The sequence below is a fragment of the Tamandua tetradactyla genome, chromosome 15 (assembly GCF_023851605.1).
Source record: "Tamandua tetradactyla isolate mTamTet1 chromosome 15, mTamTet1.pri, whole genome shotgun sequence".
In the NCBI taxonomy this organism is placed as follows: domain Eukaryota; kingdom Metazoa; phylum Chordata; class Mammalia; order Pilosa; family Myrmecophagidae; genus Tamandua; species Tamandua tetradactyla.
This window is the reverse complement of record NC_135341.1, coordinates 85,745,213-85,889,391: the sequence shown is the minus strand read 5'-3', so window position 1 is coordinate 85,889,391 and position 144,179 is coordinate 85,745,213. Positions and strand designations below refer to the sequence as shown.

The window sequence follows — 144,179 nt, the reverse complement described above, 5'->3', positions numbered from 1 at the left end:
GGTTCTTTGCCCTAGATCCTCTCACCTGACCTTTTCCTTGTATCCTTTGAAATCTGCCCTAACTTTATTTGGGATTGCAATGTGCCCAGCCTACTCTATTTCTTGCTTTCCCAGCAGCCTCTGGTGCAGCCAGGGGAGACCATGGGATCCATTCTCGCCAATGAGACAAGCAGGAGTAGGCTGGGGGTGGATTGGAAAAGGGAAAGTGTGACTGGCCTTGAAGTGGGAAAACCACCTACCTCTCTTGGTCTCATCACCTCCTCTTTAAGATGGAAAATTCAAAGGTATGTCTCTAGGACTCCTAAAGCGCCGCTTCTGGTTTCCAATCACATAAAATAGAGAACTAGATGCATATGAGTTTGATACGTCCATTCAAAAGATATTTAACAGATACCCTACTATATGCTTGTAATTATAAAATATGTATTTACATTATAGTTTTTACACAAAAACTACAGTTGCTTTTGGCTAACGTACAATGTACAACCTCCTTACAATTTAAAATGCAAACAACCTGAAATGACAATAAACTGTTGTGCAGGTTTGAAAGGATGTATGTACCCTAGAAAAGCCATGTTTTAATCCTAATCCCATTTTGTAAAGGCAGCCATTTCTTCTAATCCCTATTCAGTATTGTATGTTTGAAACTGTAATTAGATCATCTCCCTGGAGATGTGATTTAATCAAGAGTGGTTGTTAAGCTGGATTAGGTAGAGGCGTGTCTCCACCCATTTGGGTGATTGTCTTGATTAGTTTCTGAAGTCCTATAAAAGAGCAAACACTTTGGAGAATGAGAGATTCAGAGAGAGAGCAGAGTAAAACGACATAGCCATGAGAAGCAGAGTCCACCAGCCAGAGACCTTTGGAGATGAAAAAGGGAAATGTCTCCTGGGGAGATTTATGAAACAGGAAGCCAGGAGAAGAAGCTAGCAGATGACGCCGTGTTCACCATGTGCCCTTCCAGATGAGAGAGGAACCCTGACCGTGTTCACCATGTGCCTTCTCACTTGAGAGAGAAACCCTGAACTTCATTGGCCTTCTTGAACCAAGGTATCTTTCCCTGGATGCCTTAGATTGGGCATTTCTATAGACTTGTTTTAATTGCAACATTTTCTTGGCCTTAGAACTATAAACTAGCAACTTATTAAATTCCCCTTTTTAAAAGCCATTCTGATTCTGGTATATTGCTTTCCGGCAGCTAACAAACTGGAACAATTTCTATTAATCCATAAAAATTTTAATGTAAAGTTTTGGAAGAGATGCAGGAAACAGATAAGTGTGTTCTGTAAATTGATTCAGTTGTTTAGAAGAGCGATATAATAGAGAGAAAGGAAAACATAGCAAAGAGATATTAAACTTTCCATGTCCTTAAACCAGGTTATTTAACTTTGGAGTATTTATCTCAAAGAAATAATTCAAAAGGAAGAAAAAAGGATTTATACTGAGATTCGTAGATCCATTATTCAAAACGACCACATCCAGGAAACACCCAAATACCCTTCAATGAAAACAACAGACCAGAATCTAGTGTTAATCCCAAGAAACTGTATACATCTAATGGTCTCCTCACAATGAGTACAACTGTATATTTATCAGTGGATCAAAAAAGATTTGGAAAGTGTTTTAGCTGTTGATTAGGTGATTGTTTCTAATCGTCTAAGTGTGTGTTTTTACATGCATGCAGTGTCTTGGGGATAGGTCATTTCACAGATAATTTCTACATGAATAACAACAGTGAAGAAATATAAGTGTCCAAGAACTAGTGAGGAATGATTGGCCTGGGCAAGACAGTTCTGGCAGTGACTGGGTCTAACAAGCTGAGCATGAGTCAGTATGGCACTGCTGATTTCATCAAAAATGGTGTATAATTTAAGTGGCTGTGTTTCAGCATGCCCAGGACAGTCTTGGTTAAAATCTGTTGTGTTGGAGCCTTGTCCAGTTGAGCATTTACTGAGACAAAAGGATCCTATGGGCTGCTCCCAGGTCCACTGTGTGATATTACTCACTCTGTGTCCAAACCCAGACATTTACTGCAGGCCTCATTTGGTGGCTGCCCAAGAAAATGTTGGTTAAATAAATGGCAGTAAAGATGGCAACTCGGTGTTTTCCATTCACCATCAAGCAATGAGCCGTGCCTTGCAGTGATTTCCTGGGACACAAAGGCACATGAGGCTTCTTCCCTGCCCTTGATGACTTAGAGACTGGTGGATACAGACAGGTCAAAAGTGTAATTCAATAAAGTAGGGTAATGTAACACAATAATGGGGTGTGAAACAGCACAGGGAGCCAACAGTGTGTGTTTGTGCATTGGGGATACTTCATTGTAGGGATGAATAATGAGGGAAAAATCTGTCATGCAAGGAAGACTATTCAGGCACATGTGAGAGGAGGAGTCAGGAAAATTGTGGAGTATTTAAAAGAATTTGGCATTTTTGAAACATAGGATGTGTGGGTTGCAATGGTGGAGGGGAGCCCGGAAGGAGAGAAGTGGATGAGATTACAAAACCATGTATACCAAGATGGCAAAGTCCATTCCCAGTCCCCCTTCTCCCTTGCCTCCCTCCGCATTAGAGGCCAGGAAGCGAAAATGTGCCGGCCATCTCCCCACTGCCTTTTCACTTAAGGTGGCCAGGTAATATGTGTTTTATTTGGGAGGTGCACAAGCTGAGGGTTAGGGGAAAAGGGAAGGGGGCTTCCATGAAAATACTTGAAAAGATATGAGATGGATTAGTGGGCGGGTAGAGGGACGGACAGATATGCACTAAAGCAAATCTAGTAAAATGAAAATGCTATACAAAGGAATATTGTTCACAATAAAAAGGAATAAAGTACTGCTGCATGCTACAGCCAGGTGAGCCTAAAAACATTATGTTAAGTGAAACAAGCCATCTCGAAAAGACCACATGCTGTTTGACTCCATTTATGTGTCTCTAGATCAGGCAAATCTACAGAGACAGAAAGTAAATTTGTGTCACCTAGGGCTGGGGGATGGAAAATGGAGAGAGACAGCTAATGAGTTCAGGGTTTCTTTGGGGGTGGAAAATATTCTAAAATTAGATTGTGGTGGTGGTTGCACAACTCCGCAAATATGTTAAAAACACTTAATTGTACACTTTAAATGGGTGAATTTTATGGTATTTATAAGCTGCTATACTATAAAGCTGCTAAAAATGATAATGGGTGATGGCTATACAGATCTTGCTGTATGTTTGAAAGTTTCTATAATTAATCATTGAGGGAAAAAACGGAGTGAGGGGAAGGGGAGATGTTCAGTGTTGCCAGGCTGCATGCAGGTTTATCGGAAGCCTCTTCTGGTAGGGTCCAGAAAGGGACCACAGGAGAGAGAGGAGAGGAGAGGAAATCTGTCTGCCCAGCTTCCTCCGATCTCCTATGTCCGTTGGTCAAGAATTATTTAAGGTTCTGACTTGTCTATATTTTCAGGTGTGTCACTCAGACCCCCCGCCGCTGCTCAGGAAACCAGATCCCACCTGGCAATATGCTGTTTCATTAGGTTCTAGAAGTGGGGTGGGATGGGGGAGGCAGCCCAACCCAGGCAGAGTGTGGACAATGGACCTGCAGAGACAATGAGACGCAAGGAGGCAGTAGAGGGAACACGGGAAGGTGCATGAGGTTTTTTTGCCGACATTATGACATTTCTTCATGATGTAACTTTAGTTTGGGACTTTTATTATCCATGGGTACTTGATGGCCCCGCAATCAAGAAAGCAATGGCTGTCAGTTTGGGAATTTTTCTTTGATTATTTTCCCTCTTCCATCTTTTTGGAAATATTGAACATTGATCTTTATGTTTCTTACCTTTCTCTCCTATTTTCCATCTCTTTGTTTTTTTGTGTTTTTTTCTTTTTCTAGGAGACTTCCTCTATTTCTTCTTTCAACTCTTCTATCTAAAAAAATATTTTTTTATGGAACATTTCAAGCATATATAAAAGAAGAGAGACCAGAGTAATAAACCCAGCACATCCAACTCCAACAATTATTCATACATGGCCAATCTTGTTTCCTCTCTACTCCTAGCCACTTTCTCACCCCATGTTATTCTAGACTGTGCCATTTGTAACTATTTCACTATGTATCGCTACAAGATAAGTTCACTTAAAAAAAATGAGCAACTTCAATACTGTTACGTTACTGAAAAAATAATTCTCTAATATTATCAAATATCTAGACATGTTCACATTTCCCCAATTGTGCTATAAACTTTTTAAACAGTTTGCTTGTTTAAATTTAGATCCAAATGAAGTCCATGTATTGTGATTGATATGTCTCTTAAATCTCTTTAAATATCCAGGTTCTTCCTCTTTTTTTTTTAACTCCCAAGCAAGTTTTTGTTAAAAAAACTAGCTAATCAGTAGCATTTTCCAGTCAAATTTTGCTGACTGCCTCCCGGTGGTATCACTTAACATGTCCCTCTGTGTTTTACATTTCCTGTAAATTGATAGCTAGACCAAGTGGCTTAATCTTTCTACAAATATGTTTTTCATTGGCAAGGTATTAACATAATGTCATATGCACAGATCTTAGGTGTTCAGTATGATAAATTTTGACAGTTGAATAACCCATGTGTATACATGTGTTTATTTTCTCGTGAAAATATACGAGATATTTTCAATATCTCGTTTGGGTGGTATACACAAGATATTGAGCATCTACCCGGTCAATTCTGCCCCTGGTGCCCAAGCAACCACCTTCTGAATTCTATCAAAACAGATTTGTTTTGTCTGTTCTCGGACTTCATATAACTGGAATCATATGGTAGGGACTCTTTTGTATCTGATTTCTTTTATTTAAAATAATATATTTGAGATTTATCCACATTGTTCTGCAAACTTATGTATGTATTTCTCTCATATTTATGTATTTTCAATTTCCAAATGTTTTTGTTGTTCTCTGAATGTTCCTAGTTTTAGCACATTCTGTTCTTGTTTCATGAGTACAATATCTTTTCTTAAATGTCAAAAGGCATTAATGACAGGTTTTTAAAAATTTTCCCTTCTATTTTCTGCATTGTTCCTCTTTTCTCCAAGCTCCTTTCTTCTCTTCGTTTTGATATAATCTTTCATTTTGGAAGATTTTCTCCAAAGACAGATGATCTTTGATGGTTTGTTCACATTTAACAGCAAAAAGCTGACTAGCAGCTGTCTAGGACCAGGTGGGCTTCACTTGGGGTGGCCCTGCTGAGCCATTTCACTGGAGGACCCCCAATCCTGTGTGGGGCTGGAAACCTTTTCCCCAGAGAGCGAGTCTCCCACAGCCCCCCTGAGTGGCATCAGCCTGACCACCCACATTCGGGGAGCTAGGCGGGAAAGGGGCTGAGGGGCTCTCTGTGTCATGTGTATTCTTTCCTTAAATCTCCCACAGATCTCAATTTGGCTTCGTGTTCTTAAGTCCAGATTCTCTCTGGCTCAACCGCTTCTGCTTAACTGAAGTTAAGACAATGGGGACTGATAAATTGTACTTAGCAACATTTCTGTGAGCTTGTTCTGTGTGTGACACTTTCCAATAGACAAATTTCAGAGGCAAGTGACATCAAGGATTAGTATCACTAATTAGGACATGGGATAAACATCAGGTGCTCGGGAGAAGGTGTGGGGTGAAAGTGGACAACATACCTTGTCAAAGGAGGCATGAGCACAGGGTAATGAAACACATGTTGAGAGACAAAGTAGAGAGAATAATGGACTACACTTGGTGCTTGCTTATTGCATGATAAATATTTCCTTAAATGCTTTACATGCATTTCTCATTGAATTTTCATAAAAATAATAATGCTATTTCATTTCCATTTTACAGATTAGATACTGTGCCACAGAGATCTAGTCTCCCTGATTCACACACAGGCTTGTACTTTTAACCACTACATTTTACTTCCTCTATGGGGGTAGGTGAAATGGATTTTCCAAATTCCCTTCAGTGCTTTTTTTTTTCCCTCCCCCTGGAAAATGCTTCTTTCTCTCCCCACCTGTCAGGTACTGGTACCCCTGCATGGGAAGGGGTGGGGTGGGGTGGGGGCTCTCTTGGTTCCTCTGCCTTCCCTTGTCGTGATCTCTCGGCCCGCATCCCTGTCCCAGGGCTGGCGGGGTCTCCACGCCCGGGCAGCTCTGGACCCCGCAGCCGCCCTGAGGCAGTGCAGGGCGCTTGGCAGGACCTCTCTACAGCACTGCGGGCCCCGGTGGGGGGTGGCACGAGGAGCCCGCAGGGTGGCCTGAGATTTGGTCCAAATAATTTTCAGAAATTATTGTCCCTGAAAAGAGAAAACGTCAGCGGTGGCATTTGGAAGGTCAGCACCTCCTTGGAGAGCGGCGGCACTTCCCCGGGAAGGATGGAACAAGGCAAGTAGGCGCGCACCGCGCACTGCAACTGAAACCGTCGCCCGCCCTTCGGCCCTTTGCCCGGGGCGTGGGAGCCGCGTCCCCAGGGCGGGCTCGGGGGCTGGGGGCCGGTAGGCACCGGCCACGCGGCCTCCCCGCTCACTCCAAGTTACCAAGGACTCGCGCCTGTCCCCGTGGCAGGGATCACTGAGGGGTCAGTGGCAGCAAACTGCGTGGAGTTCGCGCTCTTGCTCTCTTTTGATTTTATGGTGCCCTTTGGAGGCCTCACATGGGCAACAGCTGCTCAGGCAAAACACGGCGTGCCCGGCGTGCCCGCTCCCAGCACAGACCCGCGGCCGTGCCCGCGCCCCCCGCGGCCACCGCACACCCATCGCCTGGCCCGGCGGGGTCACCAGCCACCTTGCGAACGTGGGGCACCCTGCGGTGGGATTGAGATCAGAGCCAGCCCGTCGGGGCCTGCAAACCGCCCCCCTGTGCTGTGCTGCTGGACGCCGGCCCCGCCCGCCCTGTCGCTGGTCGCTGGTCGCCACTCGTCCCGGGGGCCCCGGAGCTGGGTGGAGGGCCCAGGCCAGATGGATTTCGCACCCTGGAGAGTGCCCAGGTGACCCCAGACAAGGGGGGGGGGGCGTATAGGCGGGGCTGAAAGGGCCCAGTTCCCACGGTCTCAGCGTTACAGGAACGGGCTCACGCCGTAGGGTCAACCCGTGCGCAGGCGACACCTCCAGTTGCTCCCGAACATGCGAAGCCGCAGCCTCGGGGCCCTGGTTAGACCGAGAGGCCCGTGGTGGGGCCCTTGAGGGCCGGCCAGGCTGGTGTGGGTGCGGGGCGCGTGGAGCGGCAGAGGGGTCCGAGGGCCTGGGGCGGGGAGCGGGGAGAGGCACCGAGGGCTGGGCGCGTGTCCCTGCGGCACCAAGAGGCAGGCGCAGCCAGAAACGGCCCGCGGCCGCCTGTCCCCACCCCCCACCCCCGCCCCCGCTCCTCCCCGTCGGAGCAGGCGACAGCACAATCCAAACAGAAGAGGGAATCAGAATGCACATCTTTTGTTTGCCGTGGCAGGAGAACTGTTGAGCAGAGGAAAAAAACAAGCTGAGCTTAGCGCTGTCAGCTGTTTCCTGGGGCTCCCTCCTTCCTTCCTCGAGGGGGGCCGGGCCGCTTTGTTCTCGCGCCCAGCTGCCCCTCTGCGCCTTTAAGCGGTGGCCTCTGCAGACCTCGAAGGAATGCGGCCCGCAGACCCCGGGCCCTGGCTCCGGCCCAGCGGGGGGCCTGGCCTCCCAGCCCTTCCCTCCGGCCCTGCCCGGGCGGGGCGGGCCAGTCTCCCCGTTCAAAGAGCCCCCCCCCCCCCCAACGAGGAGCCGCAAAGAGGGGTTCCTGCAAGGATTCCTTGTGCAGCCGCGGTCCGGGTGAAAGCTCCGCCGGGGTTAGCCTGCCAGTGACCAGCTGGGGGTCTTGAGCCACTTACTCAACCTTTCTGAGCCTCACAGCTCTCACCTCACGGGACTGGGACAGGAACGAAACCAAAGCACAGACCGAGCGCCTTACCGGTCCGGTGCCCGCAGCCCTGCTCATGCAGTTCCCATCACTGCGCCTGGAGCTGAGCTGGACCCCCGCCGCTCACCCTGCTGGAGAGAAACCCATCAGATTGAAGGAGGGCCTGGCATATCAGCAGAGAGCAATATTTAGGATTCTTTCGCACGAGCGCGTTTTCTGGTCCTATCATGTTCCGTGATCCTGTCCAGCCTCAGGCCGAGGCATTTTTTTCATGGTATCTCCAAGATGCTCAGAACAAAACCAGAAAGGAAACTGGAGGAAGCAAGACTGTGGTGTGTGTTCTCCAGGCTCAGTCTGGAAGCAACGGGCTCCCTGGCCACTGCCCCGCCCGGCTCAACGCTGGTGGCCTCTGGCTTCCTGGGCATGTCAGAGAGCAAGGAACCCATGCAAAAGTCACGCCCAGGGGTTACAGCCCTGCTCAGGTGAAGCAGAAGCCATGCAGCAGAAACACAGCTTCTTGTAGAATGATGGTGGTGGTCATTTCTCGAGTGCTCACCAGGCTGACTCTTGGCTGGCAGGGTCTTGCCCAGGGCTGTGGCAGCCTCTGAGGCCTCTCTGTGCCAATTAGAACAAAGCACTCATGTGGCTTAATGCATGCAGCACAGGCTGGACCTCAGGCCCTCTTCTCCCTGGGGCATGACACCCCCGCACGGGGACAGCCTGAGCACCTGACAGCCATCGTGAATGACAGAACCAGGGTTCACACACTCAGGCTCCTTCCAGCTCCTTGACCCTGAGGACCCTATGTTATTGGCTGCACATGATCTGATTGATTGGTCTTAGCTTCCCACATGTGTGTCTAGACCAGATTAGATAATGTGGCAAGCTTTGGATCCTGGACCACATTCATCTCTGTGACAGCCTCTCTTGCTGCACCTGCAGGCCCCCTGGCTCACTCTCCTTGTTCCCACAACTCCACCAGGCAATGTGCCGGCTCCTCCCAGGTCCTGACCCTCTGCTTCACTTCCCTCTTTACTAACATTTAATTTGTATTTATTTATTTAAATTTTTATTGTATTGACATGTATGCATACATATTTCCATTTTAACCAATTTCATGTGTGCAATTCAGTTATATTAATTACATTCAGTGTTGTGCTACTTATCCTGTCCATTACCAAAACTTTTTCATCACCCAAAACAGAAACTCTTTACGTATTAAGCTATAACTTCGCATCCCCCTCCCCAGGCTCACATTCAGCTTTTTGTTTATCCAAGACCCAGGTAAACGTGAAAAATCCTTTCCCATCTCAGCAGACTCCCCTCAAATTTTTCAATGGTTCTTTTGTCAATTCCACCACATTTGTAGATCCGATGGCCAGTCATGGTGGACTTGCCCTATTCTACATGTCCAATAATGACAATGTTGACAGGGGTCTTTTCCTCTCCCATTTGGGCTTAAGATATAGCAATGGTTTTCATGACGCCTGTGTTCTGGCCGCAAACCCATCGTGAAAAAGCTTTCAGGACCTTCTTGATGACTGATTCAATCTCTTTACTTGTGATTGGTTTGTTGAGGTCATTATTTCTTCTTGAGTCCATGTTGGTTGTTCATGCTTTTCTAGGAAGTTGTCCATTTCATACACGTTATCTAGTTTGTTAGCATATAGTTGCTTATAGTATCCTCTCATTACCTCCTGTATTTCTGCTGGGTCAGTGGTTATGTCCCCTCTTCCATTCTGATTTTATTTATTTGCATCCTCCCTCTGTCTGTCTGTCTGTCTGTCTGTCTATCTATCTATCTGTCTGTCTATCTATCTCTTTCTCTTTCCCTCTCTCTCTCTTTTTGTCAGCCTAGCTAAGGGGCCATCGATTTTATCGATTTTCTCAAAGAACCAACTTCTGGTTTTGTTTATTTTCTCTATGGTTTTTTATTCTCAATTTCATTTATTTTGCTCTAGTGTTCATTATTTCTTTCCTTTTGTTTGCTTTGGTGTTAATTAGGTGTCATTTCTCTAGGTCTTCCAGAAGGATAGTTAATTGTTAATTCCTTGATTTTTTTTCTCTTTTTAAATATAGGCATTAAGGGCAATCAATTTCCCTCTCAGCACCACCTTTGCTACCTCTCATAAGTTTCGATACATTGTGTTATCATTGATATTTGCCTTGAGATATTTACTGAGTTCTCATGTTATTTCTTCCTTGATCTACTGGTTGTTTAAGAGTCTGTTGTTTAGCCTCCATATATTTGTGAATTTTCTGGCCCTCTTCCTCAACTTCATTCCATTATGATCTGAGAAAGTGTTTTCCATCATTTCAATCAATTTAACATTTTTTAAATGTATTGAGACTTGCTTTGTGACCCAGCATATGGTCTATCCTTGAGAATGGTCCATGAGCACTTGAGAAAAATGTGTAAATTCTATCCACTGATGAGAGTGGTGAACTGAAGTCTCCAATTAGTATTGTAGAGGTGTCGAATTCTAACTTCATTGTTGTCAGTGTTTGGGGCACTCGGGCTCGGTGCATAAATGTTCATGATTGGTATGTCTTCTTGTTGAATTGTTTCTTTTATTAATACATGGTGTCCTTCTTTGTCTCTTTTAACTGCTTTACTTTGGAGTCTAATTTGTCAGATGTTAGTATAGCTACCCCCATTCTTTTCTGGTTGTTGTTTGTGTGAAATATCTTTTCCAACCTCTGACTTTCAATTTCTTTTTGTCCTTTTGTCAAAAGTGAGTCTCCTATAGATAGTATAGATGGATCCTGTTTTTTTAATCCATTCTGCCAGTCTATGTCTTTTGATTGAGGAGTTTAATCCATTAAAATTTAATGTTATTACTATTAATGCAGTACTTTCCTCTACCATTTTGTCTTTTGGATTTTACATGCCATATCTTTTTTCTCTTTCTACCTTTACTGATAGTCATCGTTTCTACACTTTTCTCCAGACCTCTCTCTCCTGACTTTTTCTGTCTGCTTGTCATGCTCCCTTTAGTATTTCTTGTAGAGCTGTTCTCTTAATCACAAACTCTCACTGACTGAAAATGTTTTAAACTCCTCCTCATTTTTGAAGGATAGTTTTGGTGGGTATTGAATTTTTCGTTAGCATTTTTTCTCTTTCAGAATCTTAAATATATCATACCACTGCCTTTTTTCCTCCATGGTTTCTGCTGAGAAATCCGCACATAGTCTTATTGAACTTCCCTTGTATGTGATGGATCACTTTTCCCTTGCTACTTTCAGAATTCTCTCTTTGTCTTTGACACTTGACAATTTGACTAGTAAGTGTCTTGGAGTAGGTCTATTTAGATCCATTTTGTTTAAGGTACGCTATGTTTCTTGAATCTGTAATTTTATGTCTTTCATAAAAGATGTGAACTTTTCTGTAATTATTTCCTCCATTAGCTTTTCTGCCCTTTTTCCCTTCTCTTCTCCGTCTAGGATACCTACAACTTGTATATTTGTGTGCTTCATGTTATCATTTAATTCCCAGAGACCCTGCCATTATTTTTCTATTCTTTTCCCTATCTGTTCTTATGTGTGTAGGATTTCAGATGTCTTGTCCTCTAGTTCACTAATCCTTTATTTTGTCTCTTCAAATTTGCTGTTGTGGGCCTCCATTGTTTTTCTCATCTCTTCTATTGTTCCTTTCATTCCCATAAGTTCTGCCATTTGTATCTTCAAACTTTCAAGTTCTTTTTTAATTCGACCAATGTCTTCTTTATATCTTTCATCTTTCTTGCCATATATTCCTTCAACTTGTTGATTTTATTTTTGATGATTTTGCAGGTCTGTTCAAACATCCTTAATTAGTTGTTTCAACTCCTATATTTCATCTGAAATGTTGGTTTATTATTCTGACTGGACCATATTTCAGTTTTCCTATTATGACTCATTATTTTTTGCTGGTGTCTAGGCATTTGATTTCTTTAATTAGTTTATTCTGAAGATTGTTTCCCTCTTTTAGCTAGGATATTCTTGTTGGATGACTTTGTTCTCTATCTGTTTTGGCATTCAGTTCAATTTGTTCTAGACTTCTAGCACAGCTTCTGTTTAACTGATCAGAATTTTTCAACTCTTGTTTTTCTAGTTTTTGTCCTTTCTATATGTAACTTTTTTTGAGGAGGGTCTCCTCAGATATGATTGATCCCAGTCAGATTTTCCCAGACCAGACAGGCCCAGGTCTCAGGAGGCTGATGGAACCAGCATCAGTTTTCCCTGAAAGTGAGACCCAGCAGATTGCCAGACTTTCCTATAAAGCCTCTAGACCCTGTCTCTTCCTGTCCTGCCCAAAATATAGTGGTTGTTAGCCTAGCAGCTTCCCACCAGTGTAAACTAATGTGGTGCTTTTAATTGTCAGTGGCCTCTCCCTGCCAGTGATGTGGTTGAGGCAGAGGCAGAGGGTTTAGGTTGTTTCTAGTTTTCAGCCCCTGGGGTCTTGAGCCAGCCTCTATCATCCTTTTCTTGGGAAGGACACACACTTTAGGGAATTATCCCATTCACCTGACCTGTTACTTTGTCTCTCAGACATGCCTCAATTCCGTCCTTGCCTGGGGCAGTGCAGAAGCCTGAGTGCTTTCAGTTGTATCTAATGAGCTTTTAAGAAGCAAAGGAAATGGGGAGAGGGGGAGAGGGGGAGAGAGGGAGAGAAGGAGGGGGGAGGGGGGGAGCACTCTGGGTTTGTAAATCCAGAGCTAGAGTTTGTACATGGCTCGGTGTTCCCTGGCTCTATATGCCCCCTTTTCTTGGGGTTTAGTCCTTTTCCAGTATTTTGTGCTGTCCAAATCAAAAGGCCTCTGTTTGTTTGTTTGTTTCCATCAGTCCTGGCCCCGCTCTGTCTGTGTGAAAACTCCTGATTCCTTTAGGGTTTATTCCAGGTTTATCTAAGCTTGAGGCCTGTTTTTAGCAGTCCAAATTTGTTAATTCCACAATTGGAGCTTGGTTGAGCTAACTTCCTTGCTCCTAATAGAGACGGTCTGCTTCTTTTCCTCTTGGGGAACCAGCCAGCAGTGTCCACAGGGGAGGGGCACTAGCCTGCCTGCTTGGGAGACTTACGGTTGTGTATGGAATCTCAGCCATTCCATCCATTCCAGACTGGTGTAGGCTGTGTGCCTGGTCACTGGTGTCCCCTCTACAGTTGTTCCAGACAGTTCCTGGATATATACTAGCTTCCCTAGAAGACAAACTAAATTCCACACCTCATTACACCACCATCTTGCCCCGCCACTTCCAGGATTTTTTATAATTTGGCACTTAATCTTATAGAGGCTACCTTGTCTGTGATACCTTGTGCCCCTTTCTGAATTCTCTCTTTATCTTTGGCATTTGGCAATTTGATTACACTGTGGCACAGACTGTATCTATCCTGTTTGGAGTTTGTTGAGCGTCTTGAGTATCATTAAATTTTGGAAGTTACCAGCCATTATTTCTTTGAGTATTCTCTCTGCCTCTTTCTTTCTTCTCCTTCTAGGGCTCCCATGATGCATTTGTTGGGACATTTGATGGTGTTCCACAGGTCCCTTCGGCTCTGTACACTTCACTTCTTTCATTCTTTCTTTCTGCTCCTCAGATTTGTTGATTTCAATGGTCTTGTCTTCAAGTTCTCTGATTATTTCTTCTCCCAGCTCTAATATGGTGTTCAACCCCTCTAGAGAATTTTAAATTTCTATTACTGTGGTTTTCTGCTTTGCTTGTTTTTGTTTCATAACTTCTATCTCATACGGTGATATGCTCACTGTATTCATATATCATTTCTCTGATTTCCTTTAGTTTTTTGTCAATGTTTTCCTTTAATGCTTGAGCATATTTAGTACGATTTTTTTAAAAGTCTTTGGTATATCCCAAGTTTTGTGCTTCTCATTGTTGGTTTCTATGCTTTAATCTTCTCCTTTGCCTAGGCCATTACTTCCGGTTTCTTTGTATGTTTTGCAATCTTTCTTTTGAACACTGGACATTTTCATATTTTAATATGTTATCACTGGAATTTAGACACTGACATATGTTTTCCTTTGGCTTATATCCACCAAATATTATGACAGAGTTCTTCTGGGAGCTTTTCTAGGAAATAAAGAAAACAAAAGAAATCAAAAGAACAAGAAGAAGGAGGAAAAAAAGAAAACACCCTCCCCTGTTTTTGCCAGTTGACCTGTGCAGGTGCTCTCCTTCAGAGCTTATCCATAAAATGAGTTTAGAGAATAACTCCAGGCAAAAGCATAGAGGTTTCCCTGATCCTTTCATTGCATGTATCCTGTCTTGGGTATGCATATGTGGTGCTAGGAATTCCCTTCCTTCCATGGTCCCTAATGTCCCCTCTTCCCTAGGTAGCAGTTTCCACATGGTCCTGGCTGCTGCACATATGTGCTATACTCAGCAATCCAGCCCCAGGCAGCACGAGTTGACTGCTCTCCCCCAGCCTTTTGTAGGTGAGCTTTGTGAGCTGCCTTATATGCACAGAGCAAGTTCCAGGACAGAGCATCCCTCAGGCCACCACCAGTCAGATTGGGCCAGACATGCATGCTCCCTGTGTGTGCACGAGGGTTCCTCTGCTCTCTTTGCATCTGGGACAAGGACTCCACACAGGAAATGTTGGCTGTCTCAGGTCCAAGCCAGTGAGGGTTGATAGAGGGGCCAGCCAGTGTGCCAGGAAGTGCTGCAGCTTTTAAAGAGTCTTTTTCTTGATTCAGTGCTTGCCCTGTTATTATAGCCCTTTAAATGTTTTCTGGAGCTTTGAGAAAAATATTTCTGCCTGTTCTAGCTGGTTCAAATCTTCTGTGGGGAGACAGAGTCCTGAAGCATCTCACTCTGCCCTCCTGAATGGAGCAAGGCTCTTTCCTTCTTTTGGGGGCTTCTAGTCTTGCTCTCTATTTCCACCCCTCCTCACAGTTCCCTGGGATTCAGCAGCAGGTCTAGGGACTGGTATAAAACTTCCTGGATGGGACAAGTGACCTAACCCTGAAGTCTATTCTCAGGGGACAGAGAACGACCAAGGGTGGGAAAGGGTCCCGGGCCCTCTGGGCAGTGAACTTCCCCACCAAAGACACTCATCATAGTGGACTATGTCCAGTAGGTCCAGAAAGCTTCCTGCAAGTCCCAAAATAGCTGGAGGGAAGGACACAGGAACCATTGAAGGAACTGCCCTTAAAAATGCTTTTGGCTCATGTGCAGAGTCAAAGGGAAACTGAGGGTTTTATGAGAGAAACAAAGCTGTGTGTGTCTCCCAGGTCTCCAGCAGAGTGGAGACATATTAACAATTAGCATGACAAGTGTATTTGGGACACTCAGAAGGAAAATTTCTACTCGACAAAATTGACAATCCAAATTCAAAACAATGAAGTAATGCATTTGAAGTTTTTCTGCATAGACAGACACAGATTTGAGATATTCTTGTTTCAGCAGCAAGGTCCCAGGGAGGTGACTGCTTCTGCCTCCTCTCTGAACCATTTATAAGACAATGTGCCTTAAGGTTTCTGTCCTGTCCCCCAGAGTCTCCTCTGTCCTTCATTCTCTTTCCTTTCTATGGAATCAGAATCTTTTTGCCCAAGTCTTCCCTCAGTATCTAAATTTGGTCCACTCTTCCTACCTTAAAAGCACCTGCATTCCCCTCCCCAAGCCCTCCTCCAGCCACCAGCCGCTCTCCTTCCCTAGCCTCTCTCCCTACTCCCAGGCCAACCCAGCCTCATGGCCCCACCTTACTTGAAACTGCCCGTGCTGGGGACACTGTGGCTTCCTAATTGTCAAACTCCACAGACCGTGTGACCTCTCTGTAACTTTGGACATTGCTGGCCTCTCTCTCCTGCCTGAAATCATTTTCTTTTTTGGCTCCTGTGGCAGAGGCCACAGGATTACCTGCTTGATATCCAGGTTTTCTTCTTCCTCTCCGCTCCAGTGCCCCCCCTTCCCCCCAAAATGACATCCCCAGCTTCCCCTGCAGACAGAAGTAGCCAGATAACAGTTCTAGCCAAGGAGACATGTGGACACTCTTATAGGGCTTCCAGGCAACCCCCTTAAAGGGGGCACCCTTCGCTGCTGTGTGCAGCCCACGGACTCCGGGCCTGGAACACGACATGATGATAACCTAATACCAGCAACTTTCCACCTCCATGCCACTCACCACACAAGAAAAGTAAGCCCCTCTCCTTTTGAATCCACTGTGATTTGGGTTTTCCATGACATGTTCGTTGCTGAACTCAACTCTGAACTGAACTAGCTCCCGAGACGTCACCACTCTGCCTCTCCTCCCCCTTCTTGGCCCTCTCAGGACCCTCTTCCTTCACAGCCCCATGTATTGGGGTTCTCAGGCCCCACCCTGGTCCTCTTCTCTCACTCATCACCATTTGTACCCACTGCTGCTCAAGCCAGGATGACTCCACAATCAGAGACTGGACTTACATGTCCAGTCTCTGCCTGCTCCACAGACGCCTCATATCAGATATGACCACGCGAACGCACCCTCTTTCCGATTCTGCTCTTCTCCCTGGTCAGACCCTCACCCCCTCACCTTCATACCAGCTGGTCCTGGAGTCCCGTCAGGTCTCTCTCCACGGCTCCCATTTACTCCCCCTTCTTCACCCCATTGCAGAGACAGCACATGCTGTCCTTTACCTGGGCCTCCGTATCCTTCCCTGCCTCCCACCTACCTTCTCGTGGCTGCTGGACTGATCTAAACCTTCAACCCTAATTATGTCATTCTCCTTAAAACCTTCCCGTGGTTCCCTGTTGCCCACATGAAGACATTCCAACACCTTTGCAGGATGTGATCCCAACACACTTGGGAATATTTTCTATATTATGGCCACATAAAATCACCTGCCGTTTCCCAGCCTCACCGTAATTTTTTGCACTTCTTTGCCTGATTGTTCCCCACTGCCATGTAAGCTGAAAAGCTGTGCAAAGCCATCATTTTAGGTAAATATTTAAGAATTTGATTTGGGCCCTTGTCTTCATAGGGATTCTCCCATCTTCATGCACAAATACTCAGTAGTAAGGCTGTTGGAATTCCAGAGATTTTGCGTTACTCACTTAACGTAATTGCTTAATTATAGTTCCCTTTTTAATCAAAGAATTCTCTGCCAATCACTTAGAACTAAATGCGCCAAAAGAAACATCAGTTGCCTTTGTTTTATATACTTTCACTTAAAATTTCACCTCCATCCAGTGTAAAACATTCCCCCATTCTGCACTCAACAGGAAACGAGATATTTTACTTTTAATGTGCTAAGTGTACATGGAAAAGGTGATAAGGGCTTCTTCATTTATTTTATCCTATTAAAGTTTATCTCTTAGGATCCTGAAATTTTAGGGTCCAGCCCCTCATTTCCCAGGAGAAACTAGGGCTCTGTTGGCCCAGGAGATGGTTACTGGTGGGAACACATCTAGTCCCCAATTGAGTACCTTTCCATCTCCCCGTGCATGCATGTATAGTCCCCAACTCATAAAGAAGCTCCAGCCCCCCACTCCCGTCTTTGGGTAGAAAGTAACTAATCCTCTTATACTGCTCCACTGAAGACAAGATGACAATATAAGGTCTTTAAGAAAAAGGAAACTAGAAAAATTAAATCCAGGACTTCGTTTCTCCTGGGAATGGAATGCCCCTCTCCCTGTCCCTCTGACTCTGTCCCTGCCCTTTGGGCAGCAGAGCACCCTTACCCTCTGGGTGAGGGACTGGCCTTCCTGGGCCTGCATGGCCAGCCCTGGGCTGGACAGCCTGCAGTGGCCAAGGTTGTGCAGAAGTAGGTTCTCCGGCTTCAGTAGACGATGCCAAGGACGTGGAGGTGCTTCGCTACACAGGTCACCTGGGCAGATGAGAGGACCACGCAGCTCCCAGCCAGGTGTGCCCACTCTGCGGATGTGGGAGTGGAGGTCACCTCCCTTCACGGGGCTGGTGGACAGCAGGATGCGACTCAGTCTCAAAGGCACAGGTCTACGGGGGACGAAAGGGCTGCGGACCTTCTTCAAGATTTCCTTTTTCTTCCCCAGCTGCTGCTTGTCCAGTTTCTTACAGGCATACCTCTTGCCTGTGCTTTCACTTGGACGGCACATACCTTAAAGGAGAGGAAAAAAGGGCAAGAGGAAGAGGTCGAAGTAGATGGTCTCGGAGAGAGAGATTAAGAGGATGGCGAGAGGATGATAAAACGGACAGAGAGAGAGAAATTAGCCAAGGTGAAAGGACGGCAGAGGCTGCTGGGAGAAGAGAAGCTGTAAGAAAGAAGAGCTCCTGGAGAAAAGAGTGGACCATGGCAGGCTCTCAGCTTCACTCTGAGACAAGCATGCTGTTAGATACCTGACGTTTTTCTCACAGTTGCCGTAATTAGGGGAGGAGGAGACCTGTCATCCTATGTTGCTGTGATTCTCCAAAATATCCAGGGCATTGAACGTACTTGTGGCGTGGACCCCATGAGAAAGGTTCAGGGTCAACTCCACGTTTTGTTGGCTTCCCTCTCCTTTCTCATTTGTTTAGCATGGTGCTCAAAAGAGTGACGTAGGAATTCTTCACCCGTGGCACTGAAATTAGTTCTAAGCTCCCTTGAGATAGAAAAACAACAACAAACGACACTTTGCTGCTCTATATGTCAGTTTCCGTACTGGCTGTTCTGAGCCCTTTACCTCCCTGAAACCACCTTTCTCCAGCACTGGGAACTGAGTACTTGCCTGACTCATTTTAATCTGAGTTGCCACCACAGAGGCTTAGAAGGGACTAGCCAGGAGGCTGCGCGGGGGCTGGGCCTGGAAGAAGCCCACCTCCTCGGCCTTGGCCAGCCAGGACGGTTCCCTACTCCTCCGAGGGGCTGCCTGGCACGTCGGGGGCAGAACTGGGTTGAGGAAGGGGTGTGGGTGTCCCCGGGCAGGGCCCCTGCACACATGGCAGCCAGCCCCTGCAGGGTGCTGCCATGGCCAAGGCCCCCTTCAGCCAGCTCCCAGCTCTGGCCCCTTCCAGGAGGCCGTGGCCTCTTAGCTGTGGGCACCGAGGCCACAAGATCCTGGAGGAGGCTGTTGAGGTCCCAGAATGGGCCGGCGGAGGTGGGCACAGCCCTGGGGGCCGGGCGGTACCAGCCTTCCGTGTCACTGCGTAGCTCCCGGCCCAGGTGTCCCCGCCTGCAGCAGGCCCTGTGCGCTGTCACCCTGTCCTGCTTGGCTCTCTACCAGGGTGGGCTCCCTTCGGGAGGGAAGGCCGCAGCTGGGGCTCCCTCAGGTAGGTGCCAGCTGGCTGGTTTCGGTTCTCAGGTTAAATGACTTCCAGGGGATTTACAATGGGTCTCTGGTCTAGACACTGCGGAGATGGCGCTGGTGGGGCAGAAGGATGAGGTTTTTCTTGGTTGGGGATGTGTAGCCAGCTGGAAAGACACAGCCCAGGTCACCTCCCCTGAGCTGGCGGCCCCCAGCGCTCCCCCGTGGGCCTTTCCCCGCACACCTGTCCCCAGCCACAGGCAGCTACCGGTTTTCACTGGGGTGGAGTCGAGGGCGGGGTGTTACTCCAGGCTAGCAGCAGCGTTTTAAACTACTAATTTTGCACATTCCTGACAGGGCTCAGCTCAGTAAATCCTGGAAAGAGCAGGGCAGGGAGCAGAGGGGTGAGGCTGGGGGAGGTCTCCTCTCCGCCCCCAGCAGGCTTGACGGGGTCCCCGGGCCCTGAGCCGCGCCGGGCAGCCTCGGAACTCAGCCAGAGCCGGGGGCGGACTGGCCCCCGCCAAGGCCTTAACCCTGAAAGGGCCGCAGAGGGCTCCTGAGGAGTCCGCGACCCGAGGACCTTGGGTTTTAAAAAATAGCGGGGCCCCTTAACCCAAAACACACCACAAGTGACAGGAGCCCGGAAGGCCGCGTTCCCGACCCCGAGAGGGAAGGGGCTCAGTCCCGTGTGAGGGCGGCGCTGCCGGGGGGGGGGGGGGGGGGGGGGGGGGGCGCCTGGGGAGGCCAGGCCCGCGGCACGCGCTCCTCAGCGCGGGCGGCGCGGGGGTCGGGGCTGGGTGCGGGCTGGGGCAGTGTGCTGGCTGCACATGGGTGCGGGTTGGGGCAGTGTGCTGGCTGCGCATGGGTGCGGGCTGGGGCAGGGTGCTGGCTGCGCATGGGTGCGGGCTGGGGCAAGGTGCTGGCTGCGCATGGGTGCGGGCTGGGGCAGGGTGCGGGCTGAGGCCGGATGCTGTTTGGTCAGAGTGCGGGCTGGGGCAGGGTGCAGGTTGGGGCCGGGTGCGGGCTGAGGCAGGGTGCTGGCTGCGCATGGGTGCGGGTTGGGGCAGGGTGCGGGCTGGGGCAGGGTGCAGGTTGGGGCCGGGTGCAGGCTGAGGCAGGGTGCTGGCTGCACATGGGTGCGGGCTGGGGCAGGGTGCGGGCTGGGGCAGGGTGCAGGTTGGGGCCGGGTGCGGGCTGAGGCAGGGTGCTGGCTGCGCATGGGTGCGGGCTGGGGCAGGATGCGGGCTGGGGCTGTGGGCGCTGAGGAGCCTCTGTGCCAAGAGGAGGTGTGGGGCCTCACGCACCGCCTGCGGCAGCCCTCGCTCCCTTCCGGTGCCCCCGCACTCGGGGGAAGGGCCCCCCGCGGACCCCGTCCCCGCCGAGAACCGGGTGGGCTGAGGCAGAGCCACCCGGGAGTCGGGGTTCCAGGACGAGAACCCACGGCCGCAGGGAGCCGTGCTCGGGCTCTCCTCCCGCTCCACGCAGCCTGCAGCCAGCACCCGCGCCAGGGTGCTCGAGGGGAGGGGAAAGAGGAGGCGGGGGGAGGGGGGGAGGCGGGGGGGGGGGTCTTTCCCGAGCTCACGTGCTCTGCCCGCCGCGGTGACCGCCTCCCCCCACGCTGCCCCCGTGCCCCGCCCCTCGCGGGCTGCCCCCGGGACGCCGTTCCCTGCCCTGCGCCGACGCCCCTGGGAGCCGCTGCCTTAGGGGTCGGGCGAGTCTGTCCAGCGGGAGCCCGGGAACCACGCGCACCGAGTATGCGCTCGCCACGCTGGAAGGTAACTGAAACAAGTGAAGTCCATGCCAGTATATTTGCCTTAATCCCAGCTATCCAGAATATTTTCATTTCAACATATAATCCCTATAATAACTATTAATGGGGTATTTTATGTTCAGTTTTGTACCCGAAGTCTTCAGACCCTGCCTTGTATTTCACACTTACAGCCTGTCTCGATTCCAGCCGGCCACATGTCACGACCTCAGTAGCCACTCGTGGCCAGCGACGACCGGCCAGTCCAGGACAGGCTCACCCCCTCCCTGCAGAGCGCTGACATTCATTAAAAAGGAGGACTTTTTAAATGGTTTACTCTCAAATCAGTGATCCCATAGATCATTTGCGGAAAAGAACTCTCTCTCATTTATTAAATGACAGTATGGTTCATACCTGCAAATTTAAAGAAACTATTACTATTTTTAAAGTCTTATCCACCTGAAGAAACAGAGAGGGCTCTTTCCAATGGAACATGCTATGTGATGCTAATAACACGTCCATGGCTGACCCAGCTTAGTGAAGCAGTAATGGTGAGTCTCGTTTAAAGAACAGCCTGGAATCCTCAGATTAGCAGGACGGCCAAGCCCAGGCACTGGCACCCAGGATACTCCGTACCAAATGGGAAAAGCACCAGAAATCTTGGATTGGAGGGGTCGGCCCTTGTTAGGACAACTAACTCCAGCACTGCTCCTGAGATCTGAATTCCGGACTTGCTAAATCCTAGCTGTGTGACCCTGAGCAAGTTACTTAGCTTCTCTGTGCCCCCATCTCCTTATCTGTGAAACAAACATAATAAATGTTGATTCTTGAGTGAGCTTTTGAGAAAACTAAGTGCCAAATAGTGCCTAGCACAAAGAAGTGGTCAGAAAATTGTACCAGGGTAAAAATCTGGTCCAAAGGCATGTTTTTCTTATCTGCAGATTGGAGATGGGAGAGATTGTGAGAGTAGGTGGGTTTGAGTCCCAGCCTACCTAGTATAGGGGCAGCCAGCTCAGGGTTTCATGTGATCTTGGAAAGGGGCAGTATCCCATGGGGCTGGAAGACAGTTTCCTGCCAGATTTGTAACAGAAGCCAGAGGCACAAACTCTTGCAACTAAATGATTTAAGATACTCTGCCATAAAAAGTTGACTAAACTCTGTCTGTGAAAAGAGGAGGTCTCATTTCATTTTTAATGAAAACCATGACTTCTATTAATAATAGAAAACAACCCAGATATTTAAGTCCTTTTTATGACTAATTTTGTAATGTGGAGAAAAGAAAAGAAAGACAAAAAACAAAACACCTCTTTCCATTATGTTTTGCATGACGTGATTTACAGCAGTATTTTTGGTGCGCCTGTTCCTGATTTTAAAATGCTCTTATGTCATGCAACGTTTGAAACACAAGGAACATTTTAAAAAGTTTTAGCTTAGTGATTATTAATAGGGTATGCCTGATTTGCTTCTTTTTCCAAGGAAGCAAATTTTGAAGATAGGCTCTAGAAGTAACAGTTCAAAGAAAATAGTAAAACTAGGTTTCTCATAAGAATGTGACCTTCCTTTAAAATGCCGAGTTTTCTGTATGGTCCAATAGCATGTCTTTTTAAGAGCCAAGAACTATGAAGTAATGCAACTTTATATTACAGTGTCTTAGAAACAAATAGATGATATTTTGAGCAGTGCAAGTTCTGAAGCAGCCTAATATCTTAGCTTTAGGATATCTGGAGAATCCAGAATATTCTTCAGTTTCTGATTCGAATTCTTCCATCGTAAAGATTTTATTGTATTTTTCTTTTGGAAGAAGCCCTCTACTGGAGGGAAAAGCGAAAGGGTCTTTTCCATTGCCTTTACAACTGGCTACACTTGATGTTTTAATAATTTGAGTTAATCAAGGATATCTTGTTGGTGAACATTTTGTTGAATATTGAATAGAGAAGAGATGGAGCGAGACAAAGTTTAAACTACTTCAATGTGGTCAGGAAACGTTCTCACAAACATTTCGTTTTCAGGCACGTTGTCTTTTCCATTGAAATATTGAATAGTTAGGCCAATTGTTAGTCTTGCTAGATTTTCTTCAATAGAACTCTAGAGGCAATTGATTTCTTAGTGAAATTAGAAGAGAATGAAACACAATTTTTCCAAGGAGGAAAAAAGGAGACTGTCATAAGAAGATGCCATTATGATACCATTTTTAGAGAACTTTTTGTTATGGAAAATTTCAACGTAGACAAAAGGAGAGAGAATAGTAAAATGAATTCGCACATACCCCATACCAAGTAGGAAAAGCACAGAAATCTTGGATTGGAGATGTGGGCCATTGGTTAGGAGAAAGAACTTCAGCACTGCTTGAGAGATCCGATGATCAGCAGTTATCAGCGTTTTATGAATCTTCTTTCATTTTCACCTAATACCCTCCTTTTCTTTTTTTAACTGGAGTGTTTTGAAGAAAATCGCATGCTATTTCATCTGTAAATGCTTCAATTTTGTACGTAGGTATTCATTTATACATAAACTATATATTATATATTTATATATTTAAAATCTACTTGTATTTTAAATATAATTATAAAGTAAAATATAAATCATAAAATAAAGTTTATTATTGAAATATATTAAACAAAATAATATATGAATATATTAAGCACATAAATATATTTTAAAATATAAATTTTGTTTAATGTATTTATATATTTCAAATTATATATATATATATTTTTATACCTCACATGCAGCTTCATTCAGTGTTTTAACATAATTGCATTACAATTGGGTAGTATTGTGCTGTCCATTTCTGAGTTTTTATATCCAGTCCCGTTGTACAGTCTGTATCCCTTCAGCTCCAATTATCCCTTCTCTTTTTTTTTTTTTAATTAACGGAAAAAAAGAAATTAACCCAACATTTAGAGATCATACCATTCTACATATGCAATCATTAATTCTTAACATCATCGCATAGATGCATGATCATCATTTCTTAGTACATTTGCATTGGTTTAGAACTAGCAACATAACCGAAAAAGATATAGAATGTTAATATAGAGAAAAAAATAAAAGTAATAATAGTAAAATCAAAACAAAACAAAACAAAACAAAAAAAAACCCTATAGCTCAGATGCAGCTTCATTCAGTGTTTTAACATGATTACTTTACAATTAGGTATTATTGTGCTGTCCATTTTTGAGTTTTTGTATCTAGTCCTGTTACACCGTCTGTATCCCTTCAACTCCAATTGGGCATTATCTTACCCTGTTTCTAACTCCTGCTGAACTCTGTTACCAATGACATATTCCAAATTTATTCTCGAATGTCTGTTCACATCAGTGGGACCATACAGTATTTGTCCTTTAGTTTTTGGCTAGACTCACTCAGCATAATGTTCTCTAGGTCCATCCATGTTATTACATGCTTCATAAGTTTATCCTGTCTTAAAGCTGCATAGTATTCCATCGTATGTATATACCACAGTTTGTTTAGCCACTCTTCTGTTGATGGAGATTTCGGCTGTTTCCATCTCTTTGCAATTGTAAATAACGCTGCTATAAACATTGGTGTGCAAATGTCTGTTTGTGTCTTTGCCCTTAAGTCCTTTGAGTATATTCCCAGCAATGGTATTGCTGGGTCGTATGGCAATTCTATATTCAGCTTTTTGAGGAACCGCCAAACTGCCTTCCACAGTGGTTGCACCATTTGACATTCCCACCAACAGTGGATAAGTGTGCCTCTTTCTCCGCATCCTCTCCAGCACTTGTCATTTTCTGTTTTGTTGATAATGGCCATTCTGGTGGGTGTGAGATGATAGCTCATTGTGGTTTTGATTTGCATTTCTCTAATGGCCAGGGACATTGAGCATCTCTTCATGTGCCTTTTGGCCATTTGTATTTCCTCTTCTGATAGGTGTCTGTTCAAGTCTTTTTCCCATTTTGTAATTGGGTTGGCTGTCTTTTTGTTGTTGAGATGAACAATCTCTTTATAAATTCTGGATACTAGACCTTTATCTGATATATCATTTCCAAATATTGTCTCCCATTGTGAAGGCTGTCTTTCTACTTTCTTGATCAAGTTCTTTGATGCACAAAAGTGTTTAATTTTGAGGAGTTCCCATTTATTTATTTCCTTCTTCAGTGCTCTTGCTTTAGGTTTAAGGTCCATAAAACCGCCTCCAGTTGTAAGATCCATAAGATATCTCCCAACATTTTCCTCTAACTGTTTTATGGTCTTAGACCTAATGTTTAGATCTTTGATCCATTTTGAGTTAACTTTTGTATAGGGTGTGAGAGATGGGTCTTCTTTCATTCTTTTGCATATGGATATCCAGTTCTCTAGGCACCATTTATTGAAGAGACTGTTCTGTCCCAGGTGAGTTGGCTTGACTGCCTTATCAAAGATCAAATGTCCATAGATGAGAGGGTCTATATCTGAGCACTCTATTCGATTCCATTGGTCGATATATCTATCTTTATGCCAATACCATGCTGTTTTGACCACTGTGGCTTCATAATATGCCTTAAAGTCAGGCAGCGCGAGACCTCCAGCTTCGTATTTTTTCCTCAAGATGTTTTTAGCAATTCGGGGCACCCTGCCCTTCCAGATAAATTTGCTTATTGGTTTTTCTATTTCTGAAAAATAAGTTGTTGGGATTTTGATTGGTATTGCATTGAATCTGTAAATCAATTTAGGTAGGATTGACATCTTAACTATATTTAGTCTTCCAATCCATGAACATGGTATGCCCTTCCATTTATTTAGGTCTTCTGTGATTTCTTTTAACAGTTTTTTGTAGTTTTCTTTATATAGGTTTTTTGTCTCTTTAGTTAAATTTATTCCTAGGTATTTTATTCTTTTAGTTGCAATTATAAATGGGATTCGTTTCTTGATTTCCCCCTCAGCTTGTTCATTACTAGTGTATAGAAATGCTACAGATTTTTGAATGTTGATCTTGTAACCTGCTACTTTGCTGTACTCATTTATTAGCTCTAATAGTTTTGTTGTGGATTTTTCCGGGTTTTTGACGTATAGTATCATATTGTCTGCAAACAGTGATAGTTTTACTTCTTCCTTTCCAATTTTGATGCCTTGTATTTCTTTTTCTTGTCTAATTGCTCTGGCTAGAACCTCCAACACAATGTTGAATAATAGTGGTGATAGTGGACATCCTTGTCTTGTTCCTGATCTTAGGGGGAAAGTTTTCAATTTTTCCCCATTGAGGATGATATTAGCTGTGGGTTTTTCATATATTCCCTCTATCATTTTAAGGACGTTCCCTTGTATTCCTATCCTTTGAAGTGTTTTCAACAGGAAAGGATGTTGAATCTTGTCAAATGCCTTCTCTGCATCAATTGAGATGATCATGTGATTTTTCTGCTTTGATTTGTTGATATGGTATATTACATTAATTGATTTTCTTATGTTGAACCATCCTTGCATACCTGGGATGAATCCTACTTGGTCAGGATGAATAATTCTTTTAATGTGTTGTTGGATACGATTTGCTAGAATTTTATTGAGGATTTTTGCATCTATATTCATTAGAGAGATTGGCCTGTAGTTTTCTTTTTTTGTGATATCTTTGCCTAGTTTTGGTATGAGGTTGATGTTGGCTTCATAGAATGAATTAGGTAGTTTTCCCTCCGCTTCAATTTTTTTGAAGAGTTTGAGGAGATTTGGTACTAATTCTTTCTGGAATGTTTGATAGAATTCACATGTGAAGCCGTCTGGTCCTGGACTTTTCTTTTTAGGAAGCTTTTGAATGACTAATTCAATTTCTTTACTTGTTGAGGTCATCTATGTCTTCTTGAGTCAAAGTTGGTTGTTCATGTCTTTCCAGGAACCCGTCCATTTCCTCTAAATTGTTGTATTTATTAGCGTAAAGTTGTTCATAGTATCCTGTTATTACCTCCTTTATTTCTGTGAGATCAGTAGTTATGTCTCCTCTTCCATTTCTGATCTTATTTATTTGCATCCTCTCTCTTCTTCTTTTTGTCAATCTTGCTAAGGGCCCATCAATCTTATTGATTTTCTCATAGAACCAACTTCTGGTCTTATTGATTTTCTCTACTGTTTTCATATTTTCAATTTCATTTATTTCTGCTCTGATCTTTGTTATTTCTTTCCTTTTGCTTGCTTTGGGATTAGTTTGCTGTTCTTTCTCCAGTTCTTCCAAGTGAACAGTTAATTCCTGCATTTTTGCCTTTTCTTCTTTTCTGATATAGACATTTAGAGCAATAAATTTCCCTCTTAGCACTGCCTTTGCTGCATCCCATAAGTTTTGATATGTTGTGTTTTCATTTTCATTTGCCTCGAGGTATTTACTAATTTCTCTTGCAATTTGTTCTTTGACCCACTCGTTGTTTAAGAGTGTGTTGTTGAGCCTCCAGGTATTTGTGAATTTTCTGGCATTCCGCCTATTATTGATTTCCAACTTCATTCCTTTATGATCCGAGAAAGTGTTGTGTATGATTTCAATCTTTTTAAATTTGTTAAGACTTGCTTTGTGACCCAGCATATGGTCTATCTTTGAGAATGATCCATGAGCACTTGAGAAAAAGGTGTATCCTGCTGTTGTGGGATGTAATGTCCTATAAATGTCTGTTAAGTCTAGCTCCTTTATAGTAATATTCAGATTCTCTATTTCTTTATTGATCCTCTGTCTAGATGTTCTGTCCATTGATGAGAGTGGGGAATTGAAGTCTCCAACTATTATGGTATTTGTGTCTATTTCCCTTTTCAGTGTTTGCAGTGTATTCCTCACGTATTTTGGGGCATTCTGGTTCGGTGCGTAAATATTTATGATTGTTATGTCTTCTTGTTTAATTGTTCCTTTTATTAGTATATAGTGTCCTTCTTTGTCTCTTTTGACTGTTTTACATTTGAAGTCTAACTTGTTGGATATTAGTATAGCCACTCCTGCTCTTTTCTGGTTGTTATTTGCATGAAATATCTTTTCCCAATCTTTCACTTTCAACCTATGTTTATCTTTGGGTCTAAGATGTGTTTCCTGTAGACAGCATATAGAAGGATCCTGTTTTTTAATCCATTCTGCCAATCTATGTCTTTTGATTGGGGAATTCAGTCCATTAACATTTAGTGTTATTACTGTTTGGATAATATTTTCCTCTGCCATTTTGCCTTTTGTATTATATATATCATATCTGACTTTCCTTCTTTCTACACTCTTCTCCATACCTCTCTCTTCTGTCTTTTCGGTTCTGACTCTAGTGCTCCCTTTAGTATTTCTTGCAGAGCTGGTCTTTTGGTCACAAATTCTCTCAGTGACTTTTTGTCTGAGAATGTTTTCATTTCTCCCTCATTTTTGAAGGACAATTTTGCTGGATATAGGAGTCTTGGTTGGCAGTTTTTCTCTTTTAGTAATTTAAATATATCATCCCACTGTCTTCTAGCCTCCATGGTTTCTGCTGAGAAATCTACACATAGTCTTATTGGGTTTCCCTTGTATGTGATGGATTGTTTTTCTCTTGCTGCTTTCAAGATCCTCTCTTTCTCTTTGACCTCTGACATTCTAACTAGTAAGTGTCTTGGAGAAAGCCTATTTGGGTCTAATCTCTTTGGGGTGCGCTGCACTTCTTGGATCTGTAATTTTAGGTCTTTCATAAGAGTTGGGAAATTTTCAGTGAAAATTTCTTCCATTAGTTTTTCTCCTCCTTTTCCCTTCTCTTCTCCTTCTGGGACACCCACAACACATATATTTGTGCGGTTCATATTGTCCTTGAGTTCCCTGATACCCTGTTCAAATTTTTCCATTCTTTTCCCGATGGTTTCTGTTTGTTTTTGGAATTCAGATGTTCCATCCTCCAAATCACTAATTCTATCTTCTGTCTCTTTGAATCTATCATAGTAGGTATCCATTGTTTTTTCTATCTTTTCTACTTTATCCTTCACTTCCATAAGCTCTGTGATTTGTTTTTTCAGTTTTTCTATTTCTTCTTTATGTTCAGCCCATGTCTTCTTCATGTCCTCCTTCAATTTATCGATTTCGTTTTTGAAGAGGTTTTCCATTTCTGTTCGTATATTCAGCATTAGTTGTCTCAGCTCCTGTATCTCATTTGAACTATTGGTTTGTTCCTTTGACTGGGCCATATTTTCAATTATTTGAGCGTGATCCGTTATCTTCTGTTGGCGTCTGCGCATTTAGACAGATTTCCCTGGGTATTGGATCCAAAAGTTTGGAAGATTTTTCTGTGAAATCTCTGGGTTCTGTTTTTCTTATCCTGCCCAGTAGGTGGCGCTCGTGGCACACGTTTGTCTGCGGGTCCCACCAGTAAAAGGTGCTGTGGGACCTTAAACTTTGGAAAACTCTCGCCGTCTGGGAGGTTCGCTAGCCGAAGTGGCTTGAGCCGGCCCGGGGTCCGCATGCAGGGAGGGTTGCTGGCCACCGCAGCCCGGGAAAGAGCCCGTCCGAATTTCCTAGTCGCCCGGGCGACAAGCGTGGCGGGAGGGCGCCAGCGGCAGCGGCCCGCCCGAGAGAGTGCACGTTCCCCGGGAGTCACGGGTTTGGAAGGGGCCTCCCGCACCCGTCACCGTTCTCCGTGGCCTGGGGGTTTCCGATCCAATTCTCTCAGTTGGTCCGGGGGCTGCGCGTGGTGTGGGCACCAGCCGCCTTGGTTTCAGGGGACCACCTCTCCAATTCTCCCAGCCGGCCCGGGAAGGGGGAAGGGAGTGACTCCGGCCGCTTGCCGCCCCGCCTGGTGAGGCCCGCGCGCCTCGGTGGTCTCACCCGAGCTGCTTCTCTCAGCCAGCCAGCCGTTCCAGGATGGGGTACGCTGTCTTTTTTATCTCTGTTGTGGCTTTGGGCGCTTTCTGTATCGTTTCTACTCCCCTAGTAGCTGTCCTGGAGAAGAAACTAAGATCCGTGCGTCTTACTAAGCCGCCATCTTCCAGGAAGTCTATATATTTTTAAATATATAGGAACTTTAGCACTTAGGCTCTTGTCAGGAACTCTAGCTGGTTTAACTGAGGGAGTTGAATGTGGGGCACACTGCAAAGGTGCCGAATTGCTTCAAAGCCAGGCAGGGAGTGGTGAACCACGCAGAGAGCAGCTCTGGTGGACAGCTTCTCCCACATTAGGACGAGGGCAGGAGGTGGGGGATCAGCAGAGCCTATGGTCCAGGACTGCCCAGCTGGCGGCCAGGCAGGAGCTGGGGCCACAGTGGGGGAGACTGTCCAGTGGGAACTGAGACATGGGAGGAGGCACAGCCACGCCAGTGATGCCACGTGAAGCTGATACATACTAGGAGAATACCCCGGTGTCCTGTCTCCGCTGGCAGAATCTGGCCAGAGCCAGAGGGCCAGGGAGGCTGGGAAATGAAGCTGGCAGGGGTGAGTGCCTTGAGAGATGGATCAGAAAGAGACAAGGTCAGAGGAAGTGTCTGAGAGCAAACAGGCTGCTGACCAGCATACCCACCACGTCACTGTCACCAGCACAGTTACCAATAACACTTCATGTCATCTAATACCCAGAGATAAACTGTGGCATGTTCAGTCTTAAGGCTTGGGGTTTCTTTGTTGCCCAGTTGGGTTTAGGCTGCCCTGTAGATCAGGAGTGGCTCCTGACAAGGTGCTGTCTGAAAACATTCATCCAGGCATGTTTTCATTCATCCCGAACACCAGCTGAAACCTAGTGTGTGTCAGATATCACAAACTGGTCCTGTGGGCACAGTGATGAATAAGGTCCCTGCCGCCTGCCTTCTTTCTTTTCTCCCTCTGGCATGAATTGCACAGTTGTGTGATGTGGTCCCATGAGGAGGCACATCTTACCGTGTCAGGGCACGCAAGGAGAACTGGCCAGGGCAGTCAGGGAAGGCTGAGCTGAGACCTCAAGGAAGAGGAGGACTCCGCTGACCAAGAGGAGGGTGGAATATTTTTAGGAATATATATTTAAATGTATATCAACGACTCACTTGGGGTCTTGTCAGGAATATCAGGAGCCAGATGAAGAGTCCAAGGAACTGAAAGACAAGTGTAGCTGCAGGGCAGTGGGTGAAGGTGATGAGTGTGGTGTAAGATGAGGCTGTATCGAACCATCCTTGTAAGGATGTGGTCTTTCTCCTAAGAGCCATGGGAGACCACTAGAGTGTTGAACCATGTAACATGGTCATATTTGTGTTTCAACCCCAAATCCTGCTGTCTGCTGGATGATGAATAGAGAGGGAGCCAGGAGCCCAGTTGGGAAGTTCCTCCCACAGCCCAGATAAGTAATGCTGGTGGCAGCAGACACAGCAAAGCAGAATGATTCTCAGGCTACTTAGAAGTATCAAATGGGCAGGACTTGGTGAAATGGAGGGTGAGGAAGAGGGAGATGAGGGGGTGACTTCAAGGCTGTGGATTGGGTACTGGACAGATGGTTAAACCGGTCAACAAGATGGGGGCCCGTCCTGGAAGAAAGCCGGGTTTGAGTTCCTTCGGGACACGTGGAGCCTGGAGTGCCTGTGAGTCGTTCAAGGGGAGTTGTCAGCTAAGCAGCTGGATAGAAGGGCCTGGTGTTCCGAGGAGAAGTCTGGAGGGAAATGCACGTATGTGAGACATAGTGGTAATTGTCATTATTGAAGAACCAGTCCAGGAAGAGAGAACTGAGAAAGACAAGAGGGGAGACAAGGACTAACCCTTGAGGATCTTCAGCCTTTAACAGCGAGAGGGGGAGGAGCCTCCAAAGGAAACAGAAGTAACAGCCAGAGAAGTAGGGAGCCAGTCCAGGAAGGTGTGGTGCCACAGAAGCCAAGGAGAGAATAATCAGCTGTGTTGAGTGCTGGGGAAAGGCCAAGAAGAGGAGGGCGGAGAAGCTATGACCCATTTGGGCAAGGTGGCAATCGTAGAGTCCTGGTGCAGCAGTTTCCGTGGAATCGCGGGACTGCGAGCCCACCTGGAGTGGGTTGAGGGGAAGAAAGAAGAAAACGTGGAGATTGCAATAGAAGAACTTTGGCCTTGAAGGGAAGGAAAGGAAAGATATTTGAAGGACACATAAAGGGAATGTGGGGAGGGAAAAAAATTAGTGGTAATGCTTTATGCATGTTGAAAGCTGATGGGAAGGAAACCAGCTAGAGGGCAAGGTTAAAATATGCGGAAAAAAGCATAAGTTTCCTGCAAAGGCAGGAGGAGAGGGAGTTCAAAGTACAGGTGAAAGAATGGCCTTAGGATAAAGGGAAGCTTTTCAATCATAATAACAGAGAAGGAGGATGGGTCTGATTGTAAGGATCTTGTTTGGCATCTCAGTTTAACCTCATAACCATGAGACAGTGATGAAAGTCCAGTGTAGAAACAAGCTTTTATCAAATCCAGTGGGGGCATTGGGGAGGGAGCAATTAATATTCTAGCCTTTAAAAGGAAATGTCTATTAAACTTCCCCACCTGGGGAACACCTGCTATTCTTGCAACCAGTTGTATGGGCCAAGCTCTGAATCTTGGGGCTTGCCCCTATGAGAATTATTCCTGCCAGAAGTTAAGGAGATGCTAAGTCTACTTATGATTATGCCTAAGAGTCACCCCCAGAGGACCTCTTTTGTTGCTCAGATGTGGCCTCTCTCTCTAAACCAACTCGGCAGGTGAACTCACTGCCTTCCCCTACGTGGGACATGACTCCTGGGGACGAACCTGGCCCTGGCATCATGACATTGAGAGAGCCTCTTGACAAAAAGGGGGAAGAGAAATGAGACAAAATAAAGCTTCAGTGGCTGAGAGATTTCAAACAGGGTTGAGAGGTCTTTCTGGAGGTTATTTTTATGCAGTATATAGATATCCCCTTGCAGTTTTTGATGTATTGGAGTAGCTGGAGGGAAATACCTAAAACTGTTGAACTGTAATCTGATGGCCTTGTTTCTTGAGAATGACTGTATAACTATAAAGCTTTTAAGGTGTGACCATGTGATTGTGAAAACCTTGTGACTGACACTCCTTTTATCAAGTGTATGGACAGATAAGTAAGAAAATAAAGACAAAAAACAAAGAAATAGTGGGGGTATGAGGTATGGGGTTTTTTGGGTTTTCTTTTTCACTTTTTTTGTTCTTATTCTTACCTTTTTTAGAGTAATGAAAATGTTCAGAAATCACAGCTGTGAATGCCCAGCTTTATGATGATACTGTGAAGCATTGATTGTACACTTTGGATGATTATGTGATATGTGAATAGATAATATATCTCAATAAAATTGCATTTTAAAAAAAGAAAAAGAAAGCCTTGAAAGCCAAAAAAAAAAAAAAAAAAAAAGGAGACATCTGTTTAAATAAAGTTAATTTTTAAATTAACCCCAAGCGTTATCCCACAGTCACAGACTTAGAGTTAACTACAACTCGGTAACTTTGGTGTTGACCTGGCCTAAGCTCTCATTGTACATGAAGAAAACCGAGACCAGAGAAAACTAAAGTGCTCGCCCTGGGGCTGGTCACTCGGGCGCCCTTTTCCAGCCCTGTATTCTTTTCACTCTCCATCGTTCCTTTGGCACGGAGAAGGAATAAGTTCAGTCTGAGACACAAAGAATAAAGTGGGGATTGTATTTAGAGATGACTCTTGTGCTTTACTGCCCATCAAAATGGCATATTTTCTAGTTATAAAGCATGGGGTTAAGGGATGGGCTTACACATCTAGTTCAGTTCTATTCCAGTTGGTAACGGAACAATTACTGGGCATCTGAGGGAATGATCCTTTTATGAACAGGAAACCCTCCTTTCCTCAAAAGCCATACCAAGAACAGATGGAAATTTTGCTTTTGAGGCTGTTTAAGATAGAGGTTACCAATGCTTTAATAGGGGCGAAAAAATATGTGGGGCTGTTTAAAGCTTCTCATTTTTAATTTCAATAAAAATTAATTTAATTTAAAAATTAAATTCATAAACATCGAACCCTAGGATTTATGATCTGGTGTAACATAAGCATCTTCCTCTTTAAACAAGATTCCAATCATTTTAATGATGACTGCACACCCATAACAGAGAAGCTTCTTAAACAAGGAGCCATGATAGCTGAGAGAAAATTAGGTGATTAGTGTATTTGATGGAAGTATAAAATACTTCTTAATAAAGACTCAATTTGAAAATGAAGTATGGTAGATAGACAAATGAATATGAGCTGTGTGTTCACACAATGAGATTTTAAAAATCTATTGACCTCTCAGAAAGTAAGAGATTTTATTTAAAAAGATTAAAAGTAAGAGATTTTATTTTCAAAGATTAAAAGATTAAGAGTAGACAAAAAAAATACAATGTTAATAAACAAAAAGCAAAATAAACCCCACAAAACATATACATGTGGGGAAATTTGAGAATTTTTGGAAAGAGGTCTTGTGATCATAATGCAGAATGGAACAAGGCAGGGAAGTCAAAGCTGTTTTTAGTAGAACATAAGAGACTGTACATTTGTTCTTTGCAGGGCTGGAATGAGGTAGTAGTGTTTGCTATAAATGTTGCTAAGTCTGCTTCTAAAACATTTTCCTCTTCCACATAAAAAACTGAAAGTTGTGAGAATAAAGGAATGATCCATTAAGCCTGTAGATGCCAGCTGAATGTCCACTGGTGGGGTGGAGGGAGTTCCATTAAAAAGTATTTCAAAGTACATAAACACCACCAAGTTTACTAAGCAGTAAGTAACATTAGGGTCATTTGGTAATAGCAAATGAGATGAAAGCCTTATTTCCATGTGCAGTACGGGTCAGGACAGAAGGCTGGACTGTGACATGGGTCACAGCAAAGGAAATGCAATCCCAAAGTCAGCTGTTGTCACTTAGACACCTCATGCCTGGTATTATATCGAAAGTAATGACCCCGATGTATAAAATAGATAAGTACTAAGCCAAATCAACAAAATTCCACACATAACCCCTGTCATATCTTTCCTTTGTCCGTTCATTCATTCCATAAGCATATAGAGAGATGTGGTGCCCCTTATGTCAGGCCCTGCTCTAGACGGGGTGTGCAGCAGTAAACATAATAGACAAAAATCCTTATCTTTATGGAGATCACATTTTAGTGGGTGAGACAAAGATGATGAGCAAAATAAGTAAAATATATAGTATTCCATGCAATGAGTAGAACATTAGTAGTGTAAGCCATGGCACTTAGTGACCTGCCCTCCTGATGGAGCATTTCTCCTGAGCCTGTCCTTGCCTGGGGCCGCGCGTTGCCGGTGGGCCTGTCCTGTGGGCACACTCACCTGCGCTCAGCGGGGAGCTGGGATGCCTGGGCCTCAGCCTCTGGGCCTTTCCTCTCCAGCTACCTCAGAGAATAATGGCCTTGGGTCCGTTTTCCATAAGGGGCAGGACGCTTGAGGTCAAGGCTCTGTGGCTGCCCGGCCAGTTCAAGGCCTCGGGGCGCAGGAGCAGCAAGGAGGCCCGAGGGGCTGGACCAGCTGGAGCGGCATATGCAGCGGGGATGGAGCAGCTCTGGGGAGGACTCTGCCTTCCGTCTGAGATGGGGGCCGTGGAGGTGCCAGCCGAGGTCTGCTGCTATTGGGTAGACTGTGAGATGGCAGAGAGGCAGCTGTGGCTCCACGGCTTGGGGCCTGGGTAACTAGAAGGATGAATTTGCCAGGAAGGAGCTGGAAATACCGTGTGTGTTCGATTTGAGCTGGCTTTGAGCCATCCAAACACAGACCTGGAGGAAGGGCCGAGCCTGGGCTGAGATAAACCCAGGCAGTCACCTGGGATATCCACGGTGCTTTAGGAAAGCTGGGGGACTAAGTGCTATCGCTCTAGGGCCGTGAGCAGAGATGTCTCTAGGACAGAGCCCTAGAGAGGAAGCAGGTGAGAAGCTGCAGAAGACAGACGTGTGTAGAAGGAAAGCAGGCGGAGAGCATTGTCCTAGAAGCCAGGTGGAGAAAGGGGTCGCCTGTGGCAAATGCTGCCAGTAGCTCAAGTAGGGTAAGGGCTGAGAGTGACCGATAGGCTTAGTCGAGGACAGTAGTGATCTCGACAGAAATAGTTTCACTGGAACGGTGGGGTGAAAGCATTCTTAGAGTCAATTCAGTGGAGAATGGGACACGAATTGGAGGCAGCCAGTGTAAGCTGCTGTTTTTGTTTTTTTTTCACATGGGCAGGCACCGGGAACCGAACCCGGGTCTCCGGCATGGCAGGCGAGAACTCTGCCACGGAGCCACCGTGGCGCACCCGTAGGCTGCTCTTTGGAGGAGTTTTCTTCAGGGGTGCACCCACCAGTGTGAGCAGACAAGGTGGGGTGGAGAGCACCAGATCACCGGCGGAGAGGTCAGGGCATTGCAGGCTCAGCCCCGTGAGTCTGGAATTCACCAAGAAGTTCAGAAGAGGAGCAGTGAAGAGTCTGACAGAGCCAGTAGCCAACATCTCCAAAGAACAAAGGAAATTAACCTGTGGAGCTGCAGGATGACATAGTAAGAGGTAGAGTATCGTGACATAGATTCACATGGGGTGTTTTTAGGGAGAAGAGAGGGATAGCCTGGGAGCAGCAATGGACAGAAAGAAGGGCAGCTGGCACACTGCCCCGTCCAGTGCTATGTGGGGAGCTGGAGGGTTGCAGAAGCAGCAGCGTCCTCAGGGGAGAGCTAGATTTCAGTTCGAATAAGAAGGTTACTCAGGGGGCGTGAGCATAGTTCAGTGGTAGAAATCTTGCCTGCCGTGCGGGAGACCCGGGTTCAATTCCGGTCTGTGCACTTCCCAAAAAACAAAAACAAAAAGAAACAATTCAACAAATGGTGCTGCAATGCTGGGATACTCACTTGGAACAGTAATGAAATGTGATCCCACCTGTATACAGTATACAAAAAAAAGGCACCCATTTATCAGTTTTTCCACTTTACAGTCTTGTGATCACTGAAGTCAGCCCCTAGTGTTTATTAGGGAAGGGTCTTGGGTCAGTCCAGAACTAACCACCGCAAGTCCAAAGTCACCTTGACCAAGACATGATCTAACCACAGTGGGCCTGTCTGACGTGTGCAGTAGCTTAGACTGTAACCTGCAAGTCACCTGTACCGCACTAAAATGCTACAAATCCTGCCCGTCGTCATGTGAAGGTCCCATTTTCTGAGGCACGTCCTGTGACTAAGCCATAATCAATCTGCGCCTGCTCGGTGATTAGATTACCTCTAATGACATCATCTGGGGCCACCTGCTCACTGTCCCAAACCTGCCCAACCTTTTCTCTAATAAAACTGTCGGAATTCCTGTGGTTCAGGCTGACGCTTTTGGGCTGATGGGCCATTTAAGGTCCTACTACGCACCCAGTAGTACACTTTTTTTTCACTTTGAGAAAACATAAAAGTTAAGGCGATCTCTCAGAGAAGGATGAGGATGCTGGGGCTTGGCCCTGTGCGTACTGGAGGCCCCAGAGGAGGAGCCTCGGACAGCGAGGAGCAGGAGAAGCAGTGTTCAAGGGAATGCAAAGAACACATGCGTCTAGATGAAAGGGGACGCGAGGTGGCCTGGGAAGCCTGGTTGTTTGTGTTGACCAACATCAACAGGGAGGAAAAGCCAGCGAGATTGATGGACCCGAGGGGGCTGGTGGAGGCCAGGCGCGATGTCGGGGTGATGGCGTGCGTTGCACGTGGGGAGTCTCGTGCGGAGCCCTTGGGCCTCCTGTCGTGTCCATGTCAATGGAGCTTGTGGAGTTTGGCTGGCCGGGAGCTGGGAGGAACTGGAGAGCTGCCTGGTTAGAGGATGGGTTTAGAGCCGAAAGTGGGCACTGGCCCCAGGACCTGAGGGTGGCTCCCCTGACCTTGTGTTCACCTCGATGACGGAGCAGCAGGGCTGAGGTGTGGTGGAAGATCCCAGCCTTCTAAGCTTTATGAGGGTGTCTGTGCACCCACAAGGCCTCAGTTCTGGGTATTTGTTCCACAGAAACACAGCATGAGGGCTTCCTGGGCAGCTAGGCTGTGGGGCAGCATAAGCTGTCCAAAGGTCCAGGCGTCCATCTGTTACCCATAAGAAAACCCAAACCTGCAGTGAGAAAAGTGGGAGTCAGGAGTTCAGTGAGGAATTTCAGGGTATGCTAAAATTTCCTCCTTACAACTGGGGGCAACCCTGAGATTCTGCACCTTAAAAACCCTGCAAAGTGGGCAGGCCACGGTGGCTCAGCAGGTAAGAATGCTTGCCTGCCATGCCCGAGGACCCAGGTTCGCTTCCCGGTGCCTGCCCATGTAAAAAAAAAAAAAAAAAAACCCTGCAAAGTGATCTAGAAGAGAGAGGGACTGAATAAGATATTTTAGGCTTTAAAAACAGTCCCCCCACCACCACTTACTTCATTACTTATTTCTTCTGCATTTTGTTGACCTTCTTGAAAATGTAGCACTCGAACCCCAAGGAGCTTTCTCAGCTTTTCTCCACAGAAGACCAGAACCAGGTGAGACTCACAATTATTTCAATTTGAGTGCTCTCTTGATGAGTTGAACAGTAAGACAAAAGGAGCTGCAATTAATTCATTTTCTTGGTGGGTTGTTGCTCTTTACCCATTTAGTAGCAAGTATGAAAGGGTGTTGAGTATGGTATTAAATACTAATCTCTCACTCTTTTTAAAAATTCATGTTTGTTTTTGTTCTAGTCTGTCAAAGCTGCCAGAATGCAACGCACCAGAGATGGCCTGGTTTTTAATAAAAGGAGATTTATTTAGTTAAAAACATAGTTCTTCAGAGGAAAGGCAGCTAACTTTGATCTGAGGTTCTTTCCTACATGGGAAGGCACAGGGTGATCTCTGATGGCCTTCTCTTCAGGCCTCTGGGTTCCAACAACTTTCCCTGGGGTGATTCCTTTCTGCATCTCCAAAAGCCTGGGCTGAGCTGCGAGTCCTGAGATGAGGTGTGCTGAGCTGCTTGGGCTGTGCTGCATTGAGCTCTCTCTTTTAAGCTTCCTATGAATTAAATTAAACATCACTCATGGAGGAAGGCACTCCCCTAAAGACTGCAGGTGCAATCAGCCACAGATGAGTTTCACAAGCCAAGGATTCAAATCCACAGCAACAGAACTAGGCACCATCACCTGGCCAAGTTGACACCTGAACCTAACTACCACAGTTTTATATTGAGTAAAATGTGCAGATCTTAAGTGAATAGTTTGGTGAGTTTTGACAACTACAGACCCTCATGTTTAGCATCACCCAAATCAAGAGAGAGAACACATCTGTCTCCTCCGAAAGCTTTCTTGGGCTCTTTTCTAAGTCATACCCTCCACGTGGAAGGTAACCATTCTTCTGGTTTCTATCACTATGGATTAGCTTTGCCTGTCCTTGAAGTTCATATGAATGGAATGCTCTTTTGTTAAATATTCCTTTGTGCCTGGATTCTTCTGCTTGATATGTTTTGAGATTCATTTATCTGTGCTGTAGCATGTATCAGTAGTGTGTTCCTTTTATTGCTGAGTAATAGAACACTCAGTATTCTTTTGATGAGCATTTAGGTTATTTCTAATTTTTGGCTACTTTAAGTATTAATATGAAAAAAAGTCCTTTGGATATTTCCTGTAAGTCTTTTCGTAGATACATGCTTTCATTTCTCTCAGGTGAAAACCTGAGGAATAGAATGGCTGCATCTTTAGGTGGATGTATGTTTAACTTTTTATTTATTTATTTTTATTTTATTTTATTTTTTTGCATGGGCAGGCATCAGGAATCGAACCCAGGTCTCTGGCATGGCAGGCAAGAATTCTGCCACTGAGCCACCATTGCACCACCCCATAACTTTATTTTGGTTTTTTTTTTTTTTTTTGCATAGGCAGGCACCGGGAATCGAACCTGGGTCTCCGGCATGGCAGAAACCCAGCCTTCATAATTATATTTTTACATAAGCAGAAAGGCTTAACATTTTCCACCATATTATGTACTCTGGGAATCAAATTTTAGAATATGTATCAATGCCAGTAATAAACTGCTCCACCATTGTTTCAGTATTCATGAACACTTTCAAAATGTTGTTTTTTACTAGTGATTTATTTTTTTTACTAACATGCTTATACCTTTAAAACAAACTAAAATTCCCTTTTCAGTGTATGAATGCTTGAATTTAGATTCTAGCCTAATAAAATGGTTTAGAACACAATGAAAGGACTTGGCTAATAGTTGAAGACACAAAATACAGAACTCTATACACAAAAACATTTGTGCGTGGCTTTGCAGAACTGAATACTGAATCATGATCAATTATTGGCATTTTTGGAAGAAAATGTGTTCACACAAGGCCTCCCACTGAGACAGCACAGTTAATGGTGAATGAAGGGCGTGGACTCACACCTGACTTTCCCTTTACCGGTTGTGTCAACTTAGCAGCATTACTGAACCTCCCAGTGTCTACATTTCCTTGGCTATTAAAAGGGTTAGTGATGCTACTAAAGGATTTTTGTGAAGATTAGATGTTACCATATGTAAACTTCTTACAGGAGAATTCGGCATATAAGTACTATATAAATTTTATTACTGTTATTATTATTGACCACATTTTAGCAGGTTTCTAATAGAGAGTGCTAACTTCACTGAAGATGTATTAATTACTGTAAGTCAGGGTTTCTCAGCCTGGGTGGTAGTACCATTTTAGATGCCATAACCCTTCACCATCGTGGCCTGTGCGTGGCGGCGTGTTTAGCACCATCCCTGGCCTCAGCCCTTTAGATCCCAGTGGCGTCCCCTCCCCGAGCTGTGACAACTGCAATGGTCTCCAAACAATGTCAAGTGTCCCGGGGAGGGGTGGGTACAAAATCACCATGGGTTGAGAATCACTGCTCTGAATCTGAGGAAGACACAAAAGCTGCTATGTAAATTTGCAGTTTAAAATAGTCATCATTTTGAAAATACAAGAAATTCTCACAAAACTTTAACAACAGGAAACTATGTCAGCAATCACTTTTTATGCTTAATACTGAGATGTTTCATATAATTCTAGATTCTTGTATTTGTGGTCATTATTTTTTTTTCCAGGTGCAATGAGTGGGCCAGCTAAAGGTTTAAAAAGGTATAATTCTTTCAAAGATAAGTTTTTTTTATTGTAGCTTATATACAACATAAAATTTTCCCATCTTAACCACTTTCAGCATATGGTTCAGCGGCATTAAATACATGTACCATGGGGCGCCTCACCGCCATCCATTACCAAAACTTTTCTATCACCCCCGCCAAAACTCTGTACCCATTGAGTATTGACTCCCTATTCTCTTCCCCACCCAAAACCTGCCCGTGTCTATGTAATCTTCTTTCTGTCCCTATGAATTTATTTACTCTAGTTATTTCATAAAAGTGAAATCACATAGTATTGGTTCTTTTGTGCCTGGCTTATTTCACTCAACACGGTGTTCCAAGGTTCATCTGTGTTCCATGTGGTAGCACATATCAGACCTTCATTCCTTTTTTTAAATACGTTTATTGAGATACCTTCATGCACCATACGATACGGTCCATCCAAAGTATACAGTCAGTGGCTCACATAATCACATATTTGTGTATTCATCACCATGATCATTTTTAGAACATTTGTATCATTCCAGAAAAAGAAATAAAAAGAAAAAAAAATACATCCCATACCCCATAACCCTCCCTCTCATTGACCACTAGAATCGCAATCTATCCAATGTTTCTTACCCCTTGTCCCTCCCCTAGTATTTATTGATTTTTTTGGCCTTATTTTTTTTTTTTACTTATCTATTCATACACTGGATAAAGGAAGCATCGGTCACAAGGTTCTTACAATCATATAGTCACACTGTAAAAGCTATATAGTTGTATAATCATTCTCAAGAATCAAAGCTACAGAAATACAGTTCAACAGTTTGGGTTTATTTCCTTCTAGGCACTACAATATACCATAAGCTAAAAATGCATATATATATAATGCATAGAATAACTTCCAGGATAACCTCTCAACTCTAAAATCTCTCAGCCACTGAAACTTTGTTTTGTTTCCTTTCTCTCTTTCCCTTTTTGGTCAAGAAGATTTTCACAGTCCCATGATGCTGGGTCCTGGCTCATCCCCAGGAGTCATGTCCCATGTTGCCAGGGAGGTTTACACCCCTGGGAGTCATGTCCCACATAGGGCAGAGGGCAGTGAGTTCACCTGCTGAGTTGGCTTAGAAAGAGAGGCCACATCTGAGCAACAAAAGAGGTTCTCTGGAGGTGACTCTTAGGCATAATTATAAGTAGTTTTAGCTACTCCTTTGCAGGAATAAATTTCATAGGGGTGAACCCCAAGATCAAACCTATTGAATTGGTTGTCCCTACTGCTTGCAAGAATATCAAGAATTCCCTAGGTGAAGTTGAATATTTCCTCCTTTCTCCCCAGTCCCCCAAGAGGATTTTGCAAATATTTTTTTATTATCTGCCCAAATTACTCTAGGGTGTATTGGGGCATCTCACTAACTTGTACAAACCAACACGATCTCACTTCCTATTCAGGATTTCATGTAATTATGGTGTTCAAATAAACTGACCATACAAGTTAAATTAGATAATAAGCTACCAAAAATATAATTTTGCACTAAAGCAACATCTCTTCCTTTGGTCTCACAGAAGTTGAAGTTTTAAAATAAAGACCATATAATCCTTTACCCTGTGTTCTGATTTACCTTAGTCCTATCCAGATCAGCTTCATTCATATCTCTAGTACAAGTCTCATTACTTTTTCAACTTTTTTTTAACAGTTGCTGTGTGGGGTACTGCTGATTTTCATAGCTTCAGAGCCCTAACTTTGAGTCTCAGATGTCATACAAATACCTGAATGACCAGGTGATGCACAAATAGTTCAGTATCTCAGAATTTATAATGAACAGTTACACCTCCTGAATACCTGTGACTGCTGTAAGAGCTCACGGTCTAGGACCCTTCATAATAGGCCCCAACCTGATAACCCATGCTCTCGATTTCAGTCCTCTGAGTCACCTATGAGTGGGGCATTATAACATTTGTCTTTTTGTTCCTGACATTCCATTCAACATACAGTTACTAAGCTTCATTCACCTAGTTGCATACTCACAACTTCATACCTTCTTGAAGCTTCTCAGTAGTCCATCGTATGTGTACACCATAGTTCCCCCTTCCATTCCTCAGTCGTACCCATAGGGCACTTCTACCCATTATGAATTCTGAACACTGCAACCGTAAATCCCAGTGTGCAAATGTTCATTCGTGTCCCGCACTCAGTTCCTCCAGGTATGTTCAGAGCCACAGGGTTGCAGGGTCATATGGCAACCCCACACCTAGCCTCCTATGAAACCACCATACTGCCCTCCAAGGGGCTGCACCTCTCATTCTGTTTCATCTCTTTCTCCACATTTTCTCTAGTACTCATTTCTCTCTGTTCATTTTTAAACAGTTTTATTCACACATCCTACAATCCAACCTAAGTAAAAAATTGATGGCTCCTGGTATAATCACAGAGCCATGCCTTCGCCACCACAATCTATGAGGACGTTTTCTTTTCTTCCGCAAAGAATCCCATATCCCTTCCCCACACCTGCCCCATATTGACATTTAGTTTTGGCATATTGCCTTTGTTACATTCAGTGGAACATATTACAGTCTTACTGTTGACTATAGGCCCTAGCTTGCATTGATTGTTTTTTTTCCTGTATACCATCCCATTTTAACACCCTGCGGTGTTGACATTCATTTGTTCTCCCTTATGTAAAAACCTTCTTATATTTGTACATTTAATCACCATGCTTGTCCACTCGAGGCATTCCTGTTATATCGTCTCAGTTTTTACCCTCTCTCTTTCCTTCTGGTGTCACACTTGCTCCCAGCCCTGCTCCCTCAACTGTGCTCACACTTGGCGTCATTTAGTACTTATATTGTCGTGCTGCCATCAGGTGGTATTGTGCTATCCATTCCTGACTCTTTACCATTGGGCCTGTTGATCATTCTGTATTCCTTCAGCACCAAATGCCCAGTCTCCGCCCTCCTCCTGATAACCTATGTTCTCAACTTTAACTCCCAAAGTTCACTCATTAATTTTAGTTCCTATTAATGAGGCCATTCAGTATTTGTCCTTTTGGTTTCTGGCTAATTTCACTCAGCATAGTGTCCTCAAGGTCCATCCACGTTGTTACATGCTTCATGACTTTATTCTGTCTTACAGCTGCGTAATATTCCCTCATGTGTATATGCCACAGCTTGTTTAGCCACTCGTCCATTGATGGACATTTGGGCTGTTTCCATCTCTTGGCAATCGTATATAATGTTACTGTAAACATCAGTGTGCAAATGTCTGTTTATGTCCTTGCCTTCAGTTCCTCTGAATATATACCTACTAATGGAATTTCTGGGTCATATGGCAATTCTGTACTTAGCTTCCCAAGGAATTGCTGAACTGCCAAACTGCCTTCCACAGTGGTTGCACCAGTCTACATTCCCACCAACAGTGGATAAATCTGCCTCTTTCTCCACATCCTCTACAGCACTTGTCATTTTCTATTGTTTTTTTTTTCCTAACGGCCATTCTAGTGCGTGTGTAATGATATCTCATTGTGGTTTTGACTTATATTTTCCTAAGAGCCAGTGAAGTTGAGCATATTTTCATGTGTCATTTGTATTTCCTATTCTGAAATTTCCTATTCTAAAAGCCATTTGTATTTCCTATTCTGAAAAATGTCTGTCTGTGTCTTTTACCTATTTTTAAAATTGGGTTGTTTGTCTTTTTTATTGTTGACTTATAGAATCTCTTTTTATATTCTGGATATTAAACCCTTATTTGATATGTAGTTTCCAAATATCATTTCCCATTGCCTAGGCTGCCTTTTTACTTCCTGACAAAGTTCTTTGATGCACAGAACTGTTTAATTTTGAGGAGTTGCCATTTATCTATTTTTTTTTCATTGCTTGCCCTCTGGGTGTATGGGCTAGGAAACCTCCTCCTACCACAAGATCTTTAAGATATTTCCCTACATTTTCTTCTAAAAGCTTTATAGTCTTAGTTCTGATGTTTAGGTCTTTGATCCATTTTGAGTTAATTTTTGTATAAGGTGTGAGATATGGATCCTCTTTCATTCTCTTGCATGTGGATATCCAGTTCTCTAAGCATTATTTATTGAAGAGGCTGCTCTTTCCCAGGTGGGTTGGCGTGACTGCCTTATCAAAGACCAGTTGTTCATAGATGAAAGGGTCTATATCTGAACACTCTATTCGATTCCACTGGTCAGTAGATATATCTTTATGCCAGTACCATACTGTTTTGACCACTGTAGCTTCATAATATGCTTTGTAACAGGTAGTGTGAGACCTCCCACTTAATTTTTCTTTCTCAATATATTTTTAGTTATTTGGTGCACCCTGCCCTTCCAAATAAATCTGGTTATTGGTTTTTCTATTTCTGCAAAGTAAATTGTTGGGATTTCAATTGGCATTGCATTGAATCCATAAGTCAATTTGGATAGAACTGACATCTTAACTGGATTAAGGGTGCCAACTCATGAAAAAAGTATGCCCTTCCGTTACTTAGGTCTTCCATGATTTTTTAAAAGTAATTTCTTCCAGTTTTCTGTGTATATGTCTTTTGTGTCCTTAGTTAATTTTATTCCTAAATATTTGATTCTTTTGTTTGCTGTTGTGAATGGAATTTTTTTCTTGATTTCTTCCTCACATTGCTTATTACTAGTATATAGAAACACCACTGATTTTGGGGTATTAATTTTGTACCCTGCCACTTTGCTGTGCTCATTTATTAGCTCTAGTAGCTTTGCTGTAGATTTTTTGGGATTTTCGATATATACTATCCTGTCATCTGTGAACAATGAGGGATTTACTTCTTTCTTTCCAATTTGGATGACATTTCTTTTTCTTGTCTAATTGCTCTGGCTAGAGCTTCCAGCACAACATGGAATCACAGTGATGAAAATGGGCATCCTTGTCTAGTTCCTGATCTTAGAGAGAAAGGTTCAGTTTCCCCACGGAGGATGATGTTAGCTCTGGGGGTATATTCCCCTCATCGTGATGAGGAAGTTCCCTTCTGTTCCTATCCTTTGAAGTGTTTTCATCAAGACAGGATGTTGAATTTTGTCAAATGCCTTTTGTACATCAATGGAGATGATTATGTGGTTCTTCCACTTTTATTTATTTATTTTTCTTTTCAATAGGCAATATAATTTTTAAAGAGAAAAGTTGTGGGTTTACATAAAAATCAAGCGGAAAATAAAGAGTTCCCATATACTCTGCCTACACGCACAGAGTTTTCCCTAACATTAATACTGCCCTGGGGTGGTGCCTTTGTTAAAGCCGAAGAAACAATATTACTTAAGTATACTGTTAATATTGTCCATAGTTTACATTAGGGTTCACGTTTTGTGTTTTACAGTCCTATTTAAAAAAATTATTTTCAATTAACGTTATGTAACACCTGAAATTTCTCCTTTCACCAACATTCTAATGTATAACTCAGTGGCGTTAATTACACTCACAGTGATGTGCTACCATCACCACCATCCAATACCAAAACTCTTCCAACACGCCAGATAGAAGCTCTGTACCAACTGAACATTAGTACTCATTCCCTACCCAACCCCCACATCCTGAAAAACTGTATTCTAGCTTCTGACTCTATGAATTTGATTATTTTAACTATCTTATATTTGTGAGATCATGAAGTGTTGTCCTTTTGTGTCTGGCTTATTTCACTCGACCTGCTGCCATCCAGGTGCATCATGTCGTGACATCAGAACGTCATTCCTCTGGATGGCTGAATAACCTTCCATTGTGTGTATATACAGATATAGCACAGTTTTTCATCTGTTCATGGACATTTGGGTTGCTTCTGTTTTTTGGCAGTTATGAAAAATGCTTTGCAAAAATTGTGAAAAGTTATGAACATTATTGGTGTGTGTTCTAGTTTGCTAGTGCTGGGATGCAACACATCAGAGATGGATTGGCTTTCAGTAAAAGGGGATTTATTGATTTAATATATAATTCTTCAGAGGAAAGGCAGCTGACTTTCAACTGAGGTTCTTTCTTATGTGAGAAGGCACAGGGTGATCTCTGCTGGTCTTCTCTCCAGGCCTCTGGGTTCCAACAACTTTCCCCAGGGTGATTTCTTTCTGAATCTCCAAAGGCCTGGGCTTAGCTGCAAGTGCTGAGATGAGCTTTGCTGAGCTGCTTGGGCTGTGCTATTTTGAGCTCTCTCATTTAACCACCAGCCAATTAAATCAACTATCATTCATTGCAGCAGGCATGCTTCCTAGCTGACTGCAGATGTAATCAGTAACAGATGAGGTTCACATACCACTGGCTTCTGTTCACAGCAATAGAACTAGGCACCTTCACCTGGCCAAGTTGACACCTGAACCTAACTACCACAGTGTGCAAATATTTGTTTGAGTCTGTGCTTCAGTTCTTTTGGGTATATACCTAGAAGTGGGATTGCCAGGTCATATGGCAATTCTATACTTAACTTTCTCTTTTCCACAGAAGCTAAATCATTTTACATTACCACTGTTCTAGTTTTCTAGTTGCTGAGATGCAATATACCAGAAACAGAATGGCTTTTAAAAAGGGAAATTTAATAAGTTGCTAGTTTACAGTTTTAAGGCCAAGAAAATGTCCCATTAAAACAAGTCTATAGAAATGTCCAATCTAAGGCATCCAGGGAAAGATACCTTGGTTCAAGAAGGCCGATGAAGTTCAGGGTTTCTTTCTCAAGTGAGAAGGCACATGGCCAACACAGAGTTTCTCTCCCATCTGGAAAGGCACATGGCGAACACAGTCAGGGTTTCTCTCTAGACTGGAAGGGCATATGGTGAACACAGCATCATCTGCTAGCTTTTCCCTCCTGGCTTCCCTTTACGAAGGTCTCAGTGAGGCATTTCCCTTTTTCATTTCCAAAGGTTGCTGGTTGATGAACTCTCTGTTTCTCGTGGCTATGTCATTCTACTCTCTCCGAATCTCTCATTCTCCAAAATGTTTCCTCTATTTAGGACTCTAGTAAACCAATCAAAACCCACCCAAATGGGTGGAGACACATCTTCCCTAATCCAGTTTAACAACCACTCTTGATTGGGTTACATCTCCAGGGAGATGATCTAATTATATACAATATTGAATAGGGATTATTCTGCCTTTATGAAATGGGATTTTGATTATAATGTGGCTTTTCAAGGGTACATACATCCTTTCAAACCAGCACAGCCATGAAAACGAATGAGTGGTCCTGTTTCTCCATATTCCTCCAACATTTATTATTGTCCATTTTCAAAATAGAAGCCATTCTAGTGGTTATGGAATGGTATCTCACTGTGGTTTTTATTTGTAATTCTCTCATGGCTAATGATGTTGAACATCTTTTCATGTGCCTTTTGGTCATTTGTATATGTTCTCTGGGAAAACGTCTATTCAAGTCTTGTTCATTTTTTTAATTGGGTTGTTTATCTTTTTGTTGTTGAGTTGTAGTATTTCTTTATATATTCTGGGTATTATGTCCAAGTGGGTTATTTTTCATTGATGGTTTCTGAATGTTATCTTGTTCCTTTGGGAGGGCCATCGTTTCCTGTTTCTTTGTTTGTCCTGTACTCTTAAAAAATAACTTTTTATTGTATAATATATACAAAGCAATAGTTTTCAAAGCACTCCAACAAAAAACAAGGACAGATTCCAGAGTCTGTCATGGGTTACCATATGTTCTTCTCAGATTTTTCCTTCTAGCTGCTCCAGAACATTGGAGGCTAGAAGAAATAAATATTTTTTATCATCACATTTGACTTTTTTTCCTTTTTTTGGTGAAAAATGACATATATACAAACAAGCAAAAATTTCAAAGCATGGGGCAACAATTAGTTGTAGAAAATATTTCAGAGTTTGATATGGGTTACAATTCCATAATTTTAGGTTTTTACTTCTAGCTGCTCTGAAATGCTGGAGACTAAAATAAATATCAATTTAATAATTCAACCATCATATTTGTTTGTTACACTCTACCTTCTCTGTATAACTCCACCATCACCTTTGATCTTTCTATCCCACTCTTTTGAGGTACTTGGGCTATGGCTGTTCTAACTTTTTCATGTTGGAAGGGGCTGTCAATAATATGGGGTAGGGAGATGGAATTATCTAATGTTCTGGGGAGGCTGGCCCCTCTAGGTTTCAGGACTTATCTGGTCCAGGGACCTATCTGGAAGTTGTAGGTTTCTGGAAAGTTACCCTAGTGCAAGGAATTTTTGTAGAATCTTATATATTGCCCTAGGTGTTCTTTAGGTTAATCCATTAACATTTATATTAGTACTGTAAAGAAAGTATTATCTTCTGCCATTTTGTATTTTATATGTTGTATCTTTTTTCTTTACCAATGGTCTTCATTTCTACATTCCTTGCCAGACTTCTCTCTTGTTTTTTTCTATCTGCCTGTAGTGATTCCTTTAGTATTTCTTATAGAACTGGTTTCTTAGTCACAAACTCTCTCAGTGACTGTTTGTCTGAAAATATTTTTTTGAAGGACAGTTTTGCTGGGTTTAGAATTGTTGGTTGGCAGTTTTTCTCCTTCAGAATCTTAAATATGTCATAACTCTCTTCTAACCTCCGTGGTTTCTGCTGAGAAATCTGCATATAGTCTTATCAAGCTTCCCTTGAATATGATGGATTGCTTTTCTCTTGCTGCTCTCAGGATTCTCTCTTTGCCTTTGACAAATGTCAAATATGATTAGTAATTGTCTTGTGTAGGTCTGTTTGAATCTATTCTATTCGGGGTACTCTGTGCTTCTTAGAGCTGTAATTTTATGTCTTTCATAAAAGTTGAGAAATTTTCAGTGATTATTTCCTCCATTATTTTTTCTGTCCCTTTTCTCTCTCTTCTCCTTTTGGGACCCTATAATATGTATATTTGTGTGCTTCATGTTGTCAGTCAATTCCCAGAGACCCTGCTCATATTTTTCCATCCTTCCCCCATCTGATCTTTTGTGTGTAGGAATTCAGATGTCCTGTCCTCTAGTTTACTAACACTTTCTTCTGTTTCTTCAAATCTGTTGCTATAGATCCCCATTGTTTTTTCATCTTTTCTATTGTGCCTTTCATTCCCATAAGTTATGCCATTTGGTTCTAAAAGTTTCAAGTTCTACTTTATGATTGTCCAATGTCTTCTTTATATTCTTGGGTTTTTTATTTTTATTTTTTTTGTATGCTGTATGGCAGGGGCCACATTTCATTCCTTTTTCGTGTGGGTATTCCCTTTTTGCAGCACCATTGGTTGAATTTTTGTTTGTTTGTTTTGTTTATTTGCTTGTTTGTTTGTTTGGGAAGTGCATGGGCCAGTTATTGAACTTAGGTCTCCCGCATGGCAGGTGAGAATTCTACCACTGAACTACCCTTGCATGTCCTGAATGTCTTCTTTATATTCTTCATCTCTGTTGTTACATATAACCTCAACTTCTTGATTTGATTTTTGATGTGATTTTGCATGTGTGTTTTAATATACTTGGTTACTTGTTTCAATTCCTGTATCTCATTTGAAATGTTGGTTTGTTCCTTTGACTCAGCTACATCTTTGATTTTTCTAGTATGACTTATTTATTTTGCTGGTGTCTAGGCATTTATTTCCTTAATTAGTTTATTCTGGAGGTTGTTTTCACTCTTTTACCTAGGCTTTTCGTTTTGGTTGGCTTTGTTCTCTGTTTGTGCTTTAGCATTCAATTCTTCTTATTCTAGACCTCTAGCATAGCTTCTGTTTAACTGATCAGAATTTTTTAGCCTTCATTTTTTTCTGGCTGTTGCTCTTCATACATGGAACTTTATTTTGAGGTGGGTCTCCTCAGTATGATCCACCCAAGACAGATTCTCCCAGACCAGACAGGCCCATGTCTCAGGAGGATGGTTTAACCAGTTTCAAACTTCCCTGAAGATGAGACACAGCAGGTTGTCATACTATCTTATGAAGCCTCTAGAATCTGTGTTTTTCCTGTCCTGCCCAGCATATGGCATTTCCATCTGCAGCTTCCCACCAGTGTAAAGTGATGCAGTGCCTTTAAGTCTCAGCAGACTCTCCCTGCCAGTGATGTGGTTGAGAGAGAGGCTGAGGTAGAGGGAGGGCTTAGGTTCCTTCTGTTTTCCAGCCCCCTGGGACCTGAATTCCCCAAAGGAGGGCTCTCACTTGCGTTGGGCCCACCCCTTTTCTTGAGGAAATTACACACTTTGGGAAGTAACCCCATTCACCAAACTAGTTATTTTGTCTCTCAGATATGCCTTAATTACACCCTTGCTTGGGCAGTGCTGAAGGCTGAGAATGATAGCGGTTCTATCTAGTAAGTTAAGAGGTTAAAGAGAGAGAGGAGAGGGAGATGGAGAGGGAGAGAATAAGCCATTTCAGAGTTGAACCTCAGTTCCCGGGGTTTGCCAATCAAGAGCTGGAGTGGGTCCATAGCTCTGTGTGTCCCCAGGCTCCATGTTGCTGCCCTTTTCCAGTATTTTGTACTCTCCCACTCAAAAGGCCTGATTCTTTTCCCCATCAGCCCGGCCACATCTCTGCTGGGGCAAAAATTCCTGGTTTATCTGGGCTTGGGCCTGTTTACATCAGTTCAGATATGTAGTAAAGAAAGATTAATGTTCAGCATTCCACTTTTCCAAGATAATTATTTGAAAGGAAAGTGGAGTCACTTAAACAAAATTTGATATAATTGAGACCTCGTGTGTTAGTTAGATTCAGTTGTCAACTTGGCCAGGTGAGCATACCTAGTCTTATTGCTGCGGACATAAACCAACGGTGTGTGAACCTCACCTGTTGCCAATTACATCTGCAGTCAGCTAGGAGGCGTGTCTGCTGCAATGAGTGACGTTTGACTTAATTGGCTGGTGCTTAAATGAGAGATTGCAACGTAGCACAGCTAAGCAGCTCAGCATACCTTGTCTCAGCACTTGCAGCTCAGCCCAGGCCTTTGGAAATGCAGAAAGAAGTCACCCCGGGGAAAGTTGTTGGAACCCAGGGGCCTGGAGAGAAGACCAGCAGAGACCATCCTGTGCCTTCCACGTAAGAAAGAACCTCAGTGGAAAGTTAGCTGCCTTTCCTCTGAAGAACCAACAAAATAAATCCCCCTTTTTTTAAAAGCCAATCCATCTCTGGTGTGTTGCATTCCGCCAGCTAGCAAACTAGAACACCTCATGATTCCTAAATTCTCATAGAACAGAATAGACTTTATAAGTGGATGAGCTATACCAGCAGAATGATGGAAATTTTCTATTCTGCAATATCCAATATGCAAACCACTCTATTTTAATTTTAGGCTTTTCATCCACATGCAACTACTGACCACCTGAGATGTGGCTAAGGTGACATTAAATTTTAATTAATTTAAATTTAGATATAAATACCAATATGTGGCTAGTGGCTACACTATTAGGCAACACAGATCTATACCCAAGAGAGGATTAGAAATGTTATTTTTTTCCTTAAGAGTGGTTTCCTTAGCTAACTTATTTGCCAGTGGTCGGACCTCCATTTGCTCTTTCTTGAAGGCTCAGACAGACAAATAGGAGGTACGTGGAATGGGAAAGGAACTGAAAGGAAGTAGTGGAAGAAGCAGAAGCAAGGGGAACAACTTATTTTGAAGAGACATCCCTCCATTCTCTAGAAATGCAATGGGGCCCACACATGCTAATTGTGAAATAAAGTAGAGTAGAAAGTAGTTTTCATAATCCACACAAAGAATGGTCCTTGTAGTCGTATACTCTGTATGTTGATAGTGAATGTGTTATCTCCTGTCTGCTTCCCAGGACACAGTGTCTCTCAGAAGGTTCAACGTATTGCATTTTTTACCATTCTGCTGTCAAGCTAACATCTCCTAACAGACCCTGCAGTCTCTGAAGATCGAAGATCCATTTATGTTTAAATTCTTTATGCCATTATGGTAAACCTCATACATAGTTGGCATACAATAAATACATTTTTATTATAAATATATAATAGAAGAATCTTAGATTGGAGAAAGCAGAGCTGGAATTGGTATAACAGAAACTAATTTAGAATAAAGGCCAAAAATCACTACTCTATTATGATTATATTAGGTCAATCATGAAGATCTTGTTCTATAGCATGCTTTTTTTTTTCAGACTTATATAATAATACTCTGGGTGGTTTGGTAAGAAGGCTGATTATTCTATAACAGTCGCATTTTGGTGCAGATTATTTAGTTGCATTTTCTATGTAATGCCCAATAAATTTAAATAGTTGGTAGGTAGCTTCTTAGTGACTAGGATGAAATGCAAATGCTTAGGACATTTCATCTATGTTGGAAGAGTTTCAAAAGTTATTAGCTGAGATCCCCATCTGGGCTGCCTTTTCTGACTCTCCTCCCCACTCCATTCGCTCCACCCCATGTACTCTCTTTGGGCACTATCATGGGAAAGCCGATTGTTGCTGATGGGAATGGATGTTTCCGATGTTTTGGGGTGGTAAAAAAAAAAACACTCCTCAAAACTCTTTTTGGGAATTATTTAGAGATTGGGGCTGAACACAAACATCATAATTCCTACAAGAAGCATCACTACAAACATAACTTTCTTAAAGGCCATTCTATAAGAGACCAGTAGTGGCAGTTATGATATACAACAATGGCTAACATTTATTGGGTGCCTTTTATGTTTCAGGTATTGTTCTAGGTATGCATTAATTTATTCAATCTTCATAACAACTCTGTGAGGTAGATAATATTATTATTCTCATTTTAGTTGAGGAAACACAAGTAAAGGATTTTGTGAAAGATCACATAACAAGTAAGTGATGGCCCCAAGATTCAAATCAGATCTACTGGGTCCAAAACTGCACTATTATTTCTATGCTATCCTACAGTTCTACTCACCCAGAAAGTGTTTGCTTGCACCCACTTCTGTTCTTCTAAGGATTCAAGTTTATCAAGTGTATAGACAAGGAAAAGAAGCAGGTTGATTTTAAAGGTTCCTCCTGCTCTGAAAGGCTTTGAAAATGAAAACTGAGGGTTGTAACAAAAGGTTAATTTTATAAACCACATGGATATCCCAAAAACAAGCAGTCAAAAAAGTCTACCCATGCATTAATATGTGCAAGATTCCAATGAAATATTTCTACCAAGATGAAAAACCTAAAATTAAAATGAGAGGTCATCATTCACAAAACCTTTTCTTAATATAAGATTTGGTAATCATGTTCAATGAATGAATGTACAGTATGCAACAAAGAGTACAAGACAAACAAAGATAATTCATCCAAAGGGGATAAATTTCAGAATATTTCAATGAAGAAGATGAGACTGTGGACATACTAAATTAAACCTTTCAAAAAAAATCTTAAAATGCTTAAGGAGATGAAGGAAAATACAGAAAAGGAACTAAAAGATAAGAAAACAATGAATGAGCAATGTGACAGTCTTAGTAAAGAGATGGAATTTTCTTTTTTAAACAACCCAGTAGCACTACTGGAATTGAAGACACAATACCAGAAATGAAAAACATCCAGGAGGGTTTCAAGAGAAGTTTGGAGCTGGAAGAAGAATTAGTGAATACAAAGACAAGACAAAATGAGTCAGGTTGAAGTGCAGAAAGAAAAAAGAATTATTAAAAGTGAAATTAGCCTGAGAAACAGAAGGGAAACAATTGAGCCCACCAATATATATATTATGGTGGTCCCAGAAGAAGAAGGGAAGGGGCAGAAAGAATAGTCAAAGAAATAATGACAGAAAATTTCCCAACCTTAACAAAAGATGTGAATGTGCACATCCTAGAATCACAGAGAACTCCACATGAGATCAGCATGAAGAAAATATACCCTGTGATAGATATTCTATCTTCTGGTGACCTATGTTCCAGAAATGAACACCACGAGTTCACTAGTTACATTTAGTTCATATTAACGAGGTCATACCATATGTGTCCCTTTATGTCTGACTTACTTCACTCAGCATAAAGTCTTCAAGGTGCATTCAAGAAGTCACATGCATCATGGCTTCATCTCTTCTTACAACTGCATAATAGTCCATTGTGTGTATAGACCACATTTTGTTTATCCATTCATTGGGTGATGGATAACTGAGTTGATTCCGTCTTTTGGTAATTGTAAATAATGCCACTATGGATGTCACTGCACAGATGTTTTTTCATGTCCCTGCTTTCAGTTCTTCTGAGTATACACCTAGTAGCAGGACTGCCAGATCACGTAGGAGTTCTATACTTAACTTCCTGAGGAACTGTCAAACTGTCCTCCACAGAGGCTGCACCATTCTACAATATCACCAGCACTGAATAAGAGTTCCTTTCTCTCCATACCCTCTCGCACCCGTGCAGTTTTCTGTCTTTTTTTTTTTTTTATGGTGATATTCTAGTAGGTGTGAAATGATATCTCATTGTATATTTGATTTACATTTCCCTAATAGTTAATGATGTTAAACATCTTTTCATATGCTTTTTAGCCATTTCTATGTCCTCTTTGGAAAAAAGTCTGTTCATGTCTTTTGCACATTTTTTAATTGAGTTGTTTGTGTTTTTATCATTGAGTTGTAGGAGCTTTTTTTTTGGCATGGGCAGTCTCCAGGATTCGAACCCGGTCTCCAGCTCAGCAGGTGAGAATTCTTGCCACTGAGCCACCATTGCACCGCCCTGTAGGATCTCTTTATATATCCTGAATATTGAAACCATATTGGAAAAATGGGTCTCGAATATTTTCTGTCATTGAGTAGACTGCCTTTTCACTCTCTTGACAAAGTCCTTTGAAGCACAAAAGTATTTTATTTTGAGGCTGTCCCATTTTTCTGTTTTCTTTCATTGCTTGTTCTTTAGGTGTAAGGTCTAAGAAATCACCTCCTATCACAAGATCTTGACAATGCTTCTCTTTTGGTTTGCTAATGCTGCTAGAATGCAAATAGAAATGGAATGGCTTTTAAAAAGAGAATTTAATAAGTTGCAAATTTACAGTTCTAAAGCCATGAAAATTTTCCAAACTAAGGAATCCAGATAAAGATAGATTGACTTAAGAAAGGCCAATGGGTCTGAAACACCTGTGTTGGCTGAGAAGGCATGTGGCTGGCATCTTCTGGTCCTTATTCCTGGTTGCACTGTTCCAGCTTCTGATGCCAGTGGTCTCTCTAAGCATCTACCGGCCTTCACTTAGCTCTTCCAGGACACAACTCTGGATTCTGGAATACTTAGCATCTCATGGAACGGCACATAGCAATGTCTACTGGGTTCTGCTTGTTTTGAGGCATTTGCTTTCTCTGTGTCTCTGTCAGCTCTGAAGCAACTGTTCTCCAAGCGTCTGCATCTGAGGTTTCTCCAAAACTATTTTCCCTTTTAAAGGTCTCTAATAAACTAATCAAGACCCACCTTGAATGGATGAAGCCACATCTCCATGGAAACAATCCCATCAAAGTTTCCCAATCTAAACAATCAGCCTGGCCCCACAAGATTGGATCAGGATTAAAACATGACTTTTCTCTTGGTGGTGGTGGTGGGGGGTACATAATGGTTTCAAACTGACACATGCTTCCCAACATTTTCTTCTAAGAGATTTATGGATCTGGCTTTCATATTTAGGTCTTTGATCCATTTTGAGTTAATTTTTGTATAACATGTAAGATGAGTCCTCTTTCATTTTTTAAGTATGTATGTCTAGTTTTCTCCACACCATTTCTTGAAGAGACTGCACTGTTTCATTTGGGTGAACTTGATAACCTTGTCAAAAATCAGTTAACCATAAATGTGAGTATCTATTTCTGAACTCTCAATTCAATTACAGTGACCAACATGTCTATCTCTATGCCAATACCTCTGCTTTTATCACTGTAGTTTTGTAATATGCTATAAAGTCCAGAAGTGAGAATCCTCCAACCAGTTTTTCTTTTTCAAGATGTTTTTGGCTACTTGGGGTCCCTTACACTTACAAATAAGTTTGGTTATTGGATTTTCCAATTCTGAAGAGTAGGCTGTTGGAATTTTTATTGGTACTGTGTTGAATCTGTAAATCAATCTCGGTAGAACTGATATCTTAACAATATTTAGTCTTCCAATCAATGAACATGGAATGACCTTCCATTTATTTAGGTCTTTGATTTCTTTTGGCAATGCTTTGTAGTTTTATTAATACAATTCCTTTACATCCTTGGTTAAGTTTGTTCCTAGCTTTTTGATTCTTTTAGTTGCTATTGTAAATGCGATTTTTTCCCTGATTTCCTCCTGAGATTGCTCATTACCAGTGTATAGAAACACTACTGATTTCTGCATGTTACTCTCATACCCCACAACTTTGCTGAACTCATTTACTAGGTTTAGTACCTTTGTTGTAGTTTTTCAGGATTTTATAGGTATAGGATTGCATCATCTGTAAATAAGAAGTTTTACTGCTTTCTTTCTGATTTGGATGCCCTTTTTTTTCTTGCCTAATTGCTCTAGCTAGAACTTCTAAGTAAAATGTTGAATAAGAGTGGTGGCAGTGGGCATCCCTGTCTTATCCCAATCTCAGTGGGAAAGCTTTCAGTCTTTCACTGTTGAGTGCAATGTTAGTTGTGAGTTTTTCATATATGCTCTTTATTGTGTTGAAGATAGTTTAATTATATTCCTATCTTTCAAAATGTTTTATTAAGAAAGGATACTTGATTTTGTCAAATGCCTTTTCTGTGTCAATCAAGATGATCATTTGGCTCTTCTCCTTCAATTTGTTAATGTGGTGCATTGCATTGATTGTTATTTTTGTATTGAAACACTCTTGCATACCTGGGATAAAACCCAATTGATTTGGGGTTTCAATGGAAAGAGATACATTTAACAGCTGTTATTCATGGGGAGGGGAGATAGTCTTGTATTTTATGATTTTATTCTATTATTTATTCTATTCTGAAAACTGAATAGAATAAAATCATAAAATTTTCTAAAATTTCAGATCTAGTCATTGATTTTAATCTTTTTCTATTCTTTCTCAAGTTTGGGGGAAAGATGAGTAGCCAAAAGAAATAAAAGCCATGGATAACACAGAAAAAAACAACAACTGATTATTGTATATAATTCTTTTGTTGTGCAACTGAATTCAATTTGCAAGTATTTTGCTGAGGATTTTTTCATCAATATTCATTAGAGAGATTTGTGTGTAATTTTCCTTTCTTGTAGGAAAATTGAAGTCTCCATCTATTATTGCAGATATTTATCTAGTTTGTTTTAGGGTAATGTTGTCTGATAGAATGAATTAGGTAGCATTCCCTCCTGTTCTGTTTTCTGGAAGAGTTCGAGCATGATTAGTATAAATTCTTCTTGGACTGATTGGTAGAATTCTCTTATGATGCCATCTGGTCTTGAGCTTTTCTTTGTTGAGAGCTTTTTTGATGAGTGTTTTAGTCTCTTTACTTGTGTTTTGTTTCTTGATATCTTCTGTTTTGTTTTTTGGAGTCAGTGTGGGTGGTTTGTGTGTTTATAGAAAATTATTCATTTCATCTAACTTGTCTAGTTTGTTAATATACTGTTGTTCATAGTATCCTCCTATGGTCTCATTTATTTCTGTGGGGTCAGTAGTAACCCCCCCCCCCATTTCTGATTGATTTATTTAAAACTTTTCTCCTTTGTCCTTGTCAGTCTAGCTAAGGGCTTTTTCAATTTTGTTGATCTTTTCTCTTAACAAGGAACTTGAATAATTTGACTTAACAGATATATGCATGTCAGTGCACCCGCAACAGCACAATATACATTCTTCTCATGGGCTCATGGATCATTCTCCAGGATAGATCCCATGTTTGGTCACAAAACAAGTCTTTATAAATTTAAAAAGATTGAAATTGCACAAAGCACTTTGATCATAATGGAATGAAGCTAGAAATCCACAATGGTCAGAGAACTGGAAAATGCACAAATTTACAGAGGTTAAACAACACACTATTTAACAATTAGAGGGTCAAAGAAGACATTTCAAGAGAAATCAGTAAATATCTCGAGATGAATGAAAATGCGGGCACAACATGTCAGAACATATGGGATACCGTGAAGGCAGTGTTGAGGAGGAAATTTATAGCCCCAAATGCCTACATTAAAAATGAAGAAAGAGCTAAAATCAAAGACCTAAGTACACACCTGGAGGAATTAGAAGAACAGCAAACTAATCCTAAAGAAAGCAGAAGAAAAGAAATGACAAAGATTGGGGCATAAATAAATCAAACTAAGAACAACAGCAACGACAACATAAAAACAATGGAGAGACAGCAACACTAAGAGTTGGTTCTTTGAAAAGATCAATAAAATTGACAAACTTTTATCTAGACTGACAAAGAGAAAGGAGAGAGAGGATACAAATAAAAAATCAGAAATGTAAAGGGAGACATTACAACTGATCCAGCTGAAATAAAGACTATAAAAGGATAATATGAACAACTGTATGCCAATAAATTAGATAACCTATATGAAATGCATAAATTCTTAGAAGCACACAAACTACATTGACTCAAGAAGAAACAGAAGATCTCAATAAACCGATTACTAGTAAAGAGATTGAACCAGTAAATAAAAAATCTCCCAACAAAGCTAAGCCCAGGACCAGATGGCTTCACAAGGGCATTCTGTCAAATATTCCAAGCAGACTTAACTCCAATCCTGCTAACACTCTTCCAAAAAATTGAAGAGGAGGGAATACTCCTTAATTCATTCTATGAGGCCAACATCACCCTCATACAAAGCCAGATGACGATATCACAAGAAAAGAAAACTACAGATCGATACCTCTTATGGATATAGATGAAAATATCCTCAACAAAATGCTAGAAAGCTAAATCCAACAGCATATTAGAAGAATTAGGGCGGGCCACGGTGGCTCAGCAGGCAAGAATGCTTGCCTGCCATGCCAGAGGACCTGGGTTCGATTCCTGGTGCCTGCCCACATTAAAAAAAAAAAAAAGAATTAGATTCCATGTTCAGTGGGATTTGATGTACAAGGTTGGTTCAACATAAAGAAATCAATTAATGTTATACACCACATTAACAGAATGAAGGAAAAAAATAAGCAATTGACCATCTCAATTGATAGAGAAGACATTGGACAAAATCTAGCACCTCTTCTTGATAAAAACATTTAGAAGACTAGGAATAGAAGAAAATTCCCTCAACATAGATGAAGGGTATATATGAAAGCCTGCAGCTACCATCCTGCTTAATTATGAAAGTCTGAAAGCTTAGCTTGAAGATCAGGAAAAAGACAAGGATGCCCACTGTCACCACTGTTGTTACCAGAGCAATTAGGCAAGAGAAAGAAATAAAACGCATCCAAATTGGAAAGGAAAAAGTAAAACTTTCCCTATTTCAAGATGATGTGATCCTATATACAGAAAATCATGAAAAATCTACAACAAACCTCCTAGCACTAATAAATTAAAAAACAAAAACCCTAAGAAAGAGCTCAAATGAAAGACCTAAGTACACACCTGGAGGAATTAGAAAAACAACAGCAAACTAATCTTAAACAAAGTGGCAGCACACAAGATTAACACTCCTAAATCAGCAGTGTTTTTATACAGATCAATGAACAAACAGAGCAAGAAATCAAGAAAGAAATTCCATTCATAATAGCAATTAAAAGAATCAAACATCTAGGAATAAATCTAAGCAACGATGTAAAGGTTGTACACAGAAAACTATAAAACATTGTTAAAAGAAATTGAAGAAGACCTAAAATAAATGGAAGATATTCCATGTTCATAGATTGGGAGAATAAATATTGTTAAGATGTCAGTCATACTCAAATTAATTTATAGATTCAATGCAATCCCAATAAAAATTCCAACAACTTTCTTTGCACAAATAAAAAAGTCAATCATCAAATTTATATGGAAAGGTAAGGGGTCCTGAATAGCTAAAACCACCTTTAAAAAGAATGAAATTGGAAGCCTTGTATTGGTCTCGAATTGAGAGCTCAGAAATTAATCTCTTATGGCTCACTAATTTTTGACGAGGCAAATACCACTCAATTGGGAAAAAATAGTTTTTTCTACAAATGATGCTGGGAAAACTGCATCTCTGCAAAAAAAAAAAAAAAAAAGGGAGGGGGGATCCCTACCTCACACAGTATACAAAAATCAACTCAAAATGAAATAAAGACCTAAGTACAAGAGCCAGAACTATCAAACTCCTAGGAGAAAATTTATGGAAGAATTTTCAGGACCTTGTGTTAGATAATGAATTTTAGACTTTACACCCAAAACATAAGCAATAAAAGAAAAAAAAGGTAAAGATACCTCCTCAAAATTAAAAACTTTTTGCTTTAAAGGATTTTATCATGAAAATATAATGACAATCTACACAATGGGAGAAAATATTTGGAAACCACATATTCGATAAAGGTTTAATACCCAGAATATACAAAGAAATGCTTCAACTTAACAACAAAAAGACCAACAACCCAATGAAAAATGTGTAAAAGAGTTGAATAGGCATCTCTCCAAAGAAAATATACAAGTGGCCAGAAAGCAAATGAAAAGATGCTAAACATTATACGCCATCAGGGAAATGCAAATCAACATCATAATGAGATATAATCCACACCCGATAGAATGGCTGCTTTTTCAAAAAAGTGGAAAATAACAAATGTTGGAAAGGATGCGGAGAAATAGGAACTTATTCATTGCTGGTGGGAGTGTAAGATGGTACAGCCACTATGGAAGACAGTTTGGCAGTTCCTCAGAAAGCTAATTATAGAACTACTACATGACCCAGCAATCCCATTACTAGACATATACACAAAAGAATTGAAAGCAGGGACTTGAACAGGTATTTGCACACCAATGTTCATAGTGGCATTATTTATATTTGCCAAAAGATGGAAGCAACCCAAGTGTCCATCAATGGATGAATGGATAAATAAAATGTTACATGCATACAATGAAATATTATTCCATAATAAAAATGAATGAAGTCCTGATATATGTGACAATCTGGATGAACCTTGAAGACATGCTATTGCTTGAAACAAGTCCGATACAAAAGGACTATTATACGATCTCACTGATTCAAAACAATTAGTATAACCAAATTCACGGAGTCAGAAACTAAAATAGAAGTCATCAGGCCATAGGGTGGGGATAGAGAATGGTAAGTAAAAGCTTAAAATGCACATGGACATGTGTTGGTAATGGATGGTGATGATGGTAGCACAATATTCCGATTGCAATTAATAGCACTTAAATATATATTTGAATGTGATTAAAAGGGAAATGTTAGATTGTATATATGGTAACAAAATAAAAATTTTAAAAATATCCACAGAACTATACTACACAGTGAGCCCTAAGTTAAACCATGGATTTTAATTAATAGTACAACTATTAAAATGTGCTATCATCAATTTTGTATAATCTACAGCAATGCAAGGTGTTGGGAATCTTGTATTTTATGTATGATTGTTCTGTAAACCCACAACTTCTCTAATAAAGAGAAAAAACAACAAAACACTGTTAAGGCATCAATACCGTTCTTTACAAAAACTCACAATGCTACAAATAATATAACATGTTTATAACCATTATCATTTTCTTATAAAATTTTTATTGAGAACATTTAAGAGTACTTACCCCATAACTGAAAAGATTATTTTGAAAGTGACATTTCTATCAAAGGAGCTTCTATAGATAACTAAAAGGAAACAATCACATAATGAAACAAGGAATAATTTATAATAAAATGAAACTTACCATGTGCTAGACACTGTTCTCGGAGTTTTACATGTATATAGTCCCTTTAATCCTCAATGCTCAAAACATTCTATAAGATAGGTATTATCATCTACATTTTACACGAGGAAACTGAGGTATGGAGAGATTAATTAAACTTAATCAGGTCCACACAGCAAGAAGTGATGATGCTGGGATTCAAATCCAGATACCTGGCTCTGGAATCCCAGCTCTTAGCCAACCAGCCAACTAGGAATATCAAAATGCAGAGAAAATACTTTAAAGACACATTTTATTGAACAAAACCTGAGTGTGCAGAAATGGAATAGTAAAGATGGCAAAAGAGGAGCACCCACGCCAACATTTTTCCTGCATTTTGTTACACCAATATTCAAGATAAAAGCTTAAAATGTAAAATAGATTTGTTTGTACTTTGATTTCAATTTTCCTTATGCCCAAATCAATTTTTTTCCTTTAAACAAGGGTGTGCAGAAGTAAAAGCCAAACGTTCTCGTTTTCATTTCGGTATGTAATGTTCATTATACAAAGTTAACCTTGGTGTAGAGGCCTGATGCCCGGCCCCTCCTAAAAGCCCATAACAGACCTGCTTCAGCCAGGGACAGAGATCAAGAAAGTAAACAATCTCCCTGGAGGGGTAAGGATATAAAAACGGCATTGATTGTCTTAGTCTTAAATACTAACCTTTGTAAAACATCAGACCTTAGGCCCCTTTAACGATTATGCTAAAGATGTGATGTCCTCACATCATATGGTATACCTTTGTTCTGAAATCATACGTTGTCTCGGGCATTTCTGTTCCTTTGGTGGTGCTAAAATCCGGTTGGCTGTCACTGAAGAACTTCTGTTTCTAAGTACCAATAAACCCATGTCCATTTCTGTGCCTGGTGCTTTTCAGTCTGGCAGCTGCACCCTCCCAGGCTCTGCATGAGCTCGGTCTGCCCTGAACACCTGACAATAACTTAAAAAACAACCAAACATGATTTTCCCTTACAGTTATCTTGTCAGGCATCTATCCAACATTTAAACAACATTTTCTATTTAGTAAGATATAAATTTTTTTCCTGATCCTTAAGTTCATATTAGCTTCAGTTACCTGAATCAATTTTGAGCTTACACTCGCTAATTTAAGAGTTGCTCACGCCTCTCAAGAGCAGAACACACCCATCAGCAAGATTGAGACCTATGAACTCTTCTTTTTAGGATAGTACCCATTTAAAAACCTGAACCTTGTATAACCATATCTGTGTCACTTTGGGGGACACAGCTCGCAGGAAAGTTTACGTGGCAACTGTCTGTATAAGCACTTAGCCCAGTGCTGCAAAGAAGCCAGCACCACTCCCGAAGGGATGTTTTGAAAATGTGAAGAGCTTTGGATGGCACATAAATTAACAGCATCACTGTGTTTAGTGGTGCAGGAGCCAGGGAAGTTAAACATCTTGCATTATAGGACAATTCCATACAATAAATCACAGTTCAGCATCCTGCTTGGCTTTCTAATGTCCGTTCATGTACTTGAAAATCTGTTTGCAATTAGGAACCTAGGATCTAACCTTTTTAAACGTGTTTTTTTGCACAGCTTTAATAGTGAATACACAACTAACATGAATTGAGATGAAAGTTCATTCTTTTGTTCAGAACTTTACTACACGTGATGTCATGGGGGGGCGTAGTTAATTTTATCAATGGAAGTGCTAGTTTCTGAGTCACTTTATTGAGTGTACATAATATATACAAGTATCAGCCAGCTTTGATGTCTTCTGGTATAATTATGCCAAGCATTAACTGAAATACTTATAATCTAATTATAACTTGATTTTCCTTTTATTTCTATTTTATATTAAAATTAAGTCATGTGTCTAGGAAACATTTCTTAATTTCACTTCAGGATAGTAAAGGGAATTTTTTTTTTTATTAAAAGGAAGCAATGGGCCTGATAAGGTGAAAATTACTGACTCAAATGTTAGCTGGAATACAAGAATGTAGCTTGTATAAGATGGAAAAGTAAATAGCTGAAGATGACTGTTTGTTTCTGACACATTAGTATAATAAAGTTCAACATTAATGAAATGTGACACACAAAAAACCCTGTTCAACACTTAACTTTTGCACTGGAATCCATAATCGTCTGAGCATGTTCTTTCTGATGAAACAGTATGTACCATGCAGATGAGCTATCATGCCGGGATGGGGGTGGGGGACTCAGTGTTGCTTTGTCCCAGTCCCTCCTCCTCTTCTACCCTCAGATGCTGATGCAGAATATAAACAGAGCTTTGTTAGGTGCTGGAACTGTGGTTTGGCTGTGTGGAAAATCAACATTACCACCATCCTCCAGATTTCATTTACATGGTGTCATGTGGACTAAAGCTCAGCACTCTTATTATTTTTCTCTTTACCACAAAGCCAAATATTTGGTCCACACTTTATGGATGTAACCTTTTAAAAAGGACAAACAAAAAAACTGCTAAAATAGCTCATTGTGCAATGACAAACACATTCAAATGGCCAGACATTTTTATATATTTCAATTAATCTTTTCAGTAGAAACAAAATTGTGAAAAAATAAAGCAAAATTTTCCAGAGAAATCTGATTAATAAAAAGTCAATATGAAAGCACACAATTCTAATTTTTTATTCCATTACATTTTTAGCATTGTGTACACATTCCTTAGATTAAAAAAGCATGCCAACTCTGAATCTGCAAAAGTGAACAATTATGACTTTAAGATTTTTGTTTTTTAAGTTCGTAGCAATAGCCTCCATTATGAGTTTTCTTTAGAAAGTTTAAAATGAACTTTTTCATCAATTGTTACAAAATAAATTCCCCAAAGGTGAATGAGTTTGGTAAAATTTAAGTATTTTCCTGCCCTTATGTTTCTAGGTAATAAGCTTGAAATTTTATTGTCAGATGAAAGCACAAGGTTATTTTTTTTCAAACTAATTGAAAACATTCATTTGACAAATTTGTTCATTTTAAGGTTATGCATAAAATCGTAATAATGACAATTCAAATAGAGTAAACTGAATAAACCATTTATTGAAGCATCATGTGAGAAACTTTTGACCCAATTGTACAGTGGTAAATATTTCCCCCTCAATAACATTCCACCTAAAACACAGTTGCAGTTAAATCACAAATAATCCAATCTGACCAGAACTTGAAAATACTTATATGTCATTTATCACTCAATGATTTAACAGTGAGGTGAGTGCCGAGCTAAGTCTTCTTGATGAGCCAGAGACAATAAAAATCCCATATGCCCGAAGGTTAAATATTATGTACTCAGTTCACCGATGTATGTCCAAACTTAAAATTCTCATTACATCAAACAAACATTTCATTAGTCACATCTCTCCTCTCCTCAAAAAATAAATATCAGAAACAGATTAAGGTTAAGAGTTGGGTTTGAAACTGTACTTTATTTGTAACGATAATATTCTCACTTTTTCAACTGATCAACCACAAGCACGCAAAACGTTCTCTTCTGAATGGAACTGCTCCCACAGCCCCTTGGATGTCAACAGGTAAACCACAAAGGCCATTCGCCTCGTAGTTCTCTTCTCTTTACAGCACTTCTAAGCAATGTGTGAGACACACCACAGAGGTAGGAAGGTCCATCTTCAAAAAATTATCTTCTTCATTGCAGAGAATTTACAAAAAATAAAACTGACAAAATGCTAAATCATGCCTTTGAAGAATGCCAAAGGGTCAGGATCCACTCCGGTCTGAGAAGCTGAGTCCCCTGGAGTGTCCAAGCGCCTCTGCGGGGTCCTGTTGATAACCAGGCCCACCAGGGCTCCGAGCACCGGCACTGAGGGAGCCTCCCCACCCCTCTCATTTGCCGATCCTCTGGACCACCCAGTCCTGCTGGCAGAGAGGGCAGCGATTGTTCTGTTTCACCCACAGGGACATGCAGCAATTGTGGAAGGAATGATTACATTCTCCCCAGACCACTGAAAGAAAAGAAGAATATTTAACGTTACATATTTCAATTAAAATTATCAAGATCAAAATTATAGCTATGTTATTAGATACTACAAATTTTAGGAATAATAACCAGTTTTCTATTGATTTAACTACTAAGATGGTTAACTGATCAAAATAATCCTTTTTCTGAAACCCAGGGGTTCCAGTATCCCCAAGAACATCAATCAGTTCCATCTCCCTATCCCATATTGTTGACACACTTTTTCAACATGAAAAAAGTTAGAACGGGCATAACCCAAATATCCCTAAAGGTTGGGAGAAGGAAAAAGGAGAAGGAGGAGTTATAACAGAGAAGTTATAACAAATGACTACGACTACTGAATTACCATAGTGATATTTCTTTTTAGTCCCTAGGGTCTTGGAGCAGCTAGAAGGAAAAAGCTGTAATTGTGGAACTGTAACCCATACCAAGTTCTGAAAAGTGTTCTATAATTACTTGTTAAAATGTACTCTGAAATTTTTTTTTTGTATATATGTTATATTTCACAATAAAAAACCTAATAGTGATACTAACAATCTCTTCTATCTACAAAGGAACAAACAGACTCTAACATGAAAGGTAAACTTAAAAAAAATAAGGTAAGTAAATCACTGTGTTTGGGGGACCTTCCATTATAGTCCTAGAGTCTGAGGTTGAGTGGTGGTCCTCAGTGCCTACAAACTCTACATGCTGCCTTCCTGGAGCTGGGGGAGTAAAGAAATTGAGTCTTCCTTAGAATCCCAGACTTTATCAGCCAGGTAACTGACCTGGGAAACCTTTTGGGCTTTATTTTGTTGGAAAACATTCCCCTGATTTTTATTTACAAAGACAGAAGTTTTAAATATTTTCCTTTCATAGGAGGCTATTATAAATAGATGATGGAATTCTAAACATATCAGTTTGTTCATCTACTGAGCTGTTTTCTACAAGTGAACTGGGCTGTCATCCACAAGCAAGGCAATTCCTCATGAGACAAAATGAAAATTTCAGGATGGCTGGCTACGGAAAGAAATCTCTCTCTGTTCTAACAAAGGGCTGGCCTACCCATCAAAACTCCTAAATTAATATATGTTAAATAACATGAAAGAAAAATTTTTAACTAAGGGAAATCACTCAAAATCTCAAACTTGGGCTTTATTTATCTCTTGCTTGACCAATTGAGCTATGTGGAAATATACCAAGATTAAATTAAAGAAATAGGGGGGAAAAGAAGAAAAAAATATTTCTTATGAAATCTGACTGAAAGGCACAGAAAAGCAAGGGGGAAACATTCAAAGTGTTTCAGGAGGAAAAAATTAGGATTTGATCAAAATCATGTATCATTACTAAGAAGCTGTATGTAGACCATGGAAGTAAAAAGCTAACCTTTCATTGCAGAGAACCCTTTAAACACTTTCAGACAGCAATCTATATAAAGTAATTACCTTAAGAACTAGAACATAAAAACCTTTGAAATGCTTAAAATATTTAGGCTAAGACAATTTTTATAGTCTCAGACTAAAAGGAAAATGGAATCTATAAACAAACCACACAAATACAATACTGTATCATAAAGAAGTACTTAAAACTGAAATGCTTTATAAGAATAAAAGCCTACTAACAGTGATCTATAAGACAGCCAAAATTCAAATGATTTTTGGCAAGTTCCTCATAAATTTTTGTAACAAAAGAAAATCATTTCTTTTTTGATTATCAAAATGTTTCCTATGACCATGTCAGGAATATATAACCAATTCTTTTCAATTGCAGACAATAAAATAACTTGCAGATTCTTCCATTAAGGTCTTTTGAGAACCAACAAATTTTATATTAAAAATGGATCATTGCTTTACAGTTTATTTTTCTGTATTGATAAAGTCAATCTTAATTACAAATTCAAACATCCCCACTGAGAGGAAACCTTCGGTTGAAAAAGCAAGAGAAAGAAATTACAACATACCAACACAATCCTCTTGTTTGTTTTCAGCTTGACATCTAAGACAGGCATCTAAAAGCAAACAAATAGCAATTCTCATTCTGATGTTCAGAATGCAATTTTTAAAACCCAGACACTTCAAAGTCAAAAGCCCTAAGGGTTAGAGATGAAGATAAAACTCATATTATTAAATTCTCATCTGAATATAACTTTTTAAAAGATGAATAAAGTATTAGGCACTCTAGTTACTTATGACCAGGAGCAATTTCACAAAGGTTACAAACCCTCTATTTTTATAAGCTTTGATGAAAAAATGTCCCGCCAGCAAATGCAACCACTAGAGGAAACTATGTCACATTTTACCATATTATAAATTATTATAAACTCACTGGGTACGCTCACATAGATCAACCTTAGAAGCAGTTTATTTTCATGACACCTTTTTAAATAAACCATGCATATATATTTGATTTTGTTTATGCTTAAACTCTAGAAGGATACCCAAGAAACTAATAAAGTTTATGTGGGAAGGGATGGAGTGGGAAGAATTTTTACTGTATACCTGTTACATTTTTGAACTATAGGACTGTATAATCTATATAAAAATTAAATTTAAAAATCTATAAATAGGGCAGGCCATGGTGGCTCAGCAGGCAGAGTCCTTGCCTGCCATGCCGGAGTCCCAGGTTCGATTCCCGGTGCCTGCCCACACACACACAAAAAAACACTATAAATAATTTTATACACTTCCCACTGGTCATCCAAACAAGACTGGTGAAAAGGCAATGAAGTATAGAAGGAAAAGCACAGGCTTTGGAGCCAGGAGTTCAATTTTATCGCATTACAACTTACCAGGTGTGTGCCCTGGACCAGTTAGTGAAACTTCTATGAAACTCAATTCTCTCATCTGTAAAATGGGGATGCTGTGAGGTATTTATATTTTAAGTGGGGATGATGCATATCTGTATTTTATTAGATAAAATAAGTTAAATACTAGGTACTCAATGTTCTCTTTTCTCTTTAAGAAAATACTCTTTTTACAGATAAGTCTGAGCCCAAAGCATCTACCCAACAATGGCAAAGTATTATAAACCTATTACATAGGTTACAAACCCTCTATTTCTTTCTTTCTTTCTTCATCTATCTATCTATGTCTTCTATAAACCCTCTATGTTTATAAGCTCTGATGAAAACATGTCCTGCCAGCAAATGCAACCACTAGAGGAAACTATGTCACATTCTACCACATTATAAATTATAATGGCAAAGTATTTTAAGAAATTACTTAGGGGGCGGGCCATGGTGGCTCAGCAGGCAAGAATGCTTGCCTGCCATGCCAGAGGACCCCAGTTCGATTCCCGGTGCCTGCCCATGTAAAAAAAAAAAAAAAAGAAAGAAAGAAATTACTTCGGAGTAAATACTAGAAAAGGGCACCGAGAGAGCGAACCCAAAGCTTTCAAAATCCAATCTTGAGTATTATTTGCTTGATGAAAGAGGTAACAGCATATTTTAGGGAGCAATGAAATGGATTCACTTACTAGCTGGAATGGGGATCAAAGGATAAAAGAAGGTTAAAGCAAGAGAAAAAAAAGTAGTTTTACCATAAAAAGGAGAAAAACAATTCTGCAAAAATAGAAACATGGAGTTGAAACCCGCTTCTCTTCTTATACTGGATCATGCTTAGGCATTTGTTCACTACCCTCTACATGCTCTTATTTACCCTTTGGTAAGAGGGCGCACGGGTGGTTTAGTGGTAGAATGCTTGCCTTCCATGCGAGAGACCCGGGTTGATTCCTGGACCATGCATCCCCTCCCCAAAAACAAAAACAAAAACATACTCTGGCTTCTTAAATGTGAATTAAAAATAACCAGTGCTTCAATTCCACAATTACTGAGCATCTGATTTGTACAAGGAGCTGTGCTCTGGGAACATGAAAATGACCAAGGCTGGATCCCTGGTCTCTAGAAGCTCACCAGCAAACGGGGAGGCAGGCAGACAAACTACTAAATATCCTCAGGAGAGAGATATATAAGTGAAGAAATGCTACCTATATCTGGCTCCTGTTCTGTGCAATCGCAGAATTTGAGAATTTTAGAAATTTCCCAAGAAGAAAATCTTTGGATCTCAACTGCTTCCTTTACAAACTATAAAACAAGGCTTCAAAAGGTTTAGTCAAATATCTAAATTAACATAGGGTCACAAAGGGTTAGCTTCAGCTTTTTATAATTTGGCTGCATTAGCAAACCTGTTCCTCTCTGCCCCAACAGCATCTGCTCATTGTGCAATCTGCTCCTTGCAAAATGAAAGGAGAGCAGAAAATAAGAGAGCTGTTACCCACGTTAGAAGTGACTGACAGGCAAATTCTGGAGCAAGAAGTCATAATAAGTTGTTTAAATGTCTGAGAAAAATTCCAAATAGTAAAAAAATGAGATTAAGTGGGCTCTTGTTGCAGAATCTAGAAATCTCTGAATTAATGCTTATAACTTTGGTTTAGAGTTCTTATCAAAACTTGAGGCAAATCTATACAAATTCCTAAATTTCAGATATAAGAAAAAAAATTATTTTAATGGAGTTCCTAATAACCAAAATAACAAATTTCTAAGGGCTACAAGAACATAGCCACACCTTCTGTTATCATTCTAGGGTAAGGATTGGAAATGTGAAAACAAACTTCCTTATGCTGTCACCTGACCACTCAGTGGATTTTAACACCTTATAAACTAAATAAAAAAGTCTACTAGTCCAGAATACTTTCTGAACAAAGTACAGCTGCTGTAAATCTGTAACATTAATCCTGCAGTAGAGTATCTGCAATAATTAGAAAGTTAATGAACTTGAGCCATTTTTAGCCCATTATCTACTTTAATATCCCTGTAAAGCTTAGTTGTTGCAAAACTTCAACTATTATAGGTTCTGCATTTCCATTTACTATTTCAAAAATTTCTTTGGGGGGATAAATAGCTATTTTAGAGCTACATTCTTTTTTTTTTTTTTTAAACAACATGGAACATTTATTTTTACTTTAGAGGTCAGAAATAATATCACCAGGTTGGGGTTTTAGATAGGTAAATTTTGTCCCAAAAGAGATAAATGTACTGAAATCTTTGATTTGGTACGAAGAGCACATTGAACTCAGGGCTAAAGAGATACATTCTTTTTAATGTTCTTTTGGGAACATTTTCCTTCTTAGAGGAAACTTAGGGGATGAAGTTTTTTGGCAAAATTTGTCCTGCAAAAGAACAAAAGATTAAGTTGCTTGGATCAGTTAAAATGCTACCTAAACTGGAAGGAGATTTCTGGTTCTTATTTTGATAAGGGGTGGGGGGAGACTGTATTTTAGGCAATAAACAAATGCTTAGAGGAAAGTAAACATTTCCAACACTTAATATGCAAAATAAATGGATCATGTCTAAAATCAAGTTCTTTCAAAAGTAAATATATATATGTATATTTGAATTTCACTATTGTAAATTCTCTTTGAAACATGTCATTATGAATGAAAAAAGACAACATACTACAGAGCCTAAATTGAGACATCTCCGTTCTGGTAGGTTTAAATTCTCATCTCTCAAGAAGGGAGAGCAATAGTTTTTAAGTTTTCTCCAATTCTCTCACTTTTCAGGGCAAGCCCCGAGGTTTTCAAACTACAGAACCTCAGTTTTCTTCACTTACTCTTAAGAAACAACATTTAAGATGCTGTGACAGTATAGTTTTAGTTACTTATTTTAAAACATAACTTGCATGTTAAACAGAAATTTTTTTCCAGTGGTTTGAGGTCTTAAAATAGAAATCATATAAACGTAGCTGGGTTCAGCTGTTCTGAAATGTTTCACTTGATCCAACATTTCTATTACACAATATTACAGAAAGGAAGACCTATTTGTAAAAGAGGGTTTTCCACAAAAGCATGACTCAGAACAGGACAATATCTTCTAGAAGAAACGGCATCCTATGATGGGAGGGCAGGAGACAGGATGGAAATCAAGTATTTTTCCACTAGCAGAATCACATTTATTTGAAGTAGAAACACTGTCCCTGAATAAAACACTCGTCAATTCCCATGAAACTTAAATGCTCTTGAACTGCACTGTAACCCCTTCAAACCAAGCGAGTGTGATCTGACCAGATTACAAAGCCCGCAGAACAGCAGCGCGCGTGCAGAAACGCACAGCTGCGAACATTTTTCTTTCCTGCGCCTCCGCAGGACAGAGCTGAGAGTGCCGTTTAGTGGAAGATGACTGCAGGGGTTCGCTTCGGGGTGCGACCAGAACCGTGCAAGTGCATGGCCGAATAGGGCCTTTGCCCTGACCTCTTTCTGCACGGCCTCTAGAGATGGGGCTGCGGGCTGGGGCCTGGAATAGGGGCTGGGGGCTGCAACCTGCTGGCTAGGGCGTGGGGCCTGGGAGCTGGGGGCTGCGGCTGGAGCAGAGGCTGGGGCTAGGGACTGGGGCTGGGGGCTGGGGGCTGCGGCTGCGGCTGGCCACACGAACCAAAACATTCCTCCCGGCCCCCACTATGTCACCCAGTTTAATTTCCTCGACTGCCCCATCATTACCTGAAACCACCGTGCTTGGTTCCTCTGCTTACGGCCAGTCTCCCTGCCCAGAATCCTCGCCCCCATCCCACCCCCCTCTACCCGGCGGCGGGCGCCCCCGCCCCCCACCGGCCCGGCGAAGCCTCGCGGGCAGCGCTTACCCATCACCTGCACCCTGCAAATGGCACACGTATCGCACTCCACGTCCCAGCTCCACATGGCCACCGCGTTCCACTTCTTGAGAGAGAACATCTTGTCGCCCCCCGACTTGGTGCCTGCACTCCCAGAATGAGCGGACACGGTGCCAGACTCCTCACCGTCCTCCACGTCGGCCATGGCGGCGGCGCGGGGCCGGCGACCGAGACGCGGCGCCGAGAGAGGCGGGCAGCTAGTCGGCGCGGTGGGTCGCGGCCCTCCTGCAGCGCCACCTGCAGGCCGCCGGCCTGGGGCCTCCAACGGAGCAACCGGCGATTGGCTGACGCAGTCCGCTGACATCACCCACGTCTGCGCGGGCATGGCGGCGGGCACGGCGGAGGGCATGGCATGGCGCTCCGCTTCCTCTGGGCTGTGGCAGCCCTGGGCTCTGGGGATCTTCGCTGCGACGGAGGGTGGGGTGTGTTGAATGTTGCCGGGGTAGAAGCAGAGGCCTTCAGCGGTGTCTGGAAGTATCTTGTGAATTTGTTTATCTCGTCCTTCCCGTAAACTACGTCAATCCGGGGACCCCTCCCCTGTCATCACCTCTTCTCAGTGACTGAAAAATGCCCGGTCAGTCAGTGCTTGTTGAGTGAGTGAACGGATGGCCTCGAAGGGTAGGTACCTGGTTCAGTGGTTCTCAAGCTTTTTGGTCTCAGCACCTCTACACTTTTAAAAATAAAATAGTGAGGAACCTAGAGAGCTTTTGTTTATGTAGCTTTTATCGACGCTTACTGTTTAAGAAATTAAAACAAGATTGTTAAAATGTATGAATTCATTTTAAAATAAGTTTTAAACCCATTACGAGTTACCATTAGAAGGATGGCATCATTCACCCTATAGCCTCTGGAAAGCTCCACTGTGCATTCATGAGAGAATGAGATTGAAAAGAGGGAAATAGTTTCTGAATAATATTTTGCACATAGCTTTGACCTCTTTGCCCCCTAAAAGGATCCTGGGGACCCCTAGGGTATCTGGACCACAGTTTGAGAAGCTGTGATATAGTTTAATCTCCATGATGTCCAGAGAAGTGAAGTAACGAGGATCACATTGCAATTATATGATGGTGGCAGTTTTGAAACCAGAGTTCTCCTGCTAGCTCAAGTTCATATTTTTGTTTTCCCGGGCAAAACAACAATATCTCCATTTAAAAGATAAGAAAACTGAGGCATAGATGACCTAGGGACATGCCCAATTCTCACCACTACCAAATGTTGATGTCCGCTTTGTCATGTTTGGAATTCACAGCCTCCCACATCTTGCTGGGCCTTTCCCTATTCCCTCCTCTCCTGATCTTACTTAGGTCATGTGCCTGGGCAGGGCCTAACCATACTCAAGGGGTCTAATGGGAAATACTTGGGTGCATCAGTGTATAAAAATATAAATATGGACACAGGGTCACATTTGGCTAGATGTAAACATTCAAACTCTGTGAGGGTACAGAGACATCTTTGAGGATTGATGCAGTGAATGAAAGCCTCGTGGGAGAGATGAAGCTTGAACCCGTTTTAAGATATGAGGTCAGGAAAATCTCTCTAAGCTGTCAGGGCAGTAGTAGTGGTGGGACACTAAACTTTCTGAGCCAGACAGGAATGCCTGTAAACAAATCCAAATGACCCATATGAAACATAGGTTTCTAGTCCTATTAAACAACCACGCATTTGACTAGAGATGGCTATAAATGCTAGATAAATAAAGAAGGCTAGTAAGTAGTGTATGAGCATAAAATTCACCCAGTTGATGAGAACAAGGCAATTTGAAAGAGTAAAGGAGAGAAACTTAGCTGAAAGGATGAAAGGGGGAAGGATGATTTAGACTTGAGGAATGGTACCTGTCTGTGCCAAGGTGTGAAATCTGGAGACAGAGAAAAATCTTCACTGTATTGAAATTTGAGAGTGGGAATGAGAAGAGATGATGGGGGTAAGAAATGAAGAGAAGAGACGCTTCAGAGGGATGAAAGCAGTGTGGGTAAGAGAGTTCAGTTTTGACACATTGCATTTTAGGAAGACTTATTCAGATGACAAAGAGCAGGGATGATGTAATGTGTGAGAGAGTTCAGTGCAACAGGCAACGATGCATTGGGAAGAGGAGAGAGTGGGAACAGAGACGGGAAACCCAGGCTGGAGGGGATGTTTAGGTGTGAGCAGAGCCAGCTGAAAGGGACTCCTGTGATTTACCTCCTTTGATTCACCCCCATGAGGATTTGTCTCAGTCATAAGCACCCAAAAGGCATAAGTACCCAAAAGGGGAACCTAGAGAAGAATGCAGGAAAACAAATTTCTGCTTACTTCATGCCCTACTCAGCTCCGCTTCCTCCACAACCGCCAAGCTACTCACTCCAGGTCAAGGGGTGTGTAAGCAAAAGCCAGACTCAAGCTCTGGATTTCAAGACTCATTTCCCCAGCTGTACAGTCTCCACTGTTTACCTAGGCTCACCAAGTTGAAGGCATGGTGTTTTGTGTTTGCGGGACTTTCCTTAAGCAAAATATTTAAGTCCTTAGAAAAATCTGTCTTCCAGTGCAAGTGGATATTTTTGCCATTTATTTCTTTCTTATTCCAGCCGTCACTTCTCCCCTTTTCTATGCCGTTCACCTTTCCTTTATTGGGGGTAGGGGGTGGGGGAGAGAACTAAACAACCCTTTAGTTCAGTTGACATTTTGGTTTATTGAGCTGTCTTCGTTTCCCCAAAGGGGCCAGTGTTTGGAACTGTAAAGATAAATAAGAAAACTGTTCCAAGAGGCCAGGAATCAAGGCCCAAAACAGATATGATACTCTACCTGGGGACGTCCTGAGAAAATCTGCTGTCCACCACACTTGTCAGAAAAACGCCATGGGTTCGTGTGCTGGTTTGAAAGGATGTATGTACCTTAGAAAAGCCATGTTTTAATCCTAATCCCATTTTGTAAAGGCAGCTGTTTCTTCTAATCCCTATTCAGTATTGTATGTTTGAAACTGTAATTAGATCATCTCCCCGGAGATGTGATTTAATCAAGAGTGGTTGTTAATTCTGGATTAGGTGGAGGCATGTCTCCACCCACTCGGGTGGGTCTTGATTAGTTTACTGGAACCCTACAAAAGCGGAAACATTTTGGAGAAAGCTGGAGATTCAGAGAGAGCAGAGCAGAACAATGTAGCCACGAGAAGCACAGAGGCCACCAGCCAGCAACCTTTGGAGATGAAGGAAAATGCCTCCTGGGGAGCTTCATGAAACAGGAAGCCAGGAGAGAAAGCTAGCGGGTGATGCCGTGTTCACCATGTGCCTTTCCAGATGAGAGAGAAACCCTAACTGTGTTCACCATGTGCCTTCTCACTTGAGAGAAAAACCCTGAACTTTACTGGACTTCTTGAACCAAGGTATCTTTCCCTGGAGGCCTTTGACTGGACATTTCTATAGACTTGTTTTAATTGGGACATTTTCACGGCCTTAGAACTGTAAACTAGCAACTTATTAAATTCCCCTTTTTAAAAGCCATTCCATTTCTGGTATATTGCATTCTGGCAGCTAGAAAAATAGAACAGCTCATCTCTCTTCTTTCTTGGTAGTGATTGTGTCCATGCTCATAGGTCCCTGGGCATTTGCTGGTCTTCTTTGGTCAGATGAAACCTCCTGGTGATTTGCCTTTCTTGGTCCTAGATAGAGATGCCATGGCTAGAAGTTGCTGCCTCTCCTCTCTATGTCTCCACAAAATGGTGAAGGCACATGTTTAATCAATCAGAATTTTGGGTGTACTTCTGAAATCTTCAAAACTACCATATTTCATCTAATGTAAGATACCATCAATTATGGGATGCAGACAGATTTCAAAGATGTTAAAAAATGTGAAAAAAGAGATGTGTTTCAGGATAGATGTAAAATAAAATATGAAAATCCATGCCTAAATCTCAGGATGCCTTCTTTAGAAATCTGATGTCCTTCCTAAGAAAGTTAAAGATTTCAGGACTGATTTTGATGAATTTGTCTAAAGTTATACCAAGTTGGACCTTCTTGAACAGGAAGTGTGGGTGGGTATAGCCCTCTGGTTGTGCTTTTACTTGTTTTCTCAAATCTGGTTGTTTTCTATCAGATATTGGTCATGTCTGATTGAATGGCTCACCACTGGGTCAAACTCAATAGGTGAAAAGGAGTTAATTGTCTTTCTTGCAAAATTTAGTTCCAGAGTTTCCTTTCTCTGACAGAAGTATAATCTCTTCCAGGTCTAACTGTCCTGGCCTGAAAACATAGCTCCCTTTCACTCTCCTTCCCCACCCCTCAGATACAATTATATATTTTTCCATTAGAAGTTTCTAGAATCAATCCAACTTTCCATTCCCATTGCTAAGTGTGAACCTCTCCATCTTTCCCCTGGAGTATAGTGTCCTGATTTCCTTCCACTTTCTTCTCAATTGCCTGGGGCTCCATCTAAGTGCCTGAGTAATCTTCTGACATCCCCTTTTCCATCTGGCACTTCCCTGTTCAGAATGTTCCATGGCCTCCCATTATCAGAAATCTAAATTTCTCAGTGGATCATTTCAGCCCTGCCACAATATAGCCCCAACCTACCTTTCTAGCGTCTCCCGAAGCACTCCTTTCTAGGACCCTCATCAGATTGGGCAGCTCACAACCCATCCTGCTATTCAGCTGACAATCTCTTCTCGTCCTTCTAGCTGGCTTGTCCTCTGTACTTGGGAAAAGCCCACTCGCCTTTGTGTCTTCACTGATAACTCTTTGCCTACATGCTATTTCCTCCCAGGAAATCATAACACTTTTTGTGCTTCTTCCATTCTTTTGAAACCTGGTTACACAGCATCCAAAAAGTGTTGTTACTGATGTTTAACAAGCTCATTATAGTTTATCAAGTCAAAAAAGTGTTCCTTCTTAAAGTGGGAGAAGAGACATTTAATTCAGTGATGCTGCCATTGCTTAAAATAATTTCAAGTTTCAGTGTCTGAGACCTATCCTTTTACATATCTTCACCAATAAAAAATCTTTATCCCTTGAGAATCTATTTGATTTTTGAAGCTAGATAAAACTCATTGGAAACAAATTAGGTTAGACTGATTTTGATACACACACATGAGATGAAACTAAAAAAAGACTGAATTTCCTTATATAACGTTGAAAGCAATTTTTAAAGTTTTTTTAAATTGACGGTTTATAAATGATACAACATTAAAGTAGCAAAAAGGGTATATAATGAAAAATAAGGCAAGTACTGTTAATAGATCTTTTTGTAGCCTCCAGAAATTCCTATATATGTACAAGCAGAAACATACATCTATTCATTTTCAGTACATGTTAATTTCCCATGCTCTTCATCTCTGCACCATATTATCATGACATATAAAATTCAGCAATCCAATTTCTCATTCAGACATTGATCAACCATAACCACTTCTGTTTCCTATCTGACATCATCATGACGTGGTATAGTGACGATGTTTCCTCATTTCGGGAAGATCCTTATTTTTAAGTATGTTGTCTTTTAGAAGTGGGTATCAGTTACAAACATTCCTGTTTTTCCCAAGAATAGCTATAATTATGATGAATTTTTTTCTTATTTAGATAAAGATCATCATGTCCTTCAAGCTATAAATTTCACATATACAAAAGAAGAAACCCCGTAAGAGAAAAAAAAGAGAACCTATTTTTACCAAGGTCCAATTGTGAAACATCTTAAAACACACACACAGGCATGCACCGACAGGGTGATAGGATTATTATTGCTTGGGCTTTAATGAAATAACCATATCAAATTTTAGAACTTGGAAGGGACTTGATAACAATGACAAAACTATTACAAAACAAGCAGCGTCTTTCTAGGCACCTCTTTGTGGTCATGGAAGGAGAGGGCATCCATCTATGTTCAGTTTTTAGCCTATGAAGTAAGAAACGGGGTTAAAAAAAAATGGGGAAGTTCAACTACATACAGTACAGTAAACATACGTTAATTATTTCCCCCTAAAAGACAGCATAGGCTTCAAAAAAAATGTCTAGTTAAAGTTATCATTTCCAAACCACAGCAGGCTAGCAGGAAACTAGGATCTGTTGAGGGTAGGGTGAAGAACAGGGTTTACACTCATCTCTGAGGGAACTGTGTTGCTCTTTTACTACTCAAACCTCGGTACAATCATCCGTCAGCAGGAGCATTCCTTAGAATGGAGATTCTTATGATCTTGTCAAGTGCAAACTCTGCAGCTTGGTTGAGCCATCTACCCTGCCTGAGTGCCCCAGAGTCCGCGCAGCGCCCCCTGGTGGCTGCCACTTACCAACACCTATCCAAGAGCTTACCTTTTTCTTCTTTTTACGGGTAATACTAGATTTCCTGCTATTTTCCCAAATAGATCTGAAAGTATCTGAAGAGATTTGGGGAGTGACTGTAATTTTTAAGCCTGGCAGTTTACCTGTGGGTAGGAAGAACATCACAACAAATTGGTAGGTTATTTGACAATTCTATTTCACAGATCGGATCTTACACTAATGGGGGCATTCCCCTATCTATGTAATAGCTGGGCAGCTTTCCTTCCAGCTAATGCCCTTTCTCTATGTCTTCTTGATGTGAGTGATGATAACAATTAATTTACCTGTGTAATAACTTCTTACACTTGTCTTGTCTTTTCCACCCCCTCTGTCATATCTTTTACCTGGGTGATCACAGTAGCCTCCTAAATGGGTTTCCCTAATCCCAACTTCCCCAACCCAAATCCATCCTGGACTCTGCTACCAGATTAAACATCTGAAAGCAAAATTCTTATATTGTCATTCACCAGCTCTAGTACCATAATTGGTCCTCCCTCTACAGCAGATAGCTCTTGTTTTTGCCTGGCCGGCTTCCACTCTAACTTCTTTGCTGAACACCTTGAGTTTCCTTTGAGGGTCCACTCCTCGGCCTTTCAGAGATGGGCATGGCTGGCTGATTAGTGTATTTCATCCTGCACCACGATGATTGGTTAAGTGGTGTGCCTGTGACTTGTGGTGGTCCATGAAACTCAAGAGAAGAGCTCTTTCTGCTAAGACCACTAAATTGAAAGAATGTAAACTTTGGGCTAATGCTGCCAACTTGCCACGGTGTGCGAAGAACCTGCTTGAGAATGAAACCAACTCAGAGCAGAACTGCCAAGAGATGGACACCAATGGCACCCTTGGAATTTTAGTAATATCAGTTAAAATAAATCTCCTTTTGTACTTAAAGAGTTCTCACTGAATTGCCTATAAAATAAAGACCAAATCTTCGGCATGCTATTCAGAGACCCTGTGTCAACCCATCCTTCCAGGTTACCTATCTCCCATGCCAATCTCTTGCCCCCTTTCCCCCTTCTGACCCTGTTTACAGGGCCAGAGGTGCCTTAAGGTAACTTCCAGAGCCAGTATAGACCAGGGAGAGGACAAAAACAGAGGATAAGTAAGAAATATGTTTGAGGGGGGAATAAGAACTTTAGCAATAGCATTGTCAGCTCCAGAGGGTGAATTGAAGTTGAACCATGGAAATTATTATCTAAGCTGGGTTATAAAGTTATGCACGTTTACTGGGTACAGTAAAGAGAAGTAGAGAGCAAGGTGGATGAATGTGGACAAGGGACTTGGAAGCATAAGACAATATGGTTTATAATTTCAGGTCTTGGAAAGGGCCAGAATTGGAGTCTGCGGAGAGCCTGAGTGGTACAGATATGTCCAGAAGAGAAGCAAAGTCAGTATCCCAGTTTAATGTTTTCTCCAGTGAGCAGTGTTGGTTACAATTGGTGTATTAGGGTCATTCCATTCTGTTTCATCATAGAAAATCAAGTGGGGTGTGGAGCTTGCTCCAATAAGCCTGGGTGGGGTTGGTGCATAATAAAATCCAATGATATCCTAGTGGTTTGCCTGGGTTGGGAGTTCATACATGAGTAGCCTTTTGAATGTCCCAGGACTATTTTTGGCACAGTTGTGTGTCTTCCACTTTTCCTTGTAGAGTGGCAGTTTATGCAGATGCAGTGTGCTAGCAGTCTCGAGGGGTCACACTGAAGGTCCAGCAGAGACCGCCGTGTCTCACCAGGACCACTCTGGAAGAGCTGCTGGCTTCAAGGGTTTTTGACAAGGTCTAGCACACAGGGGACCAGAACGGCGAGTATGCAACAATCTGAAGGAGCTTGAAGCAAATAATTCTGGCTCTCTCCAAAATGTTTCCTCTTTTAAAGGATCCCGTAAACCAATCCAGACCCATCTGGAATGGGTGGAGTCACATCTCCCTGTGATCAAAGGCCACACCCACAATTGTACATGTCGCATCTCCATGGAGATGGTCTAATCAAAGATTCAAACCACAGTATTGAATCAGGATGAAAAGGAACGGCTGCTCCCACAAGAGTGAACCGGGATTAAGACATGGCTTGTCTGGGATATGTCATCTTTTCAAACCAGCACAGTGACAGAGAAATTTCTGCTTTAAAGATATTCATTTGTTAGGTCCAGGATACATATGACACCACAAAAGTTCCCGAACTCTGCAAATTATTGGGAAACTGGCACAATGGTGGCCAGCATGTGACTGTTCCTGGGTCAGCACATGGTTAAGGCCGGTCAGTTCAGTGAAATAAGTACAGCAAGCTTTGAGTAGTAGCGAGTATAGGAATGAGTGGATTTAAGCAGGTGTGTGTGGCAGGGTACACATAAACTAAAAATATCCTTACCTGTGTTTCTTATTCTCAGGGCTTCCAGTATGTCAGCAGCAGCCATTTCCCCCAGGGCATTGTTTCCAAGGTCAATTTCTCTCACGTCGGCAGAGTACTTGATCAGGCTGCCCAAAGAAGGTGACAGAACCCTTGCGCAAGCATGGTCACTCGAAGACAGGTAATGCAGTGATATGGGGGATATAATCTTTCCTTCTAGGAGCTCCCCCTCCTTAATCCCATTGCCTACGGTGATGTACTCATCCTAGCATCAATTTGAGCCTGGAGACGTCCTGAATCCAGTTTTTCTTTCCCAATTTAATCTCTCCAGTTCAGATGCTTCTCTGATGTAAATTGGCCAGAGAAGGATTTTTAGTTGCCTTAAATTTTGTCTCAGACCATTCCGTCATTCATTTATTTATTCAAAATAGATGGGGTGATTTTGTCCAGGGCTTCTCAACCTTTAGGTTTTCTACATTAGTAAATATCAAAAAACTGGGGTGGGGGCACTGACAAAGGTTTGGCAACTTTCAGTAAGGTGAGCAAATAACAACTCTCACCTATCAACGCCATGTAAGAAAAAAAAAGTTACATCAGATTAGGCAAGGTGTACTCTTAAAATAAAGGACATCCCTTTACAACAAATAACTTTAGCTTTATGAAACATGCACCGGATTGTCTTTTTTCTTCAAGTTTCTTTCAGGACTATTGAATATTCCTTTTAATTCCGAGAGAGGCTGAGAGACTCTATCTCTTCTCTGCTCAAAGGTGCCAGCTGAGGCCCTGGGGAGCTGCATTTAGCACCTCACTGGTATAATCTTATCCAATCCTACTGCAGTTTCTTGAGGTAGATATTGTTATTAGCCTCAGTTTCACAGACGAGGAAACTGAGGTATAGGGAAGTTATTTAAACTGCCTGAGATTACACAGCTAGTAAACGATGGAGCAGGCAGTCTGCGCAAAATAACCATGTAGCGTGATTCTGATATTCTAAGGAAAGATGCGTTTAGTCCCCAGTGGTTCCTAATTCTTACATTAAAAAAAAGAACAAAGATATTTGTCTTTCATGTCAGAACTAAAACAACAACAACAAAAACCAGTACTCTCTGGCACTCTGCAGATGCACTATCAATGGTATTTCCAGGTCTCGTGTTCTAGTTTGCTAGCTGCCAGAATGCAATATACCAGAATCAGAATGGCTTTTAAAAAGTGGAATTTAGTAAGTTGCTAGGTTACAGTTCTAAGTCCGAGATAATGTCCCAATTAGAACCAGTCTATAGAAATGTCCAATCAAAGGCATCCAGGGAAAGATACCTTGGTTCAAGAAGGCCAATGAAGTTCACGGTTTCTCTCTCATCTGGAGGGGCACATGGTGAACATGGTGTCATCTGCTAGCTTCTTCTCCTGGCTTCCTGTTTCATGAAGCTCCCCGGGAGGCATTTTCCTTCTTCATCTCCAAAGGTCGCTGGCTGGTGGACTCTGCTTCTCATGGTGTCATTCTGCTCTGCTCGCTCTGAATCTCTCATTCTCCAAAATGTCTCCTCTTTTACAGGACTCCAGTAAACCAATCAAGACCCACCCAAATGGGTGGAGACACATTTCCCCTAATCTAGTTTAACAACCACTCTTGATTGGGAGACATCTCCAGGGAGATGATCTAATTACAGATTCAAATTTACAGTATTGAATAGGGATTATTCTGCCATTTTATGAAATGGGATTTTGATTAAAGCATGGCTTTTCTAGGGTCCATACATTCTTTCAAACCAGCGCATCCCGTCACACAGGGCTCCAGAGGTGGAGTCCTGGGCAGTCACAGGGGACGTAGCTTAATACTCTGCTGTCACCGCTTTGCAATTCTTCATACTTTTTGAACAGGGTCCCGGAGTTTTCACTGTGCACTGGTCCCTGCAAATTGGGTAGCTGGCCCTGCTGTTTCGTGTAGTCAGAGCAGAAGACAGAATCTGACAAAGGGTCAGCATTAAGTGGTTGGACAGGTCCCGTCAGCACTGGAGACCATTGCCAGATGAATCCTAATCAGAGGAGCCCTGAGTCACAGCAGGAGAACTCAGTAGGCCGTGTGGCTCTTGCCTTAAGCTCAAAGAAGCCACAAATTCGGTTATAGGACTAGACATAAGCAGCAGAGGCAGCTAAAGCCTCATCACTAACAAAAGGCGTGGCAGCCCTTGCCTCTGGAGGCTAACCTAGGGTTGGAGCTCAAGTGGTAGAGGATGGTGGGGTCAGTGAGTAGGCAGGAGGTTCGCTGCCCCATGACCTCCATCCCCAACCCTGCCCCAACCTGAATGCATAAAAATAAGCCATATTTATTAGATAGTAAATATTCTATCGGAGCAGATCAAGGAGCTCACTGTGCTGTCAGCCCCCCAGACAGCACTCCCTCAGCTGTCCTTCTAGCCTCTGAGACCCTCCTTCATAACACTCAGGCCTCCAGTGGTAAAGGAGGAGGCACTGTGGATCTGTCCCAAGTCTGCTGGTCATCCTCCAGCAGGGCCCTCCTCCAGAGCAGGGCCTGTGGGGTGCGGTGTGAAGATAGTGCCTCCACTTCTAGGGCACCAACCTGCCAGCACTGCAGATGGGCGCAAAGGAGGGTGAGTGTGGGACCTGCAGAGATGGAGAAGGGGGAAACCAGGAGGCTGTCCTTAAGATGATGATGCACTTCATAGCATGAGCCACATCTGAAAGCCACCAGCTGCTGGTTTAAAAGGATTATATACCCTAGAAAAGCCATGTTTAAATCCTGATCCAATCTTGTGGGAGTAACCTTTTCTTTTAATCCCCATTCAGTAATATAGGTTGGAATCTTTGGGTTAGATTTTCTCCATGGAGATGTGACACAACCAATTGTGGGTATTAACTTTCTTATTAGATAGAGATGTGATTCTACCCATTCCAGGTGGGTCTTAATTAGTTAACTGGAATATTTTAAAAAAGAGAGACAGAGTCTCAAGAGATCCACAAGAACCTCCAGAGCCCACACAGCCAGAAACCTTTGGAGATGAAGAAGGAAAATGGCCCTGGGGGAGCTTCATGAAACAAGAAGCCTGGAGAGAAAGCTAGCAGACATAGCCATGTTTGCCATATGCTTATCCAGTTGAGAGAGAAACCCTGAACGTCATCAGCCTTCTTGAACCAAGGCATCTTTCCCTGGATGCCTTAGATTGGACACTTCTATACCCTTGCCTTAATTTGGACATTTTCACAGCTTTATAACTATAAACTTGCAACTTATTAAATTTCCCCCTTTAAAAGCCATTCCATTTCTGGTATATCACATTCTGGCAGCTTACTAGCAAACTAGAACACATTTTGGTACTGGAGATGTGGGGTGCTACTGTGGTTTGCAAATACCAAACATGTTGGAACAGCTTTTTAAATGGATAAGGGAAAGATTTTGGAGGAGTTGTGAGGAGCTTGATAGAGAAGTCCTAGAATACTTTGAAGAGACTGTTGGTAGAAATGTGGATTCCAAAGATACCTCTGATGAGGTTGTAGATAGAAATGAGGCACGTGTTACTGGAAACTGGAAGGAAGGTAATTCTTGTTTAAAGTTGCAAAAAATTTATCAAAACTGACTGCTGACTTCAGATGGAAGGCAGATTTTAAAAGTTATGAACTTGCATATTTAGCAGAAGAGATTTCCAAATTAAATGTGGAAAGTGCAGGCTGGTTTCTCCTCACAGCTTATAGTGAAATGTGACAGGAAAGAGATAAGCTGAGAACTGAACTCTTGGGTACAAAGAAACCAGAAATTGATGTTCTGGAGAATTCTGGGCACCCAGGAAGGGAGACCCTGGAGAATAGTGCCCCACGTGAGGATTTAACTGAATGAGGAAACAGTCAGCCATTTCAGAGAAAGCCGGGATTGGAGATGGAGTTATCCAGGAAGGATCTGGGGAAACTCCTCTGTCTGATGGGTATGATCTTTGCCTACAACATAGAAAGCCAAAGAGAGCGCTGTGGGACCTGTATAAATAGAGCCGCTGCCAGTCTCTGGGGGGACTCAGAAAAGGGACCGAGTGAAGGTAAAATGTCTTCAGAGGCAGAACCTTGAGGCTGGGGTCTGAAGTCAAGAAGCCTTGGATCAGGACAGCGGACCCACCCAAGCATGTGGAGAGGGTGAGTTTGCCCCGAAGGCAGAGGGTGGGCCTTCCACCTCATTGCAGTGGAAGAGTCATGCCGCCTCAGGCCTTGGAGAGGTTGGAGCACATTCCTTGGGGTTTGGGAAGAGCCTGGCTGCCACCACGTGGATGGGTTGAGCATGCATCCCGGAGATGGCAGAGAGCCCGGGTGCAGCCCTGATCATTGGAGAGGGTGGAGCCAAGAAAAAGGTGGTCTCCCCAGTGTCCCCCAGGGTTGCATTCAGAGAGAGGCAGGCCACTGTGTAGGCCCTTGGAAAGGGTGGGACTGCTGCTTTCTAAAGCCCTGAAGATAAATGATTCTCAGACTTTGAAATCTAATGGACTTTGCCCTGCAGGTTTTTGATACTGCTTGTGTCTGGTGACCCCTGTGTTCCTTCCCATTTCTCCCTCTGGAAATGGGAATATGAATCCTATGACTGTCCCTCCTTTGTATGTTGGTAGCAAATAACTTGTTCTGAGTTTTACAAGTCTGGAGCCAGATGAGAATTTTGCCTTAAGACAGACTGTGCCTGTACTGACTTTGATGAGATTTTGTACTGTTTCTGACTTTGTATTGCATTTGTATTGTTAGTGAAATGGTTTAAGGCTTTCTGATATTGTGATGGAATTAATGTATTTTGTATATGGGAAAAACATGTCTTTTTTAGAGTCCAGAGGGTGGAATGTGCTGGTTCAAAAGGACTATGTACCCTAGAAAAGCCATGTTTAAATCCTGATCCAATCTTGTGGGAGCAACCTTTTCTTTCAATCCCTATTCAATGATGTAGGTTGGACTCTTTTGATTAGTTTATATCCATGGAAATGTGACACACCCAATTGTGGGTATTAACTTTTTGATTAGATGGAGATGTGATCCCCCCCATTCTAGGTGAGTCTTGATTAGTTTACTGGAATCCTTTGAAAGAGGTCATGTTTTGGAGAGAGAGACAATATCTCAAGAGAGATATTTAGAGGAATGAAAAGAGCCCAGCACCCAACAACAAATTCACAATATGTGGCATCCAAAAAAATTACTAGGCATGCAAAAAACAAGAACCAAGAGAAAAAATAATCAATCAAAATACCCAGAAATGACACTGATGATAGAATTAGCAGTCAAAGATATTAAATTCTTTATTAGGAGTATATTCTATATCTTCAAGAAGACAGAGAAAATTTTGAGCATAGCGAGGAAGGAAATGGGGGATATAAAACAGACCCAAATTGAATTTCTAGAGAAATGTCTGAGATGAAAAATACATTGGATGGAATTAATAGCCGATTAGATATTACATAACAAATGATTAGTGAATGTGAAGTCATAGCAATAAAACTATTTAAAGTGAAACACAAAGAAATAAAAAGACTGGAAGAAAGAGTACAGCATCAGTGAGCTGTGAGGAGAAAAATCAATCAGCCTAAAATACACATAATTAGAGTACCTGAAGGAGAGAAGAGGCAGTGAAAGAAAAAATATTTTTTAAATAGTGGTTGAAAAATAAATGTGATGAAAATTATAAATGCATATATATAAGAAGCTCAATACTCCCAAGCAGAAAAAAAACAAAAAACACACCAAGGTATATATAATCATCAAATTGCTGGAAACCAGTGAAAAGACTAAGTCTTAAAAGTAGTTGGGGGGGAACTTCCGGAGAAGATGGTGGCTTAGTAAGACGCGCGGGTCTTAGTTCCTCCTCCAGAACAGCAACTAAAGAAACAGAAACAATACGAAACAGCTCCCTGAGCCACGACAGAGACCAAAAAGACAGCATACCCCATTCTGGAACGGCTGAACAGGCAGGGAGAATCTGCTGCGGTGAGATACCCGAGGGGCGCGCGTTTTCCCGGTCAGGGCGGCTGGCGACTGGGGTCCCCTCCACGCACGTGGCTCCCCGGTCTGACTGGGAACGTTGGATAGCGGGGCCCTCCTGCCACGCTTGGCGTCTCGGGCCAGCTGGGCAATTTGGACGGGCACTCCCCCAAGCCGCGGCAGCCTGCGACCCCCCCTCCACACGCGGTTTCCCCGGCCGACTATGAGATTCGGATTGGCAAGTTAAAGGAGCCACAGCATCTTTTACTGGTGGGACCCGCAGACAGACGAGCGCCACGAGCGCCACCTACTGGGCAGGAAAAGAAAAACAGAGCCCAGAGATTTCACAGAAAAACCTTTCAACCAGCTGGGTCCCGCACCCAGGGAAATCTGATCAAATGCCCAGACACCAGCAGAAAATAATGGATGATGCTCAGAAAATTGAAGATATGGCCCAGTCAAAGGAACAAACCAATAGTTCAAATGAGATACAGGAGCTGAGACAACTAATGCTGAATATACGAACAGAAATGGAAAAACTCTTCAAAAACCAAATCAATAAATTGAGGGAGGACATGAAGAAGACATGGGCTGAACAAAAAGAAGAAATAGAAAATCTGAAAAAACAAATCACAGAACTTATGGGAGTGAAGGACAAAGAAGAAAAAATGGAAAAAACAATGGATACCTACAATGGTAGATCTAAAGAGACAGAAGCTACAATTAGTGAACTGGAGGATGGAACATCTGAATTCCAAAAAGAAACAGAAACTATAGGGAAAAGAATGGAAAAACTTGAGCAGGGTATCAGGGAACTGAATGACAATATGAAGCGCACAAATATACGTGTTGTGGGTGTCCCAGAAGGAGAAGAGAAGGGAAAAGGAGGAGAAAAACTAATGGAAGAAATTATCACTGAAAATTTCCCAACTCTTATGAAAGACCTAAATTTACAGATCCAAGAAGTGCAGCGCACCCCAAAGAGAATAGACCCAAATAGGCGTTCTCTAAGACACTTACTAGTTAGAATGTCAGAGGTCAAAGAGAAAGAGAGGATCTTGAAAGCAGCAAGAGAAAAACAATCCATCACATACAAGGGAAACCCAATAAGACTATGTGTAGATTTCTCAGCAGAAACCATGGAAGCTAGAAGACAGTGGGATGATATATTTAAATTACTAAAAGAGAAAAACTGCCAACCAAGACTCCTATATCCAGCAAAATTGTCCTTCAAAAATGAAGGAGAAATTAAAACATTTATAGACAAAAAGTCACTGAGAGAATTTGTGACCAAGAGACCAGCTCTGCAAGAAATACTAAAGGGAGCACTAGAGTCAGATACGAAAAGACAGAAGAGAGAGGTATGGAGTAAAGTGTAGAAAGAAGGAAAATTAGATATGATATATATAATACAAAAGCCAAACTGTTAGAGGAAAATATTATCCAAACAGTAATAACACTAAAAGTTAATGGACTGAATTTCCCAATCAAAAGACATAGAATGGCAGAATGGATTACGACCCAGCAATACCACTGCTAGGTATCTACTCAAAGGACTTAAGGGCAAAGACACAGACGGACATTTGCACACCAGTGTTTATAGCAGCATTATCTACAATTGCAAAGAGATGGAAACAGCCAAAATGTCCATCAACAGACGAGTGGCTAAACAAACTGTGGCGTATACCTACGATGGAATATTATGCAGCTTTAAGACAGACTAAACTTATGAAGCATGTAATAACATGGATGGACCTAGAGGACATTATGCTGAGTGAGTCTAGCCAAAAACTAAAGGACAAATACTGTATGGTCCCACTGATGTGAACCGACATTCGAGAATCAGCTTGGAATATATCATTGGTAACAGAGACCAGCAGGAGTTAGAAACAGGGTAAGATAATGGGTCATTGGAGCTGAAGGGATACAGACTGTGCAACAGGACTAGATACAAAAACTCAAAAATGGACAGCACAATAATACCTAAGTGTAATGTAACTATGTTGGAACACTGAATGAAGCTGCACCTGAAATATAGTTTTTGTTTGTTTGTTTGTTTGTTTGTATCTTTTTTTTCTTTTTCCTTTTTTTATATATATATATATTTTTATTAGTATTATTATTTTAATTCTCTTCTCTATATTAACATTCTATATCTTTTTCTGCTGTTTTGCTAGTTCTTTTCCTAAATCGATGCAAATGTACTAAGAAATGATGATCATACATCTAGGTGATGATACTAAGAATTACTGAGTGCATGTGTAGAATGGAATGATTTCTAAATGTTGTGTTAATTTCTTTTCTTTTTTTTGATTAATAAAAAAATTTAAAAAAAAAGTAGTTGGGGGTAAAAAAGACACATTATATACAGAGGAACAAAGATACAAAGGACAACAGAATTCTCATCAGAAATAACACAAGCAAGGAGACTGGAAAATGTTTTGAAAATTCTAACAAAAATTTAAAAGGTCAACCAAGAATTCTATACCCAATAAAAATATCTTTAAAAATGAAGGCAAAAGGGAAGGCAACAGTGGCTCAATGGCAGAGTTCTTGCCTGACGTGCTGGAGACCCAGGTTCATGTCCCAAAAAAAGAAGATTTTTTTTCAAACATAAATAGCTTAGAGAATTCATCACCAGCACAAGAAATGGTGAAGTAAGTCCTTTGTGTAGAAGGAAAATGATACCAGATAGAAATTTGGACCTATCCAAAGGAATTAGCAATACCAAAAATTGTAAATTTGTAAGTAAATATAAAAGACTTTTCCCTCATTAAAAAAAATCCTTTTTAAAAATCACTGCTTAAAACAAAGAGGTAAGGGTTATGGTATGTATAATCTTTTTTTCCTGTTTTTGTTTTATTTCTTTTTCTGAATTGATGAAAATGGTTTAAGAAATTATGAATATGCAACTAAGTGATGATACTGTGAATTACTGATTATATATGTAGAACAGAATGATCACATGTTAATGTTTTAGGTCATTTGTTAAATTTTTTTAATTAATAAATTTAAAAAAATCACTGCTTAAAACAAACATAGTAATGTATTCTGGGGGTTATAATATATCTAAAAATGAAATATGTGATAACAATAGTTCAGAAGATGGGTGGTGTGTTAGTTAGATTCAGTTGTCAACTTGGCCAGGTGAGCATACCTAGTTCTGTTGCTGCGGACATGAGCCAATGGTACGTGAACCTCATCTGTTGCTAATTACATCTGCAGTCGGCTCGGAGGCATGTCTGCTGCAATGAGTGACATTTGACTTAATTGGCTGGTACTTAAATGAGAGACCGCAATGTAGCACAGCCTAGCAGCTCGGCATTCCTCATCTCAGCACTTGCAGCTCAGCCCAGGCCCTTGGAGATGCAGAAAGAAGTCACCCCGGGGAAAGTTGTTGGAACCCAGGGGCCTGGAGAGAAGACCAGCAGAGACCATCCTGTGCCTTCCACGTAAGAAAGAACCTCAGTGGAAAGTTAGCTGCCTTTCCTCTGTAGAACCAACAAAATAAATCCCCTTTTATTAAAAGCCAATCCGTCTCTGGTGTGTTGCATTCCAGCAGCTAGCAAACTAGAACAGGTGGGGAATAGAAGTATAGTGTTGAAAGATTCTCATGTGATCAGTGAAATAATACCACATTATTTGAAGGTAGACCATGATAAGTTGGAGTTGGATATTGTATATGCTAGAGCAACCACTAAAACCCCCCAAAAGACAAAGAAGGATAGCTAATGATCCATAAAGGATATAAAATAGAATCACAAGAAATAATCCAAAAGAAGACAGAAAATGAGTTAAAAGAGAACAAAGAACAGAGGAGACAAACAGAAAAAAAATAAAACAGTAGACCTAAAACTCAACCATACTAATAATCTTATTGAGTGTAAATGTTCCAGACATGCCAGTTAAAAGGCAGAGATTGTCAGACTGGGTAGAAAGAAAGGCACAATTGTATGCTAAATATAAGAAATCCAATTTGAATCTAAGAACACAGATAGGTTAAAAGGAAGCGTATGGTGAAAGGTATACCATGCTATTATTAATCAAAAGAAAGCTGGAGGGGGGTGGGCCATGGTGGCTCAGCAGGTAGAGTGCATGCCTGCCACGCCTGCCACGCCTGCCATGCCAGAGACTTGGGTTCGATTCCCGGTGCCTGCCTATGCAAAAAAAATAAAAGAAAGCTGGAGGGGATATGTTAAACCCAACAAGTTGATCACAGAGCAGGGAAAATTACCAGGGATAAAGATGGTCTTGGATAATAATAAAAGTGACCAATTCATCATGAAAACATAATTCTAAATGTTTATGCACTTGGTAAAAGAGCTTCAAACTACATGAAGCAAAAACTGAGTAAATGCCAAGGAAAGATAAAACAGTCACAATCATCCATTTCTCAATAACTGATAAATGGAAAATCAATAAGGATATAGAATAGTTGAACAACACTACCAACCAACATGACCAAAATGGCATTTATTGACCACCCCATCCTGTAACAGAAGAATATATGCTTTTCAAATGCACACGGAACATTTACCAAGATAGTCCATAATCGTGGCCATACGTTTAACAACTTGAAATCACACAGAGTATGTTCTCCAGCCAGAACAGAATTAAATTAGAAAGATATATGAAAAATCCACAAATATTTGGAAACTAAACAACACTTATAAATAACACACTGATTGTTTTAAGATAGTCCAAATGGAATGAAAATGAAAATACAGCATATCAAATTTGTGGGATGCAATGAAAGTTCAGCCCTGATATAAACGCAATTAGAATAGTAGAAAGGTTTAAAAATCAATGAAACTCGCAACAGAAACTAGAAAAGAGAAGAACAAATTAAACCCAAAGTAGACTAAAGAAAATCATAAAGATAAGAGCAGAAGCCAATGAAATTGAAAACAGGAAAACAGTGAAGAAAACTAATAAAAGCAAAAGCTGGCTCATTGAGAAGATCAATAAAATTGATAAACTGATAGCTTGATTGATCAGAAAACAGAAAGAGAGAAGACACAGATTATAAATATCTGGAATGAAAGAGGGAATAGCACTACAGATTATATAATCATTAAAAATATAATAAAACATTAGGAATAACATAATAGCAATAAATTCAATAATTTAGATGAAATGGACAAATTCCTTGAAAGGTATGAACTACCAAAGCTCCCTCAAGGAAAAAAAAATCAGAATAACTCTATATCTGTTAAAGAAATTGAATATGTATTTAAAAACCTTCCCATAAAGAAAACTCCAGGTGGATTCTACCACATATTTAAGAAAGAAATAATGCCAGTTGTATGTAAACTCTTCCAAAAAAATTGAAGAAAAAGGGAACACTTCCTAACTCATTCTGTGAGGCCAGCATTATCCTGAGCCCCAAACCAGAAAAGATGTTGCAAGAAAAGCACAGACCAATATCCCTCAGGAACGTAGATGCAAAAAGCCTTAAGACAATTTTAGCAATATGCCAAAACAATTATGTACCAGCAATATATGAAATCCAGCAATATATGAAAAGGGTAATAAAAATGAAGTTTATTATAATTATTATAAAAATAGCAACAAAGCTGTCAGATTGGAAATCTCCACATCTGCCCCGAATAAGGAAGTAAAATATATTAGTGACAGAATGTTTTTCTCCCAAAATAATAAACAGCAGTCAGTCACGCCCTCAAACCTCAAACTTTGGATTTGTCCTGTTGTTCTTGCGTTTTCCCACGTGCTATAAGGACTGCCTGCAGGGACAGAGTTGCTGGGAGCCTGCTCCATTAGGGAACTCTTCCTACATTAGCTGTAGACATCCTGACGTGGGGCTTGGCCTACTGGGGATGCAATTTAGGAGAGCCGGACAGGAAGATGTCTGAGGTTGGCAGAAATAGCTGTGTCTTTTGCCTAAGAAGCCTGGGACTCTTTTTTTTTTTTTTCCTTTTAAAAATCTTTTATTTATATTTCAGGGTGATTGTAATTTTTTTTTTAATTTTTTTATTCATCAAAAAAAAGAAAAGAAATTAACACAACATTTAGAAATCATTCCATTCTACAAATGCACTCAGTAATTCTTAGTATCATCACATAGATGTATGATCATCATTTCTTAGTACATTTGCATCGATTTAGGAAAAGAACTAGCAAAACAGCAGAAAAAGATATAGAATGTTAATATAGAGAAGAGAATTAAAATAATAATACTAATAATATATATGTATATAAAAAGGAAAAAGAAAAAAAACAAAAACAAAAGATACAAACAAACAAACAAAAACTATATTTCAGGTGCAGCTTCATTCAGTGTTCCAACCTAGTTACATTACACTTAGGTATTATTGTGCTGTCCATTTCTGAGTTTTTGTATCTAGTCCTGTTGCACAGTCTGTATCCCTTCAGCTCCAATTACCCATTATCTTACCCTGTTTCTAACTCCTGCTGGTCTCTGTTACCAATGATATATTCCAAGCTGATTCTCGAATGTCGGTTCACATCAGTGGGACCTTACAGTATTTGTCCTTTAGTTTTGGGCTAGACTCACTCAGCATAATGTTCTCTAGGTCCATCCATGTTATTACATGCTTCATAAGTTTAGTCTGTCTTAAAGCTGCATAATATTCCATCGTAGGTATACGCCACAGTTTGTTTAGCCACTCGTCTGTTGATGAACATTTTGGCTGTTTCCATTTCTTTGCAATTGTAGATAATGCTGCTATAAACACTGGTGTGCAAATGTCCGTCTGTGTCTTTGCCTTTAAGTCCCTTGAGTAGATACCTAGCAGTGGTATTGCTGGGTCGTAATCCATTATGCCATTCTATGTCTTTTGATTGGGAAATTCAGTCCATTAACTTTTAGTATTATTAATGTTTGGATAATATTTTCCTCTACCATTTTGGCTTTTGTATTATATATATCATATCTAATTTTCCTTCTTTCTACACTTTACTCCATACCTCTCTCTTCTGTCTTTTCGTATCTGACTCTAGTGCTCCCTTTAGTATTTCTTGCAGAGCTGGTCTCTTGGTCATAAATTCTCTCAGTGACTTTTTGTCTATAAATGTTTTAATTTCTCCTTCATTTTTGAAGGACAATTTTGCTGGATATAGGAGTCTTGGTTGGCAGTTTTTCTCTTTTAGTAATTTAAATATATCATCCCACTGTCTTCTAGCTTCCATGGTTTCTGCTGAGAAATCTACACATAGTCTTATTGGGTTTCCCTTGTATGTGACAGATTGTTTTTCTCTTGCTGCTTTCAAGATCCTCTCTTTCTCTTTGACCTCTGACATTCTAACTAGTAAGTGTCTTGGAGAACGCCTATTTGGGTCTATTCTCTTTGGGGTGCGCTGCACTTCTTGGATCTGCAAATTTAGGTCTTTCATAAGAGTTGGGAAATTTTCAGTGATAATTTCTTCCATTAGTTTTTCTCCTCCTTTTCCCTTCTCTTCTCCTTCTGGGACACCCACAACACGTATATTTGTGCGCTTCATATTGTCATTCAGTTCCCTGATACCCTGCTCAAGTTTTTCCATTCTTTTCCCTATAGTTTCTGTTTCTTTTTGGAATTCAGATGTTCCATCCTCCAGTTCACTAATTGTAGCTTCTGTCTCTTTAGATCTACCATTGTAGGTATCCATTGTTTTTTCCATTTTTTCTTCTTTGTCCTTCACTCCCATAAGTTCTGTGATTTGTTTTTTCAGATTTTCTATTTCTTCTTTTTGTTCAGCCCATGTCTTCTTCATGTCCTCCCTCAATTTATTGATTTGGTTTTTGAAGAGTTTTTCCATTTCTGTTCGTATATTCAGCATTAGTTGTCTCAGCTCCTGTATCTCATTTGAACTATTGGTTTGTTCCTTTGACTGGGCCATATCTTCAATTTTCCGAGCGTCATCCATTATTTTCTGCTGGTGTCTGGGCATTTGATCAGATTTCCCTGGGTGTGGGACCCAGCTGGTTGAAAGCTTTTTCTGTGAACTCTCTGGGCTCTGTTTTTCTTTTCCTGCCCAGTAGGTGGCGCTCGTGGCGCTCGTCTGTCTGCACGGCAGTCAGCCCGGGAAACCGCGCGTGGAGGTGGGGGTCGCTGGCTGCTGCGGCTTGGGGGAGTTCCGGTCCTAATTGCCCAGCTGGCCCGAAACGCCAAGCGTGACGGGAGGGCCCCGCTATCCAACGTTCCCAGTCAGACCGGGGAGCCACGTGCGTGGAGGGGACCCCAGTCGCCAGCCGCCCCGGCCGGGAAAACGCGCGCCCCTCGGGTATCTCACCGCAGCAGATTCTCCCTGCCCGTTCAGCCGTTCCAGAATGGGGTACGCTGTCTTTTTGGTCTCTGTCGTGACTCCGGGAGCTGTTTCGTATTGTTTCTGTTTCTTTAGTTGCTTTTCTGGAGGAAGAACTAAGACCCGCACGTCTTACTAAGCCGCCATCTTCTCCGGAAGTCTGGGACTCTTTTATACTCAAGACAGAAAAGAGTTTTCACTCTCCAGTAGGCTGCCCTTCTTTCTCAGGCCCCATTGCTCGCATTTTACATTAGATCCTAACTTGAGGGAAGAAAAATCTACAGGTCACACCTCCTGACTTTTCTTAATTGCCAAGTTCCAGAAATGGACTTTCTGCAGTGGGGACAACCACATTAATAGGCTGAGCCCTTGATCCTGGGGCTCACCCCTATGAAACTTATTCCTGCAAAGGACAGGCTAAGCCTACTTAAAATTATGCCTAAGAGTCACCCCCAGAGGACCTCTTTTGTTGCTCAGATGTGGTGTCTCTCTCTAAGCCAGCTCAGCAGGTGAACTCATTGCCCTCCCGCCTCTACATGGAACATGACTCCCAGAGGTGTAAACCACCCTGGTAATGTGGGACAGAAATCCTGGGATAAGGCAGGACCTGGCATCAAGGGATTTAGAAAATCTTCTTGACCAAAAGGTGAAGAGAGAAATGAGACAAAATAAAGTATCAGTGGCTGAGAGATTTCAAACAGAGTCGAGAGGTTCTCCTGGAGGTTATTCTAACCCATTATATAAATATCTCCTTTTTAGTTTATGGTGTATTGGAGTGCCTAAAGGGGAGTATCTGAAACTGTTGAGCTGTATTCCAGTATCCTGGATTCTTGAAGACAATTGTATAATGATATAATGTTTAAAATGTGACTGTGTGTTTGTGAAAACCCTGTGTCTGATATTCCTTTTATACAGGGTATATACAAATTAATAAAAAAAAATATGCATCAGAGTGATTCGATCAGTGAGTGGAAAAGTATTTGCAGAGTCCCCTTTGGGGAATGGTGAGAATGGGGAGAAATTCAACTTCCCCAAGTTGAATTCTTGATATTCTCACAAGCAGTGTGGACAACCGAAGCTATAGGCTGTGCCCCCAGTCTTGGGGTTTGTTCATATGAAACTTAACCCCACAAAGGATAGGTCAAGTCTACTTAAAATTTAGGCCTAAGAGTCACCCCCAAGAGAGCCTCTTTTGTTGCTCAGACGTGGCCTCTCTCTCCAGCCAACACAACAAGCAATCTCACCATCCTCCCACTGTCTACATGGGACATGACTCCCAGGGGTGTGAACCTTCCTGGCAACATGGGACAGAAATCCTAGAATGAGCTGAGATTCAGCATCAAGAGATTGAGAAAAAACCTAGAATGAGCTGAGACTCAACATTGAGGGATTGAGGAAAACCTTCTCGGCCAAAAGAGGGAACAGCGAAATGAGACAAAATAAAATGTCAACGGCTGAGAGATTCCAAACAGAGTTGAGAGATTATCCTGAAGGTTATTCTTACACATTAAGTAGATATCACCTTGTTATTCAAGATGTAATGAAGAGGCTGGAAGGAATTGCCTGAAAATGTAGAGCTGTGTTCCAATAGCCATGTGTCTTGAGGATGATTGAATAATGGTATAGCTTTCACAATGTGACTGTGTAATTGTGAAAACCTTGTGTCTGATGCTCCTTTTATCCACCTTGTCAATAAAGGAGTAGAACATATGGAATAAAAGTGAATAATGGGGGGAACAAATGTTAAAATAAATTTAGTTTGAAATGCTAAAAAAAAATTTTTTTTTAAATGGATAAAAAATAAATAAATTATAGGGGGTAAAATGAGTTGGGTAGATGGAAACACTAGTGGTCAATGAGAGCGAGGGGTGAGGGGTATGGGATGCATGAGTTTTTTCTTTTTTCTTTTTATTTCTTTTCGTGGAGTGTTGCAAATGTTCTAAAAAGTGATCATGGTAACGAATAGAAAACTATGTGATGATATTGTGAGGCAATGATTGTACACCATGTATGGAATGTATATGTGTGAAAATTTCTCAATTTAAAATAATAATAATAAAAAGATGGAGCTTCTGGAGAGGTCTGAGACCCGTTTATGGGTTCACATACAAATCTGCCACATCATTTTTGTTATTTCAGGACCTTTCTATTTAGGAGCAATTACCCAAACCAAAATGGGTCACTGCTTCCATCTCAGAGCTGGAAAACCTCACCAGGAACAGTTATAGGAATTGCAGTCAAGTCACTGGCCTCAGAACTTGATTCAGTCACCTGGTTTTGGAAGATAAACAAGTAAAACTTGTTCTTTTTTTTTTTTTAATTTTTATTTACAAAACATAACAAACATACAAATACAAACATTCTTAACATATGAACATTCCATTCTTGGTATCTAATCAGTGACTCACAATATCATCACATAGTTGTATATTCATGACCATGATCATTTCTAAGAACATTTGCATCATTCCAGAAAAAGAAATAAAAAAAAAACAACCTATACATACTATACCCCTTACCCCTCCCTCTCATTGACCATTAGTATTTCCATCTACCCAATGTATTTTAACCTTTGTTCCCCCTATTTTTTTCTATACCCCTTACCACTCCCTTTCATTGATCACTAGTATTTCAATCTACTCAATTTATTTTAACATTTGTTCCCCTTATTATTTGTTTATTTTAAATCCATATTTTTTACTCATCTGTCAATATCGTAGATAAAAGGAGCATCAGACACAAGGGTAAAACTTGTTCTTAATTTGCTACTCACCATGTTAAAATCTGAATGAATTCCAACAAGTTGTTTTCTCCTCCTTTTCCTCTTCCATCTATGCCATTATCGACCAAATGCAGTTTGACTAAGCAAGGACCAGCCTCAGACAGACCATTCATTTTTTTTCTCACTCCTATAAGAATACCAGGGTATTTCATTATTCTTAGATAATAGTTTCCCCGTTTATCAACAACCAGGTTGATTTAATTTTTTAGATGCATACTTCTTTGACTTGTGTGAATGGATGCATTTTGCAATATAGTCAAGGAAATACATGTAATAAAAATGTCTCCATTTTATACTCAGTGCACCCTTCAGGTTTCTGCAACAGGAAGCCCTGAACTGCTCTGAATGAAAGGAAATCCCATCTAAGATTTAGATTGTTGCCATTACTTTGGCTAAATAGGAAAAATCAGTGTCTTTAGAAATTTCCTGGTAGAGGAGGAATGGCTTGTCTGGTCATCCTGGAGAAGTGATGGCCTCTGTGCCGGGACTCAGTGACCTTTAAAGATGCACAAAGGAGCCTGCAAAGTTGTCACACTTTTTGAGCTCTGGAGGGAAATGTCTGAGCTGACCTGCTGTCACAGAGCCCATTACTGAGGTCCATGGCCCGGGTGTCTCGACCGCCCGCACCGGTCAGCCCAGCTTTTATAAAGCAAGGTGTCCATGCCACGGAGCAGCATTGGGTTCACATTTAACTCACCCCAGTTTGAGCCTAGGAATTTGACAAAGGCAAAAAAAAAAAAAAAAAAAAAATAGAGATTGAAAAGGCAGAGACAGAGAAAAAGAAGGATGACACAGGGCTGGCTCATCCACTCAGTAAGTGTGAGATTTGCAGCCCCAAAGCCAAATTGCCTCCTGGGGTGACTCACAATGCGGGCACTTCTCAGGGCTGACTGCGCTCCAGGAGAATAAAGTGCAACAGGATCCACGGGGAAACCAATCCACATCTCCCTCCCCTGGGTGCTAAGACAAGTAGCAAGGTCATGTTTGCCTATGAGAATAATCAGTTTAGTCAATGCTAGTTCAAACCACTGTCCAGAATTTAGACATCCAGAGAGTTGACAACGTTACTGTCAGAGGGTGGAAAGGCTGATGTGCTTAGGACGAGGATTTCCTGCCCCAGGGTTTCAACCAAAGTTCAAGCAGAACCAGATTCTTTTCTCTGGATGGAAAATAAATCCCTTGGAGAAAGGGTGAGCACATGCTCAGCCCTGGAAGTAACTGATCCACCACTGCTGTATTCACCCCAACCCATTTTTACCTGATCTTACATTTCTCTACTCTAAAGCAAACACAAGATCGTCAACAGTGACCACTTTAATTTATCCCTGTCTGTCCCAGCATACTTAGCAGTGGCATACCTATGTCTAGTTGTGCCTACAAGGCAGGGAGGTGGAGAGAGATGAACGGAATCCCTAGACTTAAAACCTCTGCCTGGAAAATGTTGTGACTCCCTAGAGTCACTTAACTTCTCTGAATCTAAATTTCCTCATTGGTAAAATAGAGATCATCTTATCCACCTCCCAGAAAAATAGAGAGATCAACGAGGACACAGTCTGAAATAACAGCTGCAGAGACATCTGGCACAATGTAAATATTAGTGCTCGTTTCCCAGTTTCATTTCTGGATTACTTAACCCACTGAAACACCGGATGAGGAGGGACTGGTGGAAAACCTCCAGGGGCCAGGGGTCCTCCCTTCTGCCACCATCTCTCCAGAGGGTCAGACACAAATTTCTGACAACTGCACACCATCACCTGCAAGCCACTCCGAGGACCCAGTGTGGACTCATTCAACCTTGTGTGTCTTTCCATTTTCCTTTGTTGGTTAATTGCCAAGCTTTCCCAATGGTCTCTGCTACCAGCATCTTTCTTACCATCTCCATTGAACGGGTTACTAGACCTCGGTTCTCCCTATTCAACATTTCTAGACCCTTTCCCCATCACTGCAGTCTTGGTTCTGGGCTTTATCTTCTCTTGCCTGAACTATTGAGGAAATTTCAAACTAGTCTGCCATCCTCCAGATGCTCCTTTCTTTAAAATATATTCTGCAAACATGCCTAAGATACTTTTCAAAAACCTAAATCTGATGATGCCACAATGCTGTTTCAAAAAAACCATCACTGACTCCTCTTTGCACACAGGGAAGCTTGGTAGTCATGGACCTTGGCCACATGAGCGCTCTGGACGTTTCCACCACATCTGCAGCCACCCTTCCTTGCTCACTGCGGTGAACATCATGGGTCCCAAATGCCAAACACCCCAACACCGTCATCCTCTTCATGTGGTTCCCTCTGCTTAGAATGCGCTCTTTTCCATCTGAAGAACTTCTCTTTCCTTCCAGAGAAAGCTCTATCTCCTATGTAGGTCAGCATTTGAAGACCAGATGTTTCCCAGAAGATGAGATTTTTCTGGGACCACCGGGACAGACGGATATTACAAATTCTGGTTGGCATCACAGTGTTCTGTTTACCTACTCAAGTGCTAATCTGTGGATGCCAAGCCTGGTAGGACCTTCTTTGTGTTGTTAATTTTTAAAAAACTTGGTAAAAATAGCTTCTTTCCATCAACAAGGAGCAAGTGTAATTTCCTGTGTAACTATCAGAGTCCTGTAAGCCAGAACATAAATTCTGTTTGCCTGATTATGGGACTGAAGGAAGCCAAAGTGTAATTAGTGCTCGATGACTCATATCTTGGACCTTGGAAACTGCCCATGAAGGTTTTCATTGTTAAGCCATCACCCCAGGATGAAATCCCAAGTAAAATAACTCCAGGATTATTACCAGTTACTTCCTGTTTTGGAACTAATAAACTTTTTTGAAGATTACATCTTGACTGTTGAACTTGGCCTTTGGGTTCCTTAATGGTGCTGGCATCTGTTTGGACTATGGACTGTGGCTACAATGTAAGTGATAATGCCTTTTTTTGAGAAGTGAACTTGCCACTTCAGTGGCACTGGTCCTTTAGTAAAGGTCTGATGGATCATGATCTTGCATGTGGACTGACCAGTTTATAGTTGGGTTTTGTCTTCCTTACATGTCTAAGACATGTACCAGCAGCCCTCCTTGTCCTAAATCCTCAAGAATTAAAACATCCCTAGAGACAATGGCATGGGACTTGGACTGGGTCTTTCAGGAACGTATGGGGTCTTGATGACAAGGCAGGGCTCCTAGTATGGGGCTTTGGGAAACCATCTTATCTGCAGGTGACTATTCCTGATGGCTTTTCAGTGACTTTCAGTCTTTAGCCATCTGCTAACTCTCTATGGACCTGGTAGACTTGTGACTATACACAGGGGCAGCCAGACAGCTCTAATTTGAGTGCTGACCAACCTCCAGACCCAAGGTCCGCCAGTTTCTGTATCTCCATAGTACAAAGAATCATGGGGCTCAGAAATGGGCCAGAGTGGGCCTACAAGAGACAGATATGCCTGGAAGGAAAAGGGCCTGGACCCTGTATGTTCTGTGGTTTCCAGGACAGAGATAGGGCATCTAGGAACCTTATTCTGCCTTCCAGTTTTCTTCACCCAGCAAAATACAGTCAAAAGCAGGCAATCTTAGGCAGATAATCAAAAAGTATTGGTAGTATTCCTTGACAGATGGGAGAAAAAAATATGAAACTATTAAACTTTGCCACCAGGGAAACCCCTGATACTGTGTCAGGCATTGGGGACACCCAGATCAATAGGCCAAGCCCTTGATCTTGAGGCTTGCTCTTGTGAAGCTTAAGTAGGTAGCGGAGAAACTTAGACTACCTATAGGCATGCCTAAGAGTTACTTCTGGAGGACCTCTTTTGTTGCTCACATGTGGCCTCAGTCTCTCTAAGCCCAACTCTGCAAGTGAAATCATTGCCCTCCCCTCTACATGGGACATGACATCCAGGGACGAAAATCTCCCTGGTGATGTGGGAGAGGACTCCCAGGGATGAGTCCGGCCCTGGCACCATGGGATCAACAATGCCATCCTGACAAAAAGGGGGAAAAGAAGTGTAACAAATAAGGTATCAGTGGCTGAGAGGGTTCAAATAGAGTCGAGAGGCTACTCTGGAGGTCACTCTTATACAAGCTTCGATTAGACATTGCTGCCTATCATAACTTGCCAAACCCCAACCAAAACCATTCCAACCAATCCTAAAGAACACCTAGAGCATTATATAAGACTCTACAAAGGTTCCATGCATTAGGGTAATTTTCCAGAAACCTACAACCTCCAGATGGGTCCATGGACCATTAGAGTCCTGAAACCTAGAGGGCCCAGCCTCTCCAGAGCATCAGCTAGTTCCATCCCCCTATCCCATATTATTGACAGCCCCTTCCAACATGAAAAATTTAGAATGGCCATAGCCCACATACCCCTAAAGAAGGGGAGAAAGGTCAAAGGTGATGGTGGAGTTATACAGAGAAGGTAGGGTCTATCAAACGAATATGATTGCTGAATCATTATATTGATATTTCTTTTAGTCTCCAGTAGAAGTAAAAACCTAAAATTGTGGAATTGTAACCCATACCAAACTCTGAAATCTGCCCTACAATTAACTGTAGTGCTGTGCTTTGAAATTTATTGCTTTTTTTATATATGTGCTATTTTTCACAAAAAAGAAAAAACGTGTTGACTGTGATGATAAAAAAATATTTATTCCTTCTAGTCTCCAATGTTCTGGAGCAGCTAGAAGGAAAAATCCAAGATGATGGTATGGTAGCCCATGACAAGCTCTGGGATTTGTCTTATAACTACTTGTTGAAGAGTGCTTTGAAAACTATTGCTTTTTTCTTTCTTAGCTTTGCATATATATTATATTATACAATAAAGAATTTTTTAAAAACCCAAAAAACAAAACAGGCAGTCTGCTATTCTTTCAAGTCTGGGGCAGTGGATCTCTGTGTGTGGGCCTGGGACCTGCAGCATCAGCCTCACCTGGGAGCTTGGTGGACAGGCAGATTGTCTAGCCTTCCCTCACACCTGCTGAATCAGAACCTTCGGGGGGCTCAGAGGTCTGGGCTTAAGCTGTTAAGTTTGAGAAGCACTGGTCTAATGATTCATGGTCAGTGGTGCCTGGAGGCAGGACTGGCCTAGACAAACTTCTCTATAGAAATGGAAGATCTCGGTTCTACCAGCTTGTAAAAGGCTGATAAATGTGAAGCTGTCAGGTTCTAGCAGTTGGCATTTGGAGAGGAGGAACAGGCATCAGGCTTCTGATGGGGGTTTTGACTTACACGGTGCTGAGTAGACAACTTTCCAAACAGCAGGCCAAAAACCTCCCGTCCACAAATGGGAGCACAGAAAAATAGTTTGGTTGTTTTCCATTGGGACCAAATGGAAACCATCTGGGCTCCATACCCAGGAAGTAGACATAAATCAGTGCCATCTGATCCTTAGAAACAAGTGTGACTCTTCCACCAAAGACAAAATTCATCCTAAACCAACAAACACCTTATACCTATAAAAGCAATTGTGCAATAGGGGAAGTTGTGCTTAAATTCATTTTGTGGACTCTGGAAAGCATAAAAATGCTCTGCTCTCTCAAGCAATAAAATGACTATTTAATAACTACGAAGTTGTTTCTATTGCTTTGAGGCAAAGGTGTCTTTGGGATACAAAAGGCTTTAATGGCTCCCGTGCTTGCTGGATGAAACCCTAACTCCTTGGCCTGCAGTGCAAAGTCCTTCCTGAGATGACCCACTGCTCTAGGCCCTTGCCAGGCCCACGGCCCCTCATTCCCTGTTCCTGCCACATGGCCGGGCTCCCGGCTCACTTGGCCAAGCCCTTCTTCCCCAGAGTCCTTCCTTTCCTGATGCTGCCTCAGCTCTGGCCTTGCTCACCAGGCTTCCCTCTGCCTCCGGGGCCCAGGTCTGTCCTCGGCGGGTGCTGCCTTCTGTGGTTATTTGTTTCCTGGGTGGGCTCTTGTCTTTAAACTACTCTGAATCCCCTCAAAGGCAGGAACAGGTCCTGTGCCCACACCGAGCTGGCGCTCAGTTACATTTTCTATTGCGACAGCAGCTGAGCCAGGAAGGCGAGGCTCCTGTCAGGAACCAGAGGCACCCCTCACTCCACCCCAGGCAGAGCGGGCCCGAGGAGACTCTGTAGTCCGTGCTGACTGAAAGGAAGACCGCAGGCAGCTTGTGGCCCCCAACCTCCTCCCTGGAAAGCAGGAGGACACGGGACTGCCCAGGGACCCTGACGGCAGTGCTGCACCTCTGGGCCTCAGCATGGCTATTTAGAAGCTGAAGGATGAGTCGTCGTGTTGCTTTGTTGGACTTCTCTCCAACATCACCCAACTTCTATGGGGGCGTAACACCTCCAGGACCAAGGGAGCTGTGGGGCCAACACACAGAGGGACTCGGTTTCCAGAATGGCCTCCCCTTCACACTCTGATGCCAACGCTCATGACGCTATGTGCACATTCTCCGTGTTTTATTATCTTGTTAAGTGTAAAGGCCTCAGATATTACACAATTTTTATAACCCTGTCTTGCCATTTCCTCTTCTCCTTTTTTTTAAAAAAATTTTTTTTTTAAATCAGGGAGGCTCAAAAAATAGACATGGTCAGGGCTGCCCTCCAGTCCTGAGAGGACTTACAGTTCTCAGATAGATTCTGGCATTTTCTGTCTTTCTGCCCTGCCAAGTCGGCAGCCTGAGAATGTCTGTCCTTCCTACCACTTTCTGTTAGTCCAGAAGCAGAGGTAGAATTAACGGCCCAGCTCTCCTCTCCACTCAGGTGTCATTCGGCCGCCTGTAGAGCCTCCTGTTTTGGTGACACATATCACCCTCATTCCCACAGGAGCCCCAAACAATTCCTCCGAAAGGGTTTTGGTTGAAAAGATCCCCAACCGTCTGGAACAAATGATAGGCTGGTTCTCTCCCCCACCCTCTGCCCTTTCAGTAGATTTTCCAAAATCTATCCACATGTCCAGTGTAAAGGCTATACTTACACCAGAGAGCAGAGACAGGGGCTGTGACATCTTCTCTCTTTACATTTTCATTTGGAGTTTTTGAAAACAAGAATTTGTCTTTTTCTAATTCAGTGAGATGTCACAGAGGAGATGCAAGGATAACTCAAGGACAAACACACACACACACATACAGATTAAAATCAAAGGAGGGAAAGCCAAAGGGTGAAGAGCTTATCTATAAGGGCCTCTTGTCTTCCACAAACTATACAGAAAGAAACAAAATGGCCTTAAAAAAAACAGCATAAATTCAGAGTAGCCTCCAGGAGTTTCCCAAAGACTGTATTTATGACCCACCCAGCGGTGATCATGTGATTATCTCGAGGATTTCTAAATGCTAAGGCTGGAGTGGAATTTAGGAACAGGGAGTACGAAGTCCTCATTTGTGCAGAACAGGGTGTTGAGACGCGGCCCTCATGAGGCGCTGGGATAGAGGCCTGGTTCCCTGACAGCTGCAAACCTGCAATACTCGGACAGCTTCTCCTTCAGTCTGATGCTGCGCAGAGGCAGGGGAATGCACTTGGTGACTTTAAAAAGTTCTTTCTAACTCACCAAGTTTCTGCTTCCAAGAGATGACTAAATTTATCAGCTCCTGGTGGTCATTCATTACTGACAGATTCCCCAAAATGCCTGGGCTCTTTTTTGGTATTGCTGAATGTGCCAAAACCAGAGGGATTGGCTACGCTGTGCTGTTTTTCATTCATAATGAGGCCACAGTGAGTCTGCCTTTTTCTCCACCTGAGTTTTTCTCTCTGTTCCCTCTGTTCCTCATGAAGGAGGAAATGATTTAGAAGATGAAGTAAGTGGGAGGAACAGTTGAAACTGCAACAACAAAAATACCTTGTTTTCTCTTTTTCTTCCCTGATGTACTTTTCACTGTTACAGCTCCAGATGATTTCATAATCTGATTCAAAGTTGGACTTCCTCTCTCTCTCACTGAAAAAAAAAAAAGATTATAAAAAAGCCTATTTAAAGCCAAATGGGTAGTGTTTGCTTGTTTGTTCATTTGTCTTCTAATTTATTCCTTTTAATTTTCATAGCCAGAACTGACTCAGAACTTGAGGGCATTTCTCTCCCTTTCCCCCTGACCCGCTTTGATTGTTTGTTTAACTTATTTCCTTATTCTTGACTTTGTTTGTTAGTTGGGTTTTTTTTTTCATGCATAGCTTTATTACTCATCTACCCGTATACCAGATAAAGAGAGCGTCTCTCACAAGGTTTTCACAATCACACGGTCACATGATAGCAGCGATATAGTTATCAATCATTATCGAAGATTAAGGCTACTGGATTGCAGTTCAGCAACTGCAGGTATTTCCTTCTGGCTATTCCAGTACACTAGAAACTAAAAGGAAATATTCATGTAATGATTCACAGCCATAGTCATTTGCTAAATCCTAGTTCTCAGTTGCATCTCCTCCTTCTCATCTGATCTTTCCCGCAATCTTCAGGGGTATCTGGGCAATGACCATTCTAACTTCTTCGTGCTGGAAAGGGGTGTCAACCTTCAGGGGTGGAGGAATGAACCTGGCTGATGTTCTCGGAGAGACCGGGGCCTCTGGGTTTCGGAGGCTACCTGGCCTATGATCAATCTGGAGGCTTTAAGTTTCTGAAAAATAAACTTAAAGGTAAAACCTTTATAAAGTCCTAGACAGAGTCCAGGGTATTCCTTAGGGTTTCATGAATACTGTTGGTTGGGGCGTGAATACTGGGGCATTTGCAATATCTGGCTGAAGCTTGCCTCAACGTAACCTCCAGAATGACCTCTTGACTCTATTTGGAATCTATTAGCCACTGAAATTTTATTTTCTTTCATTTCTTTTCCCCCTTTTGGTCATGAAGGCATTGCCAATCCCACAATGCCAGGACCAGGCTCAGCCCTGGGAGTCATGTCCCTTGGGGCAGGGTGGGGAGGGGGGGGCAGTGAGTTTATGTGCAGAGTTGGCCTAGAGAGAGAGGCCACATCTGAGCAATGAAAGAGGCTCTCCGGGAGATGGATAGTTTTTTGATACTCTTTGACATTGGTTATGGCCTTCAGTTTACACATACTTAGGGCAGAGGTATTTCTCACAAGAGAGACTGATCTGCCTCATCAAAATCGTGTTCACTTCGGTTCAGTCCCGTCTTTTTTCATGTTTCTCTCCTCCAGGCTTTAGGAGGGTGTGCCCCCAAGCAAAGCCCCAAGACTCATCCTGCCAGGCCTCTGCGTTAATTCTCCTTTACATTTTACAACCACCTTCTATATAAGTGGCTCCAAATCCCAGGGATTAGTAAGAATTTGTAGCAGGGAGTAACGCATTTCTGCCATCTGTTCAGAAATATTAGTATATTATCCCTCTGGACTCCCCTCTTTCTCCCTCTCGCGCCCACATTCTGTCATTTGTAAACACTGTAGCAGCAGATTCTGCGTACTTCCCACCACCTGGCCGCTACCACCCCGTTCTGGCCCATCGCTGCTTCCCACCGGTAACAGGAGCTCCCAGAGAGGTCTCCAGCTCCTCCCTCCTGCCCTGCTGCTCCCCGCCACCAGGGGGCTCCTCCTCAAACCTAAGTCCCCAGGTCCTCGGCCCCCGCTGGCTGGCAGGCCCTCCCCACAGGCCCCGTTGTCCACAGGCCCTGCCCATAGGCCCCGTCGTCCACAGGCCCTGCCCACAGGCCCCGTTGTCCACAGGCCCCGTTGTCCACAGGCCCTGCCCACAGGCCCTCCAAGCTGCTGCCTCAGGGCTGAGGTACAGGCGGCCTCTCTGCCTGGAATGCTCTGCCCCATGTATCTGGAGGGTTTACAACCTGAAAAGGCCCCCTTAGAACCGTAGCCACCCATCTTCTTCCCCCAGACACCCAAACGCCCTCCCCTAGCTGACGCCTCTTTCCTCGTGGCGATGACCACCTTCCCACATTGCAGGCTGGGTATATTCATCATGCCCCCTAAGAATTGCCCGGGCCCCCGCCCGGCCATATCCGCACACGCTGCGTGCTGCCGGGCCCCACGCGCAGGGCAGCTGCTCCAGCAAAGCCACCTGTTTTACGCACTATCCCCGGGCACCTAGGAGACAACCTCGCAGTGTGTGCCCAGGTGGGTGTGTGTACATGCTCGTGTAAATAAAGGGCAAAGGAAGGAAGGTACATCATTATGAAGCTTGTATTTTACACATTGGAGCAAGTAACTAAGAAAACAAACAAGGCACTGAGTGGCAAGGCGGTCGGTCTGCTTTGATCGTCAGCCACAGGAAGCTGCTGCGTCTGACCCTGTGACTGGGAGAAGTTACAGAACAGGACGGAAAACCAAACACTTGGGCACTCCAAAGCAGTGGTCTCAGAACATTTTTGCGCTCATTCTCCCCCGTAGAAACCGTGAAAAACACGTACTATCTTCAATATTTTTCAGTTGATAGCTAAATTTTTCCATCATAAGTTTAAAAAATTGCAAAGGATGAGATTTCCAGAATATTATAAATATTAACATTTAAAAATAGTATCATACTTGTAAGTGGAACAAATGGAATCTAAATTCCAAGCAATCTGATACTATCATCCTTTAAAAAGGCCCAACTTGAAACATGAACAAACCCTTCTTTAGCAAGCGGAAAATTTAAGTATTACCTTTTTCTTCTTTAGCTTTTACTTATATTTCCATTGTGCTTACACCGTAGAATGTTATATTTGAAAGTCTTTTATAAGCCCATCCTTAATTCTTCTCTATATGAAAGTGCTGCATGTACAAACATTTACATTTTTCTAGCTATCATGAAGCTCTAAGTGTAAAACATTTCTTCTGGAATTATTAATTTTAAGAAGTACACAATTGATCAAGACAATATACACATTTTATAATTTTGATAGATACTAAACACAAAATAAAATTTTGACTGTGTCTCTCAGTGAGATGAATGGTGCTGTTTTATTTATGTTTTTATACTTAACTAATATATTCAGTTAAGAATATTATTGCTAGAATGAAGCAGATTTTGGCATCTATTTCCATTTTTCTGATCCATTTCTATTTTTCATTGATACAGTTCTAAGTGCTGGGAAATATTGTTCATGAATGAAATAGGGTTGCCAGATTTAGCCTCCTTCCCCACCAAAAAATACAGGATACCCAGTTAAATGTAACTTTCAGATAAACAATGAATACTTTTTTAGCATATCCCAAACAGTGCATGGGATACACTATACTAAATTACTTGTTGTTTATCTGAAACTCATATTTAACTAGGCAATTCTAGAATGAGCTTTATTATAGCAACATTAGTTCTTTGAACTCTCATGAGTTATATGATAAAGTCACATAGTGGTCTGTCACACACACAAAATGTTTTTAATGATCTGTTGGCTGACAACTCAGTTAGGTCCTCCTTCAATTTCATTAAAAGCACAAATTGCTTTTAACGAAAGCCTCGTGATACGTAAAAAATGGTTTATCACTGTGTTATTAGAGTCATTCAGTTTCTCCGGAACTTACTTAATATTTTGAATTATCTTTACTTTTCCAGCCTAAGGAGAGACATCCTGCCAAGATCCTGGGTGGGGGACAGTGTGCCTCTCTTTGCCAAACCAAAGGATGATGACCCAGCCAAGGACATTTTAACCGCAGGCCCGCAGGTTGGAATCTGGACACTTGCTTGAAGCTACCCACACACACCCCTTGGAAAGCTTTCGTGCTCCCCAGTTTCAACTCTAGGGGTCTGGCAGGACGAGCCGAGGGACAGGTTGGGGCTGGTGCACCCTATTCCTCGGCTCGAGAGTTACCTTTTGGGGTAGTGGAGCCCAGGGCACTGGCGGGGGGAGAAAGTGGGGACTGAAGGCGAGGTGGTCCCAAAGGCTGCTGGGTTGTAGGAGAAAACCAGTGCAGTTGTTTTCCCTTTGCCAACGCTGGGATGCCTGGAAGGGAGCTGGGTGATGTAAGAAACTAGGACTTGTTGCTCAACAGACAGATACAAAGTATGTTGTAATTTAAAAAGGAAAGGAAAAGGGAGTGGGGAGAGATGCTGGTGATAGCCCGGAACTCATTTTTCTTGCCTTACATGCCATTCATTCCGACTTTCACTTAAAGCTAACCCCCCAGGCAAAGAAGTCAAATCAAGACAGGACAGAGCTTTATCAAAACAGCCAGGAAATAAAAAGTCCTTTTACTCTGAACTGACATGTCCCCAAAAGAATGCGGAATAGCTCAAACCCATCAGTTGAATTTGATAAAAATCACGGTTCAAGTGAGTGTGACTGTGAGAGAGAGGCCTACTTGTCTATGGTTTGGCCTTACAGGAAGGGAGCAAAACCTGGAAACGCACTTGTACTTGTAGATTTGGGGCCACTGTTAGTGCCTAGATCCTGAGTAACGTGAGAAACAAAAAAGGGCCCTGCGTGTCCCCACCAGCTGCCAGACTGGCCCGGCTGCAGCCACCCCCACCTGCCCTGGTCGCTGTGAAGCACGGGGGACGGGGCTCTCTGGTGGCAGCACTCACAAGCCTGGCCTTTGATTCTCAGCAAAACAATCTCCAACTCTTGAGATTAAGCCCTAACCACCACTTCCAGCAGAAACCACCTGGGACAATGGCAGATTTCCCCACTGTCACCTCTTTACCTTTCCAGTCTCACACCTCTCTGTCCCCACCTGCCATGTGCTCAACCCTCGGATAGTGTGCTCCCAGTCCCACTTACTATATGGAAAAACCGCCTGAAACGCAGAGGGCCAGCCTCTCCAGAACACCAGCTAGTTCCATTCCCTATCCCGTATTATCAGCAGCCTCTTCCAAAATGAAAAAAAAAGAAAGAATGGGCATAGCCCAAATACGCCTAAAGAGTGGGAGAAAGATCAAAGGTGATAGTGGAGTTACACAGAGAAGGTCGGGTTTAACAAATGAGTATGAGTGCTGAATCATTATATTGATTTTTTTTTTTGATATTTCTTTTAGTCTCCAGCATCTTCGAGCAGTTAGAAGTAAAAACCTAAAACTGTGGAATTGTAACCCATACCAAACTCTGAAATCTGTTCCACAACTAATTTTTGTGATGCACTTTGGAATTTATCGCTTTTTTGTATATATGTTATTTTTCACAAAAAAGAAAAAAAAGAGGAGGAGCATTAACAGAAAATATAGGATTTAACAAATGAGTGTGACTGCTGAATCATTATATTGATATTTCTGCTGGTCTCCAGTGTCTTGGAGCAGCTAGAAGGAAAAAATGAAAAATTGTGGAACTGTAACCCCTACCAAACTTTAAAATCTGTTCTATAACTACTTGTTAAAATGTACTTGGAAATTTATTGCTTTTTTGTATATATGTTATATTTCACAATAAAAAAACATTTAAAAAAAAGAGAATCACAGGTCTACTTAGTTATTAAGACCCCCAAGTTATAATGCAGGACTTAACAAATACGATGGTGCCATTTAACAGAGATGTTGGTAAAAATAGCAAACGGGAAGTAACACTCCGTAACAAACATTGTTTTCCCATCTTCCTTTTGCACATTTATTTGGTTGACTGAATTACCAATTTTAACAAATGACTTGTATAATTCTGATACCATTAATGTCTCTAAATAGATGATACCTGTTGTGTTTATGAATCTGTTAGTTACAGAGTTCTTTGTACTTATTTCCACAAGGTAGCCTTTTCTTCAGCCCTTTATCTTCCGTTTCCTACACAAGTAGCGTGAGTGTTCACCAAAGTGCTTCAACAGTTTACTCTCCTCTGGGAAAAGGTTGTTGCTAAAGTGATGATGATGGTGATGGTGATAATTAATACCCTCAGGTATTTCCTATGTGCAAACTCGGCGCTCACTACCTTGTATAATTTCATCCTCTCAGAGTCCCATGCGGTTGTTTTCATTAGGCTCGTTTTGCAGCTGAAGAATCTGAGGTTGGAGTGACCTGGCCACTAGCCTTCAGGTGCCCACAGAGTCGGCTCTGCGCCCTGGTCCACCTCTAAGTCTGCTGCTAACCATGTGCTACAGTTTCGATGAAAAGTAGCTGGCTGGAGAACGTGTCCCAACTATTTGGGATCTATTAAAACAAATGAAAAGACATTGTTTTGGTTTGCTAAAGCTGCCAGAATGCAGTACGCCGGAAATGGATTGGCTTTTTACAAAGGGGATTTACTAGGTTACAAATTTACAGTTCTAAGGCCATGAGAAGGTCTGAAGAAAGGTATCAGAGAAAGATACCTTGACTCTGAACAAAGGCTGACGGCATCCGAGATTACTCTGTCACATGCGAACGCTGGCGCCTTAGCTCTGGGGTTGCATTCCTTTCAGCTTCTGATTCCAGGGCTTCTCTCTGAGCGTCTGTGGGTCCTTGCCTGCTCCTCCAGGGACACCTCTCTGAGCGTCTGCATCCTACAAGTCCATTCTTGGTGTTTTCGGGGGCATTTCTCTCTCTTTCTCTCACTGGGCTCTGAATCGGCTCTCCCCAAAATGGCTCTGGGTGTTTCTTTTCTCTCTGTCTCTGGACTCTATTGGCTTTTACTATCTTTTTATTCTCTCACCAAGGACTCCAGTAAAGAGGATTCAGATTCACCTTGAATTGGGTGCCTCACATCTCCATGGAAACCACCTCATCAAAGGGCCGACCCACAACAGGTCTGCACCCACAAGAGTGGATTAGAAGAACATAGCTTTTCTGGGGTGCACAGCAGCTTCAAACCAGCACGGCCATTTACAGAGGATTGAGCAGCTATTGTTTTTGGCTGACCTGCATCTGTACCCCCATGTGTCTACTTCTTGGGGCGACTGCCACGCCCCCAGCAAATCACGTGATTCCGATGGGGCTGCCAATCACAGGCTCCACCCCGGGCCAACCAGGTTTCCCCAGGGCCGAGGGGGCGGCTGAGTGCTCTCCCGTGGGATCCGACCCGCGTCACCTCGAGAAAGGGACTCATGCTCTGGCTGGTCACACATGTGGATGCTCCGGGGACACGTGGTGGGCCCTGCTGCAGGAAGGCCGAGTGCTGGGGTGGAGAAAGCAGCCAGCCTGGGAAGGGAAGTGAGTCAAGGCAGCAAACGCAGGGCTCTGGGTGACGTGGTCTGAGCCCCTGAATTTAACCATCTCTGAAGGCAGTGCCACCCTTTGCCTCCCAGCTATGTGAGCCAACAAGCCTACGGTTTTTCCTTTATCTTCCGAGTTGCTGTCACTTTTAATCTCAAGTGTGCTGTTTACCATGCGCTGCCTATATTCAACCCAGACTTACGGACTTAATAGCTCTGAAATGGTCTCATGAGCAAAATTCAAAGTGTCTGCAGAGCTCCTGCGTCCTGGAGCCCTAGGGAAGGCCATGTCCTTGCCTTGGAGAGCTCAGAGGGGCTGCCTGCGTTCCTTAGAAGGTGGCTGCTTTCATCAACACCCATCACCCCACCTCTGCGTCCCGGTCACTTCTCTGACTCTGCTCCTCCTGCCTCCCTCCTATGACCCTTGGCCATGACCGTGGGCTCCCGGATAACTCAGGATGACCTCCCATCTCAAGAGCCTTAGCGAAACCGCCTCTGCCAAGTCCCGCGTCGCGCTCAGTAGCGCGTTCCCAGCTCCAGGGATTAGGGCGCGGGCGTCTCGGGGGCCGGGGGCGCGGCGCTCTTCGCCTGCCCCAGCAGCTCAGGAGGAACCATCGCGGCTGCCACCTGAAAAGTCACCTTAGCCGCACGGCCACCGTTCCTCGGCTGAGGGGCCCCGATAGCAGTTCAGGGCCCGCTGCCCGCACCTACCTGGGGGCAGCTGGGGGGCCCTCGGGGGGCCCGGGGGCGGCGTGGCCGGCCGCCCCTGCCTCTCTGCGTCCTGGGCCATGGGTCCGAGGAGCGCGCGGGCGCCCGGGCACTGCAGGTAGTTGCCGTCTAGGCGCAGCTCCCTGCGGCGAGGACAGAACGCGTGGTTCTCAGACAGCTCCCACTTCCTCAGATCCGGACTGAGGTCTTCACCTCATAAAATCGTGGGCAAAAAAGAGACCTACTGAAAATGTCAGCTGGCCAAAAACGCGCACTCAACTTCACACCCTTGATTCCCAATTTTAACTACGGGACTGTCTCTGATAATTAAGAAAAAGAAAACTAAAAACTGGCGGGGAAGAAAACAAGATGATTAAAATTATAATGAAAAATCAGGGGCGCCAGGGGCCAGCAGCGGGAATAAAGAACGGGGGTTGTGCAACTGGACCCCGGGAAGTGGGGGTGTTGGGGTGCAGGGGGCGTAGGGGCCTGGGAGGTGCAAGAGGCACGGGGCAGGCGGGGATCGCGGGGGTGGGGGTGGGGGCGGGGATCGCGGGGGCGGGGGAGGGGCGGGGGGGGTCTCACCGCACGGCGCGCGGGCCCAGCACGGCCGCCAGCCTCTGCCCGCTGGGGGGGCCCAGGCCGCAGTAGCGCAGGCTGAGGGCTCGGAGCCCGGGGCTCTTCTCCAGGCCGCAGAGAATCCTCTGGATTTCCTCATTTCCAAGTCTGCCAAGAGCGACAGGAACAAACCGGTGACTGGTAAGACATAAGCTCTTGAGAGCCTCCCCAGGGCAAGGTGGGGGCATTTAGGTGACCCCCATCTGGGCTCCAGGACCAGGCTGGCTGCGGGCTGGGTGGGAGTGGCCTGGGAAGGCCAGGGGCCCAGGACCCCGAAACCAGGGGCCTTTTAAAGTGTGTGCAGAAGGTTCAGGAAGCTCCATTTCTCACCCCATTTCAGGCCCCCTGCGGGTCACCCGCTGGACCTCACGGCCCTTGGGATTTGCGAGCGAGGCCAGGGGCATCCTCTGTCATGCCAGCACCAGCCTCTGAGGTGGGGTCAGCAGCGTTTCACAGGCGTGAAGCTGAGGTTCAGTGACCTACAGCAATGTCTTCAGGAATATGTAATGTCAAGATTTGCACTTGAGGATGAGGCAGGGAGAAGTACAGACCTGACTTCTAAAGCGTGTGGACGCACTCAGCGGGCAGCTGTGGAGAGCCCAGCGGCTGCCAGCTGGGTGTGGGATGTGGCCGCAGGAGAGAGCGTCCCTGTGGGCCTCAGGGACCACAAGGAGGGAAAAAGCCCGCGACCAGTGCTGAGGGCAGCAGGCGAGTCCCAGCCACCCGACCCTGGTGACCTCTAGGCATCTTAGACGCAGCATTTTGACTGACAGTTAAAATAAACTGTTTCCTGAAATTGGGAATTCCTCCTTCCTTCTCTCTCCCCAAGGCCCAGGCCTCTGGAAGGGCCTGCAGGGGTCCCCCGCGGTGGGCCTGGCTCTGTGGGTGCCATGCGGGAAACAGCTGAGGGGACGCTCCCAGACAGACCCTGTGTTGCTCTGGGGTCCTGGGGCCCTGGCTTTCTGCTGCCCTGCAGTAGGACCCCCTGCCTCGCGCTCCTCTCTGAACCCCGGGAGAACTCTGGACTCCCCAGCTTTTGCTGATGGACTTTGCACCCTGACTGCTACAGCCGTGGTGATAACAGGGCATGAGTCGCCTCTTTCCCCTCGCAACCTCTGCCCTCTCAAGAGTAAGGCACAGCTGACCATGCAGGAAGAGGTACATGGTCACAGCTTCCAAACTGGGGCGCAGGGAGGCTGCATGGTTGCCCCAGAGCAAAGCTATCTATGGGGGGTAAATTATAGACCCCAGAAGTCGAGTGTCATGAGTCAGAGGGTGGGCTCTGAGGCAGAGAGTCTGGAATCACACGGCTCCATCCCTGCTAGCTGAATAACCTCGAGCAGGCCAACTAATCCCCAGAATCTCTCCTCATCTGGAATTTAGAAAAAGAAATGATACAAATCTCATAAGGTTGCTGGGAGCATAAAATGACCTAATCCGTGTGTGCTGGTTTGAAAGGATGTATGTCCCCTAGAAAAGCCATGTTTTAATCAAAATCCCATTTTGTAAAGGCAGAATAATCCCTATTCAATACTGTATGTTTGAAACTGTAATCAGATCATCTCCCTGGAGATGTGATTTAATTAAGAGTAGTTGTTAAACTGGATTAGGTGACGACATGTCTCCACCCATTTGAGTGGGTCTTGATTAGTTTCTGGAGTCCTATAAAAGAGGAAACATTTTGGAGAATGAGAGATTCAGAGAGAGCAGAGCAGAATGACATAGCCACGAGAAGCGGAGTCTACCAGCCAGCAACCTTTGGAGATGAAGAAGGAAAACGCCTCCTGGGGAGCTTCGTGAAAGGAAGCCAGGAGAGAAAGCTAGCAGATGATGCCATGTTCACCACATGCCTTTCCACATGAGAGAGAAGCCCTAACTCTTTTGGCATGTGCCTTCTCACTTGAGAGAGAAACTCTGAACTTCATTGGCCTTCTTGAACCAAGGTATCTTTCCCTGGATGCCTTGGATGTAACATTTCTATAGACATGTTTTAATTGGGACATTTTCTTGACCTTAGAACTGTACACTAGCAACTTATTAAATTCCCCCTTTTAAAAGCCAGCAAACTAGAACACCATGTGTCATGCTTGGTACACGGTAAGCACTCAATAACCATTAGCTGGATTTATTATTATTATTATCATTACTACACCCAAAATTCCCTCAGGCAGCAGCATGTTCTTATACATATTTGTATCTTCCTTAGCAACAAACACAGTGTCTTGCACAAACTGGCCTTCTGTAAATATTTGTTGAAAGAATGAAGGAATGATTAGAGGCTCTTTTTGAGAACACTAACATTTATGGAGAACATTCGCTTTAAGGAGGTTTAGAGCATTCTCTTTTAAGGATGACCTACGAAGCCCCAGGAAGACCCAGACAGTGCCCCTTCTCCCTGCCTACCCCATAGCAGATGGCGGGAGCTCTGCCCCCCATCCTTACTTGCAGTAATCGAGGACAAGAGAGTGCAGATGGCTGAACTGCACAGCCTCTCCCAGCCGCCCTAGAGACCACAGATCCATCTTGCAATCAATGATTTCTAGAGTAGCGAATGGGTAGGTGGTTCTCCCCTTCAATTCCAGAAGCAGAGCCTAAGAATGCAAGGTGGGGAAAAAAAGTGTTTACACAATGAAGACAAATATACTCTGTATTTTAATATGTCTCTTAAAAGCCAATTGTGTGGGTGCACGGGTGGTTCAGTGGTAGAATGCTCGCCTTCCATGCGGGAGACCCAGGTTCGATTCCTGGACCATGCACAAAAATTTTTTAAAAAGCCCATTATGTCAATTACATCAAAATTTTGCCTGTAACAAGTTTCTAGTTACCCAAGTGACATGAAAATAAAATAATTGTCATTTAGAACAAGAACTCATTGAAAAATTATGGGAAACAGTAAGCTTTATCCTCCTATGGTTTTGTTCTTTTGAGTAGAGTACTGTGCTAGGCAAATCTTATCACCGAATAAAAAAAATTAATGGTTAAATGATCCGGCTTTCACAGTCACAGATATCATCAGGGCCCACAGGTCTGAGGTGGCTGCACTGTGCAAATCCAGCAGTGCTTGTCCTGTGCAGCATCTGTGCAATGACAATGCACTGGCCATCGCAAGCTCCTCCAGCCACTGAAAGAAGGAGCCTCCGGGTGAAGCCATTCCTTGGGGTCACAGAGGACACCGGTGACAGCCAAATCACTGCCTTCGCTGAGGGAAGAGGGTGTTTAAAACCACAAATCACAGCAGTTAGGATCCCTGCAGCCTAAGGAGTCCTCCAGTTCAGAATTTAGTCCAAGAGAGGCTTTGGTGGGGTCTGGTTGATTTAGGGTTTGGGGAGGCAATGCCACATTGGTCAGTTATAAGATTCCGAATTCTACCTTGGTTGAGGATTAAAAGACACTCTCAATCCAAGTGCAGCGCTGGCGCCAGGGGCCTCTTCAATGCAACTGGATTGACTTTCCCACGCGGCTTTGAGACCGAGGCGCGCTGGCACATGTGTTCCTGCTACAACGGCCTGTGCCAAACTCGACCAGGGCCCTGCCTGAGGTCTGCAGCTGCACCCCCCTGCGCCCTAGTCCCGCTGTGGGCAAGACCAAAAGCTGAATCCTCAGCCCACTCCAGATCACCGAGAGGGCAAGATTTTAAAGAATTATTAAGGATCCCTGTTAAGCTGCACGGACAGCGGTCTGTTTCCAGCAGTTGACCAGACCGCATATTCTGATCGACCTTCTGGATAAAATCAAACTAAAAATGCTGGTTTCGTGTTAAAAACACATGTACTGAATGTGTCGGGTTAGCTGCAGCTTAGTGAGGAACAGCCACTGGTCAGTGACTGGAGAGAGGGCGCTGGAGCCAGCTGCCCATTCACAGCGTGACTAAGGGCAGGAATTGGAGCTTTACTATTCCAGGGTCACAGTGTCCAGGGGACGGGAGAGAGACCCTGTGACTCATCAAGGTCAGGAAACACTGCACGGTGTGTGACCCAAAGCACTACAGGGGCTCAACAAACCCACCTGTCCAGCCCCCAAGGACCTGGCGGGAAAATCCCCTGTCTCAGACTGATACTCAGTGGGAGGGGAAAAAAAAGATATATATACATATATATCCCCCTGAGAACTCAAAAACCATCAGTACACAAGTTTGCAGCCTGAATTAATTCTACTTGGATAACTCAAAGAAACCTCAAATTGAGATCTGAATTAATGTAGCACCCCGGGTATCTGGCAGAAGCAAATGTTAATTAACCTCTCTGGAGAAACATATCTGCAAATCTGAACTCAAGGAAAGGCCACAGCTATTTTTCCAAGAAACATGAGTTTACAGTAATAAAATAAATCACAAAACACCCAAAGAAATGTCAGGTGAATAAGAATCAGTAGAAGAAAGAGATGACAGGCTCAGACCCCTAAATAATTCAGATTATTGAAACTATTAGAATATAAAATGAAATTAATACGTTCAAAGCAAAAGAGCAATAAAATTAGGGACTGAAAAGAGAAGAGACTAGAAAAATAACAACTGATGCCTCCCTCAATTTCTACTCCCTCCCGTAAAAGCAATTTTATGATAATCAAATATTACAGTTTCGTTCCCTGTTTCTTGAACTTCATTTAAATGCAGTACGTATTCTCTTGTATCTCCTTTTGAACAACTCTATGTTTGTGAGAATCGCCCATGTTTTTTGTATGGTTTAGTTCATTTTCATTGCTCCCTCGTGTGACTGCTATAATTAATGCTGCCACAAACGGTTCTGCACAACTCCTGGTGGCTGTGTACAAATATTTATGTTGGGTGCACAGCTACAGAATGGAACTGTTCATCACAGATTTTGGTGTCAGTAGATACAGCAAAACTGTTTTCCAAAGTTATTGTATCAATTTACACTTGCACCAGCAGTGAATAGAAATTTCACGTCCTCCAAAGCCTCAGCCACTCTGGTAGTGTGTTTTTATTGTCACTGTGCTTTAGGCATGCAATAGTATCTCTTCATGTTTTAAAGTTGCATCCCCCTAATTCCTAATGATGCTGAGCACCTTTTTACATGTTGATTGGCTATTTGATATCTTCTTCTGTGAAATGCCTATTCAAGCTTCTTGCCTTTCTGAGATTTTTTTTTGTCTTTTTAATTAATGTAAGGGAGTGTGTTCATTTGCTAGCTGCCGGAATGTGTTATGCCAGAACTGGAATGGCTTTTATAAAGGGGAATTTAATAAGTTACAAACTGACAGTTCTAAGGAAGTGAAAGTGCCCAAACTAAGGCACCAACAAGAAGTTAACTTTGCTCAAGAAAGGCCGATGGGTCAGGAACGCCTCTGTCAGGTGGGAAGTCATGTGGCTGCATCTGCTGGTCCCCTGCTCCTGGGCTCCGTTGCTTTCAGCCTCTGTTCCTGTGGGGGCTCCTCACTTTGCTTCTCTGGGGCTGGTCTTCGTGTCTTGGCTTCCCTTGGCTCTCCCCAGGTTCTGGCTTGCTTAACATCTCATGGTGTGGTCTGCTGGGCTCCAAGCATCTCCAGACATCCATGTCTCTGTTCTCCATGTGTCAGCATCGGTGTCAGCTCTGCTCTGAAGTTTCTGTCGGCTCTGAGGCTGCTGTCGTTTCTCTAGTTTCTGTTGTTTCAATCTTCAAAATGTTCCTCTTTTCAAGAATTCCGGTCATCTAATCAAGACCCAGCTGCAATGGGTGGAGTCACATCTCCATCTACTGAAAGGTCACACTCACAACTGTGTGACTCACACCCCCACCAAGAAAATCCACTCCAAGGATTCCAGCCTACATTATTGAATCAAGATGAGAAGAAACAGCTGCCATGCACGTCCCCAAAACAAACAAACAAACAAAAGTAAAAATTCAATAAATGATGCTGCAATAACAGGATACTCGCATGGAAAAAGAATCAAATGTGCCCACCATCCAGCACTCAAAAAAGAAAGAAAGAAAGAAACAGCTGCCCCCACAAGATCAGGCCAGGATTAAAACATGTCTTTTTGGGGTACATAATAAAGTCAAACCAGTACAGGGATTATTTTTTATATATGTTAAATATGAGCCCTTCTTGATTACATATGTAGCAAATACTTTTTCCTGCTTGCCTTTTCACAATTTGAATGGTGATTCTTCATAATTAGAAGCTCTCGGTTTTAATGGAGTTCAATTTATCATTTTTTCTTCGATGGCTAAAGGTGTTTGTGTCTTATTTAATAACTCTTTCTCCACCCCAAGGTTGTGATGATATTCTCCTGCGTTACAGTCTGGAAACTTTTTTATTTTGTACTTCACATTTAAATCTACAATCCACCTGGAACTGATTTTAGGGTATGGTGTGAGGTAAGCATCAGGCTTCGTTAACCTCCATTTTATAGTCAATTGTTTCTGCACCATTCATGGAAAAGACCATCCTTCCCCCAGCATGTCATCTCTGTCAGGAATTAAATGCTCATATAGATATGGGTCTGTTTCTGAACTTTCTGTTATTTTCCATTGGTTTACTTATCCATCCCTGCAACAATAAAAATCTTAGTTACTGTAGCTTTAAATAAGTCCTAATAATGTTAGAGAAAATACTCTCACTGTGTTCTTTCACAAGATTGTTTGCTTATGCTTAGCAATTTATATCTCCATGTAAATTTGAGAATCAGTATTTCAAGTTCAATAAGAAATCTATTTTATGGTTCTTTGATTCTTCCTGCATCCTGCATCGTCAGCCTTCCATCTGGGATCATTTTCCCTTTTTATGAAGAATTTACCTTTGTATCAGATATGCTGGTGACAAATTTCCAGTTTTTGCTTGCGTGACAATGTCTTTATTTCACTTTTTTTTTGAAGAACATTGTTTCAGGGATACAGAATTTTTAGTTGGCATTTCCTACTCAGAATTTTGAAGATATTATTCTATTGGTGACAGATTTCCAGGATTGCCTCTGTTGAAAAGTGAGATGTCAGTTTTATTTGCAGTTTCTTAAAGTAGTGTGATTGATATTAAGATTTAATACTGACTGATTTCAAGATTTTATTTTTGTCTTTGGTCTTCAGTAGTTTTACTATCTGTGGCTTATATCTTTCATGTTTGATAAAGTTATTATCTTTTCAGGTATATGCTTTGCCTCATTCTCATTGCCCTCTTCTCTTGGACTCTAATTATACATATGTCAATAACTCACTATGTCTCTTACCTTCTCTTATGACTTTTCTTATTGCATGCTTCATTCTGGATACTTTCTTCTCACTTATCATTATTTTACTATCTCTTTAGATTCGTTAAATGCTGTTAAACCCGCCCACTGAAAGTTAGATTTCAGTAATCTTTTCCAATTCTAGAATGTCAATTTAGTTAATTTTTTAGTTTCTAATTCTTTGCCAAAATTTTACATTTTGTCTTATTTTTCCTGAACATTGTTAAGCTAGCTATTTGAAAGTATATGGCTGACAACTTTAATATCTGGAGTCTTTGTTGGACTGTTGAGATCATCTGTTCTTTCTGAAGTCTGTCCATTTGTTATTCATATCGCCTTACCTCTTCATATATATTTTTTGGTATGCGTCACGTTGTCTATACAAAAGTGTTTGTAGACATAGCCTGGAGTCTAAAATTATGTGACTGTCTTCCAGGGAGTTTTTTTTTTTTTTTTTCCAGTTCTGGACTCTTGGGGGTACCCATAATCCAGAATACCTCAATCTAAATCTGGGACGTGAGATGACTGGAGACTGAGCTACACCATCTGTCAGCCTGGCTTCTTTCCTAGCCTGTGGCCCTTCACAGTCCAAACCCAAAACAAAGGGCATCCATCAGGGCTTTCCCAGGCAATCAGTGTGTTCGAGCATTGCAAGGCCAACAAAGCACTGCTCTGGCTGTCAGCTTCTCAGCTGCATCCTCTTTAAATCATATACTCCCAGGAAAAAAATGTCCCTCATTATGTCTCTGCCCTGGGGCTCCAGCCTCCCTTGGATTCCTTGCCTGACGTGTGTGTATCTACCTTATCTTGTCTTCAGTAAGAGTGTTGTTCTGAATTACCCGATTTTCCTTATCCAGCAGCAAAGTCTTACATATAATTTCTCACTAGCAATAATAGAAATTCAATCAACCAACCAATGGTTAATCTATAATTTCATACCCAAGTAAACTTACCTTTCAAGAATGAAGGTTATGAGTGCTAGTTTAGCAGTCAACATAAATGAACATGGAGAAATCCTGACCACATAATGTAAGTTAAAAAGTCACCAAAAAGGATACATACAGTACAGTTGCATTTATGTAAATAAATAAATAAGTAATAAAAATATGAAAATGTGAATGGGGTTGAAACACTTTAGGCTAGTGGCACTTCTGAGGAAGCAGATAGGAGAAAAGTGAAACAAGGCTTTAGTTATTGCATTTGTAAATATCTGAAAGTTGTATTCCTTTTTTTAAAAAATTCACTTTATTGATTTATTTTTTGCATGGGCAGGCACTGGGAATCGAACCCCAGTCTCTGGCATGGCAGGCAAGAACTCTGCCACTGTGCCACCATCACCCTTGCATTCCTTTTTTGAAAAGCATGTGACATCTGGTTGGTGGGCACATGGATTTCAATCCTATCATTTTCTTTATTTTTATATAAAATTGAAATATTTCTTTTAAAATACTTTTTTTTTAAAGAAAACCTTGTACCATATCTGTCAGCAACCAAATGAACTACAGCTTGAACCCATGATATAATATACAGATATTCAATTTGAAGGTTTGAAAAAATATGTTGAAACCCATGACTCACAAGTCTGGCAACCTCTGGGTTGCTCAGCTGAAGGCCGCAGAGGCAGAGCTCTCTCCCCTGTGTGTAACACTCGTCGTGAATTGTCATGAGCAAAGGTTCCAGAGACACGGGTGGCAAGCTTGGCGAGGAGTCAGCGGGTCTTACGAGTATAAACTGTAGTAGGTGATAAAAAGGGGTATTGTCATTAGACAACAGAAGAACGTTTTCCACAGCTGTGGATTTTGGACCAGATGTGCTTTGGGGAAGTCATTCCACACCCGCTTCTGAGGTTCCTGCCATGTGCAAGGCCTCATGCACAGCAGATTCTCCAGCAGCTCACTAACCACGACTGCCTCAGGAAGTCAGCTTAGTGGGCTGCAACCAGCTTTTAATGAAATATAAAAGGAAGGAAAATATCTGAGTGTATCCTATGGAGCAAGGATAATAATTGGCTCATGGAACTTTTATTTTAGTGATATTTACAATCAAAGTGGAGGTCGGGCCTCAGCGACCTCCCCACGCAGACGGCCCCTCTGCCTGAGTGAAGCACTCCAGGGGAACTTTGCTTACGTTCGGGTCAAGGTCTTCATTACATTTCAGATGATGGGTTGTAACAGTAATTTTTTAAAAGTTCCAAAAACATTGCTGAAGGCTGCATAAATTTGAACAAGACTTATGTTTAACCCTTAGGATTAGTACTGAAAGATCATTACAAGAATTACAATAGAAAGATCAGTAATTATTTTACCACCAAAAGGGTGGCTCTGGGAAGGGCTTCCATTTGGATGAGGAGAAACTGCTAACGATGGGGTAAGAAGGACCTGGGAGTTCAGACAGAGCTGGGGAGAGGAGAAGAAGAGGTGGGAAGAGGGGCTGAAGGGAAGGAGGGGAGAGAAGGGGGCAGCTGCTCTGGCAAGGGAAAGTTTTGGGAAAAGAGAGATGCTTGGTAAGGAAGTTTTAGGAGGTTCTTGTGTAATGTAATCAAAGTCCCACCCCCACCCCTAAGAAGCCCTCAGGACAAATCTCAGTAGGATGGATTTAGGTCAAAGTCACCATAGAATAATCTTTTTTTTTTTTTTTTTAAAGTACCTGTCTGTATCTAATTATTTTGTTTAATTTCATGTCTGGTTAGCACTCAGCATTTTGGGAAACCAGTAGGTATTTGACTATGAAAACACAGACTGTTCTGGGCAGGTGACGGGAAAGTTGCAGACGCCCTGTCGGTCTTCGGGGCGCTGGGCTCCCCCTTCTGGCCTGTCGGAGGCCCCTTCCCGATCATTATCCACTGAGTTCAATGCTGGTTCTCCTCCCCTTTCCTCTCTTCCCAAATCCTGAATTTAATCTCTGGAGAGATACGACATCAGATGTTTTTTCTGGAACCCACTGCTTTTGGGGTCAGAATTGTGTCTCTGTTGACCTCATTTCCAAGTGAAATGACCTCACGGTGCAGGGGTGGGTACGCGCAGGTCTGGGCTGGTGATACGGACACACACAGGCGGTCAAGAGAAGGAGACATTCACTCTGAAGGGTCAGCTGGGGGGGGGGGGAAGCAGAGCACTGGGGAGGGGAGGCCCTGAAATGGTGACAACAGCGGTGGCTCCTGAGGTTGGCCTTCCAGATGGTGACGTGGTGTGAGAAAAGACACACGTATTGGACGGGATGGGAAGGCAGATCTGGAGGCAGGAGTGGGAAGGTAGAGGGGCTGCTGAGCAGACACAAGTGCCAGGACAAGACTTCAGACTTCACCCAGGAATGCAGAGGGATGACACAGCCAGATTTGGGCTCAAAAGCCCAGGGGCCCATGTACCTTGGGGTAAATCCCAGTCGGCTCCTTTCAGAGAATGAGAAAGGAGACTGTACACTCACCTTCCTGAGAACCTGCTCCCCGTTGATGCTGGCTTTCAGGTCCCTTCTGATGGCTGGACACACAGACGTCTGGGACTGTGCACAATGCTTCTCGTAGGTTTTCAAGAACTTTTGGAGAATAGGAGTAATGGGCAGGGGTGCCCCTTTAGTTTTTCCTTTTCCTTCCTTTGCTCTCGGCATTGTCTTACAGTGTTAGAGTCCACGTGGATACTGAAAGCAGAAGCTTATCCTGAAATCCAACACGCAGATGTCTTTTTTAAGGAACAGAACACATCTCCCTCACTAAAAAATGACAAACATTCCCGTACACCCCTTTCTCAAAATCTTAAAATGCTTCAATTATCTTAAAAAGGGAGTAGGGGTTAGTAGATGTCAGGATGGAGACAATAGGAGGGAATTGTACAATTTCCAATTTCCATACACATGGGCCCATGTTTTTTGTTCTTTAAAATGAGGGTCATATCCATGGAATTCAATTATAAAGGAATTAACATGAATATTGGATGCTAAGTATTACCAAGGGCATTCTGATTAAAAAATCACATAATTCTTTTTTAAACACAATTCCTGCCATGCAGGATGTCATGGTGGTTAAGGATGTGGGTTTGGAGACAAGCAGACCTGGGTTTCAGCCTTGTCCACATCACTGGGTTCACTGTGTGGCCTAAATAAGATATTAAACCTCATTAAGACTCCACTTCCCTGCCTGTTAAATGGATTATGGTTACTATAAGGATTAAGTGAGATAAATTTCTAACGCTTAGCCTAGTGTCTGGCACACCGTGGAACTGCCAATGAACTTTATTATGAGTGGTGCCCATAGGCAGTAATGGATCAGTACTGGTTTTGTCCCTTAAACTATCCAGCGTGGAAGGGTCCCTCCATGCAAGGACCTAAGGTGAGACAGCTAAGGCACTGAGCTGGGTTCACAGAGAGCAAAGGCTTATGGGAGTTACTAGACTTTTCAGAAATGGATTTATTGGCTTAGATCAAAAAAGGCTTTCCTGGTTGCATCTAGGCTGGGTGGAGCATCCCAGAGAAATTGGAAAGAGACATGGGCTCTTGAGAAAAGCAAGCATCAAAAGGAACACCAATTCTCTTCTACAGAATTCCTGTTTCTATTTCCAACAACTTGCTGATTTCAAGCCATTAATGTAATAAAATATTATTATTAAATTTCTTTTTCATAAAATATGAAAAAGAAAAAGGAATATCAATTCTCTGCAACTACTATCATCACTTTTCCACCCACATGATTGCTACAGCCCTCCTGCTCTCTGTTTTCATTTCCTAGGCTGCTTAAAGCAGATGCCATGAAATGGTTTGGCTTGAGCAGTGGGAATTTATTAGCTTGCAGTTTTGAGGCCAAGAAAATGTTCAACTCAAGGCATCATCAAGTCAGTGCTTTCTTCCCAAAGCACATTTGCCAGCAATCTTTGGCTCCTATGCCACACAGCAAGGCATTTGGCATCTGCTGATCTTTCCCTTCTCCTCTGGGTTTTGTTGACTTCAGCTTCTTGCTTCCATGGCTTTCTCTGTGTATTCAACTTATTATTCTAGTCTGCTAGCTGCTGGAATGCAAGATGCCAGAAATGGAATGGCCTTTTTTTTTTTTTTTTTTCGCATGGGCAGGCACTGGGAAATGAACCTGGGTCTCCGGCTGGAATGGCTTTTTAAGAAGGGAAATTTAATAAGTTACAAGTTTACAGTTCTAAGGCCATGAAAATGTCCCAATTAAAGCAAGTCTATTGAAATGTTCAATCTAAGGCATCCAGGGAAAGATATCGTGGTTCAAGAAGGCCAATGACGTTTAGGGTTTCTCTCTTAACTGGAAAGGCACATGGTGAACATGGTGACATATGCTAGCTTCCTCTCCAGGCCTCTTGTTTCATGAAGCTCCAGCAGAGGCATTCTCCTTCATCTCCAAAGTTCGCTGACTGGTGAATTCTGTCTCTCTTAGAATCTCATGGCTTTCTCTTTTGTCATTTTGTCTTCATTCTCTTGTCTCACAGAATCTCAAACCTTTTACAAAAATGCTTCCTCTTTTAAAAGATTCCAGTAAAGTAATCAAGACCCACCTGGAATGGGTGGAGATATGTGTCTACCTAATAAAATTTAATATCCACACTTATGATTGAGTCATATCTCCATGAAAATAATCTAATTAAAGTTTCCAACATACAGTACTGAATGGGCATTAGAAGAAATGGCTGTCTTTACAAAAAGGGATTAGGATTAAAACATGGCTTTCTAGGGTACATAAATCCTTTCAGATCAGCACATTCCACCCTCTCAATCTAAAAAAGACATGTTTTTCCCATATACAAAATACTTCCATTCCATAACAATATCAGAGAAACTTAAAGTATTTCAGTAACAGTCAGATGCAATACAAGATTAAAACAAGTACAAAGTCTCATGAAAGTTAGTGACAGGCACAGTCTGTTCTAAGGCAAAATTCTCCCCTGCCTCTAGACATGTAAAAACTCAGAACAAGTTAGTTGCTGTCCGCATACAAAGGAGGGGTAGTCATAGAATACATATTTCCATTTCCATAGGGAGAAACTGGAAAGAACACAGGGGTCACAGGACACAAGCAGTTTCGAAAAACCTGCAGGGAAAATTCCATTAGATTTCCAAGTCTGAGAGTCATTTATCTTTGGGGCTTTAGAAAGTGGCAGTCCCAAATGTACAAATTTAAACATGTTTTTGCATGAGGAAGAACAAAGGAATGTCAATACTGCAGGGTGTTGAAAATAGATGGCAATTCATATTTTAAAATTTTAACTTATGTGTGAGACTAAAGCAAAAATGTTTATTTGGTACAAAATTTATATTTTCACCAGTGCATTTCCTAATATAACTTATGTGGACAGCTTAACTGAACACTATAAGTACATGGAACCTTGAGTAGGGTGTGAGATTTTGTAGATTTGTCCAGAGAGAGGCCCCAATAATCCCAGAGTGATTTGAACAGTGAATAAAAAAGTATTCGCAAAGTCCCCTTGGGGGAATGGTGAGAAAAGGGGAACATTCACCTTCCCCAAGTGGAGAATTCCTGATATTCTCACAAGCACTGGGGACAACCAAAGCAATAGGCTGAGCCCCCAATCTTGGGGTTTGTTCATATGAAACTTAACCCCGCAAAGGATAGGCTAAGCCTACTTAAAATTAGGCCTAGGAGTCACCCCCAGAGAACCTCTTTTGTTGCTCAGGTGTAGCCTCTCTCTCTCAGCCAACACAACAAGTAAATTCACCGCCCTCCCCCTCTCTATGTGGGACATGACTCCCAGGGGTGTGGACCTTCCTAGCAACATGGGACAGAAATCCTAGAATGAGCTGAGACTCAGCATCAAGGGACTGAGAAAACCTTCTCGACCAAAAGGGGCAAAAGCTAAATGAGACAAAATAAAGTTTCAATGGCTGAGAGATTCCAAACAGAGTCAAGAGGTTATCCTGGAGGTTATTCTTACACATTAAATAGATATCACCTTGTTATTCAAGATGTAATGGAGAGGCTGGAGGGAACTGCCTAAAACTGTAGAGCTGTGGTCCAGGAGCCATGTTTCTTGAAGATGATTGTATAATGATATAGCTTTCACAATGTGACTGTGTGATTGTGAAAACCTTGTATCTGATGCTCCTTTTATCTACCTTATCAACAGATGTGTAAAACATATGGATTTAAAATAAATAAATAATAGGGGGAACAAATGTCAAAATAAATTTAGTAGATTGAAATGCTGGTGATCGGTGAGGGGGAGGGGTAAAGAGTATAGTATGTATGCATTTATTTCTTTTTTCTTTTTATTTATTTTTCTAGATTGATGCAAATGTTCTGAGAGGTGATCATGGTGATGAATATACAACTGTGCGATGATAATGTGAGTTACTGTTTATATACCAAGAATGGAATGATCATAAGGTAAGAATGTTCATGTTTCTATGTTATTACATTAAAAAAATTTTTTAATTAAAAAAATTACAACAGTTAATAGACACATTCCTAGATTTCATTTACTACATTAAAAAGTAAGACTAAGTCGCAAAATAAATATTTTGATAATTATTCAATTAAACAAAAAAAGAAAGCGGCAGTCCCACCCTTTCCAAGGGCCTACACAGTGGCCCGCCTCTCCCTGAATGCAACTTTGGGGGACACTGGGGAGACCACCTTTTTCTGGGCTCCACCCTTTCCAAGAATTAGGGCCACACCTGGGCTCTCTGCCATCTCCGGGGCACACGCTCAACCCGTCCATGCGGTGGCAGCCAGGCTCTCCCCAGCCCCCAAGGAATGTGCTTCACTCTCTCCAAGGCTTGAGGCGGCGTGACTCTCCCACTGCAACCAGGTGGGAGGCCCATCCTCTGCCTTTGGGGCAAACTCACCCTCTCCACATGCTTGGATGCGTTGGCTCTCCTGGCCCGAGGCTTTTTAACCTCAGACCCCAGCCTCCTCGGCTTTGCCTCTGAAGTTATTTTTCCTCCAGTGTGTCCCTTCTCTGTCCCTCTCAGTCCCGACTGGCAGTGGTTCTCTTTATGCAGATCCCGCAACACTCTCATTGCAGTAGCCTTGGATCATGCCCATCTGACATCAGGAATTTCCACCAATCTTTCCTGGATAACCCCATGTCCAGCCTGGCTTTCTCTGAAATGGCTGACTGGTTCTGCATCTGGCCAAATTCTCATGTGAGGCACCACTCTCCGGGGTCTCCCCTCCTGGAAGCCCAGAATTTTCCAGAACATCAATTTCTGGTTTCTTTGCACCCAAGAGTTCAGTTCTCAGTTTATCTCTTTCCTGTCACTTTTCACTATAAGCTGTGAGGAGAAACCCGGCTGCCCTTTCCACATTTAATTTGGAGATCTCTTCTGCTAAATATCCATGTTCATGGCTTTTGAAATCTGTCTTCCAGCCAATTTTGCCAGATTATCTGCCATTTCAAAACAAGGATTGCCTTCCTTCCAGTCTATAATAACACATGCCTCATTTCTGTCTAAAGCTTTCTCAGAAGTGTCTTTAGAGCCCACATTTCTCCTAACAGTCTATTCAAAGCATTCCAGGCCTTCTCTATCAAGCTCCTCACAACTCTTCCAAAATCTTCCCCTTATCCATTTAAAAAGCCCTTCCAACATGTTTGGTATTTACAAACCGCAGCAGCACCCCACTTCTCTGGTACCAAAATATGTCCTAGTTTGCTAGCTGCTGGAATGCAATATACCAGAAACAGAACAGCTTTTAAAAAGGGGAATTTAATAATTTGCTAGTTTACATTTCTAAGGCTGAGAAAATGTCCCAATTAAAACAAGTCTATAAAATGTCCAATCTAAGTCATCCAGTAAAAGATATTTGGGTTCAGGAAGGCCGAAGACATTCAGAATTTCTCTCTCGGCTGGAAGGGCATGGGCGACCCTGGCGCCATCGCTGGCTTTCTCCCCAGGTCTCTTGTTTTATGAAACTCCCCAGCAAGCATTTTCGCTCTTCATCTCCGAAAGTTGCTGGCTGGTGAGTTCTCTGCTTCATCATTCTGCAGTGTTCTGAAGCTTTCTCCAAAATACCTCTCTTCTTTTATATGATTCCAGTAAACTAATCAAGACCCATATAGAACGGGATGGAGACACATCTCCATCTAATCAGGTTGAATACCCACAATTGATTGAGTCACATCTCCATGGACATAACCTAATCAAGCTGCCAATCTATAGTGATGAACAGGGATTAGAAGAAATTTGCTCTCACAAGATTGATTAGGTTTAAAACATGGCTTTTCTAGAGTACATAATCCTTTCAAACTGGCCCATTTATTTGGTTGAGGTGGGCCACACCTTAACTGAAGTAGCTTCGTCAAAACATCTACTTATAATAGGTTTACACCTGCAGGAATGGATTAGATTTAAGAACACGATTTTTCTGGGGTACATATAGCTTCAAAGCACCACACTCCCCTCCTGTCTATTCTGCAAACAGCAGCCAGAATGACATTTTTGAAATGTAAATCAGATCATGTGACTCTTCTGCTTAAATATCTTCAATGGCTTACCATTGCACCTTTCTTTATTCTTTTCTGTGATTGCTTATTCAATCAGTTATTACGAGACGTATGAATATGAACCTATTTATGCTATTAGTTCAGTCAGTTTCTGTTTTATATATTTTGGAGCTATGTTATTAGATGTCTTTAATTTTAGGATTGTTAAATCTTCCTGTTAGATTAGCCTTTTTGTCATCATTTAATATCCTTCTTTCTCTCTAGTAATACTTTATGCCTTGGAGTCGTGGTTCCCAAACTGTGCAGATGCAGAGGCATTGTGGGGTATTTTAAAATTGGGAAACCCAGGAAAGGATTTAAAGGGAAATCCAGAAACATCTGTCAGATGCCATATGAATTACTACCTGGAGGTAGCTCACAGTTTCAATTTAGTTCACGCTTGGACTAATAATCTATTGCTGTGTAACAAATTACTCCAGAATTTTGCAGCTTAAAACACAAAGCTTTATTATCTCACAATTTCTGTGGGTTAGGGATTTGGGAGTGGATTAGTTTGGGTGGGTCTGGGTCAGGGCCTCCTCTGGGTTTGTTGTCAAGCTGTCAGCTGATGGTGCATCATCTGGAGAAAGCTGCAATGCCTACTGCAGCCTTGTCTGAGAAGACACGCACCACCGCTTCCCCATAGTCTGTTCTTAGGAGTGAGTTACTAGGAAGTACAGCCCACCCTCGAGAGGAAAGGAATTAAGCCCATCACCTGAAGGGAGAAGTATCAAGGAGTTGGTGGACATACTGTAAAGCCATCACAATGCTAAATCACTTCCAGTGACATCATAGCTTTGTGGAACTGGGTATCTGGAGGTTGCTGTGGGAAAAGGGAGTGCCACAGGAAAGCCAGCGTGGAACAGGAAGTGACGATGACAGCATCTGATTTGATTTCAAGGTTTGAGAAGTCGTGCAGTGCTCAACAAGCCCATACATCCCAATAATAAAGAATGGTGGTTATTAAAGAATTAAATACAAATATGCATATTTATGTGCATTTTTCCCCCAAATGGCTACTAAGTTGTTAGGTTGTAAACACTTCTTAAATTATATGGCCCTGACTACCTAATGAATGGAACTATTGAGTATTTCTCTTTTAGTCTGTGGTGCTGTAAAAAAACTGACTGACTGATGAAGGCTACCGTGAACCAACAAAATATGGAAACCTCTGACTTAGAATTCTCCTTGTTTGATGTCAGCATAACTAGACCAGCTTCCTTTTGGTTGGTACTTGTATAGTATGTTTTTTATTCCATCCTTTCATCATCAGTATTCCAGGAAACATGTTATCTCTATTTAATCCTTCCATATCTTTTTGTTACCATTGACATGACTTTAATTCTAACTATATTTTTGTACAGTCTTGTTTCTTGCTACTCAGAGTGGGTCCATAGACTAGAAGCATCAGCATCACCTTGGAAGCTTGTTAGAAATGCAAATTCTTGGGCACCTACCTGGTCACCTCGGCAACCCCAAACTCCACCTTCTGTCTCCAGCCTCCTGAGATAGCCAAAAATCTCTGCTGAATTTTCTTTTTAGCCACTGCCCTCTGCCTAGTTCTCCAGCCTTTAGGTCAGCTCCAAGATCAGCAAATGCTCTAAGGAATAAGCAGAATGTTGTGGTTTCCTTCTGTCTGGGATCCTGGCTTTGACCACACCAGCCCTGAATGCCTTAGACTCTCTGATTCCTTCAAACCAATGGTTTGGCCTTTATGCGTGTGTGTTGTTGTTGTTATTGTTATTTTGGTATTTATCTGACTTCTAGTTGTTCTTGGCAAACATGTTGATGTGGGTCTTGATTAGTTTATTCAGGTGGGTCTTGGTTAGTTTATTGGAATCCTATAAAAAGAGGAAATATTTAGAAGAAAAGAGAGATTCTGAGAGAGCAGAACAATGTAGCCATGAGAAGCAGAGAGTCCACCAGCCAGCGACCTTTGGAGGTGAAGAAGGAAAATGCCTCCCAGGGAGCTTCATGAGACAGGAAGCCAGGAGAGAAAGCTAGCAGATGACGCTGTGTTCGCCACATGCCTTTCCAGATAAAAGAGGAACCCTGTGTTCGCCACGTACCTTCTCACTTGAGAGAGAAACCCTGAATTTCATCAGCCTTCTTGAACCAAGGTATCTTTCTCTGGATGTCTGTGTTTGGATATTTCTATAGAAATGGGACATTTTAACTGGGACATTATCTTGGCCTTAGAACTGTAAACTAGCAACTTACTACTTATTCCCCTTTTTAAAAGCCATTCCATTTCTGGTATATTGCAGTCCTAGCAAACTTGAACACTGTCCTACGCCTGGTCTCACTTCTGTTTCTACAAGACAAAACTGAGGCCCAGAAAGGGGAAGGGACACTTGGGTTGAGAACAGAACTGGATCTCCTGACTCCCAAGATTGTGCTTGTGATAAGGTCCCGGATGATCCCTATCATGTGGCAACAGGCAGACCCTGGCCTGAAGGCTGGGAGGGTGTGTGTGCAGGAGGTAGAGGGCCAGGCAGGCTCAGAAGGAACTGGTTTGAATCCTGTCCTGTCAACTATGAGTACAGTGACTCTGGGTAACACACTGTTTTTCTGAACTTCATTTTCTTCATCTGTAAAAATGGGGAAATATTTGGAGCATTTCCCACCAGTCTTTTCTGCATAATTGTAGATGTACAAACTACACACAACACGTACATAATGGCATCTTTCTGTGAAGACTCTTATTAAGTATAATCGATAATCACCTGCAGTGCCAGGAGAAGATTCCTTTCTGTAAACAGCTTTTCCAGAAAACAAATACAACTGACCTGCAGGGGTCTTTTGAGAAAATGGAAAATGGTAACACCTGGTGATAAAACTAATTTTGGCCCAGTAGAGAGAGCTTATCAGAACGGACAAGCATACCCTACTGATCAATGGGTATCTGCTCCCCACTTTGTAAGACCCCCCCCCCATGTAAAATGGAAACATCATTAGCCAATCAGGGCATTTCCGCACTAGTTTCCCACTTAGCCCTTTCCACCCTCTCTGTGGAGCTCCCTTCTCCTGAATGTCATACTGCAGGATTCATGAATGGCTCAATAAAGCAGTGAGGTCCTAAACGGCATGAAAAATTTGTCTTGTAACACTGTTAATACGCTTCTAAGGGCGGGCAACGGTGGCAGAGTTCTGACCTGCTGTGCCGGAAACCGGGGGTAGATTCCCGGTGTCTACACTTCTAGACCTTGAATTTTTCACTTACTCTTTTATGACAAGCATTTCCTCGTGTCACCTTTACCATAAGTGTTGTAGCCCAGGTGAGCAAGTGCTGCGGGGCACCCAGGTGAGCAAGGCTGGCGCGGATTGGTTGATTCATCAATGACTATCTCCCCGTGCTGGGCTTTACTTACTTTATCTGAGGGTCTCTGTCTCCCCCTCCCACTTCCTGGAGAAGGGCTGCTGGGGGTGCGGGCTGGAGGGGGGAGGGTGGGGGCGCCCGTCCCGAGTGGGGGGTGGCGCAGGCGCCCGCGTGCCAGACCCCGCAGCTGCTGAGCGGACGGGAGGGGGCGGCGGGAGGAGGCTGCTTCCAGCATTCCTTTCCCAGGGATTCATGGAAAGGCATTTCCTGAAGCGAGTCCCAGCTCCTCCAGCCCGAGGCGGGGAAATCCCTGCACGCCGTGCCCGGGCCGCCCCGCGCTGGGAGGCGCGCGTGGGGTGGGGGTGCGGGGACGCCCCGGGAGGAAATGGGCTGCGAGCCCCGAGCCCGGGACGGGCGGCGTGGGGAGCCCGCGCGGCCGCCCCGCACTCACCTCGCGCCGGGCGCCTGCGCGTCCCTGGAGACGCGGCGAGGGGCGGTGGCGGCGGCCGGGGCGGGGACCCGGCGCGGGCAGGGGGAGGGGCGCGGGCCTGGAGGGTGCAGTCCGGCCGGGCCCCCGACCTGGTGTCCCAGAGGAACAACGTGGCCAGTGGCGGCCACTGCGCCCCGCGCCGGGCAGCGGCCAGAGCCAGGGCACACGCCCGCGTCCCGCCCGGACCCGACCTGGCCCCCAGAGCCTTCCACCTGCGGCTCGCTGTCTTGTCCCCCCCCCAACACACACACGCATCGCGGGAGGGAAGGGGTGAGGGCCCGCGGGAAGCCGCGCAGGGGCTGGGCCCGTGAGGGGGTGTTTCTGGGAGAAAAGGTGGAAAGCAGCTGCAGCTTTCCGGGGAAGCGACGAGAAATCGGTGTGGACAGTGGCGTGGGGCGTGTAAGGCAGCGATGGCGGGTGTGTGGCAGGTGGGCTCATGTCCCCAAATCCCTGGAAGCTGCCCCGGTCCCATGGCAGAGGGCGTAGGGAGGTGCGCGAGGCCCCCGGCCCGAGGCGGGGCGGCACCTGGCACCCAGCAGACCCGACCTGATCAGCCCAGGGGCCTTTCCCCCGCCGCAGTGCGGTCGGTCGGGGAAAGAGGAGGGGACAGGAGTCACGTCGGGGGAACGCAAGGAGAGACGGGCTCTGCCCCGACGGCTGGCCGTAAAGGTGGAGGAGGGGGAAGCAGGCAGCTCCTAGAAGCTGGAGGACTCCCCCCCAAAGCCCCCATAGAGGGTCACAGCCCCGCACGCTGGAATTCAGTCCAGCCAGACCTGTGTCGGACTTATGCCCTCCAGAAGGGTAAGATAATGAATTTGTATTGTTTTAAGCCACTAAATCAATTCCCTGCAGTAGGAAATTGATTCAGATGTGGGAGAGGTGGGGGAGCAGAGCTGGCCGGCACTGCTCCCCAGTGACTCCTTCTCCTCCTCTCCCCTGGAGCCCCACACTGCAGCCTCTCCTGGTGGGTACTAGGAGGTTTCGGGGTAGAAGAAAATTCTCCCACAGCTTCCTGTCACATTGGGAATAAAACTCACTCCCCCCTGGCTCAGGAGCCCAGCACCGCCAGCCCTTGCCCCCCTGTGCCAGGCCCGCCCCTGCCAGCTGCCCCTGGGCTCCACCGCAGAACTTTTTTCTGTCCCTCAAACCTGCCAAACTCATTTCTGTCTCTAGGACTTCTACACTGTCAGACATGCCTTCTCCAATGACAACGTCCCCAGGCACTGGCACAGTGCTGTTTTATGTTCTCCATGGCACCAGGAAGCTCCCTTTTTGTTTCTTATTTGTTTTGCTTTTTTTTTTTTCTTGGCATGAACAGGCACCGGGAATCGAACCCAGGTCTCCAGCAAGTTGTTTTGCTTGTTTATGCATTGTTGGCTTCATGGTTGGAACAGGCCCTTGATGAATGTTTGTTTAATGAACGAAGGAATAAAAAAAGAAATTGGATGAAACTAATTCCTAGTAAACTATAAATGGGAGCTGCCTCACTGCTACATACTTAGGAGATCATGCCAGAGCAGGGAAACCAAGAGAGCATGGATTCAAGGAATAAGAAGATGAAAGGAAGAGTGGAAGAGATACAAAGGAGGAAGAGGTACAAAGGAGGAAGGTGACATCCGAGGGAGCAGACAGCTCAGGGGCGAGACATTGCAGATGTGGTTTTAAAATATACCCACTCCCCCCACCCCCAAAAGATGGAGCCAAAGTCACCTTTCCCTGAATGGGGTTGGGGATAAAATAGGGTGGAGGGATGGAGCGTGCACTCTCCTTGCACTGTCCTGGGCACCGCTCACTCCAGAGAAGCCAGCCAACAGCAGTGAGGAGTGAGGCCTCCAGCCCTTGGCCCTGTGAGAGGGACACCTCGGAAATGGATCCTTCAGCCCAGACAAGCCTGCAAATTACTGCAACGACATGTTCACAGCTCCTGAGAAACTCTGAGCCTGGACCACACAGCTAACCTGCTCCCAGAATTGTGACTCAGAAATAGTGTGAAGTCATAAGGATTTTTTTTTTTTATTAAGCCACTACATTGTAGAGTGCTTTTTTCCCACATAAAATATTTATAAAACTAATACACCTAGGAATTTCTTTCTGAATAACAGGAGATTTATAGAGTTCTCGGGGGTGCACAGCTGAGTTGCTGACCACGTCCCCGATATCCATTCTCCGCTTCTGTCTTGCTAACACAACTCAAGTTTGGCACTTGGCCTGGGGGTCCATAAGGCAGGTGGAAAAGCCACACCCCCCAGCACCGCTTGCAGGTGAGGTAACCACGTGACACAGCTCTGGTCAATGAGACATGAGCAGCCGCTGTTGGTCAAGCCTTCCCAGAACGCTCTCTGCAAGGAGGCACACCCAGACCTTTTGTCCCTGTTCTTCCATTTCTTCTGGCTGGGAATGCAGTCCCTGTGCTGAAGGTGCAGGGTCTTCCTGAACGTGCAGCCACGCCCAGGCCTCATGCCCAGGCCACAGATGGCCAAGCAGGTGCTGGGAGGAGCTGGGGCCTCTGATGGCTTCCCAGAGCCACGGCCTCAGCCTGGCTGCCCGCCTGGGGCTCAGGACAGGAGGGAAAGAATGCCCCGAGAGCATTTAAGACCCAGCAGGTCAGGTGTCTGCTCCCCACAGCAGAACGGGGGTTACGGAGATGTGAACGCCTTGACTGATGTGTCTGATGAAAATACCCAATTCCACACTTTTAAGAGAGGTGTTTTGTGAGCACCTTTCACACTTTTCATTGGCACTGTTATATTTAAAATTCGCACTATAGCCCATTTCTGCAGCACATAGCAACTATTCTGAAAAGACCAGGGGCTAGAGAGGCAAGAAAAAGGAAACCACCACTTTGGGTTCTTAAGAAGGACGCTGGGTTTCATGAGACACTGAAAGCCAGCCCTGTAGCAGCCGCACTATGGTTTCCCAACTGCACGTAAGAAACGCTTGGACTTTGAAAACCGTTGCTTTTTTCTTCCTTTGCTTTGTCTATCTGTTGTATTATACAATTAAAAAAAAGTTAAAAATAAAGAAAAAAAGGAGCGCTTGGACAGCGTGCTCTCTCTGCTCCCCTGCCCCCACCATGCATGAGACAAGCTAGAGGAGAGGCCACTCCCCAAACGCAAAAATGCCATTCTCTGATGAATCTGAGTGGCTGATGCTCCTTCACCAATGACAAGCCAACTTCAGTGCTTCCTCCTTCTGGATAAAAGTTACTGAGCTATCCAGTCACCAAACTACCCCCAACCCCTCCTTAGAAAGACCCAGCATTAGCCCCAATCCTACAAGAAGCCCCTCCCAGCTCTCTCTTCATGAGCCTTCTCGCCATTCCACTGGGGACTTCTCTCCTTCCGCAGCAAGTCCAATAAACCTACCATCTTTTCTTTAACTGCAGGTGTGTTCCTAGTAATCTTTGTTCAGTGAGCTTTTACAGAAAACTCCAAAGCCAGAGGTGTAAGCCCCTCTTACCTCTGGGGTTTCAACAAAGAGAGACTCACGACGTGGTGCAAGGAGGCCAATAAAAGACAACAGCGCTGGGAGCAAGTTGGAATTGTTGCTAACTCACTCAATTTTGGCCTCAGATCACTTTTTCTCCACCTGCATGTCTGTTGCCTTCTAGCACGGGCTGGACAGATAAGGGGAGGACTTTGTACCCATCTTGCTCAAACCCTCCCCCACCAGAGTTCTTGGTTTCCCTCTTTCTGGAGTCTTCCCTACTGATTGGGTCTCTATGTAAAAGGGAAGCAAAAATCTTCAGTGAGATGCTTACAACAGGCAGATGAGGTTTCTAGAGTGTGTTTAGAAGGAAGAGGAGGTTCATCTCAGGTGGGACATATCTGGAATTTATAGGAACTAGATGTGGTAGGGTCTGTGAGGACAGGCCTCGCAAACATTTGTGTTTCTGAGAAATGTCCTGACCTAAAGAAACATCCCAAATGAAAATCGTACAAAAAAGGGTCATGGGTTGTTTTCCAATATGAAACTCTTTTGGAGAAGGATGTTTAAAAACCAGTTTCAGATAGTTTTTCAGTGGAGTGAATGGAATGATGATACAAAACTGCGTCTCACCCGTGGGCCACTTCTCATTCCTGGCTGCACATTAGAATCAGCTGGGAGCTTTAAAACGCTGCCCATGCCCAGGACCTGTCATGGGTTGAGTTGTAGCCTCCGAATAGGCATGTTGACGTTATCACCCTCAAAGTGTGAACTTATTTGGAAATAGGGCCTTCCCAGAGGTGCTTAGCTAAGTTACAATGAGGTCACACCGGAGTAGAGTGGCGTCCCAATCCAATGTGACTTGTGCCTTATAAGAGGGGGGAGGAGACACAGACACAGGGGAAAACGCCATGTGACAACTGAGGCAGAGATTGAAGTTTTGCAAGCAAGGAACACCAACGAATGCCAGTCACTGCCAGAAGCCAGGAGAGAAGCACGGAAATGCCTGAGGGTTTCCGAGGGAGCGTGGCCCTGCAGCCACCTTGATTTTAGACCTCTAAACCTCCAGATCTGAGACAATAAATTTCTGTTGTTTCAGATCACCCGCTGTATGGCACTTTGTTATGGCAGCCCTAGAAAACTAAAACAGGACTCTACCCTAGACCAATTACTTTGGAATTTCTTGGAGGACTGGGTAGGGAGGGCCCAGCCAGCAGTATTTGCTCTCCAGGTGATTCCTCTTTGCAGCCAGGTGGAAAAGCACCTGTGCTCCAAGGCCAGGCGCTAGGTCCGCTTTTGGGGGTTCTATTTTCAATTTTTATCTTGGTAACATAAATACAACCTACAGTTTCCCATTTTAACCACTTTTAAGTAGATGACTCAGTGGTGTTAATTACATTCACAAAGTTGTGTTACCGTTACCACCAGCCATTACCAGAAGATTTCCATCACCCAAACAGGAACTCTGCACCAGGTAAGCGTTAACTTCTCATTCTCCACCCCCACATCCCTGCCCCAAGTAATCTGTATCCTAATTTCTGATCCTATGCATTTCCATATTCTAATTATTTCTCATAAGTAAGATCATACAATATTTGTCCTTTTGTGTATAGCTTATTTCATTCAACATGATGTCTTTAAGCACTTCATTCCTTTTTTCAGCTAAATATTCCTCTGCTTTGTATTTCCTTATTGATCTTCTTTCTAGCTGTTCTATTCATTATTGAAAGTGGTGTATTATATTCTACTATTAATATAGCACCCTCAATTTCTCCCTTCAAACCTGTCAGTATTTATATGATATAATCTGGGGCTCTGCATATATAATTGTTAGATCTTCTTGTTCAGTAGACTCTTTTATCAGTATGCAATTTACTGTCTTTGCCCATTATAAATTTTTTTTTACTTAAGGTCCATTTTATCTGATTTTAATATAGCTACCTCAGCTCTTTCTTGCTTACTACTTGCATGGTATTTATTTTTTCCATCCTTTAAGTTTCAACCTACTTATGTCTTTGAAATTAAGGTGAATCTCTTGCAGACAGCATACAATTGAGTCATGCATTTTTTTCCATTCTACTAATCTCAGTCTTTCGACTGGAGTGTTTATTCCATTTACATTTAAAGTCACCGCTGATAATGCAAGACGTTTTTCTGCCCTTTTGGTATTCAGGTTTTCTAAATCTTATGCATTTTTAGTCCCTCAATTATTTCATAAATGCCTACTTCTATATTTATTTGATTTTTTTGTGTGTGTTGTACCATACTGATTGCCCTCTCATCTATCTGGATTTATTTTTCATGTTTTCCTTGTGGTTATTCTGAGGTTAAAAATTAACATCCTCATATATAACAATCATATTTAGTTTGATACCAAGTTGACTTCAATAGCATACACATACAGTTTTCCTGTATCCCTCCAGCACCCCTCCTTATTTTGTATTTCTTACCAATTATGTCTTTGTACATTGTATGTCTAAAACCATGGGTTTACCATGACATTTTATGCATTTGAATTTTAGCAACTGTAGGAAGTAAGAAGTGAAGTTACATTAGTAACTCTACAATACACTACAATAGTACTGGCATTTGTAATTACTCAAACGGTTAACTTTACCAGAGTTCTTTGTTTCCTTACGCTGGTTTGAGCCACTGTCTAGTCAGTGTCCTTTCCTTTCAGTCTGAAGAACTCCCTTAAGATTTCTTATAGGGCAGGTCTGATGGGGATGAACACCCCCAGCTTTTATCTGAGAATGTCTTACTCTATCCATCATTTCTGTAAGAAAGTCTCACCTGATGTAAAGATCTTAGCTGTTGTTTTCCTCCAGCCCTTTAGGTTTTCCAGCCCAATCCCTTCTTGCCTCCATGACTTCTGGTGAGAAATTGGCCCTCACTCTAATTGGGACTCCCTTGTACATAACATGTTGCTTTTCTCCTGCAGCTCTCAGAACTCTTCCTTTGTCCTTTGCATTGAATGGTTTGAGCAACATGTGATGAAGTGTGTTTTCCTTCATGTCTATCCTATTTGGTGCTCTTGGATGTGCATGCTTTCTATCGTTTGCTAAGTTGGGGAGTTTTCTGACATTACTTCTTTTAATATTCCTCTGTCCTTTTCTCTCTTTCTTCTCCTTCTGGAATACCCATATATATGTAATAATTGTACATATGTAATGTCTGTATCGATACAATTTATGGTGTTCCAGAAGTCTCAAACTATTTTTCCTTTTGATAATTCTATTTTCTGTCTGCTCCTCAGCCTGACTCATTCCAGCTGTCTACTTCAAGTTCATTGCTTCTTTTGCTGGCTCTAATCTGCTGTTGAAACCCTGCTGGGAGTTTTTAATTTCAGTTATTGTGGTTTCAACTCCAACGGTTCTACTTGGTGCCCTCTAAAAATTTCTATCTGTTTACTAAGATTTGCATATTGTTCATTCATTGTTTTCCTGATACCATTTTTCTCTGTGTTTTCCTTCCTCTCCTTGAGCATGTTGAAGATGACTTTTTAAAAGTCTTTGTCTAGTATGTCCAGAATCTGGTCTTTTTCATTAGTATGTTCTGGATTTTTGTCCTCTTCCTTTGGATGGGTCATCATATCCTGTTTCCTTTGTGTATTTTTATTAGGGAAGTTATGGGTTTACAGCATAATCATGCATAAAATATAGGATTCCTATATACCACCTTATTAGTAACACCTTGCATAAGTGTGGAACATTTGTTACAATTGATGATGGCACATTTTTATAATGGTGCTATTTAACTATAGTCCACTTTTATCTTAGAATTCATTGTGTAGTGTAGTGCCATGGATTTTTAAAACAATTTTATTTTGTTACCGTATGTACATCCTAATATTTCCCCTTTTTAATCCCATCTAGATATATATTTTGGTGCTGTTACTTCCGTTAGGCAATGCTGTGCTACCATCACCAAAGTATTTCCATCATCCCAAACAGGAACCCTGTACATTTTCAGTCTTAACTTCCCATTCCCCATCCCCACCCCGGCCCCTGGTGAGCTGTATTCTAGATTCTGCTTTTTGTAATTATTTCAAATCAGTGAGATCATACAATATTTGGCTTCTTGGGTCTGGCTTATTTCACGCAACATGGTATCTTCCGTGTTCATCAATGTAGTCACATGTATCAGAACTTCATTCCTTTTTGCAGCTGAATAATATTCCATTCTAATTGCATATTCCACATTTTATTTATTCATTCATCAATGATGGATGCTTGGATTGCTTCCATCTTTTGGTGATTATGAATAATGCCACAATGAACATAGATGTGAAAATATCTGTTCAAGTCCATGTTTTCATTTCTTTTGGGTATATACCTCGTTGGGGGATTGTCAGATATACGGTAATTCTATACTTAACTTTCTAAGGAACTGCCAAACTGTCTTCCACAGCAGCTGCACCATTTTACATTAACACTAGTGAAGAATGATTGCCACAATTAATGGTGTTCCAGAAGTCTCAAAACTATTTTTCCTTTTCATAATTCTCCATGTACTCTCCAATGCATATTTTCCATTTTTAACGAGCAGCCATTCTAGTGGATGTGAAATGATTTCTCATTGCAGTTTTGATTTGCATTTCCCTGATGCCTAATAATATTGAGCATGCTTTCATGTGCTTTTTGGCCATTTATTTGTATATCTCCTTTGGAGAGTTATCTATTCACATCTTTTGCCCATTTTAATTGAGTTGTTTTTCTTTTTGCCTTCTAGTCTTTTATTGCACACTGTAAATTTTAATGTCTTAAGATGTTAATTCTGGGACTTATTCCCTGTGATGTCTATTTCTTCATTTTGTAACCAGTCGGTGATATGTCAGTGGTTATGTTGAGTGTCAGCCCTCCTATCAGGAAGTTTTGCCCAAGATGATTGCAAAATGCAAGTTCTTTGTGTCTTTTCTAGCTCTGTGTCTTGTCCTGGACTTGTGCTTCCTAGTTGCTTAGGAGTCCCTCTGTGTTCAGAGTTTGAATGTCCCCTCTACTTCCCAAGGAGACAGACCTTCTTTCTTTCCTGGGTGTTGAAAGCAAGTAAACTTTACTCCAGACCATCCATCTCAATTGTTTTTTACACTGCTTTCATCAGTTCAAGCAGCTTTTGCCTGGAGGACAAATTCTGGAAAGGGATGCACTGGGGAGGAGTTTTCCAAGCCAGTCTTTCCCAGATGGAGCAAGGCCAGGGACACACAGGAAGTGCTGACCAGCTCCAAACTGCTCAGGAGAGGGGTTGAGGGAGGCCTAGAAAGGGTGACTGGAAGTTCTTCCACGGCTCCCCAAAGCTGTGCCTACCCAGCAAGTGCAGCCCTTTAAGAGCCCTCTAGCTCTGAAGAAGCAAAGCTTTCTCCACCAGCTTTGTCGGAGGAGGGTTGGAACAATGGATGCCCTAAGAACTAGGTCCCCAGCAACTGAAAGTTGCTCATCAAAAGCCATTATCAGTGATTGCCTACACCGACCTCTGATCTTGGGGACTAGGATTTTTATGCCCTTTTCTTTCAAAAGTGAATTAGCCAGGATCTGAAGCCCTCAGTGGTCTGCCCTGAGAATTGGGGGATGAGTACTGGTAACAGCTGCT

General features: G+C 42.6%; 2 protein-coding genes, 2 long non-coding RNA genes and 1 other non-coding gene across 8 annotated transcripts; 2 read left to right on the top strand and 3 right to left on the bottom strand.

The window, feature by feature from the left end:
- Nucleotides 1-65,281: 65,281 nt before the first annotated feature.
- On the bottom strand, nucleotides 65,282-73,066 carry RNF7 (ring finger protein 7). 2 transcript variants are annotated; one of them, XM_077128616.1, is made up of 3 exons: nucleotides 72,844-73,066; nucleotides 68,172-68,219; nucleotides 65,282-66,218 (listed from the first exon to the last, which is right to left on the bottom strand). In XM_077128616.1, exons 1-3 carry the CDS (start codon nucleotides 73,016-73,018, stop codon nucleotides 66,100-66,102), a joined length of 342 nt encoding a protein of 113 aa, XP_076984731.1. In that variant the 5' UTR covers nucleotides 73,019-73,066; the 3' UTR covers nucleotides 65,282-66,099. The 2 variants fall into 2 exon arrangements, with proteins under 2 accessions (XP_076984731.1, XP_076984732.1); XM_077128617.1 differs by having other exon boundaries at nucleotides 72,851-73,066.
- A 138-nt stretch (nucleotides 73,067-73,204) lies between these two features.
- LOC143657670 (uncharacterized) lies at nucleotides 73,205-111,726 on the top strand. Of its 2 annotated transcripts, none has more exons than XR_013162943.1 (3): nucleotides 73,205-73,491; nucleotides 81,537-81,677; nucleotides 109,931-111,726. It is a non-coding gene; the product is annotated as an uncharacterized LOC143657670 (long non-coding RNA). The 2 variants fall into 2 exon arrangements; XR_013162942.1 differs by lacking the exon at nucleotides 109,931-111,726 and adding an exon at nucleotides 90,674-93,365.
- On the bottom strand, nucleotides 78,564-106,435 carry LOC143657671 (uncharacterized). Of its 2 annotated transcripts, XR_013162945.1 has the most exons (4): nucleotides 106,278-106,435; nucleotides 98,487-98,622; nucleotides 79,143-79,255; nucleotides 78,564-78,729 (listed from the first exon to the last, which is right to left on the bottom strand). It is a non-coding gene; the product is annotated as an uncharacterized LOC143657671 (long non-coding RNA). The 2 variants fall into 2 exon arrangements; XR_013162944.1 differs by lacking the exons at nucleotides 98,487-98,622; nucleotides 106,278-106,435 and adding an exon at nucleotides 81,518-82,727.
- Nucleotides 111,727-114,064: 2,338 nt separating the features above from the next.
- LOC143656882 (uncharacterized) lies at nucleotides 114,065-135,164 on the bottom strand. Its single transcript, XM_077128639.1, has 6 exons — nucleotides 135,129-135,164; nucleotides 125,336-125,564; nucleotides 123,491-123,643; nucleotides 117,193-117,341; nucleotides 114,718-114,858; nucleotides 114,065-114,275 (listed from the first exon to the last, which is right to left on the bottom strand). The coding sequence occupies exons 2-6, from the start codon at nucleotides 125,513-125,515 to the stop codon at nucleotides 114,065-114,067; spliced, it is 834 nt and encodes a 277-aa protein (XP_076984754.1). The 5' UTR covers nucleotides 125,516-125,564; nucleotides 135,129-135,164.
- On the top strand, nucleotides 117,436-117,506 carry TRNAG-UCC (transfer RNA glycine (anticodon UCC)). The gene has a single exon. It is a non-coding gene; the product is annotated as a tRNA-Gly (tRNA).
- Nucleotides 135,165-144,179: the final 9,015 nt, after the last annotated feature.

Excerpts from the sequence above, each read along its gene's own strand:
- RNF7 (XM_077128616.1), bottom strand. The coding sequence starts at position 73,018 with ATGGCCGACGTGGAGGACGGTGAGGAGTCTGGCACCGTGTCCGCTCAT. Across the intron at positions 68,220-72,843 it reads TTGCAGGGTGCAGGTGATGG|ATGCCTGTCTTAGATGTCAA; the intron begins GTAAGCGCTGCC and ends GTTTGCTTTTAG. Across the intron at positions 66,219-68,171 it reads CAAACAAGAGGATTGTGTTG|TGGTCTGGGGAGAATGTAAT; the intron begins GTATGTTGTAAT and ends CTTTTCTTTCAG.
- LOC143656882 (XM_077128639.1), bottom strand. The coding sequence starts at position 125,515 with ATGCCGAGAGCAAAGGAAGGAAAAGGAAAAACTAAAGGGGCACCCCTG. Across the intron at positions 123,644-125,335 it reads GGGAGCAGGTTCTCAGGAAG|TTTATACTCGTAAGACCCGC; the intron begins GTGAGTGTACAG and ends CACCTACTACAG. Across the intron at positions 114,276-114,717 it reads CTGGGCCCGCGCGCCGTGCG|GGAGCTGCGCCTAGACGGCA; the intron begins GTGAGACCCCCC and ends TCCTCGCCGCAG.